Below are 143,637 nucleotides of genomic sequence, written 5' to 3'. Positions count from 1 at the left end.
AAGTTCACTCGGAACCACTGTGCCGCTTAAAACCCTAAACTTGCACCTCTTCCTCCCCCTTTCTTTCCACTGCCGCCTGCCTGCCTGCCTGTTGTCTATCTTTCTCGTTTCACCAAAAACCGTGATATTAGGTTCTCAAAACATATCAAAAAGGCAATTGTTTCAAAAAGGCAGTTGTTACACATGTAACAAGTTTGACTGAGTGCACTACTTCCACATGGTACAGGAACTGAAAAATAGTAAAAAGGAAACTCTTTTATAGATGTTGTTGTTCCAGGAACTGGTACCACAAAACACATGAGCTGTGATTATAGTTCACTATGGTGCTTGAGCAGCAAACAAACCGTATCAATGACAACACAAATATTAGGACTGAATTTGACCGAGTTGAAAAGGTTATTTAATATATTCTTAGTGTTTTCAAATTGGTATACACACCAACTTATTTTTCTGAGAAAAATAATACTGAATCTATTTTAAAACCAGAGTTTTACCATTTGCACTGAAGATATGACTTTGAATAGGTCTCTCGTAAAACCACTCTTTCCTCCCTCATCTCTCGATTTTTCTGTTTGGTGGAAGAAATGGGGTCACCACAGCACACTACACAGCCAGACGCTAACCTGACACACTGACACAGTCAGACACAGCTGGAATCAAAGGGGATGACAAGCTCTATCTAGGTATGAAACTATATCAATACCTACAAATGTGTTATTTGCACACATGTCTACAGTTACTTATCATTCCAGTCATCTGTAATCATCTGAACCCTGTTTAATCTGACACAGGAGCTGATATCCTTGCTATCAATTCTATTCTGAATAATTGCTTCATTATCAGAGTAATTATGCCTATGTCTCCAATTTGACACAGTTGTACACCCACAGACATGGTGTGTATGTGTGTGTTTGGCCACTGGGGTGTAGGTTGTGCTCTGCTGTAGCCTTTGTGTGACAGAGATAAGTTTGTAGCGTCTACAACGGATCCATATAGATACATTTCTATATATGGTCTGATCTAGATGTGTGTGTTGAGGATGTTGTAGCATGTGATCCCTATAGTGTGTGTGTTTGTGAGTGTGTAGGTGGTACCGACTTATAACCTTTTCACATTGTCTGTTTCACTTTTGTCGGTTTCCTGTGTCTCTTTGCCTGAGGCCTTTTAAGCTTAAAGCGATGGTTTCATATTTGGGCTCCTGAGTGGTGAAGTGGTCTAAGGCACTGCATTGCAGTGCAAGAGGTGTCACTCCAGTCCCTGGTTTGAGTCTAGGCTGTATCACATCTGGCTGTGATTGGGAGTCTCATAGGGTGGTGCACAATTGGCCCAGGGTAGGCCGTCATTGTAAATTAGAATTTGTTATTAACTGACCTGCCTAGTTAAAATACTAGTGTTACTCAGTGCTTGACTTGGGCAGGAGCTTACTGCTGCCTCAAATGTTCTACAGCTTGAGTTCCGGTTCCTCTTATAAAATATTAATTCAAAAGTATTGTGGTGCACCTGCACCCAAATATAAACAGTACCGGCACCTACAGTGCCTTGCAAATATATTTATCCCCCCTTGGCGTTTTTCCTATTTTGTTGCATTACAACCTGTAATTTAAATTGATTTTTATTTGGATTTCATGTAATGGACATACACAAAATAGTCAAAATTGATGAAGTGAAATGAAAACAATAACTTCTTTCAAAATTGTTTTTTTTAAAGAAAACGGAAAAGTGGTGCATGCATATGTATTCACTCCCTTTGCTATGAAGCCCCTAAATAAGATCTGGTGCAACCAATTACCTTCAGAAGTCACATAATTAGTTAAATAAAGTCCACCTGTGTGCAATCTAAGTATCACATGATCTGTCACATGATCTCAGTATATATACACCTGTTCTGAAAGGCCCCAGAGTCTGCAACACCACTAAGCAAGGGGCACAACCAAGCAAGAGGCACTATAAAGACCAAGGAGCTCTCCAAATAGGTCAGGGACAAAGTTGTGGAGAAGTACAGATCAGGGTTGGGTAATAAAAAAAGATCAGAAACTTTGAACATCCCACGGAGCACCATTAAATCCATTATTAAAAAATGGAAAGAATATGGCACCACAACAAACCTGCCAAGAGAGGGCCGCCCACCAAAACTCAGGCAAGAAGGGCATTAATCAGAGAGGCAACAAAGAGACCAAAGAAAACTCTGAAGGACCTGCAAAACTCCACAGCGGAGATTGGAGTATCTGTCCATAGGACTGCTTTAAGCCGTACACTCCACAGAGCTGGGCTTTACGGAAGAGTGTCCAGAAAAAAATAAGCAAAGATGTTTGGTGTTTGCCAAAAGGCATGTGGGAGATTCCCCAAAAATATGGAAGAAGGTACTCTAGTCAAATAAGACTAAGCTTGAGCTTTCTTGCCATCAAGAAAAACGCTATGCCTGGTGCAAACCCAACACCTCTCATCACCCCGAGAACACCATCCCCACAGTGAAGCATGGTGGTGGCAGCATCATGCTGTGGGGATGTTTTTCATTGGCAGGGACTGGGAAACTGGTCGGAATGATGGATGGCGCTAAATACAGGGAAATTCTTGAGGGAAACCTGTTTCAGTCTTGAGATTTGAGACTGGGAAAGAGGTTCACCTTCCAGCAGGACAATGACCCTAAGCATACTGCTAAGCAACACTCGAGTGGTTTAAGGGGAAACATTTAAATGTCTTGGAATGGCCTAGTCAAAGCCCAGACCTCAATCCAATTGGCAATCTGTGGTATGACTTAAAGATTGCTGTACACCAGGGGAACCCATCCAACTTGAAGGAGCTGGAGCAGTTTTGCCTTGAAGACTGGGCAAAAATCCAAGTGGCTAGATGTGCCAAGCTTATAGAGACATACCCCAAGAGACTTGCAGCTGTAATTGCTGCAAAAGGTGGCTCTACAAAGTCTTGACTTTGGGAGGGTGAATAGTTATGCACGCTCAAGTTCTGTTTTTCTGTCTTATTTCTTGTTTGTTTCACAATAAAACATATTTTACATATTCAAAGTGGTAGGCATGTTGTGTAACTCAAATGATACAAACCCCCAAAAATCCATTTTAATTCCAGGTTGTAAGACAACAAAACAGGTCAAATGCCAAGGGGGTGAATACTTTTGCAAGCCACTGTATTTCAGTCAAGCACTGCTATTACTATCAATGATGTCATATTGTGTCTATGGCTACTACTCACAGACCACAAGGGGTGGGAGTTAGCCTAGTCGTTAAGTGTGTTGGGCCAGTAACTGAAAGGTTGCTGGTTCAAATCCCCAAGCTGACTGGGAGAAAAATCTGTCTCTGCACTTGAACAAGGAGATTAACCCTAATGGCACCTGTAAGCCATTCTGGATAACAGTGTCTGCTAAAATGCAAATGAGATTCAGTGCTGAAATGGTGGTCAATCAGAATCAGATCCTATTAGCAACATATGAAACCAGTATTACCTGTAGAATGTGTCTAAGCTTGACTGATTTCCATGGCGTTGGACACGCAGAGTAGGGCCATGGAGCGACTCATCCAGCAGATGAAGATAATTTGATCGACAGTGAGACATTTCCATTCCCATAATGTGGAACTCAGGTCTTACTGTCACTGATTTGTAATGCAAATATACTTACAATAATAAAAATGATATCATGTGTATTTCATTTTTTTGCATTTAGAAATATTTGATACGGGAAAAATTATTTCACAATTTCATTACATAAATGTGATTCATAAATCACAAACAATGGTAAAACTCTCATGAGCAATTATGAACATAATTTATCAAATGTTTGGGCTCCCTCTGTTGGAGAGAAGATATTGATCATGAACATATATGTAGTCTATTTCTAGGCCTAAATCCATTTCGGAGGATTTCATGGATTGATCATAAACATACATGTAGTCTATTTCTAGGCCTAAATCCATGTCGGAGGATTTCATGGATTGGGGGAAAGGGGGGAGACAGCAATGACAGGAGCAATTTACCTGCTGGCACAATGTATAAAATGAAATGCATCTTGACACAGCATTCAATCATGTATACTCTACTTTGCATTACTTGTACCCATTCAATAGCAACGTGTATAATACATGGTTGTACACCCTAAGCTCCGCTAGGGACCGTTGTGCAGTGAGCTTGAGTCGGTTAAAAATGGCAGACAAAATGGAGATGGTTTGTTAAAGAAGAATGGTAGAAAGTGTAAGCAGAGTGAGCTGAAGACAGGAGGAGAAATGGAAGTGAATGAGGACAAAGTATCGGAGGTGGTAGGTGTGGTAAAGTTCTCTGAGCCAGAGGCTTGCACCGAGGATCAGAATAGAGATGAGTCTGTGGCAGTAGGAGTAAAGTTTTTGGAAAAAGTGGACCCTTGCCTTTTGGCTGATCCATTTGTGGTTTCAGGGTGGGTGAAAACAGATTTGGGTGCTGTGAAATCGGTGAGGGTAACCAAAAGTGGTCTTGTGATAATTGTTTGTGTTTCTGCTGGTCAGGTGGAAAAGGCGCTCCGAGTTAAACGAATGGTCTCAAGAAAAGGACACCATTGAAAGGAGTGATTACTGGGGTAGCAGTAAATGTAAAAGTTGCCCAACTGAAGGGGAAGATTCCCGGGGGTTTTGATGCTCTTCGTTTGGTGCGACACAGACAGGGTGGCGTGAGTGGTGAAACAGAAGAGTCATTGTCTGTTCTTTTGAGTTTTGATGTTGAGTCTTTGTCTGACAAAGTGATGTTAGGATATGTAAGTTATCCTGCACGAGCTTTTGTGCTGAATACATTACGTTGTTACAGGTGTCAAGCTTATGGGTATGTGGCAGCAGTGTGTAGGAGGAAGGTTCCTAGGTGTGAGAAGTGTGCAGAAGGGCATGAGACAAAGAAATGTGTAGCACTGGGGAAAGTAGTGGTATGTGTTAGTTGTAGTGGTGTCCATTGGGCTGAGGATTAGAAATGTCCCATGCGAGAGAGGCAGGTTGAGGTTTCCAGGGTTAGAGTAGTGCAGAAGTTGTCATGCTGAGGCAGGGAAGAAAGTAGAGGAAGATGGGTCAAGGGGAGGGATCCTGAGAGGAGTGGTGTCAGTAGTAGATCTGTACCAGTACAGAGGGATAAACCAACAAGTGATGTTTCAGTAAGATTGGATTTTTATCATTTATAGCAATGGAATGTAAGTCACAGAAAATTGAGGTTGTGGTGGCAACTGCAGAGAGGTATTTGGGTGTGCGAGACTTGACATCAGAAGAGTTACAGGGTGTGTTAAGTGGTGGTGTCCCATCCTTTCAGAATGTTGGCCTGAGGTAGGACTAAATAGATTTAAATAGTGGAGTAGGGTGGTGTTATTTTTGTATTATTATAATTTTATTGGAGAGTGTAGTGTTAGATGGTAGGGTATTTGTTTATTTATAATTTTTTTCATGGAAAGTATAAGGGAGTTGTACTCCAGTCTAGTAGGTGGCGGTAATGCAACATTTATTGGATGGCAACCGCCTTTAAACGTCATCGAAGAAGAACGTTGCGCACAATACACACACCCACTCCATTGAGGAAGGAAGGTTACAGTTAGAACTGTAGGCGATGGCTCTCCAAAAAGGCACATTTTACCTGTTTACAAACTGAAGTTTTGTGTTGGCGTCAACAAATCTACAAACAATAAAGGTAAACTGTCAAACAGAACGGAAGAGTGTCTCTGGACAACTGTCAGCGTATAAAAAGGAGCATTTTGTTTTTGTTTTTGTATAGTTCGTTCAGTGTTCTTTCTTTATTAAAGAAGATGTACTCAAATCACGCTGCGCTTTGGTCTCATCACTATAACGAACGTGACAAATATAAAACATTTGATTTCAAATCCAAAATGCTGCAGTATAGAGCCACATAAAAAGTTTTAGCTTCACTTTCCAAATAAATATGTAGGGGAGTGTAACAATCTAAATGTATGATGTATGTGTCTGCTGAGAACGTTGTTTACTCTAAAATCCATTACATTCAGTGAAGTGCTCTGTAATAATAATAATACAATAGATATAGGTTTGAATAACTAATGCATGAATCTTTCCAACAGATTCTCCAGAGCCGGACGACATCGATAGGTAAAACAAAACGTGAAGATCAGACAACCCACTGACTTTATACAAATATACATTTATACATTTAGAGCGTTTTCCATTAAAGTGCAATTCAAAGAAAGCAGTCCTCATAAGGGACTTTCTACTATGCATGTCTTTCTCTCATGACCCAGGTCACAGTCATCCACCAATCCCCAGACCCATGACCCATACAACTTCCCCTCAAGGCAGGAAGACATACTATATTAGTCATTAGGATCCTCTTCCTACCCATCAGCTCTGGGTGGACTGTACCTGTCCTATGGTTGTCATTGGGTTCAACGTCCCCATCTCCTCTGCTTGGTCAGGTGAGTCTTCAACCACACCTGAATCCCATAGTGAGAGTTTCGGATCGTTCTGCACCACCTCAACACACCTCACCATATCCAGCACGTGTCGCCGGAAGTTTCTACACAGGCCGAGATGGAGCACTGGGTTGAGGCAAGCGTGCAGGCAGGCTAGAGCGAACGTAACCACCAGAGTGTTCTCCAGAGCTGTCCTCCTGTTCTCACAGGACCCAGAAACAGGCTCCCCAGGCCTCCCCTGAAAGGTGTCCACCATTAGGGTGATGTTGTAGGGCGTCCAGCAGAGGAAGAAGACCAGCACCAACACCAGGATGACCCGGATGGCCCTCTGCTTCTGGAGGCCCTGGGAGCCACGCTGCAGCTGCAGCAGGATGCAGGAGTAGCAGAAGAGCAGCACGGCAGATGGGAGGAGGAAGCCCACAATGTGGTAGAGCAGGCGGGAGGCCAGGCGCCAGTCAAACCCAGACTGGGAGAGAGACGGGTAGTTGTGGACACACTCCTGTTTGTCTCGTCTGGTGTCCCTCACAGACTCCAGGAAGTGCCAGTCGGGGATGGAGAGGAGGATGGAGAGGAGCCACACGGACAGGCAGCTGGCCTGCACCATCCAGGGCTTCCTGCGAGAGTACATCTGGACCGCGTGGACCACGGACAGGTAGCGGTCCAGACTGATGCAGGCCAGCAGGAAGATGCCACAGTAAAAGTTGATCTGAGACAGAGACACCGAGACAGAGGGAAACATGACTGTTATACAACTGTTACAAGGTTCAGACAAAGACTACTGCTGTAATTGGGTATCTTGATAACAATTTCGTTGCAGTTTATTTATGTGTTATTACAGATACGTATACTCTTGCTTCCCAGACCAGCCCCTCCTCTCCACCCCCCTTACTGTGAATATGGCTCCAGTGATCTTGCAGAGGGGGGTCCCGAAGCTCCATTCCCCAGCGGCCTGAGCAGCCCAAAAGGGCAGAGTGAGGAGCAGCAGGATGTCAGCCACACAGAGGTGCAGGATGAAGGTGTCCGTCACGCTCCAGCCACGCCTCCTCTGGACCAGAACCAACAGGACCAACCCGTTACCCAGCAGCCCCAGAACCAGTGTCAGGGAGTAGAACACGGGCAGGAACACAGCATCAAATCTCATACCCTCCTCCAAGCTGCACACCTCCCCAGTAGAACAGCACGTGTCACTGGTATCGGTGTAGTTACTATACTCCTTGTCAAAATAATATTCGAGGTCAATGACAGATATGTTAATTGTAAATTTCTCACCATTGGCCGTGAAAGATTCCTGTAAAGGAAACAGAACAAATTCAGTTTTACATTCAGTTTGATTTAGGCTTCACGGTGTGTGAGTAAAATGCAATGTCAGAAAAAGTGCCAAAAGTATTGTTTTTCCTGGAGTGTTTCACCAGTAGGATTTATGTGGCTTTAGTATGATATATGTGTGACAAATATATTTTCAGATGACTGGGACTGTAATTCAGATGATTATATATTTATGACAAATGATCATACAGACGGCTCCATTGTGCACCCAAGGGGGCGCTGTCTACTGACTGATACAGAAATTAGTTGCCTTTGGTTCGTTCAGCCATTCCTATGGGGGAAATTAATGGGGAAAGAATGGGGTTTTGGGATAAACGCCGAAAATAAGGTACAGAGATCTTATACCTTTTGTTCTATGAGATAATATCTAACAGTTAACATGACTTTTCGGAAAAAAATGTCTTTATTTGTTTGTTTGTATTACATAAATTCTTCAGAATTCACAAAAGTGATGTTAACTGATGAAGATGATCTCATAGAACAAAACATATAAGATCTAACCAACCCCCCCCCCCCCCCCCCCCTACCCCCCACCAAATAAATAAAAACATTTCCGTATGCTTTGGCCATGGCGGAGTTAGTGCTTACAAAAAGACGCCATTACTATAGAAGAGCCGAAGTGAGAACAGCAGAGGGAGCACCCCGCCATCCACATCGATGGGACAGTAGTGGAGAAGGTCATAAGTTTAAAGTTCCTCGGCGTACACGTCACGGACAAACTGAAATGGTCCACCCACACAGACAGCGCGGTGAAGAAGGCGCAACAGCGCCTCTTCAACCTCAGGAGGCTGAAGAAACTTTTACAGATGCACAATCGAGAGCATCCTGTCGGGCTGTATCACCGCCTGGTACGGCAATTGCACCGCCCTCAACCACAAGGCTCACCAGAGGTTAGTGCGGCCTTCACAACACATCACCGGGGGCAAACTACCTGCCCTCCAGGACACCTACAGCACCCGATGTCACAGGAAGACCAAAAAGATCCTCAAGGACAACAACCACCCGAGCCACTGCCTGCTCACCCCGCTATCATCCAGAAGGCGAGGTCAGTACAGGTGCATCAAAGCTGGGAGCGAGAGGCTGAAAAACAGCTTCTATATCAAGGCCATCAGTCTGTTAAACAGCCATCACTAACATAGAGAGGCTGCTGCCTACATACAGACTCAAATCTCTGGCCACTTAAATAAACAGACTTAATAAATGTATCACTAGTCACTATAAATAACGCCACTTTAATAATGTTTACGTATCCTACATTACTCATCTCATATGTACAGTATATACTGTATTCTACACCATCTACTGCATCTTGCCTATGCCGCACGGCCATCGCTCATCCATATATTTACATGTACATACTTATTCATCCCTTTACATTTGTGTGTATTTGTGTGTATAAGGTTGTTGTTGTGAATTTGTTAGATTACTTGTTAGATATTACTGCATAGTCGGAATTACAAGAACAAGCATTTCGCTACACTCGCATTAACATCTGCATGTGACCAATAAAATGTTACTTGATTTGAACACCACCAAAACAACAGCTATGCAGGTGTCACTATCACTGGTTAACACTTGATCTAATTTCCTTGTAGTGAACTTACACATAACATGATCATTTGCATAGCCACACTAGCTTCACCCTGATTTTGGTGCTAGCAAGCAGGCTAGGTAGTGCTAGGTATCAACAGCCATTATAGTGCATTTCCACATAACACAACCGGAGCCCCATACATTTTCAATGAAGGGAAGTGAAGTGGGCGAGGGGACCGTTGGGCGATGCGAGCATGGGTGATGGAGTCTGAACAGGGCGGAACCAAAGTTTGGGAAAGCTGCCCACTTTGCTTCTCTTCCATTGGATATGAATGGCTTTCTGTAGTTTCATCGCCAACATCGTCTTCAGTTAACCCTATCAGTCCAGAGACCCCAACAAAAATCGGCTTTTATCTGCATGTCCAGTCCTTATATTTAGCCCCACAATTAAATGTTTTAACATTTTATTTTCAGGACAACCAGGGCTGTAAGTACAACACAAAACTATTTGACATAAACAATTACACAAACACATTTTTAAACTCTGCTAAAGCAAAAAAAAACACATGAAAAATGAATTTTAATGAATGCTATAAGTACGGAATGTTTGCTCACTGGGAAATTAATATCCAACTAGTCAGTGACAACTGTTGGAGTTTGACAGCAACTATGTTAGCTTATTACAGTATTATAGACACTATGTCCTGGGATTCACTATGATCTTCTATGTAGAAGAACCCCTTATGTTTTAACGACTCTTGTGTAGCTTGTGAGCATCATACTGCAAAACATGTTACATGTGTGTGTTTGTGAGAGTTTCAGTTTTTCATAGATAGCTTTTACATACATTTTTGTAAAAAGACCAGGGGTCCACCCTTGTCTCACAAATGCCACTCAACCCTTGTTAATGGTTGGTATCTATCTATAAACAAATCTAATAATACAACCCAGAAGTCTGTAGCTCACACAATGTTTAAAAGGGGTTAGATGTCCAAAACATACTATGAGAAGGAAGGAGAATATAGTCACAATATTTTCAGATGCACCCCAATAATGCAACTGTGAGTCAAAATATTGGTGCGTTATTGTGGAACATCTGAACATCTTAACAAAATGTGTGGGTACTGTCTTTCTTTTCACACATATTATATACCCTGCACTGCACCTGTGAAACATGCTAAATGCGATGTGGGGACACTATCTAAAGCCCTATCGGAGTTGTCAAATGTCAATAACTTCTGGGTTTCGGTATTTTCAGACGATTCAATTTGACTCATTCAAAGACTGTTCACACCTACACTTAATGTTAAGGTGCTTCTCTTAGGTCTGATTCAAATTTAGATTTTTTTTTCAGTGCATTTAACTAATTGAAAGCCTATTGTTATTAACAATGTGCATTATGAAAAGTAATATAAAATTGCTTATAATACCATTAATGCTCCCAACTTATTTTTTTAAAGCAATAGACAAATAAAATAAACCTGTACCCATTTGTACAAAATCAATGTTGTTATTCAATGTGATAGTGAGTATTTTGTATATGCAGTTGGAATATGTGTATATCGGGACACTTACCATGCCTTTGAATGGTATTGATGCAGTCAATCAATCAGTTTCCACAGAGATGATGGGCTGCCGCGTTGTGAGCATGATGTCAAACAGAACTGCTATTTTCAGTAAATGGGGAGGAACCAGGAGACAGGAAATAAACTCAAAGGTATTCATATGCAATATTTATTCATTTGTAATACTTCTACAGGCTCAATGTTGATCACAGATTTGTATCAGATTTATTTGTGAATGAGCATTAATTTGTATTCATTATATTCCATGCCTTGTTTTCCTGTTGTTTGTAACGAATGTGTTATTAATTAAAACACATTGTTGGACGCCATAACAAAAAGAAGAGAGATGAGAAAAAAAATTGTTTAACATTGTTGGCTTGCACAAAGGTGAAGGATGATAAGATCCTGTGCTGAGGTTGGCACAATTAACCACAGTCACACTGAACAGACTCCACCTACCCCAGAGTGTGAATTACGGGGGACTAAACCCCCCTGAATGAGAGATAAGCACCCTTAAATGCAACAAAAGTCAAACTTTGGGGGGTCTCTAAGTAATTACTGCTAATTTAACCATTGTCCAATTTGTTTAAGATGCAATTTTGTACTGCTACAGTGGTAAATATGAAAATCTAATCTTATTCCAAATGAAACGAACACTCCCAACTCTCTGTCATAGTTTCTACATTTTCCCATGTAGCTGCACTTTTCATCCTGGGACAGTCACGTATTTCAGCCCTTTTTCAGGTGTCTTGAGTTTTCTTTTTTCAAAAAATGAAAATTTATCAGCAAGATGCATCAATTAATTCAGGCAACAAAAGTGTGAACCTAATAGCAATCGTCAAATGTGACTTTTTAGCAATTTGTAACAATTGTGTCTTTCCATTCATCAAATGGCAGGTGCACACAGTGCACTGTTTGGATGCTGGAATGATTTTGGAGTAGACAAATTTGAGCAGGTAGCTGTTCTGACAATTAGATTAAAACATTATGACTGGTTGTGTTCATGCCACATTAAAAGGTCATACATTTTGACAGTTAAAATAAGTCTTTCCCATTAGGCCCATGAAAAAAGAGATATATAATTTGCAATAACTCTGCCACGGACATATGGCATCTTAAATGCGGAACTAGTATTATGACATTGTGATCTCTAAGGTTTTCATTATGAATGAACCAAATGTTCTTTATCTTGATTTCAACTTATCTTACTTTCTAACCCTCTTTACATCCTTTTTCTACTACTTTCTTTCATGTTGTGATCCCCACCGAAGCCATCAAACCACATCACCTGTCTCTCGCACACACACACACACGCACACGCACACGCACACACACACACACACACACACACACACACACACATCTGGCTTGTTTCAGTGTCGGTCTCTGTTCTTCTTGTCTGGTCTGTGCACATGGTGTAGTTGCAGTGTTTTTTTCACACCTTTGCAGCGTCCGGTGCAGCTGTAGTATGTGAGGTGAGCTATCGATAGAACAAGCTGCATGTGGAACACTAAGAGATCTCATCTTTATATCTGTGCCATTATAGCGTCTGTGACAGCATGGCCAGCGCATAGTGGAAGCCCTCAATGGCAATGTTGATGTTAAAAAACAGGTTATATACACACAATGAGTCCTCTATATATTTCTATAATGGGCCCTAAACTCTGCTCTTCTCAGCACTGTTCACATGCAAAGACACCCAACACCAACCCCCAACCACACACACACAGAGATGCACAGATGCACTCACGAAATTGGATATCAATGTATTCTAAACATTTTTGTGGTCAAACAGCCTTGATATTATATTAATATTGATATATTATGAGTTATTAGCGTAAACAGGAAGTAATGTGCCATTTGAAAGGTGAAGTACAGTTGCCAGGCAGCCCACTTCCACTCTCACTACCCCTCACCCATTCAAGATGGGTTTATTAATAAAGACACATAAATGGAGACAGTTGAAAATATGAACGAAGCACGTGATCAGTAATTGTGAAGGGAAACAGCGTTTTTCCCAAAATAATGTTTCCTCTTTGTTACTGTGTAGCAACGTACGGTGTTTCACATTGTTATTGTTCTGGGCTGATTGACAGTTAAATATATCCTCACCATAACATGAAGTGCCCTCATGAAAAAGTACTTCTGAATTACTACACAAAACCTATTTGTACATGTGTGACTATTTAGAGACTTGCAGGGATTGTGTAGTGAATGTGTAATTTATGCACTACTGTCACGCCCTGACCTTAGAGATCCTTTTTATGTCTCTATTTTGGTTTGGTTATGGTGTGAGTTGGGGTGGGCATTCTATGTCTGGTGTTCTATATTTTCTTTTCTGTGTGTTTGGCCGGGTGTGGTTCTCAATCAGAGGCAGCTGTCTATCGTTGTCTCTGATTGAGAACCATACTTAGGTAGCCTTTTTCCACCTGTGTGTGGTGGGTAGTTTTCTGTTGTTGCACCAGACAGAACTGTTTCGTTTCATTCACTCTCTTTGTTGGTTTTGTTGTTTCAGTATTCAGGTTATTTTATTAAATTACAATGAACACTTACCACGCTGCATTTTGGTCACCTTCTTTCCAGGACGATCGTTACAACTACTCAAGATACAGAAGTAGAGTTCTGTAGTGTTCAGTAGGAAAACAGTCGTGTTGTAATCAGGTAGAGATTTTTACAACTTTATGTTGGTAGTTCATAACTAGCAAAAACACTACAGCTTTACTAAACAGTCTTTTCAACAGTAATCAGGCAGAGTTTTGACTACTTGATGATGGTAGTAAATAAGTATCACAACACTACAGCCAGACTACACTGGCTTTTTGAAACCACAGAAGGCAAAACAGGAAGTTGTTGGTTGTTAGCTAGCTACTGTTTTTGACAATCCCGAATGTAATCACCTTCCATCCTTCATCATCCTGTCTTTGATAGCACTTATGCAGGCACCATTTGTAAGTTTAACTTTCCTTTATGTTTTATGAATACTTTCATATCGTTGTTTAGCCGTTTATATATCTTTTTAGATTGCTAGCCAAAATGGTATTAGCCGTTAGCCGTTGTCATAGAGATGTATTGAGTTTAGCATATATGTTTGCTAGCCCTATTGAAATGTAGCCATGTAGCCTCTGTTTTTGTCATGCTAGCTAATAAGTGTGTGTGTTTGTATGCAAATGTACAGTATGTTCCCGTTGGTTTACTTACCCATTCTACCTACCTCTTTTAACCTGTTGCCAAGGAAGCCCTCGACATACAGATGTAGGATCTTAATTTGATCACTCTTTTGCTGAGAATTGTCCTGGACAACAGGAAATGCAAACTTGTAGTGCATGAGGCTTAAAGAGACTTATACAGCTTCGATTTCCACTTTGAAGTTTCAGACTTGATTTGCCCTTACGAAAATGTATCGACCCCTACACAAATGTCCATTAACTATAATCCAAATAATTCACATTTCCTGTTATTGCAGATGTATTTTCCTGCTGTAGCAAACTAGCTCAAATTAAGATCCTACATCTGTAAGAAGACTGGAAGCCATTGATAATAAAATTAACATTGTTTATCAAATGTTTTTCTGTTGTATTATGTGACCTCTGTTAGCAGATTATTGATAATGACATAATTGGTTTTTTTTTGTGCTTTTCTTTATTTTCTAAAAATGTTACGTGATGGAGAAGTGTCTGCAAAAAAAAAAAAAGAGGATCTGAAGATAGCTCTATCAAAGCTGCATGAAAACAAGGCCTCAAAGGGACTTCATTTTATTAATACAAAGTGCTATAAAGTTTGTATAAGCGTATTATTTCTTGTTTGATGATATAACTACAGTTAGAAACAAGTGCACCAGTCTAGTAGTTAAACAAGATGTCAATAGTGATTTTGAATAAGCAAACAGTAGTAAATGTTTTTAATAGTAATTCAAAAGGGTTTATGTAGGAAAGGAAAAAGGATCAGGAGCAATTCAGTAGTGACAACACTAAACACACAGATGGCACTGGCAGTAGTATCAATAGGGATTGAGTAGGCATACAGCAGTAATGTGTAGGCATTGTGTAGTAATTCAGTAGTGAACATGTAGGAATTGTTTAAGTATGTGTAGGTTTTAAGTATTAGATACCCAAAAGCTCATTAGTTACACAGTAGTCATTAAGGGAGAAATATGTAGTGATTTAAATAGGAAATATGTAGGGTTCACCAGTAGTAAAAATGTCCCAATTTATCATTACATAAATCACTACACATCTCAGTATCAATCAAGTAGTATAACCAGTAGGTTTTGTGAAGATCTTGTGTAGTACTTTTTGAGGTAGATGCTGCAGCTTTTTCATGGAACTGCAGCTTTTTCATGGAACATGTGGCCGCTGGACACTGTTTCCCATGGGACTGGAGAAGCTTACTGAAGAAGTAGAGGGGTAGTCTGTAATAGGTGTCATGTGAGGACACATACTGGTATAAACCACCTGAATGACTGGTGGTGCTAGTTGTGTAACCTACTTACAAATGCTGCCTGCCAACGATTGTATGAATGTCTTGAGGGTAAAAGTCATGAAAACATAATTGAGCCACAAAAACTGCAGCAACGTTATTTCTTACCAGAGATGAGATTGGAAGTGTCTTGCCTCTGCAGTCAGCAACTGATGAAAAGGTGGTTGACTTACTCTGTTTATGGCAGAGGTCCTGTAGGCCAGAGAGGTGTGAATGGGCCTAGTCACCATCAAACAAAATATTTCACTCAGATCCATTTAGGCAAGCGTAATGTATTACAGGATTTCTGATTGGTTGAAACAATAAAACTTGGCTTCATCATTGCTGATTAATGCATTTGGATACCTGTGTGTACCGTAACAAGTTTGACTGAGTACACTACTTCCATGTGGTATGGGAACTGAAATGTGCTTATAGTAAAAAGGAACCTCTTTTACAGATGTGTTTTGTCTTACCAGTTCCTGGAACAACATGGTCTGTGATTTTATTTCACTATGGTGACGCTAAGCTTGACCAGCAAACAAACTGTATCAACGACCACACAAATAATAGGACTGATTTTGACAGAGTTGAAAACGTTATTTAATATATTCTAAGTGATTTCTAATTGGTGTTCACACTACCTACTGGGTGAAAACTGGTTCAATCAGCGTTGTTTCCACATAATTTCAAGCAAAAAATGTAATGTCATGATGTTGAATCAACATGGAACACTGATTGGATTTACAAAAAGTCATCCCCGTAAGGGAATTCTGTTTCTTCTTCACCCAACTTTTAACCTAAATCCAATGACAAGGTGACATTTTTGGTTGATTTCACGTTAGTTGATAGCTCAACCAAATATAAATCAAAACTAGACGTTGAACTGACGTCTGTGCCCAGTGGGTAACTTTTTTTGAGAGAGAATAATACTGAATCACAAAACATTTTATGTCCTCTAATCATCTGAACCCAGTTAAATCTGGCACAGGTGTTGATATACTTGCTATCAATTACATTCTGACTATTCAGCACCCTTGTTTGGGCTGTTCTGACCAATGCAGCGTCCCACCATACGCTGGCCTGCATAGGACAATACAGTACATTTTACACTCACACACACACACACACGTCTTATTCAAAATGGCTTACCTGGTGGACATTTGTTGCAGCACCATTGGCTTACCAAGCATACTGTGTCTCATTGTCGCACGTGAGGGATTGGACAAGAGAGAGGAGAGAAGGGAGGGATTGGACAAGAGAGAGGAGAGAAGGGAGGGATTGGACAAGAGAGAGGAGAGAAGGGAGGGATAGAAAGATGTGGGTGATCCACCAGAAGAGATGCATCAGAGGAATGAAGAGAAAAAGAGGAAGACGTAAAATATCCTGTAAATATTGACTAAGAACTTCAAAACATCGACATATACTGCATTTATAAAAATACTGTATCAACAATATATTATTAACAGATAAGCATTGCAATTGTAACGAGTGTGCTGAGAGTCGGGAAGCAAGTTCAGGGAGTGAGTGTTTTAATAAATACAATAAACACGAAACACAAACGCACCGACATGAACACATAGTCAATAACACCCGAGGAAAGAACCAAGGGGAGTGACAGATAGAGAAGATAATCAAGGAGGTGATAGAGTCCAGGTGAGTGTCATGAGGCGCAGGTGCGCGAGACGATGGTGACAGGTGTGCGGGATAATCAGCAGCCTGATGACCTAGAGGTCGGAGAGGGAGTATACGTGACAGTACCCCCTCCTTGACAGACGCGGCTCCAGCCACAGGACACCGTCAAAGGGGACGAACCCGGGGATCAGGAGCGGACCGTTCACCCCTGCTGATGCGCAAGAACCTGTCATGCCAGCTGAGGCGCGGGAACCTGTCGATTCAGCTGTGGCGCGGGAACCTGACAGATCGGTTGAGGCAGGGGAGCCTGGCGATCCGGCTGAGGCATGAGAACCTGACGAGCCGATGGAAGCAGGAGAGCCCGGTGATCCGGCGGAGGAATGAAAGCCAGACGAGCCGGCTGAGGGGGTGGGGCCCGACAAGCCGGCTGAAGGGGGGGAAGCCCGACGATCTGGTTGAGGCACGAGAGCCTGTAGCAGTTCCCGGAACCAAGGCAAACCAAGGGGAGTGACAGATATAGGGAAGATAATCAAGGAGGTGATAGAGTCCAGGTGAGTGTCATGAGGCGCAGGTACGCAAGATGATGGTGACAGGTGTGCGGGATCAGCAGCCTGATGACCTAGAGGCCGGAGAGGGAGTATACGTGACAGCAATGGCAGGACATTATTGTAGGCTCCTAACACTAGCTATAAGAGACCGTTTCAAGGACATGAGAAACAGGAGACCCCCTAAAGTAAAACACATGATACAGACTCCAGACAAAACGCCTACATGCTGACAGTGAAAAACTAAGCGGTACCTAAACCTCAAATTTATTGTGCGACTCCCTCAACACTATTGTTCAGAGTCTTTGTCTTTTACTGTTACAGCAAACAAGCCCACCCAGGACTTGAACAAAACATGGTTCAGTGGGGTCTGACTTCCTGTGTCTCAGTGAGTGTAAGAGGATGAGCGGTGGATAGATGTGGCCCTAGACCAGGGATAGACAACCAGGGGTATGAAACCCTGGTCCCGGACTGCTGCAGGCACTTCATGTTTTTGATTTAACCAACCTGGAAAACCAAGTATGTTGAATTTAGGCAATCACTGAACTGATCAATGAGCTCAGTTGGTCAGGTATGGTGCCAAGTTGGGACAAAATCCTGCAGTACCTGTGGCACTCCAGGAACAGGGTTGCCTACCCCTGCCCTCGATCCTTTGACTGAAAAAGATTTGAGTGTGTCAGAGTATTCAACTCAACATGACAGTTGACGGCTGCACTATCCACTCCAACTCCAAAGTCAGGAATTTTTGGGTGACATTTGACCCAACTCTTTCATTTGAACCCCACATCCGGAATATCACCAAGTCAGCCTTCTTCCATCTCAAAAATATCTCACTGACCCCACCGCAGAAACCCTCATTCATGCCTTTGTTTTGGTACCTGGCCTACGCACGAGTCATCACACACATCAGACCTTGGGACCACATCACCCCCACTCTCATCAAAATCCACTGGCTTCCAGTTCAATACAGAATCATCTTCAAATTGCTCATGCTTACATACATTACGGACCTCCTGCACCCCTACACTCATAGCAACGAGAAGTTGGGGTGCTGTGGGTGCTGCAGCACCCCATAAGAAAATCTGTTTTTTTAAGTAATTAATTTGGTCTATATATGTGTATATATACAGTACCAGTTAAAAGTTTGGACATCCCAGGGTTTTTCTTAATTTGTACTATTTTCTACATTGTAGAATAATAGTGAAGACATCAAAACTATAAAATAACACATGAAATCTGGTAGAATGCAAAAAAGTGTTAAACAAATCAAAATCTATGTTATATCTGAGATTATTCAAAATAGCAACCCTTTGTCTTGATGACAGCTTTGCACGCTCTTGGCATTCTCTCAACCATGAGGTAGTCACCTGGAATGCATTACAATTAACAGGTGTGCCTTGTTAAAAGTTAATTTGTGGAATTTCTTTCCTTCTTAATGCGTTTGAGCCAATCAGTTGTGTTGTGACAAGGTAGGGGTGGTATACAGAAGATTGCCCTATTTGGTAAAATACCAAGTCCATATTATGGCAAGAACAGCTCAAATAAGCAAAGAGAAACGACAGCCAATCATTACTTTAAGACATGAAGGTCAGTCAATCCGGAAAAAGTGGAGTCGCAAAAGCCATCAAGCACTATGATGAAACTGGCTCTCATGAGGACTGCCACAGGAATGGAAGACCCAGAGTTACCTCTGCTGCAGATAATAAGTACATTAGAGTTATCAGCCTCAGAAATTGTAGCCCAAACAAATGCTTCCCAGAGTTCAAGTAACAGACACATATCAACTAGATGATTTTTCAATGCCGATACCGATAATTGGAGGACCAAAAAAAGCCGATACCGATTAATCGGCCGATTTTTATTTTTATTTGTAATAATGACAATTACAACAATACTGAATGAACACTTATTTTAACTTAATATAATACATAAAGTTAGCCTCAAATAAATAATGAAACATGTTCAATTTGGTTTAAACAATGCAAAAACAAAGTGTTGGAGAAGAAAGTAAAAGTGCAATATGTGCCATGTAAGAAAGCTAACGTTTAAGTTCCTTGCTCAGAACATGAGAACATATGAAAGCTGGTGGTTCCTTTTAACATGAGACTTCAATATTCCAAGGTAAGAGGTTTTAGGTTGTAGTTAATATAGTATTTATAGGACTATTTCTCTCTATACCATTTGTATTCCATATACCTTTGACTATTGGATGTTCTTATAGGCACTTTAGTATTGCCAGTGTAACAGTATAGCTTCCGTCCCTCTCCTCGCTCCTACCTGGGCTCGAACAAGGAACACATCGACAACAGCCACCCTCGAAGCAGCGTTACCCATGCAGTGCAAGGCGAACAACTACTCCAAGTCTCAGAGCGAGTGACGTATGAAACGCTATTAGCGCGCACCCCGCTAACTAGCTAGCCATTTCACATCGGTTACACCAGCCTAATCTCGGGAGTTGATAGGCTTGAAGTCATAAACAGCGCAATACTTGAAGCACAGTGAAGAGCTGCTGGCAAAACGCACGAAAGTGCTGTTTGAATGAATGCTTATGAGCCTGCTGCTGCCTACCATCGCTCAGTCAGACTGCTCTATCAAATATCAAATCATAGACTTAATTATAACATAATAACACACAGAAATACGAGCCTTTGGTCCTTAATATGGTCGAATCCGGAAACTATCATTTCGAAAACAAAACGTTTATTATTATCGCATATACCCTGACTCTGCGTGCAATGAACGCAAGAGAAGTGACACAATTTCACCTGGTTAATATTGCCTGCTAACCTGGATTTCTTTTAGCTAAATATGCAGGTTTAAAAATATATACTTCTGTGTATTGATTTTAAGAAAGGCATTGATGTTTATGGTTAGGTACACATTGGAGCAACGACAGTCCTTTTTCCGTGAGTGCGCACTGCATCGATTATATGCAACGCAGGACATGCTAGATAAACTAGTAATATCATCAACCATGTGTAGTTAACTAGTGATTATGATTGATTGATTGATTGTTTTTTATAAGATAAGTTTAATGCTAGCTAGCAACTTACCTTGGCTTCTTACTGCATTCGCGTAACAGGCAGGCTCCTCGTGGAGTGCAATGAGAGGCAGGTGGTTATAGCGTTGGACTAGTTAACTGTGAGGTTGCAAGATTGAATCCCCGAGCTGACAAGGTAAAAATCTGTTGTTCTGCCCCTGAACAAGGCCCACCGTTCCTAGGCCGTCATTGAAAATAAGAATGTGTTTTTAACTGACTTGCCTAGTTAAATAAAGGTGTAAAAAAATCTGCCAAATCGGTGTCCAAAAATACCGATTTCCGATTGTTATGAAAACTTGAAATCGGCCCTAATTAATCGGCCATTCCGATTAATCGGTCGACCTCTAATCTCAACATCAACTGTTCAGAGGAGACTGTGTGAATCAGGCCTTCATGGTCGAATTGCTGCAAAGAAACCACTACTAAAGGACACCAATAATAAGAAGAGACGTCCTTGGGCCAAGAAACACGAGCAATGGACATTAGACCGGTGGTAAACTGTCCTTTGGTCTGATGAGTTCAAATTTTAGATTTTTGGTTCCAACAGCTGTGTCTTTGTGAGACGCGGTGTGGGTGAACGGATGATCTCCGCATGTGCATTTCCCACCGTAAAGCATGGAGGAGGAGGTGTTATGGTGTGGGAGTGCTTTGCTGGTGACACTGTCTGTGATTTATTTAGAATTCAAGGCACACTTAACCAGCATGGCTACCACAGCATTCTGCAGCAATAACCCATCCCATCTGGCTTAGTTGGACTATCATTTATTTTTCAACAGGACAATGACCCAACACATGTCCAGGCTATTTAAGGGCTATTTTACCAAGAAGAAGAGTAATTGAGTGGTGCATCAGATGATCTGGCCTCCACAATCCCCTGACCTCAAACAAATTGAGATGGTTTGGGATGAGTCAGACTGCAGAGTGAAGGAAAAGCAGCCAACGAGTGCTCAGCATATGTGGGAACTCCTTCAAGCCTGTTGGCAAAGCATTCCAGGTGAAGCTGGTTGAGAGAATGCCAAGAGTGTGCAAAGCTGTCATCAAGGCAAATGGTGGCGAGTGTTAGCAGTTCATATTATTCTTCAATAACACAGACCCCAAAGCAAATTAGGGGGAGAAAAATGGATTTATTTGAGAAGGACAAATCATAGATGTTATGCTGGGTGGTAGATGGTAGATGTTAATTTCCCCTGTCCTCAGCTTTTCTCCACAGAACAAAGAAACAGGATGCCACTTATAACCCCCCACCCTAGCCTGGGGATGACCAATCAGAAGTCATTGCAGTACAACTGGGCCAATGGACAAATAACAAGAAACAGACACCTCGCAAGTCCTCAACTGGCAGCTTCATTAAATAGTACCCGCAAAACACCAGTCTCAATGTCAACAGGGAAGAGGCGACTCCAGGATGCTGGCCTTCTAGACGGAGTTCCTCTGTCCAGTGTTTGTGTTCTTTTGCCCATCTTAATCTTTTATTTTTATTGGCCAGTCTGATATATGGCTTTTTCTAACAAGTATCCTGCTCCAGACTCAATGTACAGACCAATGAAAATGTGGCACACGTAGCTCTGAGTTCAGGACTGACATTCCACAGATTCTAAACAGCTGTTGAACTGAACCAACTATTTCCATTGACAATTCCCTATTGACCATTAGTACTCTATTTCGTATTTAGTACTCTCGTCCTTTCATCCTCTGTGTTGTGTATTTATCTTGGTGGTTGAAGATATCCCTCTAGTGGTGTGGGGGCTGTGCTTTGGTAAAGTGGGTGGGGTTATATCCTGCCTGTTTGGCCCTGTCCGGGGGTATCATCGGATGGGGCCACAGTGTCTCCTGACCCCTCCTGTCTCAGCCTCCAGTATTTATGCTGCAGTAGTTTATGTGTCGGGGGGCTAGGGTCAGTCTGTTATATCTGGAGTACTTCTCCTGTCTTATCCGGTGTCCTGTGTGAATTTAAGTATGCTCTCTCTAATTCTCTCTTTCTCTCTTTCTTTCTTTCTCTCTCTCGGAGGACCTGAGCCCTAGTACCATGCCTCAGGACTACCTGGCATAATGACTCCTTGCTGTCCCCAGTCCACCTGGCCGTGCTGCTGCTCCAGTTTCAACTGTTCTGCCTGCGGCTATGGAACCCTGACCTGTTCACCGGACGTGCTACCTGTCCCAGACCTGCTGTTTTCAACTCTCTAGAGACAGCAGGAGCGGTAGAGATACTCTCAATGATCGGCTATGAAAAGCCAACTGACATTTACTCCTGAGGTTCTGACTTGTTGCACCCTCAACAACTACTGTGATTATTATTATTTGACCATGCTGGTCATTTATGAACATTTGAACATCTTGGCAAATGTTCTGTTATAATCTCCACCCGGCACAGCCAGAAGAGGAATGGCCACCCCTCATAGCCTGGTTCCTCTCTAGGTTTCTTCCTGGGTTTTGGCCTTTCTAGGGAGTTTTTCCTAGCCACCGTGCTTCTACACCTGCATTGCTTGTTGTTTGGGGTTTTAGGCTGAGTTTCTGTACAGCACTTTGAGATATCAGCTGATCTAAGAAGGGCTATATAAATACATTTGATTTGATTTGATCTTCAAAATATTCTTATACCCCCTAGACCATTTAAAAAATAAATATACTTAAAATATATTTTTGGAAAACAATAGAAAACATGAAAAAATAGACAGAATAAAAACATTAGCGGTAAGCATAAAATCATTCACATTAAACACCTTGCATTCTTTAACGTCCTGACCAGAGTTCTTATGTGTTTTGCTTGTTTAGTGTTGGTCAGGACGTGAGCTGGGTGGGAATTCTATGTTGTGTGTCTAGTTCGTCTGTTTCTGTGTTCAGCCTAATATGGTTCTCAATCAGAGACAGCTGTCAATCGTTGTCCCTGATTGAGAATCATATATAGGTGGCTTGTTTTGTGTTGGGGATTGTGGGTGGTTGTTTCCTGTCTCTGTGTTTGTATTCTGCACCAGATAGGTCTGTATCGGTTTGCCACTTTTGTTATTTTGTATTTGTTTAGTGTTCACTGTAGTTTTTTGTTAATTAAACATGTTGAGCACTGGCTACGCTGCGTGTTGGTCCGATCCCTGTTTCACCCCCTCTTCTAGTGAAGAGAGGGAAGGCCGCCGTTACACATTCCTATAAAACACAAAGGGCATATTTTACTTGCCGTTGCAATAAGAAATAGATTTCACACAAAGTTATAGAAAAGAGGTATTAACAGATGTGATACCACATCTGAGAGAGCATGGTTCGTTACAGCACCGAGGACAGTTTCCACGGACACATTGACCACAATCATGAGGCTTGGTGTGATGATGAGGACCCTTGTGATCCCCATCACATTCTTGTGAACACCACTGACACCCATCTCCAAAAGGACACGTTTGATGAATTTTATGATATCCCCTATCACGTAACCGTCGGATTTTAGCAGACAAACATCGGGCAATAGCACATCTGATAACCTGGATGAGGATAAGAAAAATGACCACAACTCCCACTTTTGGAAGTATCATGCTCACCAAAAAACTTCCCCATGTACCCAGACATTAGACATTCCGCAACTTTAGTACCGTCACAGGCAGATAGATAGATCTGTTGTCTGGTCACACTTACTCTGTCCTACTTTGACAAACACGTCCTGGTGCAGTTGAGATAAGTTCAGAGAGAATGACCTATTAAAACATAACCACCAAACAGGGGCATGTGTAATAACTAGGTAAGGTGGTCGCAGATTAGTGTCATTGGTAACCTCAAATGAAGGAAGGTACCTATCACTCCAGGATGTCAGCTCCACCCCCAACTCATCCACATGTTGTTGAATGGACACACATCCAGGAGTATCAGGCCTCCTCCAGCACCTATCTGCAGAACTAGGTACTCTTGTATGTTGATACTCAACATTCTCACCCCAATTAGTACCAATAATCACCTTATACCAATTAAGATCTCTCCATATAACCAACATTTCACTCTGGTTAAGAGGAATAGCCCTTAATGGAAAACCTGGTCTTGATGTGACTGGAGCATGCGTACAAACCCAACAACTACTTTTATTGACTACTGTGGAATAGTGTAGAGAGAGAGCTAGAAACGTATTGATGCCCGAGTGTCCCTCATCCTTCTGATGCATCTGTGTTAGAAATGGAAACACCACCCACATACTGTATAAGCACATACTGTATAAACTCACAAGGAAAATCATTTCAAACATCTTTCACTTGTCTGCAAGACAATAATATTCAATCGTCCTATTGTCAAGAGCTGGTGGAACTGAGTCAGGTTTGTAGGCCTCCTTGCTCGCACACACTTTTTCAGTTCTGCCCACAAATTTTCTATAGGATTGAGGTCAGGGCTTTGTGATGGCCACTCCAATACCATGACTTTGTTGTCCTTAAGCCATTTTGCCACAACTTTGGAAGTATGTTTGGGGTCATTGTCCATTTGGAAGATCCATTTGCGACCAAGCTTTAACTTCCTGACTGATGTCTTGAGATGTTGCTTCAAAATATCCACATAATTTTCCTTCCTCATGAAGCCATCTATTTTGTGAAGTGCACCAGTCCCTCCTGCAACAAAGCACCCCCACAACATGATGCTGCCACCCCGTGCTTCACGGTTGGGATGTTGTTCTTCGGCTTGCAAGCCTCCCCCTTTTCCCTCCAAACATAACAATGGTCATCATGGCCAAACAGTTCTATTTTTGTTTCATCAGACCAGAAGACATTTCTCCAAAAAGTAAGATATTTTCCCCATGTGCAGTTGCAAACCGTAGTCTGGCTTTTTTATGGCGGTTTTGGAGCATTGGCTTCTTCCTTGCTGAGCAGCCTTTCAGGTTATGTCGATATAGGACTCATTTTTACTGTGGATATAGATACTTTTGTACCTGTTTCCTCCAGCATCTTCACAAGGTCCTTTGCTGTTGTTCTGGGATTGATTTGCACTTTTCGCACCAAAGTACGTTCATCTCTAGGAGAGCGAACGCGTCTCCTTCCTGAGCGGTATGGCGGCTGCGTGGTCCCATGGTGTTTATACTTGCATACTATTGTTTGTACAGATGAACGTGGTACCTTCAGGCATTTGGAAATTGCTCCCAAGGATGAACCAGACTTGTGGAGGTATACCATTTTTTTTCTGAGGTCTTGACTGATTTCTTTTGATTTTCCCATGATGTCAAGCAAAGTGGCACTGAGTTTGAAGGTAGGCCTTGAAATACATCTACAGGTACACCTCCAATTAACTCAAATAATGTCAATTAGCCTATCAGAAGCTTCTAAAGCCATGATATAATTTTCTGGAATTTTCCAAGCTGTTAAAGGCACTGTCAACTTAGTGTATGTAAACTTCTGACCCACTGGAATTGTGATGCGGTGAATTATAAGTGAAATAATCTGTCTGTAAACAATTGTTGGACAAATTACTTGTGTCATGCACAAAGTAGATATCCTAACCGACTTGCCAAAACTATAGTTTGTTAACAAGAAATTGGTGGAGTGGTTGAAAAATTTGTTTTAATGACTCCAACCTAAGTGTATGTAAACTTCCGACTTCAACTGTATATAACCCCTTTTAAGGACTCAAACCTATTATCTACTAGAACACAAATTGTTTCTGCAGGGCCTGTTAGTTTACCTCCACGGTATCCAGCAAACTCTGCTGCTGAGCCAGAGAGAGCTTCTTACATTTCTGCATTAGCGTTGTCTTTGTGGCTGTTGTCTTGATTCCATTTTCCCTTAGACGGACCCTACTTCTCCTGGCCACTTCTCATAAAATCACGTTTTCTTTTCCGACATTCTCGTTACCAGTGAACAGAAATCCCGCAATAATGACATACACCAGGCTCCTTTTTTGCTGAACGAATAATGTTGTTGGTTTCACTCTGATCCTGCACAACTCTGATACCCACGTCTCGTGGATGCTTAAAAGTTTTTGACCATTCATCAAATTGCTTTGGAGATACTGATTTATGTGTGATTACTGTCACTAGAGGTTTATCTTTACTACCTTTTACAGCCTGTGTTCTGGTTGGCCTAAGACATCGTTCGTCTCTGCTGTCAGTATCCGTTGACTCAAAGCCAGGCAGTACTGACCAGATGCTTGAAACCTGATCTGTCTTGCACAACTCAATGTGAGGATATATAGAGGGAACAGAGAGGCTACAGGTGGGGGTCACGTCTGACTTTTTCACCCATGTCTCCTCCTCTACTTTGCAATGGTTCTTTATATCACTGGACGGTGAGTTTAAAATCTGTTTCATGTTCACATCCGGAAGAGCTGTTCCTCCCTTTTCCAGAGTGCTTTTCTCACTTAACAATGACATTACATTAACATCAAAAGTTGTATAATGTATATCTCTATGTTTATATATTTACTTAACCCCAATATACATATATTTATGTAACCCCTTTTGTGGACTCAAATCTCTATTATCTTCTAGAACACAAATTGTTTCTGTAGGGCCTGGTTACCCATAAAACGTATGTTCACTTCAAAGCTTGTTGAATGCTTTAAAGGCTTACATTTACCGCATGTGTAAAAATTGCTACTCAACTAGCAACTCACTTCTATGCTACAAGAAGGTTTCACAAAAACAGAGGCCTCAAACCTTTTAATAGGACTCAAACCCCTATAATAGAGAAAGGACTCAAACCTTTTAATAGAGGACTTGAACCCCTAACCGAGCAAACAAAGAACTAAACTCTGTAATAGAAAAAAGGACTTGAACCCTTGTACATCACAGATACATATCACTCATTGCATGCACTATTTTAACCTGATTTGGTTCTTTTAAAAGGATATTGGTCTAGACTCACCCAGCCATCAATCAGGAGATTAAGAGTTGACTTCCCAAAGTGAGTTGCGGGCAGCCTTCTCTCTTTCCTCTGGATCAACACACAGTTGCTAAGTTTCCTTGTCATAGATGTTATGCTGGGAGGTACAGTAGATTTTCATTCCCCCTGTCCTCAGCTTTTCTCCACAGAACAAAGAAACAGGATGCCACTTATAACCCCCCACCCTAGCCTGGGGTTGACCAATCAGAAGTCCTTGCAGTAAATAACAAGAAACAGACACCTCACAAGTCCTCAACTGGCAGCTTCATTAAATAGTACCCGCAAAACACCAGTCTCAATGTCAACAGGGAAGAGGCGACTCCAGGATGCTGGCCTTCTAGACAGAGTTCCTCTGTCCAGTGTTTGTGTTATTTTGCCCATCTTAATCTTTTATTTTTATTGGCCAGTCTGATATATGGCTTTTTCTTTGCAACTCTGCCTAGAAGGCCAGCATCCCGGACTCGCCTCTTCACTGTTGACTTTGAGACTGGTGTTTTGCGGGTATTATTTAATGAAGCTGCCAGTTGAGGAATTGTGAGGTGTCTGTTTCTCAAACTACACACTCTAATGTACTTGTCCTCTTGCTCAGTTGTGCACCGGAGCCTCCCACTACTCTTTTTATTCTGGTTAGAGACAGTTGGCGCTGTTCTGTGAGGGAGTAGTACACAAAGTTGTACGAAATCTTCAGTTTCTTGGCAATTTCTCACATGGAATAGCCTTCATTTCTCAGAACAAGAATAGACTGACAAGTTTCAGAAGAAAGTTATTTGTTTCTGGCCATCTTGAGCCTGTAATCGAACCCACAAATGCTGATGCTCCAGATACTCAACTAGTCTAAAGAAGGCCAGTTTTTTTGCTTCTTTAATCAGAACAACAGTTTTCAGCTGTGCTAACATAATTGCAAAAGGGTTTTCTAAAGGTCAATTAGCCTTTTAAAATGACAATCTTGGATTAGCTAACACAACGTGCCATTGGAACACAGGAGTGATGGTTGCTCATAATGGGCCTCTGTACGCCTATGTAGATATTCCATTAAAAAACAGCCGTTTCCAGCTACAATAGTAATTTACAACATTAACAATGTCTACACTGTATTTCTGATCAATTTGATGTCATTTTAACGGACCAAAAAAAATATATATATTTTTTTTTACAAAAGTAGTGCACTGGGCCTTTGCTAGTCCTTTATTAGCTGACCGGATATAGCCATCTATAGCTCATGCAAAACATGTTTTCTTGTGCCTATGCTATGCCTACACTCCCACCTGTTCACTGAGCTCCTCTGATACTGGCTGCCTCATCATCCCTCACACCAGGCTCCACTCCATTGGAGACCGGGCTTTTAGCCAACTCTGGAACTCCCTCTCTATGTGAGAGCCTCACATTCCATACACATATTCAAATCCTACACTCTTAGAAAAAAATGGTTCTTCGGCTGTCCCCATAGGAGAGTCCTTTTTGGTTCCAGGTAGAACTTTTGGGTTCCATGTAGAACCCTCTAGAGAAAGGGTTTTATATGGAACCCAATAGGGTTCTACCTGAAACCAAAAGTGTTCTACCTGGAATCAAAAAGGGTTATCCTAGTCTGTCATCATGTTTAGTGTTCTCCATGGTTAGTCTGTCATCATGTTTAGTGTTCTCCATGGTTAGTCTGTCATCATGTTTAGTGTTCTCCATGGTTAGTCTGTCATCATGTTTAGTGTTCTCCATGGTTAGTCTGTCATCATGTTTAGTGTTCTCCATGGTTAGTCTGTCATCATGTTTTATGTTCTCCATGGTTAGTCTGTCATCATGTTTAGTGTTCTCCATGGTTAGTCTGTCATCATGTTTAGTGTTCTCCCTGGTTAGTCTGTCATCATGTTTAGTGTTCTCCCTGGTTAGTCTGTCATCATGTTTAGTGTTCTCCATGGTTAGTCTGTCATCATGTTTAGTGTTCTCCATGGTTAGTCTGTCATCATGTTTTGTGTTCTCCCTGGTTAGTCTGTCATCATGTTTAGTGTTCTCCATGGTTAGTCTGTCATCATGTTTAGTGTTCTCCATGGTTAGTCTGTCATCATGTTTTATGTTCTCCATGGTTAGTCTGTCATCATGTTTAGTGTTCTCCATGGTTAGTCTGTCATCATGTTTAGTGTTCTCCCTGGTTAGTCTGTCATCATGTTTAGTGTTCTCCCTGGTTAGTCTGTCATCATGTTTAGTGTTCTCACTGGTTAGTCTGTCATCATGTTTAGTGTTCTCCATGGTTAGTCTGTCATCATGTTTAGTGTTCTCCATGGTTAGTCTGTCCTCATGTTTAGTGTTCTCCATGGTTAGTCTGTCATCATGTTTAGTGTTCTCCATGGTTAGTCTGTCATCATGTTTAGTGTTCTCCCTGGTTAGTCTGTCATCATGTTTAGTGTTCTCACTGGTTAGGCTGTCATCATGTTTAGTGCTCTCCATGGTTAGTCTGTCATCATGTTTAGTGTTCTTCATGGTTAGTCTGTCATCATGTTTAGTGTTCTCCATGGTTAGTCTGTCATCATGTTTAGTGTTCTCCATGGTTAGTCTGTCATAATGTTTAGTGTTCTCCATGGTTAGTCTGTCATCATGTTTAGTGTTCTCCATGGTTAGTCTGTCATCATGTTTAGTGTTCTCCCTGGTTAGTCTGTCATCATGTTTAGTGTTCTCCATGGTTAGTCTGTCATCATGTTTAGTGTTCTCCCTGGTTAGTCTGTCATCATGTTTAGTGTTCTCCATGGTTAGTCTGTCATCATGTTTAGTGTTCTCCATGGTTAGTCTGTCATAATGTTTAGTGTTCTCCATGGTTAGTCTGTCATCATGTTTAGTGTTCTCCCTGGTTAGTCTGTCATCATGTTTAGTGTTCTCCATTGTTAGTCTGTCATCATGTTTAGTGTTCTCAATGGTTAGTCTACTTTTATATACTGACTTATTTTGTGTGATTGTATTGCTTTTTATCCTGCTGATTTTCTTGTGTATGTAAAGTGACTGAGTGTTGTGAAAAACAATGAAAATAAAATGTATTATTATTATTATTCTTCATGTCAAAGATGAGTCATAAGGGCACCTCTCTCTCTCCCCCCTAAGTTCACTCGGAACCACTGTGCCGCTTAAAACCCTAAACTTGCACCTCTTCCTCCCCCTTTCTTTCCACTGCCGCCTGCCTGCCTGCCTGTTGTCTATCTTTCTCGTTTCACCAAAAACCGTGATATTAGGTTCTCAAAACATATCAAAAAGGCAATTGTTTCAAAAAGGCAGTTGTTACACATGTAACAAGTTTGACTGAGTGCACTACTTCCACATGGTACAGGAACTGAAAAATAGTAAAAAGGAAACTCTTTTATAGATGTTGTTGTTCCAGGAACTGGTACCACAAAACACATGAGCTGTGATTATAGTTCACTATGGTGCTTGAGCAGCAAACAAACCGTATCAATGACAACACAAATATTAGGACTGAATTTGACCGAGTTGAAAAGGTTATTTAATATATTCTTAGTGTTTTCAAATTGGTATACACACCAACTTATTTTTCTGAGAAAAATAATACTGAATCTATTTTAAAACCAGAGTTTTACCATTTGCACTGAAGATATGACTTTGAATAGGTCTCTCGTAAAACCACTCTTTCCTCCCTCATCTCTCGATTTTTCTGTTTGGTGGAAGAAATGGGGTCACCACAGCACACTACACAGCCAGACGCTAACCTGACACACTGACACAGTCAGACACAGCTGGAATCAAAGGGGATGACAAGCTCTATCTAGGTATGAAACTATATCAATACCTACAAATGTGTTATTTGCACACATGTCTACAGTTACTTATCATTCCAGTCATCTGTAATCATCTGAACCCTGTTTAATCTGACACAGGAGCTGATATCCTTGCTATCAATTCTATTCTGAATAATTGCTTCATTATCAGAGTAATTATGCCTATGTCTCCAATTTGACACAGTTGTACACCCACAGACATGGTGTGTATGTGTGTGTTTGGCCACTGGGGTGTAGGTTGTGCTCTGCTGTAGCCTTTGTGTGACAGAGATAAGTTTGTAGCGTCTACAACGGATCCATATAGATACATTTCTATATATGGTCTGATCTAGATGTGTGTGTTGAGGATGTTGTAGCATGTGATCCCTATAGTGTGTGTGTTTGTGAGTGTGTAGGTGGTACCGACTTATAACCTTTTCACATTGTCTGTTTCACTTTTGTCGGTTTCCTGTGTCTCTTTGCCTGAGGCCTTTTAAGCTTAAAGCGATGGTTTCATATTTGGGCTCCTGAGTGGTGAAGTGGTCTAAGGCACTGCATTGCAGTGCAAGAGGTGTCACTCCAGTCCCTGGTTTGAGTCTAGGCTGTATCACATCTGGCTGTGATTGGGAGTCTCATAGGGTGGTGCACAATTGGCCCAGGGTAGGCCGTCATTGTAAATTAGAATTTGTTATTAACTGACCTGCCTAGTTAAAATACTAGTGTTACTCAGTGCTTGACTTGGGCAGGAGCTTACTGCTGCCTCAAATGTTCTACAGCTTGAGTTCCGGTTCCTCTTATAAAATATTAATTCAAAAGTATTGTGGTGCACCTGCACCCAAATATAAACAGTACCGGCACCTACAGTGCCTTGCAAATATATTTATCCCCCCTTGGCGTTTTTCCTATTTTGTTGCATTACAACCTGTAATTTAAATTGATTTTTATTTGGATTTCATGTAATGGACATACACAAAATAGTCAAAATTGATGAAGTGAAATGAAAACAATAACTTCTTTCAAAATTGTTTTTTTTAAAGAAAACGGAAAAGTGGTGCATGCATATGTATTCACTCCCTTTGCTATGAAGCCCCTAAATAAGATCTGGTGCAACCAATTACCTTCAGAAGTCACATAATTAGTTAAATAAAGTCCACCTGTGTGCAATCTAAGTATCACATGATCTGTCACATGATCTCAGTATATATACACCTGTTCTGAAAGGCCCCAGAGTCTGCAACACCACTAAGCAAGGGGCACAACCAAGCAAGAGGCACTATAAAGACCAAGGAGCTCTCCAAATAGGTCAGGGACAAAGTTGTGGAGAAGTACAGATCAGGGTTGGGTAATAAAAAAAGATCAGAAACTTTGAACATCCCACGGAGCACCATTAAATCCATTATTAAAAAATGGAAAGAATATGGCACCACAACAAACCTGCCAAGAGAGGGCCGCCCACCAAAACTCAGGCAAGAAGGGCATTAATCAGAGAGGCAACAAAGAGACCAAAGAAAACTCTGAAGGACCTGCAAAACTCCACAGCGGAGATTGGAGTATCTGTCCATAGGACTGCTTTAAGCCGTACACTCCACAGAGCTGGGCTTTACGGAAGAGTGTCCAGAAAAAAATAAGCAAAGATGTTTGGTGTTTGCCAAAAGGCATGTGGGAGATTCCCCAAAAATATGGAAGAAGGTACTCTAGTCAAATAAGACTAAGCTTGAGCTTTCTTGCCATCAAGAAAAACGCTATGCCTGGTGCAAACCCAACACCTCTCATCACCCCGAGAACACCATCCCCACAGTGAAGCATGGTGGTGGCAGCATCATGCTGTGGGGATGTTTTTCATTGGCAGGGACTGGGAAACTGGTCGGAATGATGGATGGCGCTAAATACAGGGAAATTCTTGAGGGAAACCTGTTTCAGTCTTGAGATTTGAGACTGGGAAAGAGGTTCACCTTCCAGCAGGACAATGACACTAAGCATACTGCTAAGCAACACTCGAGTGGTTTAAGGGGAAACATTTAAATGTCTTGGAATGGCCTAGTCAAAGCCCAGACCTCAATCCAATTGGCAATCTGTGGTATGACTTAAAGATTGCTGTACACCAGGGGAACCCATCCAACTTGAAGGAGCTGGAGCAGTTTTGCCTTGAAGACTGGGCAAAAATCCAAGTGGCTAGATGTGCCAAGCTTATAGAGACATACCCCAAGAGACTTGCAGCTGTAATTGCTGCAAAAGGTGGCTCTACAAAGTCTTGACTTTGGGAGGGTGAATAATTATGCACGCTCAAGTTCTGTTTTTCTGTCTTATTTCTTGTTTGTTTCACAATAAAACATATTTTACATATTCAAAGTGGTAGGCATGTTGTGTAACTCAAATGATACAAACCCCCAAAAATCCATTTTAATTCCAGGTTGTAAGACAACAAAACAGGTCAAATGCCAAGGGGGTGAATACTTTTGCAAGCCACTGTATTTCAGTCAAGCACTGCTATTACTATCAATGATGTCATATTGTGTCTATGGCTACTACTCACAGACCACAAGGGGTGGGAGTTAGCCTAGTCGTTAAGTGTGTTGGGCCAGTAACTGAAAGGTTGCTGGTTCAAATCCCCAAGCTGACTGGGAGAAAAATCTGTCTCTGCACTTGAACAAGGAGATTAACCCTAATGGCACCTGTAAGCCATTCTGGATAACAGTGTCTGCTAAAATGCAAATGAGATTCAGTGCTGAAATGGTGGTCAATCAGAATCAGATCCTATTAGCAACATATGAAACCAGTATTACCTGTAGAATGTGTCTAAGCTTGACTGATTTCCATGGCGTTGGACACGCAGAGTAGGGCCATGGAGCGACTCATCCAGCAGATGAAGATAATTTGATCGACAGTGAGACATTTCCATTCCCATAATGTGGAACTCAGGTCTTACTGTCACTGATTTGTAATGCAAATATACTTACAATAATAAAAATGATATCATGTGTATTTCATTTTTTTGCATTTAGAAATATTTGATACGGGAAAAATTATTTCACAATTTCATTACATAAATGTGATTCATAAATCACAAACAATGGTAAAACTCTCATGAGCAATTATGAACATAATTTATCAAATGTTTGGGCTCCCTCTGTTGGAGAGAAGATATTGATCATGAACATATATGTAGTCTATTTCTAGGCCTAAATCCATTTCGGAGGATTTCATGGATTGATCATAAACATACATGTAGTCTATTTCTAGGCCTAAATCCATGTCGGAGGATTTCATGGATTGGGGGAAAGGGGGGAGACAGCAATGACAGGAGCAATTTACCTGCTGGCACAATGTATAAAATGAAATGCATCTTGACACAGCATTCAATCATGTATACTCTACTTTGCATTACTTGTACCCATTCAATAGCAACGTGTATAATACATGGTTGTACACCCTAAGCTCCGCTAGGGACCGTTGTGCAGTGAGCTTGAGTCGGTTAAAAATGGCAGACAAAATGGAGATGGTTTGTTAAAGAAGAATGGTAGAAAGTGTAAGCAGAGTGAGCTGAAGACAGGAGGAGAAATGGAAGTGAATGAGGACAAAGTATCGGAGGTGGTAGGTGTGGTAAAGTTCTCTGAGCCAGAGGCTTGCACCGAGGATCAGAATAGAGATGAGTCTGTGGCAGTAGGAGTAAAGTTTTTGGAAAAAGTGGACCCTTGCCTTTTGGCTGATCCATTTGTGGTTTCAGGGTGGGTGAAAACAGATTTGGGTGCTGTGAAATCGGTGAGGGTAACCAAAAGTGGTCTTGTGATAATTGTTTGTGTTTCTGCTGGTCAGGTGGAAAAGGCGCTCCGAGTTAAACGAATGGTCTCAAGAAAAGGACACCATTGAAAGGAGTGATTACTGGGGTAGCAGTAAATGTAAAAGTTGCCCAACTGAAGGGGAAGATTCCCGGGGGTTTTGATGCTCTTCGTTTGGTGCGACACAGACAGGGTGGCGTGAGTGGTGAAACAGAAGAGTCATTGTCTGTTCTTTTGAGTTTTGATGTTGAGTCTTTGTCTGACAAAGTGATGTTAGGATATGTAAGTTATCCTGCACGAGCTTTTGTGCTGAATACATTACGTTGTTACAGGTGTCAAGCTTATGGGTATGTGGCAGCAGTGTGTAGGAGGAAGGTTCCTAGGTGTGAGAAGTGTGCAGAAGGGCATGAGACAAAGAAATGTGTAGCACTGGGGAAAGTAGTGGTATGTGTTAGTTGTAGTGGTGTCCATTGGGCTGAGGATTAGAAATGTCCCATGCGAGAGAGGCAGGTTGAGGTTTCCAGGGTTAGAGTAGTGCAGAAGTTGTCATGCTGAGGCAGGGAAGAAAGTAGAGGAAGATGGGTCAAGGGGAGGGATCCTGAGAGGAGTGGTGTCAGTAGTAGATCTGTACCAGTACAGAGGGATAAACCAACAAGTGATGTTTCAGTAAGATTGGATTTTTATCATTTATAGCAATGGAATGTAAGTCACAGAAAATTGAGGTTGTGGTGGCAACTGCAGAGAGGTATTTGGGTGTGCGAGACTTGACATCAGAAGAGTTACAGGGTGTGTTAAGTGGTGGTGTCCCATCCTTTCAGAATGTTGGCCTGAGGTAGGACTAAATAGATTTAAATAGTGGAGTAGGGTGGTGTTATTTTTGTATTATTATAATTTTATTGGAGAGTGTAGTGTTAGATGGTAGGGTATTTGTTTATTTATAATTTTTTTCATGGAAAGTATAAGGGAGTTGTACTCCAGTCTAGTAGGTGGCGGTAATGCAACATTTATTGGATGGCAACCGCCTTTAAACGTCATCGAAGAAGAACGTTGCGCACAATACACACACCCACTCCATTGAGGAAGGAAGGTTACAGTTAGAACTGTAGGCGATGGCTCTCCAAAAAGGCACATTTTACCTGTTTACAAACTGAAGTTTTGTGTTGGCGTCAACAAATCTACAAACAATAAAGGTAAACTGTCAAACAGAACGGAAGAGTGTCTCTGGACAACTGTCAGCGTATAAAAAGGAGCATTTTGAAGAAAGCGAAAGTAAACTTTACGCGTTTTCAGAAGGGCCCTGCATTGCCGACAGCGACACCATGGCTGAATGTGATTGGAATGAGGAGATGTCAGAGGGTCCATTCCTCCTTCAGGAAGATCTGACCTGTCCGGTGTGTAAAGATCTTTACCGGGAGCCCGTGCTTCTTTCATGCAGCCACAGCTTCTGCAAGGAGTGCTTGGAGCAAAGCCGAAAGATGGGGCAGAGGTGTCCCGTGTGCAGGAAGAGCTGTGACGGGGAGCAACCAATCTCCAACCGGGCGCTGATGGCCGCTACCGAGTCCTTTCAGAAGGAGAAGCGCTGGCGGGGACCGAACGCAATCAATAATGTGCCTCTTTGTAACCTGCACCGGTTGGAGCTTCAACTTTACTGCGTAAAGGACGAGGAGCCCGTGTGCGTTGACTGTGTCACTCTACATCGGACTCACGAGCTGCTGCCACTCAACAAGGGGGCGCCGTTGTGTAAGGTAAGTGAGGAGATTCGATTATCTGGGCCGGGTTTCACAGGTGAGATGAGTTTGCATTAGGTGAAAAGTGATTGCATTCGTTTTGGAACCGGTTTGACTCCGAGGCTTGAGCCAGGTGCCCGGCTCTGGCCGACGGCGAAGTAGGCCAAAAAAGTGACAGGTTAAGAACGTGGAGTAATTAATAGAATACTGTGTTTTAACATGCAAATTGATTGCGTTTAATAGCGCTTTATCTGCCTTCCCAATGAAAATTAGAAAAATTTATTTTATGGAAAATATATGTTGTATGTTTCTGAACGATGCACCATGCTGCCTTGTTGACATGACCAAGCGCTGCAGATAACTGTTCATTTGAGAAGGGCGCTCCTCCCTCAACGCTTTTGCCCTTGATAGGTGGTTTGAAGTCAGATACAAATCTGATTCCTGGCCATGCGACTTGTATGAACTGCAGTGGCTAGCCAAAAAGTTCGATCATCTTATCCTTTGAGGATTTAAGCATGATTTTGAACATTCAAAGCAACTGGGAAACGTCCATGGCAGGGCTTTTTTCTTCAGGCCTTTTTCTTCTTCAAGATTGTTTTGGCAGACTATATCCGAAAGGTGTATTGTCGCCACCTACTGGGTGGGATAGAACTGAGAACGAAAATAAATAGTAATAATGAAAAATAAATCACTCATACTATTCTTAAAAAACATAACAAAAGTCTATGTACTCCTTCACTTAGTCAAAATGTACTCAGAACCCTACACAGGTTCTAGGGCCTGAGAGGGGGATGCATCTTCAGACATTATTTCCCTGCAATGTCTCAGATGTGAAATCCTGGAGTTATAAGAACCTTTTAGCCGCTTTCACAATTATTTCCAGTTTCCTAGATTTTTTTTGTTTTTTTACCCTGTACAATTAATCACCTGCGCAATGAACGCAACAAAATCAACATTCTTCACGATTAGTGTTTCAGGATCTCTCAACTGACTGACATTCACAGACTGATGGGCATCCGCTGCCATATCTTCATCATCTCTACTCGCTGCTTCGACAGTTTTCACAGACTCTGCATAGGAGACCTTCTCAGCAGCCCTGATCCTTCCTACTTCAACCTCCTCCATCCTAACAGGGCACTCAGGGAACTCTGGGATGTGATTCCCATCACAATGGCAACATGGTGCATCCTCAGACTCTTCAACAATGATATTCTGTTTGCAAACACTTGACACATGGCCAAACTTTTTACATTTATGACATTGAAGTTGCTTTTGTACATGAACTCGCACCACATATCTCATATATCCCAGCTTTACATGGGTTTGGAGAAATTATTAATCGAACATCAATAACACAGAAAGGCTTTCCTCCTTTTCATTCACCGTGCGGGTTAAGCAACGTGAATCAACAATTCCTGGCATGTTAATCTTAAACCATGAAGCCTCAATATCCATAGAGACGCCAGATATGACACCTTTTATTGGTGACCTACTCCGATAATCATAGCATTCCACTTTGTGCGTCGATAATTTGTGCATTCTCCTTTTGTTCCTTTGACACACATGAAATCAACATCATACCACTCCTGGTCACTCTGACTCCACTTCTCCCAATGCTTCCTTCACCATCTTTGTGACCAAATGGGTTTCCCCAAAAAACATCCTTGCTCATGAATCGCACTCCAACAAGGAATGAGGCATTATCATACCGAGGCTTATCTTGATTTACAACTAATCCTTTTGGCTCCATTCTTAGATATTTCAGTATTCCAATCATTTCCTCTGTCTTCACTCGCACTAACAGAATCAAGCATTGCTTCTGGTTCCGCCATTGCTCTCCCTCCCCAAGTTGGTGCTTACAACAATAAAACATTCCCGGCAGGCATTTTTGTCACCTTAGCTTGCTATATAACTTCTGAGTGATAGGAACCACAAGCACCACCACCAATCAGCCTACACCATTGTGGACACACCTGTTGTTACTATGACAACTAGCATAGCAATGTCAGCTAATGACTGCTGTCTGAACACACACATCTAATTTGGTCACTTGTAACTTGGTGTTTGGACAATCAGTATTCCAAAACAGATTTGAGTATTTAAGGCCTGCAGTGTGAACAAAGCTTTATTGTCCTTTAGTCAACACCCAATAGCTTAGGACCTTTAACAATACTGAAAATAAGTTGCTGTATGTTTTTATTATCTGGTAGTCACTAGATCACAAACTAATATGCATATTAATTGTGTTTTATGTGTTCTATTGCAGGAAGAACTGACCATTAAAGTCAACATATTGGAGGAGAAAGTAGAGACCTTCAAGAGAATGAAAAAGAAATACTCTAACACAGTTGATTTCATGAAGGTACTATAATACTGTATCTGCTTGACCTGCTGACATCTACACTGTAGGGCCTATCCATGACCATGACTAATGGTGAAGGTTTTGTGTAAGATAATGTGATTTGTTAGAGCTCTTTGATGCCCTCACTAATTCTATCCAGACGTGTGTAGCCTATCCAGAGCCCAACAGTTTGATGTTCATCATTGTTCTGTAATGAGATATGTGAACCAACCTGTTTGACTGGTAGGGACAGACTGAGATTCCTTGAGCCTCCAGAAAGAATTGGAAATAACAAAATAGTTGACTGTAGATCAAACCTAGGGCCTGCAGTCCTGACAAGGAAAGCCTCTAGAGGAAACTATAATTATAGCCTATAGATGAGTAATGTTGTGTGAGATATGAATTGCAAGAGGTATGTCAGTATCATTACAAAATGGCACTCTTCCTCCAACCTCTCTCGTACCCAGATCCAGACAGAGCAGTCAGAGAAGCAGATCAAGGCAGAGTTTGAGAGGCTCCGTCAGGTGCTGTGTTTAGAGGAGGCTGCCAGGCTGAAGGCCCTGGCAGACGAGGAGGAGGACAAGAGATCCAGTATGGAAGACAGGATCAGCTCCTTGACCCGTGACATCGCTGCCCTCACTAAGCTGGTCCAAACAGTAAAGAGGGAGATGGGGGCGGAGGATTTAACCTTCTTGCAGGTAGGCAGGAGGGGTCTCCCTCATGGGGGGGGGGGGGGGGGGGTCATGGGTCTCCCTCTCTCTCGTGGGGTGGGGGTCGCCCTCTCTTATCCTAACTGTACATTGTCACTATGCATGACAGTGAGACATTTTTGAATGCAAACATTTGTCAATCTTATTCACAATGAACTAATGGGTTCAATTGTGTTGTTTTTCAGAACTTCCAAGCCTTAAAGAAAAAGTAAGTACAGTAACATCCTATCAGTTGCCCAACAGTTTGTGTACCATCCCTCTAATATCATGGTCATCTTCTATGATGTCATGTTTTCACAGAGCCCAGTGGCCTCGTGAAGACCCCCAGAATCCCTCAGATGCTCTCCTGAACATGGCCAAACACGTGGGCTCTCTGGGCTACAACATTTGGAAGAGCATGCAGGCTCACGTCACATGCAGTGAGTACATGTACTGAAGGGTTAGGGTTCTAACTTGCTACATAAGTTATGACACACAATAAAATGGGTTTGGATGGCTATATAATGTGTAAGGGGTCAATGTTTTGAATGATGGAGGAAACACTTTAGGCAACAGTTACGCTTCAATCCTAATGTTTTGTAACACGTCTCCCTCTCTCTCTCTCTCCAGTCCCAGTGGTGATGGACCCTAACACAGCCTCTCCCTGGCTTTCCATGTCCCCAGACCTGGCCAGCGTACGGGACAGCCCAGAGCGCCAGTCCCTCCCGGACAACCCTGAGCGCTTCGACCCCTGTGTCTTTGTCCTTGGAGCTGAGGGCTTCCGCTCCGGCAAGCACCGCTGGGAGGTCCATGTGGGAGACAACCCAAAGTGGATCCTGGGAATCTGTAAGGAGTCTGTGGCTCGCAAGAGGAAGTTCACCGTGTCCACAGACAGGGGCGTGTGGACCATCGGGCTGAGCAAAGGGGTGTACAACGCCCTGACTGGCAAACGCACAGTGCTGGTCGTGGAGAGTCGGCCAGAGAGGGTCCGGGTCAAGCTAAACATGGATAAGGGGGAGGTCTCATTTTGGGACGCAGGCAACGGTGGGAAGCACCTGTGCACCTTCACACACAAGTTTACAGAGAGAGTGTTCCCCATATTTGGTCCTGGGCTCCACACCACCCCGATGGAGGTTAACCCGGCCAAGGTGACCATTCATACTGCGTGACAGGGCAGTGTGACAGTCACTACAGCTTGCTAAGTGTCTGGTTCAATAGCCGATGAGCAGTCGTAGTACTCGCTTGGATAGACGTCACATGTTATGGTCAGAAGGTAGCCTAATATGTGCACTTGAATAGATGGCGCATTCCACTGTTTCAGCTGTCAGGTGTGGTTGTATTCTAGTGGTTTTACTGTGGCTATAGATTTGCGTTGAGGTTTGGATCAAGGCTTTTTGTATGGTCACAATCATCTTTGAAATTGTGCCATAGCAGTATTCTTATGCTTTCCATAGGATGTACAGTATGCAGGCATTTATTACATGAGGGATTTTTTGGACCCTGATTCTTTAACTGGTATGTTTAGATTGCTGAGCTATTATACATAGGGATTTTCTAGGACTAGAGGGGTTCCAGTGGTAAGAATGTATTTTCTGTCATTTTACTGCGTTCTGAGATTTATTGATATGTTTACTGATTTAATTATGTTTCTGTATGGAATTTTGCGAAAAATAACTAATAAAATGTTGTCACATGCGCCAATTACAACTGTGCTGAACATGGGGAAATGCTTACTTACCATCCCTACCCAACAATAGAGTTTAAAAATCTAAATAAAATAGTAACATGAGAAATAAAATAATATACACAAGATGGGAGCTATATACAGGGAGAACCAGTACCAGATCAATGTGCAGAGGTATTCGAGGTAGATATGTACATGAAGGCAAGGTAAAGTGACTAGGCATCAGGATAGATAAGAGTCAAATAAAGAACAGAGCAGCAGCAGTAAAGGTGTGTGTGTGATGTAGTGAATGTGTGGGAGTGCAAATATATGGTTTGTGTGTCAACACATACATGCATACAGTGCAGTCGGATTCAGTATTCAGACCCCTTGATTTTTTCCCCCACATTTTGTTACGTTACAGCCTTTATTCTAAAATTGATTCAATTGTTTTTTCCCCTCAATCTACACACAATACCCCATAATGACAAAGCGTAAACAGGTCTGTATACATTTAAAAAAAAAAATATCACATTTACATTAGTATTTAGGCCCTTTACTCAGTACTTTGTTGAAGTAACTTTGGCAGCGATTACAGCCTTGCGTCTCCTTGGGTATGACGCTACAATTTTGGCACACCTCTATTTGGGGAGTTTCTCCCATTCTTCTCTGCAGATCCTCTGAAACTCTGTCAGGCTGGATGGGGAGCGTCGCTGCACAGCTATTTTCAGGTCTCCAGAGATGTTTGATCGGGTTCAAGTCCGGGCTCTGGCTGGGCCACTCAAGGGCTTTCAGAGACTTGTCCCGAAGCCACTCCTGCGTTGTCTTGGCTGTGTGATTAGGTTCGTTGTCCTGTTGGAAAGTGAACCTTCGCCCCAGTCAGGTCCTGAGCGCTCTGGAGCAGGTTTTCATCAACGATCTCTCTCTGTACTTTTCTCTGTTGATCTTTCCCTCGTACCTGATTAGTCTCCCAGTCCCTTTCTCTGAAAAACATCCCCACAGCATGGTGCTGCCACCACCAAGCTTCACTGTTAGTGTAACGGATGTGAAATGGCTAGCTAGTTAGCGGTGGTGCGCGCTAAAAGCGTTTCAATCGGTTACGTCACTCTCTTTGAGACCTTGAAGTAGTGGTTCCCCTTGCTCTGCAAGGGCCGCGGCCTTTGTGGCGCGATGGGTAACGATGCTTCGTGGGCGATCGTTGTTGATGTGTGCAGAGGGTCCCTGGTTCGCGCCCGGGTCGGGGCGAGGGGACGGTCTAAAGTTATACTGTTACATTGGTGCCGTGACCCGGATCACTGGTTGCTGCGGGAAAGGGGGGTGAGTGTAACGGATGTGAAATGGCTAGCTAGTTAGCGGTGGTGCGCGCTAATAGCGTTTCAATCGGTTACGTCACTCGCTTTGAGACCTTGAAGTAGTGGTTCCCCTTGCTCTGCAAGGGCCACGGCCTTTGTGGAGCGATGGGTAACGATGCTTCGTGGGTGACCGTTGTTGATGTGTGCAGAGGGTCCCTGGTTCGCGCCCGGGTCGGGGCGAGGGGACGGTCTAAAGTTATACTGTTACATTAGGATGGTGCCAGGTTTCCTCCAGATGGGACACTTGGCATTCAGGCCAAAGAGTTCAATCTTAGTTTCATCAGACCAGAGAATCTTATTTATCATGGTCTAAGAGTCCTTTAGGTGCCTTTTGGCAAACTCCAAGCGGGCTGTCATGTGCCTTTTACTGAGGAGTGGCTTCTATCTGGCCACTACCATAAAGGCCTAATTGGTGGAGTGCTGTGGAGATGGTTGTCCTTCTGGAAGGTTATTCCATCTCCACAGAGGAACTCTAGAGCTTTGTCAGAGTGACCATCGGGTTCTTGGTCACCTCCCTGACCAAGAACCTTCTCCCCCAATTGCTCAGTTTGGCCAGCTCTAGGAAGAGTCTTGGTGGTTCCAAACTTCTTCCATTTAAGAATGATGGAGGCTACGGTGTTCTTGGGGACCTTCAATGCTGCAGAAATGTTTTGGTACCCTTCCCCAGATCTGTGCCTCGACACAGTCCTGTCTCGGAGCTCTATGGACAATTCCTTCGACCTCATGGCTTGAATTTTGCTCTGACATACACTGTCAACTGTGGGACATTATATAGACAGATGTGTGCCTTTCCAAATCATGTCCAATCAATTGAATTTACCACAGGTGGACTCCAATGAAGTTGTAGAAACATCTCAAGGATAATCAATGGAAACAGCATGCACCTGAACTCAATTTTGAGTCTCGTGGCAAAGGTTCTGAAGACTGACGTGAATAAGGTATTTCTGTTTATTTTTGTAAATTTGCTCATATAAAAAAACGTTTTGCTTTGTTGTGATGGGGTATCGTGTGTATTTTTTAACATTTTCATCCATTATAGAACAAGGCTATAGCGTAACAAAATGTGGGGTCTGAATACTTTTCAGAATACCTTCCGAATGTACTGTGTGTGTGTGTGTGTCTAGGGCAGGTATTCCCAAACTAGGGTATGCGCAATGCCGTCGGGGTACGCCTAATAAAATGAAAACAATTCTTCACATTTTCAAACAGTCCATTTATATTTTCTAACGGGGCTAGACATTTGGGTGAGGTTTTTATCTTGCCTGAGTAGCCTCGTTTCACTGCCAAAAACAAAATTAAACCATCTAGTGTTCAACGAAATAACAACACAATGTCAAACACAGGCAGCCTAGTCAAATAATTGACATCCAATCACGTTAACTGTTACTCTCTCGTGGGAATTCCACTAACTGTCCGTATGTAGCCAAACGTAGCCGCTGCTCGTTCCGTTTGTTCGAAAATTGATAAATGGTTAAATAAAAGTAAGGCCCATAGAGACACATACCAGCTCATCTGGTAGTACTACTACTACCAGCAGTACTGCACCTGTCGACGACACAAGGTGTTCTCCTTCCACGAGCACATCCAATGACAGCATCAGTAATTATACATTTGTTTTAACCCAGCTAGCATGGACACTGACAGTTGTGAATCTGATGCAGCCAAAGAGCTCCCTTTACCCGGGAAAGTACAGAACAACCGACAGGGACGTTGGTCCATCGAAGAGGCGCAAATATGATGAGAACTACATTGATTTGGGGTTCACTTATATTGGGTGTAGTGCCTTCCCTCAGCCACAGTGTGTTATATGTGCAAAAGTACTACCTCACAACTCGATGAAACCTTCACTCTTGTGCAGACACTTAAACAAAACATGCCAATTTGAAAAATAAGTCAGGAGTTTATTTAGCGAGAATTAAGACTACTTTCAAGTAGTAAAATATGTATAAAAGCAACAGATACCATTAATAAGAAGGGGCTAGCAGCGTCTTATATGGTGAGCTACCGAGTGGCTAGGGCAGGCAAGCCCCATCCTGTTGTGGAGGACTTCATTCTTCCTGCTGCTGAAAGCACTGCGTTAATCAAATCCGGTATCAGGATAAATAAAAAGCAAGGTCTGCTAACTTTATTTAATTATGTTTAATTAACGCAAACAATAAATGGCAAATGCAATTTTCGTATATAAGGGTTCGCTGTATCACCGCGCAGGGTTAAACAGAGAACTGGCAGGAAGTACGTAAATAGCTGTTCTTATACCGTGATGACGTAGTTCCAACCCGTCTGTTGGCCTATCACAGTAGAGGCTGAGCGTGGTTTAAACTTTGCTCAGCCTATCGCCGGTACTCAGACTGGTCCCAGTCTCTGGTCACAGTCTCTCAGATGTCCGCATCTGGTCGTTGGTTAGATTAGATCCGTCTTGTGCCGCTACACTCAAACAGTTCCTTATATGGTATTGTCCAGTGTCCTAACCTCCCTGGTTGGCCTGGAGATATGCACCCCTCCCCTCTCCAGATTGACCACAGCTTTTGTAGCAAGTCACTCTGTTGCTCAGTCTTTACACACACACACATCTGCATTGTTTGTGTGTGTGTGTGTAACAAAACAATATTCATCTTCATACAATATGGTAGCAGGCTATAGTGCATAAACATAAATCCTAACACTGCCGTGGATATGGCTGAGACAATGCTGGGGGGAAAGGCCAAATAAACTATACAGACAATTACTTCATCAAACAACATTGTTTCACGACGCATCAGAGACATGGCAGAAGACGTTTTGAAACAATTACTGCTTCGCATACAAGCCAGTGAATTCTATGCGTTACAGCTGGATTAGTCATCAGACGTGGCGAGCCTGACACAGCTCCTGGTATATGTCAGTTACATTTATGGGGGGTCAATTAAGGAAGGCATCCTCTTCTGCAAACCCCTGGAAACCAGGACAACAGGAGAGGATATTTTTAAAATACTGAACAGCTTTGTGACATCAAATGGACTTTGGTGGTCAAGATGTGTTGGTATCTGTACTGATGGTGCAAAAACCATGACAGGGAGACATAGTGGAGTGAGGGAGGGAGGCAGGGAGACACAAGCAGTTGCTCCCAACGCCACTTGGGTACACTGCAGCATCCACTGAGAGGCTCTTGCTGCCAAGGGAATGCCTGACAGCTTGAAATACGTTTTGGACACTACAGTGAAAATGTTTAACTTTATTAAAGCAAGGGCTCTGAACTCTTGTGTGTTTTCTACACTATGCAATGATATGGGCAGCGACCATGTAACGCTTTTACATCATACAGAAGAAGTGAGCTGGTTATCAAGGGGCAAAGTATTGACACGTTTTTTTGAACTGAGAGACGAGCTTAAAGTTTTCTTTACTGACCATAATTTTCACTTGTATGACCTCTTGCATGATGATGAGTTTCTCACACAACTGGCCTATCTGGGTGATGTTTTTTCTTACCTGAATGATCTGAATCTAGGATTACAGGGACTCTCCACAACTATGTTCAATGTGGGGACAATATTGAGGCTATGATTAAGAAGTTGGAGCTCTTCTCTGTCTGCATTAACAAGGACAACACACAGGTCTTTCCATCATTGTATGATTTTTTTGTTTGCAAATGTCAAATGTGATATAGCTTAGTCTCTGAGTGAGTTGGGTGCGCAATTACGCAGGTACTTTCCGGAAACGAATGACACAAACAACTGGATTCATTATCCCTTTCATGCTCTTCCTCCAGTCCACTTACCGATATCTGAACAAGAGAGTCTCATCGAAATTGCAACAAGCGGTTCTGTGAAATTTTTATTTTATCAGAAGCCACTGCCAGATTTCTGGATTGGGCTGCGCTCAGAGTATCCTGCCTTGGCAAATCGCGCTGTTAAGACACAGATGTACTTTGCAACCACGTACCTATGTGAGAGTGGATTCTCGGCCTCACTAGCATGAAAACTAAATACAAGCACAGACTGTGTGTGGAAAATGATTTAAGACTGAGACTCTCCGATACAACTCAACATTGCAGAGTGATGTGCATCCTTTCAAACATACCCTTCTCATTAACCGGTGGTGAGTTATTCACCATTTTCAATGAACAAAATTAGGTTTTATATGTAAGATGGTTGAATAAAGAGCAAAATGATTGATTATTATTATATTATTATTTGTGCCCTGGTCCTATAAGTGCTCTTTGTCAATTCCCACGAGCTGGGTTGTGACAAAAACTCAAACTCATTCTTATGTTTAATAAATGTATCATATAGTATGTGTGTGTGTGGTGGGCTTACAATGATTGCAAAAAACAACATTTGAGAGTGCACTGACCCTGGTGCTAGAGGGGGTACGCAGCTGGAGGTTGAATGTTTGAAGGGGTACGGGATTATAAAAAGTTTGGGATCCACTGGTCTAGGGAGTGTGTGTAGGGTCAGTGCAAGATGGAGTCAGTGCAGGTAGTTCGGGTACAGTACCTTTAATTTACTAATTAGTCTATGCCAAACTGTCTTAGTCTTTGTATAAGCCTATTCTATGTGATGCTTTATTTGTTCATCTAATGTTTAAAAAAAATCTAGTAAGGCACATGATTGCATATTTTCATGACAGTGTTGTATGATATTATAATGACTTGATGTAATGTTTCATAGAAACATTTAAGTGACAATTAGATTATATGAAATAATGCATTATGATGATTTCTTACTTTTCATTGTCTTAGGTTTGAGTGAATGCCAAAGTGTTTTGCTCTCAATCAAATTGATTGTATTTGTTAATCATTTATTATAAAATAATAAACATACTATGGGAAACTAGACTACGGTAGTAGTTGTGGAATTGTTAGGTTAGATTACTCGTTGGTTATTACTGCATTGTCGGAACTAGAAGCATAAGCATTTCGCTACACTCGCATTAACATCTGCTAACCATGTGTATGTGACAAATACAATTTGATTTGATTTCATGTTTAATTTTTTGTTTTACACGATAAAACAGTTGAATCAGACAAGCTTTTGCTCTGGGGGATGTTCAGACACTATTCAATGTTTATTTAACCAGTAATCTATTTTGGAATAAGTTTTATGTACTGATACTGATTTTCTAAAATAATAATGAATAAATGGATTGAGTGTTTTGAAGTCTACATAGCCCAGATTCACCACCAATGCACTCTTCGAATAATGCACTCCTCGGGTGATGCACAGCAGCTATAGCTATGGTAATAAATGTTTAACTGATAGACACTACATCTGATTAGAAATCAAAACTAACACACTTCGTGTTACACGGTTTCTAGTTGTCAATATTCATACTTTCTCAGGTGAGTTTCTCTGAGGACGCAATTACCAAACATCGCCACTGGAAGGCAATGCTGAGGTTTACAATTTTTGTGATGTAGAGATGACGAGGAGCCTTTTTGAGGTTGCGGTGGCCAGGGTCAGAGTAGTGCAGAAGGTGTCGTTGTTGAGGCAATGAAGAAAGTAGAGGAGGATGGGTCAATGGTGAGGAATCCTGAGAGGATCCCTGTGAGTAGTAGATCTGTGCCAGCACAGAGGGATTGGCCAATGAGTGATATATCCTTCAGTAAGGTTAGGTTCTTAGTGTTCATGGCTGCAGAGAAGTACTTGGGTATACGAGATTTGACTTCAGTAGAGTTACAGGGTGTGTTTAATGGTGGTGTCCTGTCCTCCCAGGCCGTTGGCATGATGTAGGAGCAGATAGGGTCAAAGTAGTGGAATGGGGTAATGGGTTTTTAATGAGTGAAGGGTTAGTCAGAAGCATGTTTTTAGTTTTTTCCCTTTTGTTTTACAAAGTGTAATGGATTTACACTCCAGTTCAATTTGTGGCTGTAATGCACCTTGTGATTGCCAACCGCCATTTAAAAACATAAGAAGAAGAAGACAATTGTGGATGCATTGGATGAGGTGGCGTAGATGAGAGTAACGGGAAGTGGGTATATTTAGTTTTTTTGTATATCTATCAGTGGAGGCTGCTGAAGGGAGGACGGCTCATAAAAATGGCTGGAATGGAGTCAGTAGAATGGTATCAACACATCAAACACGTGGTTTCCATGTGTTGGATGCCATTCTATTGACTCCATTACAGCCATTATCATGAGCCGTCCTCCCTTCAGCAGCCTCCACTGATATCTTTGGAACAGAAGGAGCATGCTCTGTGACTCAAGAAGATAGGAATGTTTGGAATGTGGATCTTCGAAGCATTGCGCCTATGAAGGGTGTTATCTGTGGGGTGGCGCTCGAAGTAAAAGCCAAGAGTATATGGGAAGAATTGGATGAAGTGGTTTGTGCACACTTTTTGACTTGCATGGTGGATACGTTCTACTCCATCCGTTCTACTGTTTTCTGATGAAGTCTCTCCCTTCTCACGTGTATTTGGGTTTTATGAGATTCACTGTGAGAGCCTTCATGCCCAAACCCATGCAGTGCAATAAATGCAAATGATTTAGTCATGTGTCAAGTGCATGTAGATATGAGGGGTATCTTAAGCCAGTTGAGCCTAAATGCTGTAATTCTGTTGGTGAACATACAACTGAATTTCTGAAGTGTCCTGTTAGGGTGAAGGAGACGGAGGTGGCAAGAATAAGGGCTGTCCAGCATGTCTCCTATCCGGAGTCGGTGAGAAGAGTGGAAGAAAGGAGTGATGTTCAAGAAGTAATGGTAGTAGGAGTAAAGACACCAGATAATATTCCTTGTCAACAGAGGGATCCTGACATGTTGCATGTTAACTTCTTCTTAATAGGGGGGCGCTGTTTTCACTTTGGAAAAAATCGTGCCCAAATTAAACGGCCTCGTACTCTGTTCTAGATCATACAATATGCATATTATTATTACTATTGGATAGAAAACACTCTGAAGTTTCTAAAACTGTTTGAATTATATCTGTGAGTAAAACAGAACTCATTTGGCAGCAAACTTCCATACAGGAAGTGAAAATTCTGAAAATGAGGCTCTGTGTCAGGGCCTGCCTATTCAACTGGCTTTTATTTATGGATCTGTATGCACTTCATACGCCTTCCAGTAGATGTCAACAGGCAGTAGAAGGTTGAATGGGGTGTCTAGCTTGATGTGAGGCCGAATAAGAGCTTTTGGAGTGACAGGTCCGCTCTTTTGTCAGTTTTCAACTGCGCGCGGGGAACCTCACATTGTCTTCTGAAAAGCGTTTGGTATACACGACGAATTGCTCCGGCTCTGATTTTATTGGATACATATGAGAAGAACATCATAAAGTAGGATTTTCAACCGAGTTTGACCAGTTTATTCGACGTTTATTGGGAATTTTGGAATTTTTCGTTCCAGGCGCCAAGAGTTGATGGGCATGTTCGCGCCACAATGCTAGCCAAAGTTGCACGGCGGAGAATAGGTGAGCGCTGTCTCACAATAATGTTGTAGTAAAGTTATTTTTAAAAATCTAACACAGCGGTTGCATTAAGAACCAGTGTATCTTTCATTTGCTGTACAACATGTATTTTTTAGTAAAGTTTATGATGAGTTCTTTGGTTAGATTAGGTGACTGTCCAAAATATCTCCGGAGATTCTGGTGAATCGTTGCTACGTATTCACAATGTATAACCAGGATTTGTAGCTATAAATATGCACATTTTCGAACAAAACATAAATGTATTGTATAACATGATGTTATAAGACTGTCATCTGATGAAGTTGTCCAAAGGTTAGTGATTAATTTTATATCTTTTGCTGGTTTTTGCGAAAGCTACCTTTGCGGTGAATAAATGCGTTTGTGTGTTTGGCTATTGTGGTAAGCTAATATAATTCTATATTGTGTTTTCGCTGTAAAACACTTAAAAAATCGGAAATGATGGCTGGATTCACAAGATGTTTATCTTTCATTTGCTATATTGGACTTGTGATTTCATGAAATTATTTTATATGATATTTAAGAAGGTGGACTTTGTAGTGTTTATTGCATTGGTTATCAACTGCACAGCGCATACAGAGAGGACATCTGTGACTGAAGGAGTGGGATGATTTATACATTTTTTCTTTGTATTTTGTATGTTGTCGGTCCCCTTGCCCCCCCCTTTCCCGCAATGGAATATGTTTTGTTTCAATGCCCTGTACAGTAGATCGCGGTAATACACCAATATGTGTAGTCTGCCATAAAACCTTAAAAAAGAAGAAGAAGCAGTGCATACAATGGAATATTGTTTGTTTTTGTTTCAATACCCCGTACAGTAGGTGGCAGAATAGGTGTAGTCTGCCATAAAACTTTAAAGAAGAAGAAGAAGAAGAGGAGGAGCCTTTTGTGGGAGGCTGTCATATACAAAAACAACAAACATTACATGAGGTCAGGCAATAAGCAAGTAACATTTCACGCTGGCTAGTGTGCTTATGCGTAAGAGGATAATTTATGGCAAAAATAATGATGTGTCTGAAGATGCGACAGATGTATTTTATTATTATTATGATTTAGCTAACTATCATTGAATAAATGGCCAACGACTGCGCTTTTGCATCTGGAGTAAAGTTAGCTTGGTCGCTAACTGGCTAGCAGCCATCCAGTAAGCGCGAGCCTCTGCGGAGGGTGGTCTGTGTCCTGTGATTCCGGACATCGAGTACTGGAGTCCAGTGCTGGAGTCCGACGACCCTCTTTGGTACTGCTAGCTAACGTTAGCTATCTCACATTCAGTTTTGCATTGTGTCGCTCATAACTCACTGACAATGTAAAATATCATGGGAACGGAGACACGGGATCTGGTTAGTTAGACAAATGAATGGGAAGGCTAAGCTAACGGTCCTCTGCTAGTGTGGTGACTGGTATCGCGTTCAAGATAACAGCAAATCCGCTACGCTAGCTAACGTTCAATCCTCGCTTGCTAGCTGGTTATAACTAGCTAATAGCAACGTGCAAAGTTTGTATTTAGCTATTATTTTAACGTTAGCCAACTAATGACATTACGTTAGCTAGCCATAGCAATAACAGTTAACGTTAGCTAGCTAGTTATCGCTTGTCTGCGGATAGTAAGCATTGTTTGATAGTGGCTAGCTACTAGTAACGTTATCTAGCTGCTCGCTCACCGTTTCATGGCATTTAACGTTCATTATATATGCGTTTATTTTTCTTAAAAATTATTTGCTAAACGTGATTCAATTGAGATTTTTGCTAATTAGTAAGCTAGAAACAGAGCAGCACCCATAGACATAATAACTGCGATGATGATAAGCTATGAAATATCTATCTAGAAAACGTCTTAATGTGTTGACAAGTGTAAGTAACTATTTGCATATGTCTGTAATTCAAATGAATGAGATTTTGTCATATTGACAGAAGCCGAATCTTCTACAATGTGCAGGGTACACGTTGCCACTTTACAAAATGTTAGTCTCATATGAAAAGCACATTCCTTAAGTTGCCACCATGCCATGGACATAAATTAAAGAATATCTTGTCTACCTGCCAGCACAATTGTTTTGGTTGCCTGTTTGCTTACTTCTGTATGTGACTGCAATATGTATTTGGCTGATGTTTGATTGCAAGTTATTGCCAAAAGGCTATCTTGCAGTTTTAGATTTTTGACTCTGTAAATATGGGGCTGTAACCAGAAAGCAACACTGATGTGACATATAGGCAAAACTATCTCTTTCATCCTATGTTGAAATGTAACCTCTTTGTAAAATATTTTTGGCATATGTAATCCATCTCACTGAAGTTGCATTGCTTGTTTGAACTGTTTCTAGGTTCCCGGCTTGTGAGCGAGGTAATCGGACAACCCCATCTTCTTCACCTCCTCCACCTATTCCAGGTGGGGGAGAGGATGGCCTCCTTCCTCCATGTCCCCCTGCTGGGGTTGCTGCTGGTGGCTGTGGCCCCTGGGTGTTGGGCAGGAGACTGTAAGGGCCACAGACAGGTGCTCAGGGGCCCCCCAGGGTACGTCACTGACGGGCCAGGGAACTACTCTGTAAACGGAAACTGCGAGTGGCTCATCAAAGGTGAGTGAGACAGTGGTGGGAAAACTGAGTGCTGTGATGAGTGTGTGTTGATTGATTAGTTTGTCAGTTTGATGTGAATACATAGATCTCAAGATATGCCAAGGAAAATCCTGTCTAGGGCAAATTAAGTCAACTCTAAATTATATCCGACTGATGTTTCTTTCCTGTATTCTCTCCAAGCCCCCAGCAGCAATTACCGTATCGTCCTGAACTTCACCTTCATGGAGACAGAATGCACCTACGATTACCTGTTCGTCTACGATGGAGACTCCTACCAGAGCCCCCTACTGGCCAGTCTGAGTGGCACCACCCTGCCGCAGCCCATAGAAGCCAAGTCTGGCAAGGTAACCGCATCATTATCTATGGAAGGCGGAACTAGACATGTTCTGAGATGTCAGATATCAACCTCAGACTGCTGGGGATTTGGGTGGGGAAACGTTTCATACCAGCATTAAATGGATGGATTTATTGACGGGTTTCCATGGCCTCAATTTGAATTCAGCACACAATTCAGAGTGACAGCTGGACGTTTCTGACTTGACGGGCTGGATGGATTACAATATCATGGGAAAAATGTAGTCAAGTTGTTCATTGCCACCTTCACATCCTTTCTGTCTTCTCTCCTCCCTCCAGATGCTGCTCCACCTCTTCAGCGATGCCAACTACAACCTCTTGGGCTTCAATGCCACCTACTCGTTCTCTGTGTGCCCTGGGGCCTGTGGAGGTCACGGGCGCTGTGACACGGCCTCCTCCCTGTGCCAGTGCCACCTGGGCTGGGGAGAAGCCGATTGCAGCACCCCTCTATGTCCCCAGGCCTGCATCCTGCACGGCACCTGTGACAAGGTAAGAAGAGGGAGACTTTATTATCCACATTGGAAACTGTGCTGTCTTTAGAAATGTTGGTTTATTACAGTGCAATAAAACAAAGGTTGGCATGAGTTAGGTGAGGATGGAAAGTGGACAGCCAACTGAGATGCTGAAGACAGCTAGCTGAGGGAACCTATGTACAAGGCTACCTAAGGAGTTAATTATTAAGCAGGGTATACATTTGAGTTCAAACAGAAGGGGAAACCAGCACAGCAGCAACATAAATAGGGGTTGAATGACCCTCCTTTCCTTTAGATATTGTTTATTGCTGAATTCTCTCAAACTTTCTCCTCTCTCTTTCTCTTAGAGAGGAGAGCGTTGTCTATGCAGCTCGGACTTCCTGGGCCAGAGCTGTCAGCTGGGTCTCCGTGATGACAGTGGGGTGGGGCAGTGGTGGCAGGTGAGTGGGGGCGACCCCTACACGCCCCCCCGGACCGGCTCTGCTGGGGTCTACCTGTCCTCCACTGGAGCCATGTACCTGTTTGGAGGTGAGGGATAGAACACTGAACAACTGTTTGTTTATTTATTTTTTATATAGTGTTGGATCCCATTGTACATTTAAAAAAAAATTACATGCCAAGGTATACCAATACTGTATACTATTCTAATTCAGGTGTTGTTGGGTAGGATATTAGGGTTGTTAGTTAGGAGGGTGTTGCTAGTCTGGATGTTAGGATTGATTTGTTTTCACTTTATGTGCTGATTCATTGTCTAACTAGACCCGGTATCAACCCAGTCAGGAGTATTGGTGGGCTTGGTTAACATTAACCCAGTTTAGATGAGGCGAGCACATGGCTTCACAGAAGACCTTGACCTTATTGCTGTTGGACAACTGGCTCTGCATAGTAATCATTGTGGCTTTCAATGTATGTCATGATGTAATTGGTTAACTACTTCTGTATGGTTGGTGCTGTTTTGATATTTCAGGGTTTGACTTGAACCGAGCTTTGGGGGACCTGGTTAAATACAACTTCAGCTTGAACCAATGGGAGAACAGATCTTATGGACACTCCCCAGTAAGTGCCCGCCCGCATGCCAGAAATGTAATCTTAATAAAATATATCAAAGACTGTACTCTTGTAGTTATTCTTTCTTGTGTTTATCTTATGCTTTGATTATTTTATTCAAGATCCTAGCAAAAATCAGATTTTCATTTATCTGACTTTCATTAAACTACATGTCCAGCCCTTCTATTTAGCCTCACAAAGTGTATTACCATTTTCTTTTCAAGACAACCAGGGCTACAAGTAGAACACAAAACAATTTCACATAAACAGTTGCATTCGTGAGTTGTATTGACAAATGTTGATTTAAAAAAATAAAAAAGTCTGCCAAAGCTGACCTGATAAAAAATAACGTATATGAATGCTGTAAGTACAGAAATTGTTTGCTTATTGGGAAATTAATATCCAACTAGTCAGTGACAACTGTTGGAGTTTGACAGCAACTATGTTAGCTTATTACAGTATTATAGACACTATGTCCTGGGATTCACTATGATCTTCTATGTAGAAGAACCCCTTATGTTTTAACGACTCTTGTATAGCTTGTGAGCGTCATAGAGCAAAACATGTTACATGTGCATGTGACTCCGCTTTTAATTGTTTGTAGCTCAAACCATTCACACTCTACAGACGTTTTTGTATAAAAGACCCGGCCAAAGGCCCCTTCGGGTTACGCCTTGTCTCACAAACACAACTCTAGCTTTGGCCCTGTTAATCACACAGACTAAAAGGGGTTACTTCAAAACACACCTGTGATGGGACTCATTGGATTAAACCAATGCTCCTAAACATCTCCCTTTCCCTTCCTCTCCTGTTAACCCATTTCTACATCTCTCCTTATCTTACTGCCTCACTCTGACCCCTCCCCTTTCTCTTTCTTCTTGTTTCCACTTCCTCTCATCTCTCTTCTCATCACCACCTTCTTCCTCTCGCCCTTCTTTCCCCCCTCCCTCTGTCAGGCGGCTCGTCACTCCCACACGGCAGTAGAGTGGAAGGGGAACATGGTGATCTTCGGAGGAGAGCTCACGAGCGGCGCTTTAGCCAGCGACGTCTGGATGTACTGCCCAATCCAGGATGACTGGCAGCAGCTCGGCCAATCCCATTCGCCCGGGGCACCGAGGGTGGCCAACCATGCAGCAGCTGTAGTGGACAACTATCTCTACATATTTGGAGGTAAATAACTTATTGAAATACAATGTTGTCACCTAACTTCTTGCAGAATATGTTTCTAAACACTTATCCTATAATGTGGATGCTACCATGATTGCGGATAATCCTGAATGAGTCGTGAATAATGAGTGAGAAAGTTAGAGGCATAAATGCTAACCTCCCCTGTTATTGTAATCGTAAGATGTTAGCATGTCTTGGGGGTATGATATTTGTGCATCTAACTTTCTCACTCTTACGCTGTACTGTTGGATTTCAGATTCCAAAAACCAAGTCCTGCAGGCTCTAATTTAGTCTTTGTAATGCCCGGGGTGTAGTGGAGGAAGGAGTCAGACGCAGGAGACAGAGAGTTCCGAGTAGCGTACTAATTTAATCACACATAGGTGAAACACGACGCCACTCCAAGTAAATGCTCCAACACATTAACGAGAACAAAATAATCCAGAAGACAACGTACACTAACCGTGACACACAAGCATGTACAACCTGTACACAAAACATTCCCGCACACCCAGCAGGCCGGGCTTTAAAGCCCCACTAATCACCCTAACCACAAACAGGTGTAACCAATAAACAAATAAGGAGGGGGAGGAAAAAGTCAGTAGCAGCTAGTAGGCCGGTGACGACGACCGCCGAGCACCACCCGAACAGGAAGGGGAGCCACCTTCGGTAGGAGTCGTGACATTCTTCTCTTGATTATTGTCCAGTCATGTGGTCAAGTGCTGCAAAGAAAGACCTAGTTAAGCTGCAGGTGGCCCAGAACAAAGTGCCACGTCTTGCTCTTCATTGTAATCAGAGGGATAATATACAGTGCATTCAGAAAGTATTTTTCCACATTTTGTTACGTTACAGCCTTAGTCTATAAAACATGTTCCTTGTCAATCTACACACAATACCCCATAATGATTTGTAAAGGCACACACCTGTCTATATAAGGTCCCACAGTTGACAGTGCATGTCAGAGCAAAAACCAAGCCATGAGGTCGAAGGAATTGTCGGTAGAGCTCTGGGACAGGATTGTGTCAAGGCACAGATCTGGGGAAGGGTACCAAAAAATGTCTGCAGCATTGAAGGTCCCCAATAACACAGTGGCCTCCATCATTCTGAAATGGAAGAAGTTTGGAACCACCAAGACCAAACTGAACAATTGGGGGAGAAGGGCCTTGGTCAGGGAGGTGACCAAGAACCCGATGGTCACTCTGACAGAGCTCCAGAGTTCCTCTTTGGAGATTGGAGAACCTTCCAGAAGGACAACCATCTCTGCAGCACTCCACCAATCAGGCCTTTATGGTAGAGTGGCCAGACGGAAGCCACTCTTTAGTAAAAAGGCACATGACAGCCCGCTTGAAGTTTGCCAAAAGGCACCTAAATACTCTCAGACCATGAGAAACAAGATTCTCTGGCCTGAATGCCAAGCGTCACGTCTGAAAGAAACCTGGCACCATCTCAACGGTGAAGCGTGGTGGTAGCACAATGCTGTGGGGATGTTTTTCAGTGGCAGGGACTGGGAGACTAGTCAGGATCGAGGGAAAGATTAACAGAGCAAAGTACAAAGAGATCCTTGATGAAAACCTGCTCCAGAGCGCTCAGGACCTCAGACTGTGGAAGAGGTTCACCTTCCAGCAGGACAACAACCCTAAGCACACAGCCAAGACAACGCAGGAGTGGCTTCAGAGTGTCCTTGAGTGGCCCAGCCAGAGCCCGGACTTGAACCTGATCAAACATCTCTGGATAGACCTGAAAATGGCTTCCCGTCCAACCTGACAGAGCTTGAGAGGATCTGCAGAGAAGAATGGGAGAAACTCTCCTAATACAGGTGTAGCAAGCTTGTAGCGTCATACCCAAGAAGACTCGAGGCTGTAATCGTTGCCAAAGGTGCATCAAAGTACTGAGGAAAGGGTCTGAATACTTACACTACCGTTCAAAAGTTTGGGGTCACATAGAAATGTCCTTGTTTTTAGGGTGTCTAGTTTGAGAAACAGACGCCTCACAAGTCCTCAACTGGCAGCTTCATTAAATAGTACCTGCAAAACACCAGTCTCAACGTCAACAGTGAAGTGGCGACTCCGGGTTACTGGTCTTCTAGACAGAGTTCCCCTGTTCAGTGTCTGTGTTCTTTTGCCCATCTTAATGTTTTATTTTTACCGGCCAGTCTGAGATATGGCTTTTTCTTTGCAACTTTGCCTAGAAGGCTAGCATCCCGGAGTCGCCTCTTCACTGTTGACTTTGAGACTGGTGTTTTGCAGGTACTATTTAATGAAGCTGCCAGTTGAGGACTTGTGAGGCGTCTGTTTCTCAAACTAGACATTCTAATGTACTTGTCCTCTTGCTCAGTTGTGCACCGGGGCTTCCCACTCCTCTTTCTATTCTGGTTAGAAACCGTTTGCGCTGTTCTGTGAAGGGAGTAGTACACAGCGCTGTACGAGATCTTCAGTTTCTTGGCATTTTCTCACATGGAATAGCCTTCATTTCTCAGAGCAAGAATAGACTGACAAGTTTCAGAAGAAAGTTCCTTGTTTCTGCCCATTTTGAGCCTGTAATCGAACCCACAAATGCTGATGCTCCAGATACTCAACAAGTCTAAAGAAGGCCAGTTTTTTTGCTTCTTTAATCAGACCAGCAGTTTTCAACTGTGCTTTTATACTTGCAAAAGGGTTTTCTAATGATCAATTAGCCTTTTAAAATGATAAACTTGGATTAGCTAACACAACGTGCCATTAGAACACAGGAGTGATGGTTGCTGATAATGGGCCTCTGTACGCTTATGTAGATATTCCATAAAAAATCAGCCGTTTCCAGCTACAATAGTCATTTACAACATTAACAATGTCTACACTGTATTTCTGATCAATTTGGTGTTATTTTAATGGACACAAATGTGCTTTTCTTTCAAAAACAAGGACATTTCTAAGTGACCCTAAACTTTTGAACGGTAGTGTATGAAAATGTAATGTTTTCGGTTTTAATACATTCTAAAAACCTGTTTTTGCTTTGTCATTATGGGGTGTTGTGTGTAGATTAATGAGGAGGAAAAAACTATTTAATCCATTTTAGAATAAGGCTGTAAGGTAACAAAATGTAGAAAAAGTCAAGGGGTCTGAATACTTTCCGAATGTCTTGTTTTGTGTGGACGCCCGGAAGAGTAGATGCTGCTTTTGCAACAGCTAATGGGGATCCTAATAAAATACCACATTATTCGCGATTCATTCAGGACTTTAAGCATTCATGGTAACATTCACTTTCATGTAGAAGTTTTTTTAGAAACATATTATTTACAATAATAGTGACTCCAAAATGACACTACATTATTTACCATTCATTTCTATTGGGCACACAACCAAAACAAACTGCAAATGCATCCAACAAGCTTGTTGAGTCACATGCTTGTTGTAATTATTGTGTACTAGGAATATGGGACCAGATACTAAACTTTTTTTTAATTTATTTTTATTTTTTTATTTATTAATGTTTTATTTTTTTTTATTATTTTTTTTCTCCCCAATTTTCGTGGTATCCAATCGCTAGTAATTACTATCTTGTCTCATCGCTACAACTCCCGTACGGGCTCGGGAGAGACGAAGGTCGAAAGCCACGCGTCCTCCGAAGCACAACCCAACCAAGCCGCACTGCTTCTTAACACAGCGCGCCTCCAACCCGGAAGCCAGCCGCACCAATGTGTCGGAGGAAACACCGTGCACCTGGCCCCCTTGGTTAGCGCGCACTGCGCCCGGCCCGCCACAGGAGTCGCTGGAGCGCGATGAGACAAGGATATCCCTACCGGCCAAACCCTCCCTAACCCGGACGACGCTAGCCCAATTGTGCGTCGCCCCACGGACCTCCCGGTCGCGGCCGGCTGCGACAGAGCCTGGGCGCAAACCCACAGACTCTGGTGGCGCAGCTAGCACTGCGATGCAGTGCCCTAGACCACTGCGCCACCCGGGAGGCCCTTCAGATACTAAACTTTTGACACATATAAGGGAATTATGTACAAGTTCTGTTCTTTCTAAACAGTTCACCCAATATAAATGAAAATACCCTCAAATTAAAGCTGACAGTCTGTACTTTAACCTCACAGTCCATTATATCATTTGGAATCCAAAGTGCTGGAGTACAGCGCCAAAACAACAACAGTGTCACTGTCTCATTACTTCACTCTATCTATTCTAAGATCGCGCCTGTCTGTTGTGAATAAGTACTCTTGTAATCTTTCTCTCCTCTCCCCTCTGCAGGTCGTACGGAAGAGGATATGTTCTCATCATCTCTGTATCGGTTTGGTCTGCGGGAGTCTGGGGTGTGGGAAGCGGTGCAGCCCACCGGGGGGAAGCCCCCCGCCACTGCAGGCCACTCCATGGTGTTCCACCCCCTGTCCCGGGCCCTGCTGGTTTACGGGGGCCACAGGCCTACCACCGCCAGGTACAGTTGGATGGGATTGTGGGACTGTCTTGCATGGGGATGTGTTTTATTATCAAAGTTTTAAAGTACACACTGAGAGTACACATTGTGTTGTGTGTTTGGTGCTATTTGGTAATGCAAGGGGCGGCAGGTAGCCTAGTGGTTAGAGCATTGGACTAGTAACCGAAAGGTTGCAAGATCGAATCCCCGAGTTGACAAGGTAAAAATCTGTCGTTCTGCCCCTGAACAAGGCAGTTAACCCGCTGTTCCTAGGCCGTTAATGAAAATAAGAATTTGTTCTAATCTGACTTGCCTAGTTAAATAAAGGTAAAATAAAAATTAAAAAAAGAACAGGTTCTCGCTAGGTTCTTGGCTTCCATGTGATTCCCTCTACTGTTTATTATCTGTGTCTCAGCAGGTGTCTGTGTTAATGTTGGAGTGTTTCTGTTGTCTCAAATCATCTGCCTCCTTCCTGCCTCTTTCTCCCCCTCAGGTTCAGTGTACGTGTGAACTCCACAGATGTATTCCACGTGGACCGGAGGTTCTGGACCTCGTTCCGCTCCCGTTTCCCAGCCACAGGCCCCAGAGAGAGAGCCTTCCACTCAGCCACCATCATCGGAAACTACATGGTGGTCTATGGTGAGGGGACGTGTGGTAGAAATGGAGATAGTGATCACAGAGAATATAGGATAGGGATGGACACCTCTTGAATGGATTCATACAATTGTTTGAGGGTATTATTTTTTTTACCGTCTAATATCGCTCTTATTCTCCCTATTCCCTCTCTTTCTCCTCCCCCTCTGTCTCTCAGGGGGGAATGTGCACATCCACTACCAGGAGGAGAAGTGTTATGATGAGGAAATCTTCTTCTACCACCTGGGATGTCACCAGTGGGTGTCTGCTGGGGAGAGCCTCCAACACAGTGAGTCCCTACACACACACACACACACACACACACACACACACACACATTCTCACTCACTCATATTCATGTTGCTTTATGTTGCATCATCTCTCTTTCCCTTCAGGAGGAGAGGCTGTGAGAGGGCGGTACTCCCATGTAGCTGCTGTGATGGAAGGCAGGGTGCTGCTGGTTGCCGGGGGTTACAGTGGTATTGCCCGTGGAGACCTGGTGGCGTACAAAGTTCCGCTGTTCGTGAGCAGCGACCCAGGAGACCGGGTGAGTCAAGAAGTAAGGAGGGGGGAGGGATGGAGAGTTTATTAAGGAATATTATTGCATGGTGGACAGGGGCATATTGAAAGGGGGAGAGGTGGATGGTTGAAACTGCAATGCTCTCATCTCCTGAAGCATAATATTTTTCAGTGATAATGTTTTTTGGGGGTTGAAAGCAGGACTTGTAAACATTATATTTCTTGTGCACAATTTTTGGGTAGTTCACAGTATAGTGTGGTGCAGGGCTCTCAAACCTGTTCCTGGAGAGCTACCCTCTTCTAGGTTTTCACTCCAACCCCAGTTGTAACTCACCTGATTCATCTTATCAACCAGTTAATTATTAGTATCAGGTGCCCTAGATTAGGGTTGGAGCGAAAACCTACAGGACGGTAGCTCTTCAGGAACAGGGTTGGAGAGCCCTGCTGTGGTGTGTGTGTGTGTGTATAATTGTTTGACTGTGTGTTTCTGTGTGTGTCAGGATGCTGTGTGTGCCGAGGCACCAGACGAGAGCGTGTGTCTGAAGAACCCAGAATGCAGCTGGTGTGAGGGCCGCTGTCGGGAGTACCAACCCACCAACCCGGTAACACACCTTTCCAACACCCTGCTTTTTCCATCCCTTTTTCTCCATCTTCAACCCAAACCTCATCCATCTGTCCTCCCCATCCACCTTCTCCTAACAACCTAACTTGACTATGGATAAAACAATGTTTAACTGTCTCTCTCCAGTGTGGCAGCACAGGGTGCCTGGGCCTGGCCCGCTTCCTGTCTGACTGCCAGTCCTGCCTGGTGTTCAGTGGGGCTCCAGGTTCCCTGCCCCGTGCCCCCGGTGACTTCGGCTGGTGTGTCCAGAACGAGTCCTGCCTACCTGTGTCAGGTGAGATGCACAGAGGGATGGAGGAGGGGAAATACAAATATCAATAGCTAAAATGCATACGAGATAAAAGACATGAGGGACCACATGAGAAACAGCAATACTATATTAGGGCTCCCCCTATCTGAGATACCTACTGCAGCCCTCATCCTCCACATACAACACCCATTCTGCCAGTCACATTCTGTTAAAGGTCCCCAAAGCACACACATCCCTGGGTCGCTCCTCTTTTCAGTTCACTGCATTTTATCTCCATCTCTTCATTCAAAGAATCAATCATGGACATTCTTACTTACAGTTGTGGCTGCTTCGCGTGATGTATTGCTCTCTCTACCTTCTTGCCCATTGTGCTGTTTTCTGTGCCCAATAATGTTTGTACCATGTTTTGTGCTGCTACCATGTTGTGCCATGCTCTCTTTATGTAGTGTTGTGGTGTCTCTCTTGTCGTCATGTGTGTTTTGTCCTATATACACTGCTCAAAAAAATAAAGGGAACACTAAAATAACACATCCTAGATCTGAATGAATGAAATATTCTTATTAAATACTTTTTTCTTTACATAGTTGAATGTGCTGACAACAAAATCACACAAAAATTATCAATGGAAATCAAATTTATCAACCCATGGAGGTCTGGATTTGGAGTCACACTCAAAATTAAAGTGGAAAACCACACTACAGGCTGATCCAACTTTGATGTAATGTCCTTAAAACAAGTAAAAATGAGGCTCAGTAGTGTGTGTGGCCTCCACGTGCCTGTATGACCTCCCTACAACGCCTGGGCATGCTCCTGAGGTGGCGGATGGTCTCCTGAGGGATCTCCTCCCAAACCTGGACTAAAGCATCCGCCAACTCCTGGACAGTCTGTGGTGCAACGTGGCGTTGGTGGATGGAGCGAGACATGATGTCCCAGATGTGCTCAATTGGATTCAGGTCTGGGGAACGGGCGGGCCAGTCCATAGCATCAATGCCTTCCTCTTGCAGGAACTGCTGACACACTCCAGCCACATGAGGTCTAGCATTGTCTTGCATTAGGAGGAACCCAGGGCCAACCGCACCAGCATATGGTCTCACAAGGGGTCTGAGGATCTCATCTCGGTACCTAATGGCAGTCAGGCTACCTCTGGCGAGCACATGGAGGGCTGTGCGGCCCCCAAAGAAATGCCACCCCACACCATGACTGACCCACCGCCAAATCGGTCATGCTGGAGGATGTTGCAGGCAGCAGAACGTTCTCCACGGCATCTCCAGACTCTGTCACGTCTGTCACGTGCTCAGTGTGAACCTGCTTTCATCTATGAAGAGCACAGGGCGCCAGTGGCGAATTTGCCAATCTTGGTGTTCTCTGGCAAATGCCAAACGTCCTGCACGGTGTTGGGCTGTAAGCACAACCCCCACCTGTGGACGTCGGGCCCTCATACCACCCTCATGGAGTCTGTTTCTGACCGTTTGAGCAGACACATGCACATTTGTGGCCTGCTGGAGGTCATTTTGCAGGGCTCTGGCAGTGCTCCTCCTTGCACAAAGGCGGAGGTAGCGGTCCTGCTGCTGGGTTGTTGCCCTCCTACGGCCTCCTCCACGTCTCCTGATGTACTGGCCTGTCTCCTGGTAGCGCCTCCATGCTCTGGACACTACACTGACAGACACAGCAAACCTTCTTGCCACAGCTCGCATTGATGTGCCATCCTGGATGAGCTGCACTACCTGAGCCACTTGTGTGGGTTGTAGACTCCGTCTCATGCTACCACTAGAGTGAAAGCACCGCCAGCATTCAAAAGTGACCAAAACATCAGCCAGGAAGCATAGGAACTGAGAAGTGGTCTGTGATCACCACCTGCAGAAGCACTCCTTTATTGGGGGTGTCTTGCTAATTGCCTATAATTTCCACCTTTTGTCTATTCCATTTGCACAACAGCATGTAAAATTTATTGTCAATCAGTGTTGCTTCCTAAGTGTGGACAGTTTGATTTCACAGAAGTGTGATTGACTTGGAGTTACATTGTGTTGTTTAAGTGTTCCCTTTATTTTTTTGAGCAGTGTATTTATTTTTTATTTTTATCCCAGCCGCCGTCCCCGCAGGAGGTCTTTTTCCTTCTAGTAGGGTAGGCCGTCATCGTAAATAAGAATTGTTCTGACTTGCCTAGTTAAATAAAATGTATTGTAAGATTGAGGTCTGGTGCTGTGTGTTGTTTAATGAGCTCCCCCTCCCTCTCGGTATTGCAGATCAAAGTGCTTGCCGTGTGGACCAGATCTCAGGGGCGTACGGCTGGTGGGGGGAGCGTACCCGTTTCCTCACCTCACTCCTTTCCTGTCGCACTGAGAACTATGTCCCGGGACTGCACCTGCTCACCTTCCAGAACCCCCGCAACGACTCCCAGCCTGACAAGGTACAGAGGCCCCGCCTAGTAGGGTTGTCACGATACCAACATCACGATAACTGATTTTCCATGGCAAAAACTCTTTGGTCCTTTAAAAAACCTACTGTATGTATATTGTGTGTTTATAGCTTGGAAAAGAACGGGATTCAGAACATTTAGTCTGCTTCATGTTTTGTTTCCTTGCCACGATATCTCTGAGTATCACGATACTGGTATCGTGACTACCCTACCGCCAAGTATTGCGGTCCTGTGTGGCTTGAGGGTTCGATTCCCTCACAAACACAACCAGTCATGATGTTTTCATCTGATGGTCAAATAAATCACTTCAAAAAATCACTTCCTTCACTAGGCTACCCGGGAATATGCATCCACTCTCAACATATTTCCAGCCTCCAAATAGTGGTGAATGGAAAGCGACATCTTTTACACAAAACACCAAAAAGTGTAAGAATTTATGTGTCCACTGCTGTCCCGGTGTCGGCCATTCAACTCTGCCTTGGCAAAATGTCAGTGTTCTCATTGAACCACATCACATTTTTGTAGGCTAATACCACCCATTTTTTCCCCAAGTTCATTCAGAGATGTTTCATGCCTTTGACATGCGGTAATGATAACTGTAGGCTACTACACCATTATTTTAATTTTTATTGACATTTTGTTTTAATTATTATGATAGGCCCGTGTTTTACCGGTACGGCGTACCCCCACTTTATTTTGCCGGGACACCGTACCACCTTACTTTCACCCCTGGTATTACCTCTACTTCTAGCTATACTGCGTCTCTAAAGCCCCTCTAAATACTTACCCTCCTCCCACCCTGCTTAAGATACTGTGGGCTTCCCAAACTGACTGAATGTAATGCTGCTGACTTCTGACATGTTGTACCTTGCTGTAAGGCATGCCACTCTTAATGTCAGTTGTAACACCTCCATCCAATCCCCCTTGAACCTCCACCCCTTCAGGTGTCCATCCTGCGCAGCACCTCCATCATCCTCAGCCCAACCACAGAGATGGACGTCACCTTGCAGTTCCGGGGTTTCATCCATCCCCTGTGGGGTGCCCCTCCACCTGCGCCCCCTCCCACCGAGACAGTCTCAATGTGGGCCCGGATACAGAGGCTACACTTTGAGGCCCGCATGGCCGCTGGACCCAACTCCCTGAAACTGGTGAGAGGGAGGGAGCGGGAGGTGGGCGCTTACATTACACATTTTTTGAGAGATACGAATAGAGCCAGACAGTAATTTGTTTTTACTGAACTCTCTCCCTCCCTCTTCCTCCTCCCCTCAGAAGGAGGTGGTAGGTCGCTGGGCAGCTCACCAGGAGAAGGAGACGAAGCTGCTGTCCCGTCCTGACATGGGTCGTCTGTTTCCCAACCTGACCCGAGGGAACCGCTACCTGGTCCAGGCCGAGGGATACCTCAACAACTCAGGCTCTGGACAGACCAGTGAGATGGCTCTGACCTGGAACAGAACCGCCCTGCCCGGTGGAAGTGTGAGTACCAGCTGACAATTACACATTTTATAAACAAAAGGTTTACACTGTAATACTAAGGCTCAATACCCTTAACTTCTTCTGGCTGCAAGCCCTAAGTCGGGATCAATATGACAACAGCCACTTCAAGTGCAGGGCGCGAAATTCAAAATATATTTTTTAGAAATATTTAACTTTCACACATTAACAAGTCCAATACAGCAAATGAAAGGTACACATCTTGTGAATCCAGCCAACATGTCCGATTTTTAAAATGTTTTACAGCGAAAACAGCACGTATATTTATGTTAGCTCACCACCAAATACAAAAAAGGACAGACATTTTTCACAGCACAGGTAGCATGCACAAAGCCAACCTAACTAACCAAGAACCAACCAAACTAACCAACAAACAACTTCATCAGATGACAGTCTTATAACATGTTATTCAATAAATCTATGTTTTGTTCGAAAAATTTGCATATTTCAGGTATAAATCATAGTTTACATTGCAGCTACAATCAGAAATTGCACCGAAAGCAGACAGAATAATTACAGACACCAACGCCAAATATCTAAATACTCATCATAAAACATTTCTGAAAAATACATAGTGTACAGCAAATGAAAGACAGGCATCTTGTGATTCCAGCCAATATTTCCGATTTATTAAGTGTTTTACAGCGAAAACACAATATAGCGTTATATTAGCTTACCACAATAGCCAGAAACACAAGCCATTTCCCAGCAGCAAAAGTTAGCGATCGTAACAAACCAGTAAAAGATATATAATTTTTGACTAACCTTGATATTCTTCATCAGATGACAGTCCTATAACATCAGGTTATACATACACTTATGTTTTGTTCGAAAATGTGCATATTTAGAGCTGAAATCAGTGGTTATACATTGTGCTAACGTAGCTACTTTTTCCCACAACGTCCGGATTTGTTTCTGACACTTTTTCTGACACACATATTCTGACCAAATAGCTATTCATAAACATAACTAAAAAATACATGTTGTATAGGAAATGATAGATCCATTAGTTCTTAATGAAATCGCCGTGTTAGAATTCTAAAAATAACTTCATTACGACATACAGCTTCGGTATAGCTAGAGAGTACCCAAAAGCTGGGCGCCGACGACTAGTTCACATGTACGACAGATATATGAAATAGCATCATAAAATGTTTCCTACTTTTGCTGATCTTCCATCAGAATGTTGTACAAGGGGTCCTTTGTCAAGAACAATCGTTGTTTGGATTTAGAACGGCCTCTTTCCCTCTCGATTTAGCAAGCACACTAGCCAAGTGGCACGAATCTCTCCATGTCAACAACTGGAAGAGAACGGAACACGGCAAAACTCCCGAAAAAATTTCAATAATCTGATTAAACTATATTGAAAAAACATACTTTACGATGATATGGTCACATGTATCAAATAAAATCAAAGCCGGAGATAGTAGTCGCCTATAACGAAAGCTTTTCATAAGGCAAATCCAGGTCCCTCCTCGCGCCTTCCTGAAAACAGGAAATGGGTGACACGTCATTCCAAGAGCTTTTATTCCACTTCAGACCAAGATAAACACCCCATTTCTTCTCTCACCGCCTCTTGACATCCAGGGGAAGGTGTATGACGTGCATGTATACTAATACGTATCATGCCCATTTATAGGCAGGACCTAGAAGAGAGCATAGTTTTCAGACTTTCCACTTCCTGGTCAGGAAGTTTGTGCCAAATGAGTTCTGTTTTACTCACAGATATAATTCAAACGGTTTTAGAAACTAGAGAGTGTTTTCTATCCAATAGTAATAATAATATGCATATTGTACGAGCAAGAATTGAGTACGAGGCCGTTTGAAATGGGCACCTTTTATCTGGCTACTCAATACTGCCCCTGCAGCCCAAACAGGTTAACATCAATATTGTTGATGTTTGTTTCTCCCACTGTCTCTCTATCCCCCCTTTCTTTCTCTCTGTAGGAGATTTCCTTCCTGTTCTTGGAGCCGTACCGTTCTGGCTCTTGCTCGGGGTACCAGTCTTGCTTGGCCTGTCTGTCAGACCAGTCCTGTGGCTGGTGCCCGTCTCTGGGCCGCTGTCTGTTCCGTGCCCTACCTGACCTGGAGCTCTGCCCAGAGGACATGGGGGGAGGGGAGTGCCACCTGCTGCTGGCCCCGCCACAATGCACCCTCTGTGAGGAGTACAGGGACTGCTCCGCCTGCACTCAGGTATTTAACATACAGAACACCTCACTGCCATTAGCTTCATAAAACATTTTATATTTTTTATACTCCCCTTATAGATCTTGTAGACCATTTGACTTTTATGATCTTTGGCCAACAGGACCCCTACTGTGAGTGGCAGATCAACTCCAGCAAGAAGGGTGATTACCAATGCAGCCGACGGGGGAAACTGGATGGATCCATTCGCGACCCAGGGGGGTGCCCTAAAGTCTGCAACCAGTGAGTACCCACTGTCAGGCTCATTGTAATATAATTGCTTGGGGCAATTACTCCTACAGTATGCAACTCTCTCACACACACTCTCTCTCCCCCCCTTCCCCCCCTCTGTAACAGGAGGAGGACGTGTGGGGAGTGTCTGTCTAACTCCAGTCAGTGTGCGTGGTGTGAGTCGGCCCAGGCCTGCTTCTACTTCGCTGCCTACCTCACCAAGTATCCCTACGGAGAGTGCAGGGACTGGTATGACAGGTAAACCATTAGAACCAATGAGCTGAACTCCTGTAGTCAACAATGAAACTTGGAACAGTTTAAAATTGAAGTTTAATCTTATTTCCCTTTCCTATTTGGAATCTATTATGTACCAACAACGTGCAATAACCTTTTCTGTCTCCCTCCTTCCCCCAATCCTCTCTCCATCCCTTCCTCTATCCCTCTCTCCCCCACTCCAGTGTTCACTCAGTGCCCCAGTGTAAGCAGTGCTCAGCTCTGGTCACCTGTACAGACTGTCTCCAGACGTTTCAGTGCGGCTGGTGTGGAGACTACAACAACCCCACCATCGGCAGGTGTCAACGAGGAGACTGGGGAGGGATGGACGACCCCTCTGTGTATAACTGCAGTGTGGCTGTGGATGAAGTACGGGCTACCAGGTATGATGACGAGCAAACTACCACACTTCAAAATGCTTACTTACCCAGGTTTGACTTCAACTGAGGACAAGCCCCCAAAACGGGCTGTGGTGATGGAAAAAAATTATTATCTGAGCAGGTCCAGTGTAACTAATGCCTACGTACACTGGACCTGCCTGTGAAGTTACCATGTCAATACCAGACCACCTCTCTGCATTAGGAGGTAATACTGAACCTTGTTATTCCTCCTCCCCCTCTAGTCCTGAGCCCCAGACCTTGGCCCCCCCGCGACCCATGGAGATGGAGCACCTGGAGGAGGGGGAGAGGGACCCAGTCTGGTCCTACCCCAGCTGTCCCGATGTGGAGGAGTGCAGGCTGGGCCTCCACAGCTGCCACCCCTTCGCCACCTGCGTCAACACCCCCACCTCCTTTGAGTGCCACTGTGAGAGGGGCTACACCGGGGACGGCACCCTACACTGCAACCAGACGTGAGCCTTTCTCTCTCTCTCTCTCTCTCTCTCTCTCTCTCTCTCTCTCTCTCTCTCTCTCTCTCTCCATTTCACTCCCTGTCGCTCTTTCTTTCTCTCTCCCTCTCATCCTCCCTATCATGACAAGCCCTTTTTCTGTTCACTAGCTTTTATAATATCTCATTCTCTGGATAACTCCATTCTCCTAAGGCTGACATCTCTATCTCTCTCTCTCTCTCTCTCTCTCTCTCTCTCTCTCTGCTCCAGTTGTTATAATGAGTGTCGTGAGGGCCAGTGCAGCGGCAGCCCGCTGTTCGAGTGTGAGTGTTCCCTGGGCTGGACATCTGACCCAGCAACCCTGGTGCTGAGCGGGGTGGAGTGTGACGTGGACTGTGGCTGTAACTTCCACAGCACCTGTATCACCGCCCCAGGCATCTGTGACCACTGCCAGGGTGAGACAGACATAAATATCAACCCAATTCATCCTTCCAAAAAAGGGAAAATTACAGCAACACCCCAAGATGACCAGAAAAACAACATATTTTATTAATTTCACAAGTCATAATTTTCTCTAATTAGTTAATGTGCTCTCCGTTCTCCCTTCTCCTCAGATTGGACAATGGGTCTCCAGTGTGAGCACTGTCGACCAGGGAGTTTTGGTTCTGCGCTGGGCGGGGGCTGTGTGCCCTGCCAGTGTAACGGCCATGGAGGCCCACTCCTGGGCTACTGCCACAACCAGACAGGCCAATGCTACTGCACACACCACACCCAGGGACCACACTGTGAATCCTGCTTGCCTGGATACTACGGAGACCCCAGGTGAGGGGGACAGACAATGGACTCTAGATGGATGGATTTATTACCCCCAGTGAGGAAATTAGTTTTGCAGCATTACAAATAATAGGCATTCTGTAAAGGATCTGTTTTATAGAACAGTATGTGTACTGTGCATCAGCAACTAGTTGCTATGTGCTCTATAATTAAGAACCTGCTTCACTATATATTTGAATGTTTGAATTTCTCTCACTTAATGCATATCACTTATACAACTCTCTCTTCCTCAGGAATAATGGCACCTGTTTCCGTCAGTGTCAGGGGCGCTCTGTGATCCTGTCCCACCAGTCACCCCTCTCTGAGCTCCCCATCTCGTCCTCCCTGGGGTGGCGAGGGGGTGTCGGGGGGAAGGGGGGACTCTCCCACTGTCTGTGGGTCCTGTCTGTCTCTGAGAACCTGGCCCCCTGTGTGCCGGGCGAGCTGTGCCCTCCTGTGGCTCTCACCCTGCACCCAGACTCCCACACACAGTGCACTGTGAGTACTAACCACACACACTAACTCCTACAACACAGACTGATGTTTATTGTGCTGTAGTGAACAGAGCCACCAGCATTCCCATGGCCTGAGATGTCTTTTCTGTCTCTCACACACAGAGCTCCTACGTTTACGTGTTTGACGGCCTGCCTCGTTTCTTGAGCAACGGGGTGGTGCACTCGGACCACAACCTGATTGGCGCGTTCTGTGGGACGACCCGGACTCAGCCAATCACTGTGGAGGCCACTTCAGGTGACCTTAGCGATTTGTTTGTTTATTAAAACTTCTAGTCATTTTTTATTGAAAGATTCCCTCTGATCCCTCTGTTTTTTCTCTCTCCCAGGTGTGATCTCTGTGTACTTTGAGGCCAACGTCTCATCCGACCGCCCTCAGGGTTTCAACGCCTCCTTCTGGGTGCGGCGCTGTCGCCAGGGTTCTGAGGCGGGGGAGGATGGGTCACCCGTATGCCAGGGAGGCGCGCAGTGCAGCGGGGGGCTGTGCCAGTGTACTCAGGGGTACGGGGGACCGCACTGCGACAGGCCCCTCTGTCCCGAGGGCTGTGGGCTAGCAGAGGGCCGAGGCTCCTGTAACTTGGTGAGAGGGACTGAACAGTAGCACTGTTACTGCAGGACAGTGTGAATGCTCATTGTTGTTTTCCTCTTTGTTTATCCTGTTCCTATATATTGCAGTCTCTTGTTTATCTCTGATGTTAACCCTCTCTCTCTCTCTCCTGTCTGTCTCTGTCTGTCTCTGTGTCGGTCTGTCTGTCTGTCTGTCTCTGTCTGCCTGTCTCTGTCTGTTTCTGTCTGTCTCTCTGTCTCTGTCTGTCTCTCTGTCTGTCTCTGTCGTCTGTTTGTGTGTCTGTCTGTGTCTGTCTGTCTGTCTCGCTCTCTGTCTGTCTGTCTGTCTCTGCCTGTCTGTCTCTCTGTCTGTTTCTGTCTCTGTCGTCTGTTTGTGTCTGTCTCTCTGTCTGTATGTCTGTCTCTCTGTTTGTCTCTGTTTTAGTCTCTGGGAGTGTGTGTGTGTGCAGACGGTTGGGGCGGCTCTGACTGCTTCACTCCTCTGGACTCCAGCAGCCTAGTTTGGGAAACCCTACTGGACACACAGCTCACAGCGGTAAGAACCAGGACACACACACACACACACACACACACACATACACACATACACACATACATACATACATACATACATACATACATACATACAAACACTCCCACCACAGAGTTTCACAGTGTTAAACTTCCCCCTCCCTTCACAGAACCAGGCCCACAGGTTCCTCCACCGGATGGGCCATTCTCTAGTGTCTGGACCCCAGGGGAACCTCTGGATGTATGGAGGCCTCTCTCTCTCAGAGGGCATCCTGGGAAACGTCTACAGGTGTGGGGGGGGGACTTTTTAATGGCTGTGTTTTTATTAGCGTTCATTTAAAGATGCCTTTTATGAGACAGCAATTTTTTGTTGTTGTAATTGTTTGAAATTACCAGTAACTCATATCAGTTAGTTTCTCTGTCTCTCTTCCCTCTCTGTGTTGATTGGTGGGTTCATGTCATCTCTCTGTGTTGATTGGTGGGTTCAGGTACTCTGTGTTGGAGCGGCGCTGGACTCAGATGCTGACCAGCTCAGTGGAGGAAGGCTCCACCCCCAGCCCCCGTTACCACCACGCCTCTGCCCTTCTGGCCAGTCACGAGCCTCTCTCCGGCGCCCAGGGAGCTACTCACAACCTCATGCTGGTGGTGGGCGGTGTCACGCAGAAGGGCGTCGCCGTGGATACGTGGAGCCTCAACCTCAGCAGTCTGGTGTGGCGACAGCACAAGGTCAGAGTTGGTTTGTTTGGTTTTAGCAATCCACCATCGTGCCTTAATTGGGAATATACAGTGGGGCAAAAATGTATTTAGTCAGCCACCAATTGTGCAAGTTCTCCCACTTAAAAAGATGAGAGAGGCCTGTAATTTTCATCATAGGTACACTTCAACTATGACAGACAAAATGAGAAAAAAAATCCAGAAAATCACATTGTAGGATTTTTAATGAATTTATTTGCAAATTATGGTGGAAAATAAGTATTTGGTCAATAACAAAAGTTTATCTCAATACTTTGTTATATACCCTTTGTTGGCAATGACAGAGGTCAAACGTTTTCTGTAAGTCTTCACAAGGTTTTTACACACTGTTGCTAGTATTTTGGCCCATTCCTCCATGCAGATCTCCTATAGAGCAGTGATGTTTTGGGGCTGTTGCTGGGCAACACGGACTTTTAACTCCCTCCAAAGATTTTCTATGGGGTTGAGATCTGGAGACTGGCTAGGCCACTCCAGGACCTTGAAATGCTTCTTACGAAGCCACTCCTTCGTTGCCCGGGCGGTGTGTTTGGGATCATTGTCATGCTGAAAGACCCAGCCACGTTTCATCTTCAATGCCCTTGCTGATGGAAGGAGGTTTTCACTCAAAATCTCACGATACATGGCCCCATTCATTCTTTCCTTTACACGGATCAGTCGTCCTGGTCCCTTTGCAGAAAAACAGCCCCAAAGCATGATGTTTCCACCCCCATGCTTCACAGTAGGTATGGTGTTCTTTGGATGCAACTCAGCATTCTTTGTCCTCCAAACACGGCGAGTTGAGTTTTTATCAAAAAGTTCTATTTTGGTTTCATTTGACCATATGACATTCTCCCAATCTTCTTCTGGATCATCCAAATGCTCTCTAGCAAACTTCAGACGGGCCTGGACATGTACTGGCTTAAGCAGGGGGACACGTCTCGCACTGCAGGATTTGAGTCCCTGGCGGCGTAGTGTGTTACTGATGGTAGGCTTTGTTACTTTGGTCCCAGCTCTCTGCAGGTCATTCACTAGGTCCCCCCGTGTGGTTCTGGGATTATTGCTCACCGTTCTTGTGATCATTTTGACCCCACGGGGTGAGATCTTGCGTGGAGCCCCAGATCGAGGGAGATTATCAGTGGTCTTGTATGTCTTCCATTTCCTAATAATTGCTCCCACAGTTGATTTCTTCAAACCAAGCTGCTTACCTATTGCAGATTCAGTCTTCCCAGCCTGGTGCAGGTCTACAATTTTGTTTCTGGTGTCCTTTGACAGCTCTTTGGTCTTGGCCATAGTGGAGTTTGGAGTGTGACTGTTTGAGGTTGTGGACAGGTGTCTTTTTATACTGATAACAAGTTCAAACAGGTGCCATTAATACAGGTAACGAGTGGAGGACAGAGGAGCCTCTTAAAGAAGAAGTTACAGGTCTATGAGAGCCAGAAGTCTTGCTTGTTTGTAGGTGACCAAATACTTATTTTCCACCATAATTTGCAAATAAATTCATTAAAAATCCTACAATGTGATTTTCTGGATTTTTTTCCCTCATTTTGTCTGTCATAGTTGAAGTGTACCTATGATGAAAATTACAGGCCTCTCTCATCTTTTTAAGTGGGAGAACTTGCACAATTGGTGGCTGACTAAATACTTTTTTGCCCCACTATATATATGAACAAAAAAACACTAAACATAAAATATTGGTAGTTAACTGTCAGCCTACACCCCACGATTCAATTTACTATAAACTTGTTCTATGTAACCGATTAATCTGTGTCCTCTTCCCCCACAGAGCTCAGTGCTGCCACCGGTGGCAGGTCATACTCTAACGGTGCGTCGGGACTCCTCTATGCTGCTCATCGGAGGTTACTCTCCAGAGAACGGCTTCAACCATCACCTGCTGGAGTTCAACATCCACTCTGGCAACTGGACCGTCGCCCCCCACACCGGCACACCTCCTACAGGTCAGAAGGACCTATCTCCACCTGCACTCATTAACTCACTTAGTACCTGGCAATCTGGAAAGTCCCTACTCAGCTTTCGTGGAACCTCTCCCACTAAGTAGGCATAGAATATAAAGATTGAGGTGCATCCATTATGGTTGGAGCAAAGAGTCATTTCTGACACTATGAACTGTAAACTGTTGTCCCTTATGATGTTGCATAATTTACCAGTCTGTTGATTAACCCTTAACCCTCCCGTGTTGCCTCTTGACTGACTCTTGTGTGTCCTGTCCTCTCTTCAGGTCTGTATGGCCACTCGGCTGTGTACCATGAGCAGACGGACGCCGTGTACGTGTTCGGAGGCTACCGCTTCCACGTGGAGACAGTGGAGCCCTCAGGAGAGCTCTACAGTCTCTACTATGCCAACCTCGCCTGGTCCCTACTGGTCCCCTCACAGGGGAATAAGGTAGGTACTACCACGGCAGCTTTACCACGAGAACATGCTTCTTTCACAACTAGCTAACCGGTATTTAAACAGCTTTTACATGTTCCCAGGCTGGCCTTAATTGATGACATCGTCATTATATCATAACAATTTTTCTTAAATTAACACTGTCTTTTTTTCTCCCTCTCTCTCCCCAGCCCCTGTCTCGTTTCTTCCACGCAGCAGCCCTGATAAAAGACACCATGGTGATCGTGGGAGGGAGGACAGGAGTGGAGGACTACAGCAACACGGTGTCTCTGTACCAGATCAACTGTAACACCTGGATACAGCCAGGTAACTGTGTGACTGACACTATATGTGGCTAGCCAAAACACTGCATATATGCTCAGTTTGGTGATGATGTGGAGATTATCCTAACGTTTCTCCCTTCCTCTCTCTCAGACTCGGCGGTGGGCGAGCCGGCGAGCCGGTACTCTCAGTGTGTCGTCTTGATCGCTGTTGAGAAGTTAGTTTCTGTTGGAGAGTTTCCGTCCTCTCTCTCTCTCTGTCGTAGGTTGGAGGGGTTCAGAGTGACATTCATTCGTGTTGTTGTAGAATGGATGTTTCGGGGGTTGTCGTTCTTCGCGTTCAATGATACCGAATTCCTAGCTGCAGACTAGTAATTAATATCAAAGACTTGTTATTATTCTGTTTGTATCGATAGTCTAAGAGTTTAACCACGTGGTATGGTTAAAAGATTCAGCAACGGTCTGCAACCTTCAGCCATCTCGTAATTGAGGTAAGCTCGGTCTGGTGATAGAAAACCCGAGTGGGGGTTTTATTCGGAAGGGCCGAAAAAGGGCTGTCCCAGGATGCCTGACCCTTACTGGGCTCAGGGGCGGTCCTCTGATTTAGTTCAAATCAAAAAAGAATTGGGTTTTCCTTCATTAAACAGTCCAAAGTATATTACACAATTTTACAAACAGTATCATACTCACTCATTCATCTTATACAACAATTAGATGTAAACCTCATATCTGAGGCTATTATATAAACAGCGTTATGGTAATGTGGCCACACCGTCTCCCATGAGCTTCCCCAAGTTGTAACAAACGGACCAGTTCGTAGCTGGATTCTTCACCGATCTTTTATACTTTCTCCGGAACATGAAATTTGTTCGTACCTCAAGTTCTGTGAGGTGGAAGAAATTCCTTTGTTTTCTATGAAAGCTTACCCTCTGCCTCTTATACTGTTGTGGCCATGTGGCAGGATCTCCTCCTCAGGAATTTATGACCTCTCTCTGACCACAGCAGCGTAGTTGTAGGGGGCAGGGAGAGCTTGCTGTACCCAAATAGGCCAACGTCATGACAAACCATAAACAATTAATGAACATGCACCTGTGGAACGGTCGTTAAGACACTAACAGCTTACAGAAGGTAGGAAATTAAGGTCACAGTTATGAAAACTTAGGACACTAAAGAGGCCTTTCTACTGACTCTGGAAAAACACCAAAAGAAAGATGCCCAGGGTCCCTGCTCATCTGAGTGAATGTGATTTAGGCATGCTGCAAGGAGGCATGAGGATTGCAGATGTGGCCAGGGCAATAAATTGTAATGTCCATACTGTGAGACGCCTAAGACAGCGCTACAGGGAGTCAGGACGGACAGCTGATTGTCCTCGCAGTGGCAGACCACGTGTAACAAGAGCTACACAGGATCGGTACATCCGAACAATACACCTGCGGGACAGGTACAGGATGGCAACAACAACTGCCCAAGTTACACCAGGAAATCACAATCCCTCCATCAGTGCTCAGACTGTCCACAATAGGCTGAGAGAGGCTGGACTGAGGGCTTGTAGGCCTGTTGTAAGGCAGGTCCTCACCATACATCACCGGCAACAACGTCGCCTATGGCCACAAACCCACCGTCACTGGACCAGACAGGACTGGCAAAAGTGCTCTTCACTGACGAGTCGCGGTTTTGTCTCACCAGGGGTGATTGTCAGATTCACGTTTATCGTCGAAGGAATGAGCGTTACACCGAGGCCTGTACTCTGGAGCGGGATTGATTTGGAGGTGGAGGGTCCGGTTATGGTCTGGGGCGGTGTGTCACAGCATCATCGGACTGAGCTTGTTGTCATTGCAGGCAATCTCAACGCTGTGCGTTACAGGGAAGACATCCTCCTCCCTCATGTGGTACCCTTCCTGCAGGCTCGTCCTGATATGACCCTCCAGCATGACAATGCCACCAGCCATACTGCTCGTTTTGTGTGTGATTTCCTGCAAGACAGGAATGTCAGTGTTCTGCCATGGCCAGCGAAGAGCCTGGATCTCAATCCCATTGAGCACGTCTGGGACCTGTTGGATCGGAGAGTGAGGGCTAGGGCCAGAAATGTTCGGGAACCTGCAGGTGCCTTGGTGGAAGAGTGGGGTAACATCTCACAGCAAGACCTGGCAAATCTGGTGCAGTCCATGAGGAGGAGATGCACTGCAGTACTTAATGCAGCTGGTGGCCACACCAGATACTGACTTACTTTTGTGTCCCTTTTTTCAGGGACACATTATTCAATTTCTGTTAGTCACATGTCTGTGGAACTTGTTCAGTTTATGTCTCAGTTGTTGAATCTTGTTATGTTCATACAAATATTTACACATGTTAAGTTTGCTGAAAATAAACGCAGTTGACAGTGAGGACGTTTCTTTTTTTACTGAGTTTATATTAAATGAATGAATGAAATATAAGAGCGTTATAGAATATAACTTTATTGTCCAACATTTAGGGTTATATTCTCTACTCCCAATAACTATTTCAAGTTACCTCTTCTCCTCACTTTCCCCTGTGTGTGTGCGTGCATGTGTCAGGTGTGAGTGAGGGAGTGTGTCCCCAGAGAAACAGCAGCTGGTCCTTCCTCCACTGCCCAGAGGAGGATGAGTGTGCCAACGGCCACCACCACTGTAACATCACCCAGGACTGCCATGACCTGACCCAGGGATACCACTGCACCTGCAAGCAGGGCTACGTTCTCAGCCGGTAGGAAGCCACACGTCACAATCATCATTAACGGTAGAAGAAGTAGCACTTGGATACCTCAGCAGCTATACACACACAACCTCATCATCATTACATCATCACAATCATCAGTACTACCACTCCACCTGTCCTGCAAACACGGCTACATATTCAGTTGGTATACATACATAGTATCCTGAAAAGGTTCTACAGCTGTACCATTGAGAGCATATTGACTGGCTACATCACTGCTTGGTATGGCATCTAGGACATCTATATCAGGAGGTGTGAAAGAAGGCCTGGAAAATCGTCAAAGACCCCAACCACCTAAGTCATAGACTATTTTCCCTGCTGCCTTATGGCAAGAGCTACCGGTGTATCAAGTCTGACACCAACAGGCTCTTGAACAGCTTCTATACCCAAACAATAAGAATGATTATTAGCTAACAGAATAGCTACACAGACTGAGTTTGTCTTGTATCTTCATTGACCTTTTATTTCAATATTTGCACTGTCTCAATACACAGTCACAGGGCCCTACACACTCGTACACTGTCACTCCAACACACACACACACACACTCCATCATCTGCTCACTCACACATAATATGCACATACATTTTATACTGACTCTACACACCCGCCCACCCACTCACATGCAAGCTGCTGCTACTCTGTTTATCTTAAATCCTGTTGCCTAGTCCCCTTATCCCTATACATATCTACCTCCATCACTCCAGTATCCCTGCACATGTAAATATGGTATTGGAACAGACTTTTTAAATATTTCCTGTATATAGTATCCTTGCTTAATTTATTGCGTATTTCATATTTCCTCTTCTTATTTCTTGTTTTTTTCTAGTAATACATTGATTATTGCATTGTTGGGTTTTGAGTTTGCAAGAAAGGCATTTCACTGTACTTGTGTATGTGACATAGAAACTTGAAAACAAACAGGGCTACATATTCAGTAGGTATACATCCATAGTATCTGTTTAAGTTTCTCCTCTTTCTCTCTACTCCCTCCCTGCAGTGTGTCAGGCCAGTGTGAGCCGGTCTGTGCTCAGGGCTGTGTCAACGGGACCTGTGTGTCCCCGGGAGTGTGTCAGTGTCACTTTGGCTTTGTGGGGGACAACTGCTCGTCTCAGTGTCGCTGTAACAAACACAGCAACTGTAAAGGAGTGTCTGAGCCTGACAAGTGTCTGGAGTGTAAAAACAACACTATGGTGAGTGGGGCAGATACACACACAGTATTTAAACTGTAAGATTATGCATGTCACAGCCCAATGTGTTTCTTGAGTAACAAAACACTAGTGACACACTGGTGCTGATCCCAGGTCAGATTCCCAGTTCATTCAGTGTATCATATACTGATGATTATGTGGTTTGTGGCTCTCTCTCTCCAGGGTGATCACTGTGAGAAGTGTAAGCCCCTGTATGTGGGGTCGGCGGTGGGTGGGGGGACATGTCGCCCCTGTCGGGAGTTCTGCAGGGGGAACAGCGCAGTGTGTCTGTCCCGGGACGAACACAAGAGGGCGCTAGACCACCCACAAGACCACCGTCTGGACCCAGACAGTGTAAGTGACTCACTGTCTGTTTTAGTTCATTTATGTTCTCTCCATCTTGCTTTGAGTTTAGTAATGGGTTACTTTTGATCTGATCAACAGCATCTTTTGTGGTCATATCATGATTTATGTGCTAGCTAGAAACTCACTGTATAGGAACAGGTATACCATCTTGGATGTCATTTAACTACATTTCTCTTGTTGAACTCCCTCTCCTTTATCAGATTGTTCAGTGGGTGTCGGAGGGTCCTACAGAGGACTCAGCGGTTTGTGTGAGCTGCCAGAACAACAGCGTGGGGGACAAGTGTGAGAGCTGCCTCAGCGGCTACTTCCTACTGCAGGGGAACTGTGACAAGTGAGTAGTGATTCCTTTAAAATTAACTAGCCACATCTAATTCACTTGTAATCAGTGGTGGAAAAAGTACTAAAATCTCATACTTGAATAAAAGTAAAGAGAGCTTAATATAAAATGACTCGAGTAAAAGTGAAAGTCACCAAGTAAAATACTACTTGAGTAAAAGTATTTGGATTTAAATATACTTAAGTATCAACAGAAAAGTACAAAAGTATGAATAAGTTAAAATTCCTTATATTAAGCAAACCAGACGGCACAATTTTCTTTTTTTCTTTTATTTATGGACAGCAAGGGTCACACTCCAACACTCAGACATCATTTCAAAGCAAAGCATTTGTGTTTAGTGAGTCTGGCAGATAAGAGGCAGTAGGGATGACCATGGATGTTCTCTTGATAAGTGTGTGTGAATTGGATGATTTTCTGTCCTGCTAAGCATTGAAAATGTAACGAGTACTTTTGGGTGTCAGGGAAAAAGTATGGAGTAAAAAGTACATAATTTAATTTAGGAAAATAGTGAAGTAAAAGTTGTCAAAAATATAAAAAGTTAAGTTAAGTACAGATAACCCCAAATAACTACTTAAGTAGTACTTGAAAGTATTCTTACTTAAGTACTTTACACCACTGCTTGTAATTAATGGATGAAAGGGACATGGAGCCATATTGTGGTGTTCACACCCATCCGATTTTTCACTTTTCCAGACTGTGCACTTCAGAAGTGTGTTCATGATGGAGTGATTCTGTAAAAATCACTTCAGAGGGCTGAATCCTACAGAAAGCTGAAAGGCTATTTGTTTCTCCCACCTGCAGGTGTCAGTGTAACGGCCATGCAGACACGTGTAATGAACATGACGGCACAGGCTGCCCATGCCAGAACAACACAGAGACCTCTTCCTGCCTCAGCAGCCCACAGAGCGACAGGAAGGACTGCTACAGAACACAGGTATGGTTAGGATGGTGCAGGCACTAGACACAGTTTACAAGCAGGTATACTGATACAGCAGGGGGAGTAATGAAGAAGGATACCTTGATTTTCCTGGTTGTAAAGATCACATCCATATACAGACAATAAGCACAGTACTTACATGCACTTGTATTTCTTGTTTATTCTCCCTATCTGGAATCCTCAACGCAGTGCGCCAAGTGCAAAGACTCCTTCAATGGCACACCGGTAAACGGGCGCCAGTGTTACCGGCAGTTCAACGTGGACAATGAGTGCTGCTTCGACCCCACCTCTCAGACAAACTGCTTCCACGACCCCACCATCCGCAATTTGCCCAAGGGACGCACCGTCTTCTTCGCTGCCCAGCCAAAGTTCACCAACGTGGACATCCGGGTCACCATCGACGTGACCTTCGGGGAGGTGGAGGTTTACGTGTCCAACTCCCATGACACCTTCATCGTAGAAGTGGACCTCCACACAGGCATCCACGCCATCAAGATCGAGGACGAGTCGGCGGCCCGAGGTGGGGCGAGCGGGGGGGATAAGGAGACGCCTCCATCACCTATGAAGGTGTATGCCAACTCCTCATCCAGCCTGGGTGGGCCCATGCTCCCCAACACCCCCCTGCAGCTCCACGCCAAGCCCCAGGGGGCGGACAGGGAGGTACGGGAGGCCAAGACGGAGGGGCTCATCTCCTACATCACGGTGTGGAAGCCCCAGACGGTGCTGATTGTTCGAGGTGTCCGTGACCGCGTGGTCATCACCTTCCCCCATGAGGTCCACTCCCTGAAGTCCAGCCGCTTCTACATCGCCCTGCGCGGTGTAGGCACAGATGAGAGACGGGGCGAGTCCCAGGGCCTGCTCTTCCTCCGCCAGGACCAGGCCCACATCGACCTGTTCGTCTTCTTCTCTGTTTTCTTCTCCTGCTTCTTCCTCTTCCTCTCCGTCTGTGTCCTCCTCTGGAAGATCAAGCAGTTCATGGACTTCCGCCGAGAGCAGAGGCGTCATATCCAGGAAATGACCAAGATGGCGTCCAGGCCCTTCGCCAAGCTCACCGTCTATTTGGAGCCAGAGGAGCCCCAGCTCATCTACCTGCCCTCCACAGGGGGCGGAGGGGTGGGGGGCAGTGCCGTGTCCCTGGCCCATGCACGCACAGGCAAGCTGGGGGGCGTTGTAGTTGGCCAGAGGGGGCGAGCTGGAGCCGTCTCCTACAAACACGAGCCAGGCTCCGGCCCCACCGTCCACCACCACCACCACCTTACCCTGGGTGGAGGGGGCAACAGTGGGCAACATCTGCCCCTGCATTACCTCAACACCCACCACTATGTCCCCACCAACACCACGGCCTCACACCACCACCACCACCCATCCTCCCACAGCGGCTACCAGCACTTCTGCCGCTCCGACCCCTTCCTCTCCCAGCTCATGGGCTTCTCCTACTCCACCTTCAAAGTGGGGCCAATCACCCTGGAGCCCACGGACGATGGCATGGCCGGGGTGGCCACGGTCCTCATCCAGCTGCCGGGGGGCATCCTGGCCCCTAATCGCGCCTGCCTGGGGTCCGCCCTGGTCACACTACGGCAGAACCTCCAGGAGTACTGTGGTCACGGCAATGGAGGGGGACACCCCGGGGCGGGAGGGGGGCGCAAAGGCCTGCTAGGGCATCAGCACCTCACCACCATGGCTATGTAGAGGGGGAGGGGGGGAGAAAGTGGATGAGAGAGAGGGGTATGTGGTGGGGTGGTAATAACATGTTAAGAGGTTAGAAGAGAGATGGGGAGTTACGTGAAAAAGGCCATACAGGAGAAAGTTGTATAAGAGCCTGTTGAAGTTGATAGGATCATACCTGTATTTACACTGTTTCAATATTGATTGTCTTTTATTCCGTTATGTATCGCTTTATTTCAAACTCTATACGTGAATAGAATGCACTACAACTGCACGTTATATCAGCTCAACCATTCAGTTGCATCCTGTCTGCGTCCGCTATTGAGCTATGAGTGCAGCCGACAACCAGACGCATAGACAGACTTTTGCTGCACTGTCGTTTTTTTGGAATGACCAATAAAAGTAGGGATGATAACTACTGGCGTTGGAACCAACATGTGCTTTATACCCCAAAAAGTAGCAATCAAACATTGCCATTAAAAACAAGAGATAGAAGGCTTAGTCCACCTGGATGTGCAACATCGAATTGACAGGATAGGATTAAAGAAAGTGATGCTTGTTTGTCAGATGTTTTTTATATCATGGCAGTAATGATGAGTGATGTTAATATATGGCAGGCTTTTAAGCTACGTGTCTGTTTATTAACTCAAAACCCTAAGTATATATTTGTACATGTTCATTCACACGACCTGTTACATGGTTCTTTATCGGTTTCTGTTGTATTTGTTCTCTGCTCGTCTGTCTTCAGTTCTTATGCATTTGTGAACTCCCAGGACTACACTAAACAATCCTGTTGTGTATCGTCTCCACTTTTGACACATTTCATGTCTGTTTTAAATAGATTTAGTTACAAATGAAGGATTTAACTAGGTTATCAGACTTCTGTCCCTGTAGCCATTTTGTGAGTGAATAACATAACACACTATGTATTGTTTAGTTTCTAAGGCTTTTATTTCAGTTCTTTGATATGAACTGTATGTTAACTTTTATGGTTTTGTTTTTAGCTCTTTTGATTGGATGATTTTTATCAGCCAATGAGGGCTATGATTAGAACTGAATTAACTTTTTGGATTTGTCTTGTTACAAATGGAACAAGAAAACAATTACAGTATGTGGAACAAAAAAAATTATGGAAATTGTCAGATTATAATGGAGACAAAGGAAAGCGACAAGATATGTGCAAAGCTACATCTTCCTGGTGAAAGATAACATGAATGAAAAAGGTGTTTTATTTTCAAGGAGGGTGTGGCATTTTTTGTTAGATGTTTTTTGCACTCTTAAGACATAATTTTCCTTCTGTTTCTCATATGAATCACTACAAGATGAATCCCCCCATTATCTTGGAACAATCTGAATGGTGCTACTGGTGTAAGAAATTGTATTAGATATTGGTAACTTGTTTTAACAACTTCTCAACATTAGCTATAGTTGACACAACATGCACACACCCCCTCTTTCTCTTGGACATATGCTGGTCTCATTAGACGACAACCACCGACACACACAACTCCCCTCCCCCATGACAATCACAGACACACACAACTCAAGGTTGGAGCACAAGACAAAGGACTGTGGGAAGAGCCAATGGAATGTCGACATCAGGCCCGGACAGGACAACCCACGACCCAGATCGACCAATCGGAAGGCCAGACGACAAGATCAACCTACTTTGCTAGTTGTCTATATAATCTGAATGTACTGTTTAGAGCGCTCTCTTTTCCTGACGATTCCATACGAATCAGACAGAAAGGGCCGTGTGCACGATGTACTAAGATATTTTTACATGTAATTAAACGGCCTTATTATACAAATATCCACCTCGTCCTATGTCTCCACTTGATCTCCTGTCTCCAGTAAACGTTTTATCAACAGAAACTTGGTAGCAGAGGATGGTTATTAGACACCTTTGATTTCGGTCCATAGAAAATTGATCAGACAGGAGACGCGTGGGAGAAAGATTCCAGAAGGAGAGGTGACCTGTTTTGAAGGAGAATCGCGATTCAACTCACCCAGGAAACTGATCAAAAGAGCTCGAAACTAAAAGGTGAGCAGATGCCTGTTTAATCAAAATCTGTATATTGTATTATAGCCAATATTTAAATTCAATGATCAGAAGTACTGTGGTGAGTGTGAATTGTTGCTAAATTTATGTGGAATTGTTTAGAATCTAAGGCATTGTGTAAAGATATCTAAGTATTAATAGGTCAAAGACTTGTTCACATAGTCTGGCACTACTCGGTATGCTGATCGAGTAGGTGTACAGTGAAGAATAAGCTTTAAAAGGATTCACATAGTCGGGCCATACCTGACAGTCGATCAGCTAGGGGTTACCGTGAAGAATCCATAATTATGAGATCCAGATAGTCGGGCAATAGTTAGATTGGCAATCAGCTAAGTGTTACCGTGAGGACCCATAAAAAAAAAAAAATAATAATAATTCAAAGACTTGTTCACATAGTCTGGCACTACTCGGTATGCTGATCGAGTAGGTGTACAGTGAAGAATAAGCTTTATAAGGATTCACATAGTCGGGCCATACCTGACAGTCGATCAGCTAGGGGTTACCGTGAAGAATCCATAATTTAGAATAGCTATTTAGCTAGGTGTTACCGTGAATCTAATGTGATATTGTATGTGTAAGTTGTGTTGGCGCAATGTGGGGGATTGAACATTCCACGAGACCGATTGCTACTAATTAGCCATATGCTAAGTTGAGGCTGTGTTAAAGTGACCGCCGAGTCAGAATGTGTGAGCTGCTGTGAAGCAGCTATTTTTCTGCTGATATAGTTGACCTGATTTTTCCCTCTCGTGCTGTTGGTAAATCCTTAAGGGTTAGAATTAATTTGACAATTATTTTAGAAGCGCTAGAATATACTAGTATATTGTCCCAAAAGGAAATTTCTGAAATGTTTTGGCAAAGTATTTAATTAATCGAAAAAGTTCAAATTAATCGAAAAAAGTTAAAAGCAATAACAACTTTCGAATAAAAGATCCTATAATTGTCATTCCAATTATATAAGGAGCGCTTGAATTCATTAGTATATTGTACCAAAAGGACAGTTCTGAAATATTTTGCCAAAGTATTTAATTAATTGAATAAGCGAAAAGCAATAATAATTTTTGAATATAAGTACCTAAAATTGTCATTCCAATTATATCAGGAGCGCGTGAATATATTAGTATATTGACCCAAAAAGATATAGCTGAAATATTGTTGGAAAACGAAAATAATTCATCGAATACATGGTAATAAAATTCTTTGTGCACGCGGGTCGGACACGAGATTGGTGGGTGTTAGAGCTAAGGATACATCGCTGGTTTCGATCAGTGACGGGCTAAAAGTATACAAAGATATTAATAGACCCAGACATAGCTTAACGACAAAATGACCACGACTATCGTCCCCAAACACAAATTCAATGAATACTTAGATCAGAGAATGTAAGACAGAGCAGGGGGGAGACTACAATACAAAGCCATTAAAAGGATCTGGGAAAAAGTGAGGCTAAAATGGACGCAAGAAGGTTACCTTAGTGGGGCGGCCCCATCAAAAGGGCAACTCCTCACTATGGAGAAAGAATTAGAGGAAGCAGTGAAGGAAGGGATACAAAGTGAAGTTGAAAAGAATAAGAGTCACTTATTTAAAAAGGAAGGAACAAAGCATAGGGAAAGAGCAGAGGCTGAGCTGAAAATAGGAATTTGGGCAATTGAAGAAATTAGAAGAGCACTCCCTTACAGGAAACCTGACATGATGGGGGTGGCCACTGAAGCCCCATCTGACACCAAAGAGGGCAGGCCCAACAATAATGACGCCCCACCTACCACCACAGTCGCCCCATCGGCCCCAACCCAACTATACCCGGAACTGCCACAGGGAGAGAAAATAACACCACCTCCCTATTCTCAAAATCCATTCAGCCACCTCCCTCAAAACCCTTTTTTGACCCCTGCTGTGGTACAGGCACCGGTGTTTGTGGTGCATGAAGGACACCTAAAAGGAAGCATGACTTTGGGGATCCAAGAAGGGCAACTCGTGTGTGAAGAGAGGCCTGATCATCGAGAAAGGGAGGAAAGGGATAGAGCATACACACAGGGACGTGGGGGGGGTTCGAACCCTGCCTCACTACAGGGACACGGTGGGTCTCTACCAACCTACCCACAAGGACGGGGTAGTGGGTCTCAACCAGGCCCTTTGAAGAGAGAAGACAGAGAGCTGATTCAGTTTTCTTCCACTCCAAACCCAGATTGGTTCAGAAACAGAACACAGGGGGATAGTCTAATAGTCTCTGAAGGGTCATGGTCGTCACCAGGACAATGTTCCTCTGGGGCCTCATTAAGAAGGAACCACAGCAAGGACGATGAAGGTGAGAATAAAACAGGACAAGATGAAGAGGAGGTGGAGCGAGACCTCAGGGAGTCAGTGGCACTGGCCAGATCTATGATAGAAGATGCTGAACGTGGAGAGGGCTCGTACCATATAAAAGGGGTAATGATGGGGAAGGTGACGGATTTGGTCGAACCTATTAGACAGTCCGTACGTCTCAGGGAACAGAACAGCAGGGGTGTCTCGTCCAGGGCAGATTGGGATCCCAAACATAGGGGACGAGGAGGGTCGGAGATGCAGATGCCGTTGAGGCCCACTCCGGACGGAGGGCATGAAGAATACCAACCCTGGAAAATAACAGACCTTACCACTTTGATGGGACAATTACCCAGCCTGCATGGGGGTGCCTCTGCATGGCTCCTTCAACTGCAAACACTGACGTCAGGCCTACGGCTCTGTCTAGGTGACATGAGGGCCCTTCTGGCTAGAGCAACAGACCATACCACCATGAGTGCTCTGATAAGAGAGGCAGATCTTGCCACAGCCCCGGCTGCACTGGCCCAGGAAGATTTCCGAGCGGAATTGTGGGCAGTGTTGAGAAGGGCATATCCCACAGAACGAAACCATGCAACCCTTTCATCATTCACCATCAATCCAGGGGAACAACCGGCAGCCTATCTCGACAGAGCGAAGACCACATGGAGAACTGTTCATGAAGAACCATATGACCATACTGGCACCACGATCAGCATGTGGAAGGAGATGGTGGTGAGCGGTGCTCCAATGGAGGTCCGAACTAAACTTAGGGCCACGGTGGGGTTAATGGCACTTCCCCAGGCTCAGTTCAATTCCCATGTGCATCATCACATCACCCAATACAATAAGGATAAGGGAGGGGCTGAAACACAAGTCCAGTCCCTACAGGTACAACTTTTGAAACTACAATTGAAAGAGGCCCAGAAAGGAGAAAAACCCAAGAAACAAATGGTGGCTGAAGATCAACAAGACATATCACAAATCATTGAAAAAACGGTTTCACAAATGATACAGCAAAAACAACTACCCATGGCACCACAGGGACCTCCCTTGCCAGCACCCGGGATGGAACAACCTGTCCCGATGGCCGCACAACCATACTATTACCCACCACAACCAGGCTATCCGTCTACATGGGGACAACAACCAAGGAACACTGGACCCTGGGGGAGCTGTTACAATTGTAAGCAGACAGGACATATGGCTCGTCTGTGTCCATACCCAGTGACAGCGGCCCAAAACCAGTGGATGGCAAACAGGGCACGAGGATACGCCCCTAGACCGAGAGGGGGAGTCAGGCCAATGATGTACCAACCACGTGCAGCCCAGCAACCTGCATACAATCACCCAAACCCAGACCCAAATCAGCAACCACCTCCTCCTTTCCAGGGCATGTCAGATGAATATGCCCCATGGTCCTGAAGCTGCCCACCACCACAGAACGAGAATGGGGGTCAACATTTTCCACTACACACCGAACCAACTATCATGTGTGAGGTGGAGGGAGTGACCCACCAATTTTTGGTAGATACAGGATGTACGTATTCTGCCATAAGATCTCGTCAACCACTCTCTTCGGAAACAATACAGGTGGTGGGGGTATCAGGAACACCCGAAGCACAAAACAAGACTATTCCATTGCTTTTTTCATGGGGCCCTTCCAATTTGAAGCATCAGTTCCTATACTGTCCCAATTGTCCAATCAACCTCCTAGGAAGGGATCTACTGTGCAAACTAAAATGTTCAATTTACCTCACTGAGAAGGGTGTGGAGGTCTCCATTGATCCTATTCCCTCAACACCAAATCATCCCGTCAGTGTACTGATGTTACCTATCATCCCAACCCCTGTGTTGTCAGCAACACAAGAAATCTATTGGCTAAAATGCATTGAGACAGGTCCTGGGACCCTGGAGGTCCAGTTTAAGTTCAATCAACTGAAATCACAGATCTATGCATTACACCCATACAAGACCCCACAAGCTGAAATTCACTGTACATTGAATGTGACAGACAATGACGTGAATACATACATTGATGACTGGGATGAGAACATGATGCACCTAACGCCATCCATCAGGTGTTGCACCATTGTGTGTGGACAAGAGGGGGTGGCAGCACCAGTCATCCTACCACCTCATTTGAAATCCTGGTACCTACTAGGGGAGGAGTCAGCTCCCCATGTTACACTAGCGGTGGGAAACGGTTTCGAAGCAAGGAGCCTGGGCCCTATGATCAGACAAGCATCCAAACTTCAGTGGGAACCCACCCAAACACCGGGAATACACAAGGCCACCACTGAAAACATGTGGAGGTTCATGACTGTTGACACTGAAGAACACTGTCTTCCAGAACGACTGACCCTGCCAAGACACCATGGTAAGCCATACACTGACCACCCGTCTACCAAAGCATTGATCTCCACCATAGATGAAAGGTTATGGACTCACACCCCTTTTGATGTGGGCCAACTACAGGTGGAACCAGTCACCATCACTCTACTGAACCCAGATCAAATACCTATCTACCGAACTCAATACCGTTTGAAACCCGAACAGATCATGGGGATCGAACCGACCATTGATGGGTTACTGAGAGCACAGGTTATCTATCGAACTGTATCTCCATGGAACACGCCGATCCTACCAGTGCTGAAAGCTGGAGGAGAAACATACCGGATGGTTCAAGACTTCCGAGCAGTAAATGACGTTACTGCACCTATAGACCTACCTGTCCCTGACCCTCACATCACTCTGAGCAATCTGTCTCCAAAACACCAATACTTCACGGTGGTGGATCTGGCTAATGCTTTCTTCAGCATCCCACTTGATGAAGCCTCTCAGCCACTCTTTGCTTTCACGTATGAACATCAACAGTACACTTATTTTGTTCTTCCACAGGGTTATAGGTGTTCACCCGGAATATTCAATCATATCCTTAAGACACACCTGGCAGAGTTGAAAATCCCAGAAGGTGTGATACTGATCCAATATGTAGATGACCTTTTGTTGGGGGCTCCCACTTCTGATCTCTGCCTACAGATGACAAAAACATTACTGGACTTCCTGGCCGTCAAAGGATACAAAGTCAAAATGAGCAAAGTCCAGTCATGTCGCAGAACTGTCCTTTTCCTTGGCAGAGAAATCTCGGGAGAAGGAGCAGGACTCTCCAAAACCCACAGAGACTCTATACTTCATCATCCACGCCCCATCACGGTGTCGGGAATGTTGTCTTTCCTTGGCTTGACAGGGTACAGCCGGACACACATCCCAGACTACACTGCCAGAACTGAGCCACTGAGAGAAATAGTGCGAGAGGCGGGACCAAGGAACCTACACTCGTCATTGACATGGACCACTGAAGCATCAAAGGCTTTTGCACTCTTGAAAACAGATCTCTCAGTGGCAGCAGCATTGACATCACCTGACTACAAAAACAAATTCCATCTGGATGTTTCTGAAAAGGAAGGATTCACATCATCCATCCTTTTTCAGAAACAAGAGGGGGAGAGAAGAGTGTTGATGTATCACTCCTCCAAATTGGACCACATCGAAGTAGGACAAACCACATGTTCCAGGTATGTAGCTGCAGTGGCAAAAGCTATTGAAAAAACAGCCCATTTGGTAATGTGCCATCCATTGGAAATACACACCCACCATGGGGTTGCAGCATATCTGATGAGCAAAGAATTCACGTTCAGCGCTGAAAGAAAAACGAAAATCCAGAATAAATGCACACAATCACACATCACATTTGTCAACACTGACAAAAACATGGCAGACGCACTCAATGCTGAAGAAGGTCTACCCCACTCCTGTGCAGAAAGAGCTGCACAGGAACTGAAACTGAGACCTGACCTGGGGAACGAACCACTCATCAACCCGGACCTATGGTTATACACAGATGGATGCTGCTATAGAGGAGAGGAAGGGAACATAGCAGCATACGCAGTGGTGCAGCAGCTCCCGGATAGATCACATGTGACTTTGGAATCTGCCATCATCACACAACCTGCATCAGCCCAGTTAGCTGAAATCATAGGTTTGACACAAGCTCTGGAAAGAGCTGAAGGAAAGACTGTAAACATCTACACCGACTCAGCATATGCTCATGGAGCAGTCCATACTGATGGACCACAATGGGTTAGACGCAATTTCACCACCACAGGAAACCTGCCAATCAAACACAAGACACAGATGGAAAAACTGATTAAATCAGTCTCACTACCTAAGAAGGTGGCCATCATGAAGTGTAAAGGACATCAACAACTGAAAAACAGAGTCAGCGAGGGAAATGATGCAGCTGACAAAGCAGCCAAGAAAGCTGGTGGATACACCCCGAGACAAATGATACTTCAGATCCAACCAGCTCGGACTGAGCTCACAGGGCAACACATAAAAGAACTCCAGTTTTCAGCAGGACCCTATGAACACTCAGTATGGGGACAGAAAGGGGCCACCAAAGGACCTGATGAACTGTGGAGATGCCATGATGGCAGATTAGTGGCCCCTGCAAACCTCTGTCCAGAACTAATACGAGAAGCACATGGGCCCACACACGAAGGCAAACTGAAGACTTTACAAAAGGTGTCCCACATCTGGTGGCACCCCCACATGAAAGACATGACAGATTTGTTTTGTGACGAGTGTAGCATTTGTGGTAGCCATAATCCAAAGAAACCATATCAAACGCCCATGGGTTCATACCCAGTCCCAAATGCTTGTTTTCAGGACATCAGCATAGATTACACAGATATGGGGCAAGATAATGTGACAAATGGAAAAAGGTACCTGTTAGTTATGGTAGACAGGTTCTCTAAATGGGTTGAGGCAATACCAACAGCAAGGGAGGATGCAAAATCAGTCATTAAGTGGCTGCAAACCGAACTCATACCAAGGTATGGAGTCCCCAGGCAAATCAGATCCGACAATGGATCCCACTTCAGTAATAAACACCTGAGACAGGTGGAGGAGAGATTTGGCATTGTACACAAATTTGGGTCAGTGTACAAGCCCCAATCGCAGGGCCTCGTGGAGCGCTCAAATCAGACCCTTAAGGCTAAGATAGCTAAGGTATGTGCAGGTTCGAAGTTGACGTGGGTTGAAGCCCTGCCCCTGGCATTGATGGCCATGAGAGCCTCGCCAGGTGCAGGCACCCATCTCTCTCCTCATGAGATAATGACTGGTAGGGTCATGCCTGGTCCACCGAGGGAGGGAGGTCATATGCCCGCCCTTGATGTACAACAAATTGTAATGTCTGAATATGTGAGAAAACTGACGGAACTGTCTGCAGCTCTCTCCAAACAGATTCACAAGGTCCAGGAGGGGGAGCTGACGGGAGATACGGCATCACTGAAGGTAAAAGTTGGTGACTGGGTAAGGGTGAAAGTCCACAAGAGAAAGTGGCTAGAACCCAGGTGGACTGGACCGTACGAAGTGAAGGAGGTTACTTCACACTCAGTCCAGGTCAAAGGTAAATCGGGCGCACCTTGGCATCACCTTACACATTGTACACCAGCCCCAACTCCTTCCAGAACTCTGACTGAAGTCAGGGCCGATTTGGCCAATCTCAATTCGACTCCAAACAAACAAACCTTAGTTGGTGAAAATGGGACGCCAGCCCCAGTTTCCACGAACTAAGGCTATTCACTTAGGACCGGGATATCTCACTCCCTGGGAAAGAATGGGAATTTCAGGTCCCTTGTTTGTTATTTTCATAATCATTACTGGAGTGTCCCTAGGAACTCTCACATGGCTCATACAACAGCTCACACATCCACCCCTCTCACATCTTACAACCACTAATGACACGTCTAACATTACCCTCGATCTCACCAGTCCTGCCATACACAAACGAAGCACTACAACCACAGACCAACCCTGCACTCCAACAGAGGTTAGAAGCACCACCTTATGTGTACCCGTTAATGCGACCACCACCATTACACTGTCTTGGGGGTTATTGGGAAAAGCTAGGAATGGCCTGGGAGGGCATGCATTGGAGTACACCAGATTTAACTGGTATATGACAAAAGGGGGGTTTCAGGAGTGGTCATGGAAGAGCTTGGTCGCTGAGACGGGTCCTGATTGGTCCAGATATTCATCAGGGCAAGCAGTTCTTATCTGGCGACAAAGATTATCATTGACTAGGACTAAATTGCGTAATTGGGGTTTATCACTAATTATCCGACCAGGTACTGGGACGGGTTGTCAGGATTTCATACTAGCACCTCAGGTAGAGTCTAGCAAGGATCTACTCTATTGGCCATTAAAAATTTGCATTACACAGCAGGCTCAGCCCTCTGCTATTTCTGACCGGTTTACTGTTTTAACATCTAAGGGGAAGGGTGAGTGGGGTCCTATTAATATGGTCACCACTCCTACCACCCCTGATGATACCATTCTTACTGTCACCGGAATCTCAGGTTTCACTAACAATTGGCTTTTATTGACTGAACAAGCAGCTAACACAACCCTGAAAAGCTGTGTTGTTTGCATGGGAGCTAGACCATTGCTCCGCATAGTCCCAGCCGCTATTAGCGGAGACTGTCTAATGCCCCTTATGGACAGAGACAACCCACCTGAGAAGTGTTCACAGTGGGACGCTGTTTATCCAGTAGTCACCACAGTGGTCAAGAAACCGATATTCTCCTCCAGTGTGGCTAGAGCTAATTTTACATGCATAACCATGACAGTTGGAGGGACATTGTTGGGTAAGCTCCCTGCTAGTTGGTGCTTGTACACTCACATGCTCACGGAAATCTTTAAACCAGTGTCTAGAGCTGATGTGTGGTGGTGGTGTGGGGGAACTAGTCTGTTTGACAGACTTCCCCTCAATGCCACTGGTACCTGTGCACTTGTAACTCTTTTGTTGCCCATCTCTGTTTACCCCATAGGCGTCCAAGATCTGCTCACCCGTATACAAGCCCTGGGTCCTGAATATTGGCCTATCAGGACCAAGCGCACGGTGGGCCCTTCTGCTGGGGACCCAACTTACATTGATGCAATTGGCGTCCCCAGGGGGGTACCAGATAAGTATAAATTGGTTGACCAAGTGGCCGCAGGTTTTGAATCATCATTTTGTTGGTGGTGTACAGTTAATAAAAATGTGGACAGAATTAACTACATTCATTTTAATGTCCAGAAACTGGGCAATTGGACTCAACAAGGCTTCGAGGCGGTCCATGGACAATTGGCAGCTACGTCCCTGATGGCATTTCAAAATAGAATCGCGGTTGATATGTTATTGGCTGAACGAGGGGGGGTCTGTGCAATGTTTGGTGAACAGTGTTGTACTTTCATTCCCAATAACACAGCTACGGATGGGAGTCTGACTGTAGCATTGGAGGGACTTCGTACCCTTAATGGTAAGATGAAACAGCATTCTGGAGTGGACACTTCTATGTGGGACTCATGGATGGATGCTTTTGGTAAATATAAGACGCTGGTTTCCTCTATCCTAGTATCAATTTCCGTTTTTGCGGGCATTCTTGTACTTTGTGGATGCTGTTGCATTCCATGTGCGCGCACGCTTGCTAGCCGTGTTATAACTGCCGCCATAGACCCTAATCAGGAAAGGGCCCAAATGTTTCCATTGCTTGATGATGGGGAAGCTGGACCTGTCTATCTATTTGAGGACTAAGATACTTTTATGTCACGTCTCTTGTGAGACGTGAAGAGGGGGAATCAAAATTTGTCTTCTGACAAATTTTATCCCATAGCTTTGTCTTTTTTACTTTTATGTCACGTCTCTTGTGAGACGTGAAGAGGGGGAATCAAAATTTGTCTTCTGACAAATTTTAACTAGTTTATTCACGTCTATAAGACGTGAAGAGGGGGATTTGTAAGAAATTGTATTAGATATTGGTAACTTGTTTTAACAACTTCTCAACATTAGCTATAGTTGACACAACATGCACACACCCCCTCTTTCTCTTGGACATATGCTGGTCTCATTAGACGACAACCACCGACACACACAACTCCCCTCCCCCATGACAATCACAGACACACACAACTCAAGGTTGGAGCACAAGACAAAGGACTGTGGGAAGAGCCAATGGAATGTCGACATCAGGCCCGGACAGGACAACCCACGACCCAGATCGACCAATCGGAAGGCCAGACGACAAGATCAACCTACTTTGCTAGTTGTCTATATAATCTGAATGTACTGTTTAGAGCGCTCTCTTTTCCTGACGATTCCATACGAATCAGACAGAAAGGGCCGTGTGCACGATGTACTAAGATATTTTTACATGTAATTAAACGGCCTTATTATACAAATATCCACCTCGTCCTATGTCTCCACTTGATCTCCTGTCTCCAGTAAACGTTTTATCAACACTGGATACACTACACAAAACAACCATTAGACTACAAAATGATTGGTCATTCAGATAGATTTCTCATTTACATGTATTTAATCAAATATATAACAAAAATAACAGCTTTCTTGTTTAGTAGCATTGCTCCTAATTAAGGAAAATTGTAACACTATCTTCAGCTACCCTCGAGTCTGGGCACAAGCATTATTAGACTGGTTACATTTTTCTTGTCTTGTATTTGTTTACCTGAGTAACTTTTTTACAGTTTTCATTTGCTCGTTTTTTTTTTTTTTTTTTAAAGAAGAGAACAAGTGATGTACATAAGATGGTTGGTTGCCTGCCAGGCTCTTTGTCCTGGTGATGAGTAGGCTACGATATTAAAAGTCCAGGAAAGATGGCACACTTCTGTGATTTTCTTGTGCATGTTTCCTTTTAAGTGGAATAAGAGAGACGTCGGTTGAGGAAGACTAATTTTATGCAATTCATGTCAGTTCAACACATATCATTGAAATAGCGTCAAATTCCTTGGTTGAAGACCATTTTATCCTGTTACGTCATCGGTGGGGGAAGACTATAGGCGTTCGAAAATTCGCTCTGGCTATCTCCCATTTCAGAGCGCAGAATAACTGATGCATTTACGAACGCTCAACACCCGTTGAATAGGGCCGGTGTCAGCAAACTGAGAAAAAAAACTTAATTCAGTTGTTGCCAGCAGCACAGTTACAGTCATCAACGCTCTGGATAACATGAAAACCGCATAACCAGCTCTGCTAGGGCAAGTAAAATGGTCAGAGTGAGGTGTTATATCAATTGTTTTGGAAGTAACTAGCTAACGTTAGCCAGTTAGCTTGGGTGCTTGACTGCCGTTGTGAGGTCAGAAGGCTCGGATCAACCCTACTCCTCGGCCAGAGCGTCCAGTGTGCGCTCTAAACGCTCCGACAGCGAAAAGCTCTGAATTTACTAAAGGACAATATGACAGTTAAATAAAGGTTAAATTTACCCACCAAAAAAGTATAAATCCTCTAAATTTACTAACGCCCCGATCGCACTCCAGAGTGAAATACGAACGCACTCTATAATGGACACTCCTGGCCTGCAGTGCAAACCGTTTTTTTCCTAGCCACCGTGTTTCTACACCTGCATTGCTTGTTGTTTGGGGTTTTAGGCTGAGTTTCTGTACAGCACTTTGATATATCAGCTGATGTAAGAAGGGTTATATAAATTGATTTGATAGGCTATTTAATTTCAGAATGTGTTACAGTTAGGTTAAGGGTCAGATTTTGATTATATTGGCTCATTGTTTTCAGGTCAGTAGGTACCCACACTTTTCTGCGAGTGTCCCTTATAAAATCCTCATCAATCAGCAGACTAAATCTTTCTACATGATTACCTGATTGGTCAGTTTACACCCATGCCAAGGAAGTGCAAACAGAGTTCTTCCGGTCACTGTGTTTGGTTTGAATCGAAGAAGGTAAGTGAAGTTATTTTGCCCGTGAACGTTTTGTGTAGAAAACAAATGTTTACTCTCATCGTTGATGTCTTTAAACGTTAGGTGGGTGACCATTGTCAAATGTAGCTGAACAAGCTAAGTAGGAAGCTGCGTAATTTGGTTTATCCAAGTTTCGCCAAAACCACGCCACGTGATATGTGTTTTTGTAGCTAGCCGCTTTAAACAAAAAATGCCATCTTCTAGCTAGATTCTAGACCGCCATATCCGTAAGTTAAATTAAACGCCGTTTGAAATGGCTGCCTGTCCCTTTTTATTAGCCAGGCAACAGCACACATACGCCAGGTCTAATTGAGTTGTTTAAACTAGGTAAACAATTCGTGTTAACCACTTAATGTTTTGATTTGTTGGGTTTAAATGATTCTGTAATGGCTTACTGGTGTTTATATCGCCAGAAAAAAACTGCTAGTACATATCCCTACAAATCGTGGCTTAATTAAGTAATAACTGCAGAAAATGTATTTTCAAATATTATAATTTCAGTCAAATTAATTTAAAATGTAATACGCATACTAATAAAGAAACCTTGACGTGTAAGCGATAACACGTTAGTTCAGGAAATTAAGAAATTGATCAAAATGCTGGAATTAATTAACTATGCAAAGCTGTGTGCATTAAGAAAATACACTGAACATGCAACCATTTCTAAGATTTTACTGAGTTAAGGAAATAAGTCATTTGAAATACATTCATTGGGCCCTATGAATTTCACATGACTGGGAATACAGATATTTGTCTGTTGGTCACATATACATACAAAAAAATGGTATGGTCGTGGATCAGAAAATCTGACTATATTGAGTTGATCAGGCTGTTGATTGTGGCTTGTGGAATGTTGTCCCACTCGTCTTCAATGGCTGTGTGAAGTTGCTGGATATTGGCGGAAACTGGAACACGCTGTTGTACACAACGATCCAGAGCATCATAAACAGGCTCAATGGTTGACATGTCTGGTGAGTATGTAGGCCATGGAAGAACTGAGACATTTTCAGCTTCTAGGAATTGTGAAGAAATATGAGGTGAATGTGGCGGATGAATGGCACGACAACGTGCCTCAGGATCTTGTCACTGTATCTCTGTGCATTCAAATTGCCAAAGATAAAATGCAGTTGTGTTCATTGTCTGTAGCTTATGCCTGCCCATGCCATAACCCCACCGCCACCATGGGGCACGTTGACATCAGCAAACCGCTCGCCCACACGCCGTACACGCTGTCTGCCATCTGCCCGGTACAGTTGAAACCAATGTCACACTCCCTCAACTTGAGACACCTGTGGCATTGTTGTATGACAAAACTGCACCTTTTAGTGGCATTTTATTGTCCCCAGCACAAGGTGCACCTGTGTAATGATCATGTGGCTCAGTTGGTAGAGCATGGCGCTTGCAACGCCAGGGTTGTGGGTTCAATTCCCACGGGGGGACCAGGGTTCAATTCCCACGGGGGGACCAGGATGAATATGTATGAACTTTCCAATTTGTAAGTCGCTCTGGATAAGAGCGTCTGCTAAATGACTTAAATGTAAATGTAAAATGTGTATGGTCCCATGTGGCTCAGTTGGTTGAGCAGGGTGCTTTCAACACCAGGGTTGTGGGCTCAATTCCCACGGGGGACCAGTACGGAGAAAAAAACTATGAAATGTATGCACTCATGACTAATTCGCTCTGGATAGGTGTCTGCTAAATGACTAAAATGTAAATGTAATCATGCTGTTTAATCAGCTTCTTGATGTACCACACCTGTCAGGTGGATGGATTATCTTGGCAAAGGAGGAATGCTCACTAACAGGGATGTAAACAAATTTGTGCAATTTGAGAAATAAGCTTTTTGTACATATGCAAAATTTGTGATCTGTTTTAGCTCATGAAACATAGGACCAACACTTTTGCGTTTTATATTTTTGTTCAGTGTAGATGCCTTGCTCAAATAGAATCCTGTCTCTAATAATGGCCTATTATGTAGAGTGATTTAATAAAATAAATGCCTGTGCCAATTTAAGACGACTAGTCTTGTTAGTTGAGTGATTCAAATTTTGGCTAATAATGCAGAATTGTGTGTAATCATCATTGCTTAGCAGCCTAAGTCTGCAGTGTTTGTGTGTGTGTATAGGCTGTTTTGGTCCCGGATACTCTTTTCATGGCACTTTGATACAAAGTGATTTTCATAGCGGGTAAGGAGAGAATTTTCCTAGCCTTAACCACAGTCTCCTAACCTGCTACAAAAATGTCGAAGTGCCATGAGAAGAGTTTCCCTTACGGTTCCTGACCTAGTCTAGCTTGTCTTGGTTAATGAGCATCAGCCGGAAACTGCTTCTCTTTTTACTCAGAATGCCAGTAAGGAGGATATTAGAGGCACTTTAGTCAACAAGATGAAGATCAAACAACGTTCAAAAACTAAACTACTGCACAAAAAAACCATGGGGACTAAACGCCATGGAAACCTGGGTATAACACAAACAGAACATGACCCACAGTCAGGTGATGACTCCACCGGCAGAGATGAATCAGATTGTACTCAAGCACTCTCAAAGAGCACCAGCTCAAATCATCATTCAGATTCTAGTCCACTCCACAAGGATCCTGTGGTAGTGCTAACCAGGTTGGCTGAGGTAAGTAGGATTAGTGTTTTCTAATGTGTAGTATTGTGGCAAGATCATTAAGATTGTTAATGCATACTTGTAGTTTCTGTATCTTTCTAATCCATAAGGTGGTGGTTAAGACACTTCTGAGAGATATTAAAGTGTGTTTGGTGAAGGAGGAGACGGATGTCAGGAGGGATGAAGACAACCATGGAGGCAGGACATACTGTTTAACATACTCCAGTCTACTCCCAACAGTGCAGTTTAAATGGGTGATGGTTATTGGAACATTCATATTAATATCGGCAAGGACTATTGAATGAGGAAAATTACATTTGTCATTTTTTTTCTCCCCTCTTATCGTACCCATCTCTTCTCCCTCTATCCCTCACTCTCAGGTTCTCCTCAGTTCTTTCCTTGTCCACACTGCACCATCTCCTTTACTGACTGTTACTTCCTGGAGAACCACATCAAGACCAAACACCAGAAGCAGTACCTGGCCATGTTGAAAAGCCAAGTCTCAAAGAGTAAAAGAGTGTACGGCCCCACACACAGCTGTCCCCACTGTAGCTGCATGTTCCATACACCACGACAGCTAGACATCCACACCCGCCAGGCCCACCCCTCTGCCCGTCCCCAGAAACCTGCCCCTCCCCGGAGAACTGGCCGTCCCCACAGGGTTCAGGAGAAATTCCACACCTGCCCACAGTGTTCCCGCAGATTCAAGTACCTGGGCAGCCTGCTGAAGCACTGCAAGAGTTTGCACAAAATGGCCGTTGTTCTCACCAATGGACACATCAGTTGCGCAGACTGTGAGAAGAGCTTCGAGAATTGCTGGGGCCTGGGGCCTCACCGGTGTCATGAACCAGAGGGCAATAAACCTAAGTACGCTAAACAGATGGTCATTAAGGAAGTCGGCTTCCAATGCTTAGATTGTGGCAAGATCCTCACTACTCCTACAAGCCTGAACACTCACATGCGCATCCACACTGGAGAAAAGCCTTATGTCTGCAAGGAGTGCGGCAAGCGCTTCTCAGGTACAGGCGCTTACCGTTATCACTTGTTAATACACAATGGGGTCAAGCCATTCAAATGTCAGGACTGCGGGAAGGATTTTAAACAGAAGTACCTCCTCAGGAAGCACATGACTGTTCACTCTGGTGAGAGGAAGTACTCCTGCTCCCAATGCGACAGGCAGTTTGCATACAGGGAGAGTCTGAAGCTTCACCTGCGCACACACTCCGGGGCGAGACCTTTCAAATGTACTGTGTGTGGTAAAGACTTTGCTGACAAAGGTTATTTGAAGATGCATCTGAAGATCCACAACAACCAGAAAAACTACCATTGTGGGGTTTGTGGGCAGAAGTTCATAAGGATTGGGGTGCTGAACGTACACCTGCGCTCACACACCGGTGAGAGGCCTTACCACTGCACAGTGTGTGACAAGCAATTTGCCCGACTCGACCACCTGAAGAACCACCAGCGCACTCACACAGGTGAGAAACCATACACCTGTACCGAGTGCGGTAAAAGCTTCACTCAGTCTGGAGATCTGACCAAACACAAGCGCCTCCACACTGGGGAGAGGCCATTTGAATGTTCTGAATGCCACAAACGCTTTATCTGCTCTGCTTCTCTGACCCTGCACATGAGGACCCACACTCACCGTGACGTAAAGCCATACTCCTGCCAAGAGTGTGGGAAGAGCTTTTATGAACAGAGTCATGTGAACGGCCACATGAAAATCCACAAGGGGAAACGTTATTCCTGCCCCCACTGCTTTATCAGCTTTGCTCGCAAGTCCAACCTCTCCAAACACCTGCTTAGACGTCATAAACCTAAATGATAATGATGTATATTAACATAACACCTTTTATGAAACTCCGTTACTCTTATGAATTAAATGGAGGGGAGTCTGATCTCTTTAGTCAGTGATCGATGTGTGACAACAAATTCTAACTAAATTTTGCCCCCCTGTTTATGATAACTTCACAATGTTTTATCAATCCTCCATTTGGGTCACAGTGAGCTCCGTGTATTGGGACAGTGACACGTTTTGTTTCTCCTGCAGCACTTTGGATTTGAAATGATACAATGACTGAGGTGAAAGGGCAGACTCAGCTTTAATTTGAGGGTATTTTCATCCATATCAGGTGAACCGCTTAGAAAGAACAGGACTTTTTGTACATATCCCCCCATTTTTAAGGGAAACGTTAAATTATTTGGTCCCATATTCCTAGCACGCAATGCTTACATTAGGCTTGTGACTGGATGCGTTTGCTGTTTATTTTGGTTTGTCAGAGTATTTTGTGCTCAATAGAAATTCATGGTAAATAATGTATTGTCACTTTTATTATAAATTAGAATAGTGTATGTGTTCTATATTAGTGGCTACCATGATTACGGATACAACTGAATGAATTGTGATTAATGAGTGAGAACGTTAGAGGCATAAATATCATACCCCCTCAAAATGTTAACCTCCCGTTATTGTAATGGTAAGATGTTAGCATGTCTTGGGGGTATGATATTTGTGCGTCTGTACTCTAGCTTTCTCACTCATTATTCAGGACTATCCGTAATCATTGTAGCATCCAACAAGTTTGTAGAGTAACAATCTTGTTGTAATCAATATGTGCTAGGACAACAGGACCAAATACTACACTTTTGACTACTTTTACTACACAAAAGGAATTTGTACCAATTCTTTTAGCCCCCCCTATTTTAGGGGACTATGTTCAAAAAGTGGTGTAATTTCTAAACAGTTCATATGGATAAAAATACTAATTAAAGCTGACAGTCTACACTTTAACCTAATAATCATTGTATCATTTCAAAAACAAAGTGCTGTAGGTACAGAGCCAAAAGACCAAAACAAAAATTCACTGTCCCAATACTTTTGGAGCTCAGTGTACATTAGGTTGTTACTTTTATTGCTCTCTTGTTTTATGGATGTTTGTTTAACCAGTTCAATGTAATCTACATAATCCCCAAAAGTAATTATCACGAGGGCCATAAATGATAACTAGTAATGTTGCATACTCAAAGAAAGGTAAAAAAAAATATCACTTCTGGTATAAAAAAAAAGTTATAGATTGCTGAGGTGGACACTAGCTCAAGTACACACAGTACAAATATGATACAATTCTGAAATGTTATGTATTTCCTATTTGACAAAATTGTATGAATAGGGCTTTGAAATGACTATTCTTTCTAAATATTGCTTAAATTATAAAATGACACTAAGATTTCATCTTCCTTATAACTGTAAATTACATATTTGTTTAGTGTTAGAGAATTCATATTTTCTGGAGGTTTCGCTTGTTCATAATGTCTGACCCCCATCGCTGTGAACATCTCATAGAGCTCTAGCTTGACTATATTCACTTTTTAGGAACACTCCTTTCATCTCATGTTAATTCAGATTTTAAACAAAAAAGATGTTTAGATTATTGGCTATAAATCAATCTCTGAATGTGCTACTGTAATGAAACCACTGTCCTGCTGCGCTATGATGTAAGGATGGCAGGCATGTGCTTTGTCAGTAGCTGTGATATAGGGTTCAGCCAGGAGTTGGACAGTCGGAAGAGCGATTGAAATGGTAGAAGGGACATCCCAGCTGCAAGTGGTGTAAGATTTCACATCCTATGTCACGCAGGGTCGGAGCTGGTACCAGAACCACACAGGTCCCCAAACAAGGGACCTTATGTCTAAGAGGTTATAAACACCAATTTAAAAAAATATATATATTTGCTCTGTATAAAAATAAATAAGGTATGTACAGAAGATGGTTTCATGAATGATTGACCTGTGGATCAGTAAGTGATAATAAATTCTGAAAGATTATTGTCAGTTTTTTTTTGTTGTTGCTTTGTAGAGTATTTTTGGAAGAAGAGGAGCTTATATGTGAAGGTCACTCCCCTAGTATTGTTATAAACATGACTTTTAATGAAGGTTACTTACATAGAGACCACATTTGTTTCAGTCCATAAGCCATCATTGACCTGCACTGATTGATTTTTATTGCATTACCAAACATTTGAACATGGTAGACAAGCATGTAGTATTCATTCTCTCTGTGTGTATATACAGGGCATTCGGGAAAGTATTTGGAACCCTTGACTTTTACCACATTTTGTTATGTAACAGCCTTGTTCTAAAATGGATAAGTGTGCAGTGTGCCCTCAGATTCCTGTACCTGAATTTTTGGGGACTGGGGCCTCATTGGTGTCACGAACCAGAGGGCAATAAACCTAAGGACACTAAGATTTTGATATGTCTGGAAGTCGGCTTCCATTGCTCTGAGTGGCAAGATCCTCTCAACTATGAGCCTGAACACTCACATGCGCATCCACAACGGAGAGAAACCTTACGAATGCAAGGAGTACGGCAAAATATTCACGAAGGGCAGCAGTTTAGGCAAACACCTGCTCACCCAGTGCTCTCTGCATCGCCTGGCCCTGGTGTGCTGCCAGCAGGGAGGCCTCGATGGTGAGGGGAAAAGAAATGAATAGACCTTTAGAATATAGTTTTTTAAGATTGAATAATAGATCCTCGTCCACTGTGTGTGTAACTGACAGTTAGATTTACAGGTTATGTCGTTGTTTTGTGTTTGAATTGTTTACGTGTCCGCTGTGCGGGGGAAATGATAAGACAAGCAGAACTACGTAGCTAATAACTGTTGTAACGGGGATCCTTATTGTAGCAACACACTTTTGGAGGGAAGGCAATCCCGCGCTGTGTTAGCTAAGTTTTCATGTCATCGGGTGTAGTTCATAAAGTTTGAAGCGTGTATGTTACGATGGCAACGTTATAATAATTAATAAGGATGAATCGTGAATTCATGCCAGGAATAATAAGTGTGAAGTTTGATTTCCTCCCTTCTGTAATAAGCAGCCAATGAGGTATTTTTCCTTTATTCATGTATTTAATCTGATACTGTTATAGCGCCGGCTAAACTGTTTATGTATGTAAGCACTTCAGAGTTATACCAAGCTAATAAGTCACTCGTAAGATAAGGTTGTAAGAGTGTGCTTAACTGTATTTTTCATTTACTTTATAGTTCTCACGGAAGGTGATAATTCTGACTAAATCTACAGAATAAAGCCGCCAGTTAAAATCAAGGAACGGTTGTGCTCGTGGTTACTGGAGGGAGCTACAGTGTGTTTGTCAGTTTTAGAATACCTACTCATTCAAGACTTTTTCTTTATTTTTACTTTTTTCTACATTGTAGAGTAATAGTGAAGACATCAAAACTGAAATAACACAAGGAATCATGTAGTAACCAATAAAGTGTTAAACATATATTTTATATTTGAGATTCTTCAAATTGCCTTGACAGCTTTGCACACTCTTGCCATTCTCTCAACCAGCTTTATGAGGTCACCTGGAATGCATTTCAATTAACTGATGTGTCTTCTTAAAAGTTAATTTGTGGAATTACTTTCCTTCTTAATGCGTTTGAGCCAATCAGTTGTGTTGTGACAAGGTAATGGGGGTATACAGAGGAAAGCCCTATTTGGTAAAATACCAAGTCCATATTATGGCAAGAACAGCTCATCATTACTTTAAGACATGAAGGTCAGTCAATACGGAACATTTCAAGAACTTTAAAAGTTTCAAGTGCAGTCGCAAAAACCATCAAGCACTATGATGAAACTGGCTCTCATGAGGACCGCCACAGGAACGGAAGACCCAGAGTTACCTCTGCTGCAGAGGATAAGTTCATTAGAGTTACCAGCCTCAGAAACTGCAGCCCAAATAAATGCTTCACAGAGTTCAAGTAGTAGACACGTCTCAACATCAACTGTTCAGAGGAGACTGTGTGAATCAGGACTTCATGGTTGAATTGCTGTAACTAAACCACTACTAAAGCACACCAATAATAAGAGACTTGCTTGGGATAAGAAACACGAGCAATGGGCGTTAGACCGGTGGAAATTTGTCCTTTGGTCTGGAGTCCAAATTGGAGATTTTTGGTTCCAACCGCTGTGTCTTTGTGAGACGTGGTGTGGGTGAATGGATGATCTCCGCATCTGTATTTCCCACAATAAAGCATGGAGGTGTTATGGTGTGGGGGTGGTTTGCTGGTGACACTGTCTGATTTATTTAGAATTCAAGGCACATTTAACCAGCATGGCTACCACAGCATTCTGCAGCGATACACCATCCCATCTGATTTGGGCTTGGTGGGACTATCATTTGTTTTTCAACAGGACAATGACCCAACACAACTCCAGGCTGTGTAAGGGCTATTTTACTAAGAAGGATCCCCCGAATACCCCGACCTCAACCAAATTGAGATGGTTTGTGTTGAGTTGGATCACAGATTGATTTGATTTCTACATGATTCCATATGTGTTATTTCATAGTTTTGATGTCTAAACTAGTATTCTACAATGTAGAAAATAGTAAAAATAAAGAAAAACCCTTAAATGAGTATGTGTTCTAAAACTTTTTGCCGGTAGTGTATATATATATATATGTATATATACATATATTTATAAAATATAAGAGCTTTATAGAATATAACTTTATTGTCCAACATTTAGGGTTATATTCTCTAGTCCCAATAACTATTTAAAGTTACCTCTTCTCCTCACTTTCCCCTGTGTGTGTATTTGCATGTGTCAGGTGTGAGTGAGGGAGTGTGTGTCCAGAGAAACAGCAGCTGGTCCTTCCTCCACTGCCCAGAGGAGGATGAGTGTGCCAACGGCCACCACCACTGTAACATCACCCAGGACTGCCATGACCTGACCCAGGGATACCACTGCACCTGCAAGCAGGGCTACGTTCTCAGCCGGTAGGAAGCCACGCGTCACAATCATCATTAACGGCAGAAGAAGTAGCACTTGGATACCTCAGCAGCTATACACACACAACCTCATCATCATTACATCATCACAATCATCAGTACTACCACTCCACCTGTCCTGCAAACACGGCTACATATTCAGTTGGTATACATACATAGTATCCTGAAAAGGTTCTACAGCTGTACCATTGAGAGCATATTGACTGGCTACATCATTGCTTGGTATGGCAATAGCACCGACCTCAATCGTATGGCGCTACATAGGGTTTTGGGACAGCCCAGTACATCATTGAGGCCGAGCTCCCTGCCATCCAGGACATCTATATTAGGAGATGTGGAAGGAAGGCATCAAGTCTGACACCAACAGGCTCTTGAACAGCTTCTATCCCCAAACAATAAGACTTGATAATTAGCTAACAAAATAACTACACAGACTGAGTTTGTCTTGTATCTTTATTGACCTTTTATTTCAATATTTGCACTCTCACAGGGCCCTACACACTCACACACTGTCACTCCAACACACACACACAAACACTCACTCCATCATCTGCTCACTCACACATTATATGCACATACATTTATACTGACTCTACACAACAAGCTGCTGCTACTCTGTTTATCTTAAATCCTGTTGCCTAGTCCCCTTATCCCTATACATATCTACCTCCATCACTCCAGTATCCCTGCACATGTAAATATGGTATTGGAACAGACTTTTTAAATATTTCCTGTATATAGTATCCTTGCTTAATTTATTGCGTATTTCATATTTCCTCTTCTTATTTCTTGTTTTTTTCTAGTAATACATTGATTATTGCATTGTTGGGTTTTGAGTTTGCAAGAAAGGCATTTCACTGTACTTGTGTATGTGACATAGAAACTTGAAAACAAACAGGGCTACATATTCAGTAGGTATACATCCATAGTATCTGTTTAAGTTTCTCCTCTTTCTCTCTACTCCCTCCCTGCAGTGTGTCAGGCCAGTGTGAGCCGGTCTGTGCTCAGGGCTGTGTCAACGGGACCTGTGTGTCCCCGGGAGTGTGTCAGTGTCACTTTGGCTTTGTGGGGGACAACTGCTCGTCTCAGTGTCGCTGTAACAAACACAGCAACTGTAAAGGAGTGTCTGAGCCTGACAAGTGTCTGGAGTGTAAAAACAACACTATGGTGAGTGGGGCAGACACACACACAGTATTTAAACTGTAAGATTATGCATGTCACAGCCCAATGTGTTTCTTGAGTAACAAAACACTAGTGACACACTGGTGCTGATCCCAGGTCAGATTCCCAGTTCATTCAGTGTATCATATACTGATGATTATGTGGTTTGTGGCTCTCTCTCTTGTTCCAGGGTGATCACTGTGAGAAGTGTAAGCCCCTGTATGTGGGGTGGGTGGGGGGACGTGTCGCCCCTGTCGGGAGTTCTGCAGTGTCTGTCCCGGGACGAACACAAGAGGGCGCTAGACCACCCACAAGACCACCGTCTGGACCCAGACAGTGTAAGTGACTCACTGTCTGTTTTAGTTCATTTATGTTCTCTCCATCTTGCTTTGAGTTTACTAATGGATTACGTTTGATCTAATCAACAGCATCTTTTGTGGTCATATCATGATTTATGTGCTATCTAGAAACTCGCTTTGTAGGAACAGGTATACCATCTTGGATGTCATTTAACTACATTTCTCTTGTTGAACTCCCTCTCCTTTATCAGATTGTTCAGTGGGTGTCGGGGGGTCCTACAGAGGACTCAGCGGTTTGTGTGAGCTGCCAGAACAACAGCGTGGGGGACAAGTGTGAGAGCTGCCTCAGCGGCTACTTCCTACTGCAGGGGAACTGTGACAAGTGAGTAGTGATTCCTTTCAAGTGAACCTCTAGCCACATCTAATTCACTTGTAATCAGTGGTGGAAAAAGTACTGCAATCTCATACTTGAGTAAAAGTAAAGATACCTTTTTCTCTCTCTCTCTCTCTCTCTCTCTCTCTCTCTCTCTCTCTCTCTCTCTCTCTCTCTCTCTCTCTCTCTCTCTCTCTCTCTCTCTCTCTCTCTCTCTCTCTCTCTCTCTCTCTCTCTCTCTCTCTCTCTCTCTCTCTCTCTCTCTCTCTCTCTCTCTCTCTCTCTCTCTCTCTCTCTCTCTCTCTCTCTCTCCCTCCCTCCCTCCCTCCCTCCCTCCCTCTCCCTCTCCCTCTCCCTCTCCTGTTCCAGGGTGATCACAGTGAGAAGTGTAAGCCCCTGTATTTGGGGTTGGCAAGGGGACATGCCTGTCTGTTTTAGTTCATTTATATGTTCTCTCCAACTTGCTTTGAGTTCATTATTAATCACATGCTCCGAATACAACAGGTGTGGACCTTATAGTGAAATGCTTTCTTACGAGCTCCTAACCAACAATGCAGTTTAAAAAAAATACGGATAAGAAATAAAGTAACAAGTAATTAAAGAGAATTATGTGCTAGCTAGACACTCACTGTGTAGGAATCGGTATACCATCTTGGATGTCATTTAACTGCATTTCTCTTGCACTTGTATTTCTTGTTTCTTCTCCCTCTCTGGAATCCTTCTCGCAGTGCGCCAAGTGCAAAGACTCCTTCAACGGCACGCCGGTAAATGAGCACCAGTGCTACCGGCAGTTCAACGTGGACAATGAGTGCTGTGTCGACCCCCACCAACCGCAATCTGCACAAGGGAAGCACCGTCTTCTTCGCTGCCCAGCCAAAGTTCACCAACGTGGACATCCGGGTCACCATCGACGTGACCTTCAGGGAGGTGGAGGTTTACGTGTCCAACTCCCATGACACCTTCATCGTAGAAGTGGACCTCCACACAGGCATCCACGCCATCAAGATCGAGGACGAGTCGGCGGCCCGAGGTGGGGCGAGCGGGGGGGATAAGGAGACGCCTCCATCACCTATGAAGGTGTATGCCAACTCCTCATCCAGCCTGGGTGGGCCCATGCTCCCCAACACCCCCCTGCAGCTCCATGCCAAGCCCCAGGGGGCGGACAGGGAGGTACGGGAGGCCAAGACGGAGGGGCTCATCTCCTACATCACGGTGTGGAAGCCCCAGACGGTGCTGATTGTTCGAGGTGTCCGTGTGGTCATCACCTTCCCCAATGAGGTCCACTCCCTGAAGTCCAGCCGCTTCTACATCGCCCTGCGCGGTGTAGGCACAGATGAGAGACGGGGCGAGTTCCAGGGCCTGCTCTTCCTCCGCCAGGACCAGGCCCACATCGACCTGTTCGTCTTCTTCTCCTGCTTCTTCCTCTTCCTCTGCGTCCTCCTCTGGAAGATCAAGCAGTTCATGGACTTCCACCGAGAGCAGAGGCGTCATATCCAGGAAATGACCAAGATGGCGTCCAGGCCTTTCGCCAAGCTCACTGTCTATTTGGAGCCAGATGAGCCCCAGCTCTCATCAGGGGGCGGAGGGGTGGGGGGCAGTGCCCTGTCCCTGGCCCATGCACGCACAGGCAAGCTAGGGGCCGTTGTAGTTGGCCAGAGGGGGCGAGCTCCTACAAATACGAGTCAGGCGCAGGCCTCACCGTCCACCATCACCACCACCTTACCCTGGGCGGAGGGGGCAACAGTGGGCAACACCTGCCCCTGCATTACCTCAACAGCCACCACTATGTCCCCACCACCGCCAACACCACCACCACCCATCCTCCCACAGCGGCTACCAGCACTTCTGCCGCTCCGACCCCTTCCTGTCCCAGCTCATGGGCTTCTCCTACTCCACCTTCAAGGTGGCCACGGTCCTCATCCTGCTGCCGGGGGGCATCCTGGCCCCTAATCGCACCTGCCTGGGGTCCGCCCTGGTCACACTACGGCAGAATCTCCAGGAGTACTGTGGTCACGGCAATGGAGGGGGACACCCCGGGGCGGGAGGGGAGCGCAAAGGCCTGCTAGGGCATCAGCACCTCACCACCATGGCTATGTAGAGGGGGGGCGAACATGTGCTTTATACCCCAAAAAGTGACAATCAAACATTGCCAATAAAAACAAGAGATAGAAGGCTTAGTCCACTAAGGTATACGTCACTTCCTCTTGAATTTGCAGACGTGTTGCTGTGCGTTTTGTTGCCAACCTTACTTTGCTAGCTGACAACTTTACGTTTTTTTTCTTTTTACTTTTTAATTACCGTTTATATTTTTAGTTTTTCCATCACAACTTTTTTCCCTCATTCAACTTTTTCACTCCGGACGCTTTATCTGGACATGGTTCGTCAGTACTTTCAACAGCCGAAGCTAAGTAGTAACATTAACATGATGTCTTTTAATTGCAGTCGCTGTACTCATAATATACAGGAGAACGATCGCCTTACGGCGAGGATAGCTGTGCTACAAGCCCAGCTTCAGACGCAATCGTTAGGCAAGGGTAATTTCAGTGTAGGAAAGGAAGAAACAGCGTCTGTGCCACCAGTAAGTACAGATACTAACGTTAGTATAAATCCCCTCGCACAGTCCCCGCAGCCGGACAACTTTCTCATGGCTTCTGGAGGGAAATGCTGTAGGAATGCTCAACTGGTGTCGCTCATTCAGCCGACAGAAACTTTCAACCGGTTTTCCCCATTAAGTAGCGAGTCGGAGTCTGAGGCCGAGTCTTCTCTTGTCTCTACTCCTCTGAGACGCCGAAGCCTCCCACCATTAGCTCTGACAAATTGAAAACCCTAGTCATTGGCGACTCCATTACCCGCAGTATTAGACTTAAAACGAATCACCCAGCGATCATACACTGTTTACCAGGGGGCAGGGCTACCGACGTTAAGGCTAATCTGAAGATGGTGCTGGCTAAAGCTAAAACTGGCGAGTGTAGAGAGTATAGAGATATTGTTATCCACGTCGGCACCAACGATGTTAGGATGAAACAGTCAGAGGTCACCAAGTGCAACATAGCTTCAGCGTGTAAATCAGCTAGAAAGATGTGTCGGCATCGAGTAATTGTCTCTGGCCCCCTCCCAGTTAGGGGGAGTGATGAGCTCTACAGCAGAGTCTCACAACTCAATCGCTGGTTGAAAACTGTTTTCTGCCCCTCCCAAAAGATAGAATTTGTAGATAATTGGCCCTCTTTCTGGGACTCACCCACAAACAGGACCAAGCCTGACCTGCTGAGGAGTGACGGACTCCATCCTAGCTGGAGGGGTGCTCTCATCTTATCTACCAACATAGACAGGGCTCTAACTCCACAATGAAATAGGGTGCAGGCCAGGCAGCAGGCTGTTAGCCAACCTGCCAGCTTAGTGGAGTCTGCCACTAGCATAGTCAGTGTAGTCAGCTCAGCCATCCCCATTGAGACTGTGTCTGTGCCTCGACCTAGGTTGGGCAAAATTAAACATGGCGGTGTTCGCCTTAGCAATCTCATTAGGATAAAGACCTCCTCCATTCCTGCCATTATTGAAAGAGATCGTGATACCTCACATCTCAAAATAGGGTTACTTAATGTTAGATCCCTCACTTCAAAGGCAGTTATAGTCAATGAACTAATCACTGATCACAATCTTGATGTGATTGGCCTGACTGAAACATGGCTTAAGCCTGATGAATTTACTGTGTTAAATGAGGCCTCACCTCCTGGTTACACTAGTGACCATATCCCCCGTGCATCCCGCAAAGGCGGAGGTGTTGCTAACATTTACGATAGCAAATTTCAATTTACAAAAAAGAAAATGACGTTTTCGTCTTTTGAGCTTCTAGTCATGAAATCTATGCAGCCTACTCAATCACTTTTTATAGCTACTGTTTACAGGCCTCCTGGGCCATATACAGCGTTCCTCTCTGAGTTCCCTGAATTCCTATCGGACCTTGTAGTCATAGCAGATAATATTCAAATTTTTGGTGATTTTAATATTCATATGGAAAAGTCCACAGACCCACTCCAAAAGGCTTTCGGAGCCATCATCGACTCAGTGGGTTTTGTCCAACATGTCTCTGGACCTACTCACTGCCACAGTCATACTCTGGACCTAGTTTTGTCCCATGGAATAAATGTTGTAGATCTTAATGTTTTTCCTCATAATCCTGGACTATCGGACCACCATTTTATTACGTTTGAAATCGCAACAAATAATCTGCTCAGACTCCAACCAAGGAGCATCAAAAGTCGTGCTATAAATTCTCAGACAACACAAAAATTCCTTGATGCCCTTCCAGACTCCTTCTGCCTACCCAAGGACGTCAGAGGACAAAAATCAGTTAACCACCTAACTGAGGAACTCAATTTAACCTTGCGCAATACCCTAGATGCAGTTGCACCCCTAAAAACGAAAAACATTTGTCATAAGAAACTAGCTCCCTGGTATACAGAAAATACCCGAGCTCTGAAGCAAGCTTCCAGAAAATTGGAACGGAAATGGCGCCACACCAAACTGGAAGTCTTCCGACTAGCTTGGAAAGACAGTACCGTGCAGTATCGAAGAGCCCTCACTGCTTCTCGATCATCCTACTTTTCCAACTTAATTGAGGAAAATAAGAACAATCCAAAATGTCTTTTTGATACTGTTGCAAAGCTAACTAAAAAGCAGCATTCCCCAAGAGAGGATGGCTTTCACTTCAGCAGTAATACATTCATGAACTTCTTTGAGGAAAAGATCATGATCATTAGAAAGCAAATTACGGACTCCTCTTTAAATCTGCGTATTCCTCCAGGGCTTAGCTGTCCTGGATCTGCACAGCTCTGCCAGGGCCTGGGATCGGGAGAGACACTTAAGTGTTTTAGTACTATATCTCTTGACACAATGATGAAAATAATCATGGCCTCTAAACCTTCAAGCTGCATACTGGATGCTATTCCTACTAAACTACTGAAAGAGCTGCTTCCTGTGCTTGGCCCTCCTATGTTGAACATAATAAACGGCTCTCTATCCACCGGATGTGTACCAAACTCACTAAAAGTGGCAGTAATAAAGCCTCTCTTGAAAAAGCCAAACCTTGACCCGGAAAATATAAAAAACTATCGGCCTATATCGAATCTTCCATTCCTCTCAAAAATTTTAGAAAAAGCTGTTGCGCAGCAACTCACTGCCTTCCTGAAGACAAACAATGTATACGAAATGCTTCAGTCTGGTTTTAGACCCCATCATAGCACTGAGACTGCACTTGTGAAGGTGGTAAATGACCTTTTAATGGCGTCAGACCGAGGCTCTGCATCTGTCCTCGTGCTACTAGACCTTAGTGCTGCCTCTGACACCATCGATCACCACATTCTTTTGGAGAGACTGGAAACCCAAATTGGTCTACACGGACAAGTTCTGGCCTGGTTTAGATCTTATCTGTCGGAAAGATATCAGTTTGTCTCTGTGAATGGTTTGTCCTCTGACAAATCAACTGTACATTTCGGTGTTCCTCAAGGTTCCGTTTTAGGACCACTATTGTTTTCACTATATATTTTACCTCTTGGGGATGTTATTCGAAAACATAATGTTAACTTTCACTGCTATGCGGATGACACACAGCTGTACATTTCAATGAAACATGGTGAAGCCCCAAAATTGCCCTCGCTAGAAGCCTGTGTTTCAGACATAAGGAAGTGGATGGCTGAAAACTTTCTACTTTTAAACTCGGACAAAACAGAGATGCTTGTTCTAGGTCCCAAGAAACAAAGAGATCTTCTGTTAAATCTGACAATTAATCTTGATGGTTGTAAAGTCGTCTCAAATAAAACTGTGAAGGACCTCGGCGTTACTCTTGACCCTGATCTCTCTTTTGACGAACATATCAAGACTGTTTCAAGGACAGCTTTTTTCCATCTACGTAACATTGCAAAAATCAGAAATTTTCTGTCCAAAAATGATGCAGAAAAATTCATCCATGCATTTGTTACTTCTAGGCTAGACTACTGCAATGCTCTACTTTCCGGCTACCCGGATAAAGCACTAAATAAACTTCAGTTAGTGCTAAATACGGCTGCTAGAATCCTGACTAGAACCAAGAAATTTGATCATATTACTCCAGTGCTAGCTTCCCTACACTGGCTTCCTGTTAAGGCAAGGGCTGATTTCAAGGTTTTACTGTTAACCTATAAAGCGTTACATGGGCTTGCTCCTACCTATCTTTCCGAGTTGGTCCTGCCGTACATACCTACACGTACGCTACGGTCACAAGACGCAGGCCTCCTAATTGTCCCTAGAATTTCTAAGCAAACAGCTGGAGGCAGGGCTTTCTCCTATAGATCTCCATTTTTATGGAATGGTCTGCCTACCCATGTGAGAGACGCAGACTCGGTCTCAACCTTTAAGTCTTTACTGAAGACTTATCTCTTCAGTAGGTCATATGATTGAGTGTAGTCTGGCCCAGGAGTGTGAAGGTGAACGGAAAGGCTCTGGAGCAACGAACCGCCCTTGCTGTCTCTGCCTGGCCGGTTCCCCTCCACTGGGATTCTCTACCTCTAACCCTATTACAGGGGCTGAGTCACTGGCTTACTGGTGCTCTTTCATGCCGTCCCTAGGAGGGGTGCGTCACTTGAGTGGGTTGAGTTACTGACGTGATCGTCCTGTCTGGGTTGGCGCCCCCCCTTGGTTTGTGCTGTGGTGGAGATCTTTGTGGGCTATACTCGGCCTTGTCTCAGGATTGTAAGTTGGTGGCTGAAGATATCCCTCTAGTGGTGCGGGGGCTGTGCTTTGGCAAAGTGGGTGGGGTTATATCCTTCCTGTTTGGCCCTGTCCGGGGGTATCATCGGATGGGGCCACAGTGTCTCCTGACCCCTCCTGTCTCAGCCTCCAGTATTTATGCTGCAGTAGTTTGTGTCGGGGGGCTAGGGCCAGTTGGTTATATCTGGAGTACTTCTCCTGTCTTATCCAGTGTCCTGTGTGAATTTAAGTATGCTCTCTCTAATTCTCTCCTTCTCTCTTTCTTTCTCTCTCTCGGAGGACCTGAGCCCTAGGACCATACGTCAGGACTACTGGGCATGATGACTCCTTGCTGTCCCCAGTCCACCTGGCCTTGCTGCTGTTCCTGTTTCAACTGTTCTGCCTGCAGTTATGGAACCCCTACCTGTCCCAGACCTGCTGTTTTCAACTCTTAATGATCGGCTATGAAAAGCCAACTGACATTTATTCCTGATTATTATTTGACCATGCTTGTCATTTATGAACATTTTGAACATCTTGGCCATGTTCTGTTATAATCTCCACCCGGCACAGCCAGAAGAGGACTGGCCACCCCTCATAGCCTGGTTCCTCTCTAGGTTTCTTCCTAGGTTTTGGCCTTTCTAGGGAGTTTTTCCTAGCCACCGTGCTTCTACACCTGCATTGCTTGCTGTTTGGGGTTTTAGGCTGGGTTTCTGTACAGCACTTCGAGATATTAGCTGATGTACGAAGGGCTATATAAAATAAACTTGATTGATTGATTGGATGTGCAACATCGAATTGACAGGATAGGATTAAAGAAAGTGATGCTTGTTTGTCAGATGTTTTTTTATATCATGGCAGTAATGATGAGTGAAATTAATTATAACTTAATATATGGTAGGCTTTTAAGCTATGTTTATTAACTCAAAACCCTAAGTATATATTTGTACATGTTCATTCACATGACCTGTTACATGGTTCTTTATCGGTTTCTGTTGTATTTGTTTCTCTGCTCGTCTGTCTCCAGTTCTTATGCATTTGTGAACTCCCAGGACTACACTAAACAATCCTGTTGTGTATCGTTTCCTATTGTGAGGCTTATGGAGCACATATTTAGCAAAGCAACACTTTTGACACATTTCATGTCTGTTTTAAATATATTTTGTTACAAATGAAGGATTTAACTAGGTTGTTATTGTAGTATCTGGGATCTACATCTGTTTATATTAGTTACTATGCTGTTACTAAGCAGTGATGTATTACGGCAGTGTTACGCTACTACACCTAATAGGAAATGCACATGCACACTATTGTGCCGGGAACTGTAGAGCACGAGAGGTTTTGACTAAACGAAATCTAATTGTACTCCCGTCTCCTGCCAGTCCAGAACATCTCAAAGGTCTAAGCCAAGTTGCTACAGATGTGGGGGAGATAATCATCAGCACAGTGAATGTCGATTCCAAAATGAAAAGTGCCACAATTGTGGAAAGGTTGGACATTTACAGAGAGTGTGTAAAGCCTCAAAACGCACAGCAAGAGCGCACAAAGTGTCAGACGCAGCACAAGAAGAGGAAGGTACAACTGAAACAGTATTGGAACTGTTCACAGTGTACACAGCTCAACAACAAAAAGATGGGATCTATCTCAACATGGAGTTAGTGGGAAAACCAGTAAAAATGCAGCTGGACACCGGAGCGTCTGTATCTCTGGTTCCAGAGAAACTCTACAAAGGAAAACTGAAAGAGTGCCCTCTTCAGCCAGCGTCCATCCGCCTTTCTTCATACACTGGTGACACTATTCCTGTGTTAGGGCAGATCCAGGTACCAGTCCGGTATGAGGGGAAGGAGTGGACGCTACCGCTTGTCATTGTTAAAGGAGAAAAATCAGCCTTGCTAGGCAGAAACTGGCTACAAAAGATCAAGTTGAACTGGGGAGAAATCTTCAGTCTGAGAAATGACAAACCAGTGAGTCAGGCTACACTCACTAACATGCTGGAGAAGCACAAATAACTTTTCAAAGATGGCTACGGCGAAATACAAGACTTCACAGCAAAAGTCAGAGTGCAAGAAGGAACCAAGCCTATCTTTCACAAACCACGTCCAGTTCCCTATGCTCTTAAGGGAGCAGTAGAGAAGGAACTGGACCGCCTACAGAAGAATAACAATCACGAAAGTAGCGAGAAGCGACTGGGCCGCTCCGATTGTTGTTGTCCCAAAGAAAGACAAGACCGTCAGAATGTGCGGTGACTACAAGGTCACAGTAAATCGCTGCATACTACCAGAGGAATATCCACTACCAAACGCTGAAGATTTGTTTGCCAATCTAGCTGGTGGGAACGGAGTCAGAACAGTATCTGACCATCAATACTCACAAGGGGCTATTCAGATTCAATCGCTTGGCCTATGGAATCTCGACAGCTCCAGCGATATTCCAACACACAATGGATCAGATCTTGGACGGTATCGACAATGTTGTGTGCTTCATGGACGACATCCTCGTGTCAGCACCAACCATTGGAGAGCACCTTATATCTGACACGACCATCAATCTTCTCAGACACCTGTTCGCGTCCTTTGGACTAGTCAAGGAGCTCGTATCGGACAATGGCCCTCCTTTCACGTCAAACGATTTTGAAATGTTTCTCAAGAACAACGGAGTAAGGCACATCCTGTCACCACCTTAACATCCGGCATCAAATGGAGCAGCGGAGAGAGCCGTGCAAACCTTTAAGAAGGCCTGGACTAGACTCGAGGTTCAGTCTGTGCCCACCCACCAAAGGCTTCCCCGGTTCCTGTTTACTTACCGTAACACACCACACACAGTAACGGAATGTACACCAGCTGAACTGTTTCTGAGACGCCAACCACGTACCCGCCTGACATTGTTGAAACCAGACTTGTCAAGCACTGTGGCAAAGCACCAGCTACAGCAGAAGAAAGTTCATGACAGACACTCAAAGACTGTCAGAGAATTCAAAGAGGGAGAGAGGGTGATGGTACGTGATTTCAGACACCCCAAGCGCCTGTGGAACTCAGGTGTGATCTTGCAACGCAGAGGACCTTTGACTTACCAAGTCCAAATTGGTCATCGCCAGGTCAACGTTCATGTGGATCATCTGCTACGGTCCAACGCCCCAGCAGAGACATGCCGAGAGAACAAGAACAATAACGACCCCCAGGACTATTCTCCTGACTGTGGACGTACGGGAGAGACAGAGCCTGTCCTTCCACCCGAACCTGGCCCACCACCGGAAGCCCAGGAGGAGCGGAGATATCTTATTCGACAGCGAAGGGCACCTCAAAAGCTTGACCTGTGAGTTGAGCTGTTTAAGGAGGTAACAGACAGTAAAACAAACCAACACTTTAATATGTCCTAGATAAAAGGAAAGAAAAGGGACATTACCTGGGTTAGTTATTAGGACACAAACTCCATCTTCGGGGCAGAATAATCCCCTGGATTTGTGCTGGGCTCTGAAAAGTATGCTTCAACCCAGTAGTTGAAAAATGTTTAAGAATGCATTGTTCAGATATGGCATTAGTAGTTCCCTAACATATTTACCTTGTTCTCTGGGAGTTAAACACTATGGGGGAGGAGTGTGGTATCTGGGATCTACATCTGTTTATATTAGTTACTATACTGTTACTAAGCAGTGATGTATTACGGCAGTGTTACGTTACTACACCTAATAGGGAATGCACATGCGCACTATTGTGCCGGGAACTGTAGAGCACGAGAGGTTTTGACTAAACGAAATCTAACTGTACTCCCGTCTCCTGCCTGGTCATTTCTCCACAACACAAATATTACAGTTATCAGACCTTTATCCCTGTAGCCATTTTATGAGTGGATAACATAACACACTAAACAATACATCGTTTTTTATTTCAGTTCTTTGATATGAACTGTATGTTAACTTATATGGCTTTGTATTTTTTTGGGCTCTCGATTGGATGATTTTATCAGCCAGTGAGAGCTATGATTAGAACTTCATTATTTTGGAGGATTTGTCTTGTGACAAATGGAACAAGAAAACAATTACATTATGTGGAACAAAATATTGTATGGAAATTATGTCAGGTTATAATGGAGACAAAGGAAAGGGACAAAATATGTGAAAAGCTGCATCTTCCTGGTGAAAGATAACATGAATGAAAAAGGTGTTTTACTTTCAAGGAGGGTGTGTTAATTTTTTGTTAGATGTTTTTTGCACTCTTAAGAAGGAAATTTTCTTCGGTTTCTCATATGAATCACTACAAGATGAATCCCCCCATTATCTTGGAACAATCTGAATGGTGCTACTGGATACACCGGATGGGACGTTAAACGGGTGTCCTGACTCTCTGAGGTCATTAAAGATCCCATGGCACTTATCGTAAGAGTAGGGGTGTTAACCCCGGTGTCCAGGCTAAATTCCCAATCTGGCCCTCAAACCATCATGGTCACCTAATAATCCCCAGTTTACAATTGGCTCATTCATCCCCCTCCTCTCCCCTGTAACTATTCCCCAGGTCGTTGCTGCAAATGAGAACTTGTTCTCAGTCAACTTACCTGGTAAAATAACGGTAAAATAAAAATAAATAAATACACTACACAAAACAACCATTAGACTACAAAATGATTGGTCATTCAGATAGATTTCTCATTTACATGTATTTAATCAAATATATAACAAAAATAACAGCTTTCTTGTTTAGTAGCATTGCTCCTAATTAAGGAAAATTGTAACACTATCTTCAGCTACCTTCGAGTCTGGGCACAAGCATTATTAGACTGGTTATATTGTTCTTGTATTTGTTTGTTTACGTGTTTTTTAACCCTTTTTTATTTTATTTTTACATTTTTTATTTACTCGTTTTTTTAAATTAGGAAACAGTGATGTACAGAAGATGGTTGCCTGCCAGACTCTTTGTCCTGGTGATGAGTAGGCGACAATATTAAAAGTCCAGGAAAGATGACACACCTCTGTGGTTTTCTTGTGCATGTTTTCTTTGAAGTGGAATAAGAGAGACGTCGGTTGAGGAAGACTAATTATATTAAATTCATGTCAGTTCAACACATATCATTGAAATCGCGTCCAATTCCTTGGTTGAAGACCACTTTATCCTGTTACGTCATCGGTGGGGGAAGACTATAGGCGTTCGAAAATTCGCCCTGGCTATCTCCCATTTCAGAGCGCAGAATAACTGATGAATTTACGAACGCTCAACACCCGTTGAATAGGGCCGGTGTCAGCAAACGGATTAAAAAAACTTACTTCAGTTGTTGCCAGCAGCACAGTTACAGTCACCAACGCTCTGGATAACATGAAAACCGCATAACCAGCTCTGCTAGGGCAAGTAAAATGGCCAGAGTGAGGTGTTCTCTTATTTGTTTGGAAGTAACTAGCTAACGTTAGCCAGTTAATTTGGGTGCTTGACTGCCGTTGTGAGGTCAGAAGGCTCGGATCAACCCTACTCCTCAGCCAGAGCGTCCAGTGTGCGCTCTAAACGCTCCGACAGTGAAACGCTCTGAATTTACTAAAGGGCAATATGACAGTTAAATAATAATTAAAATTAACAAAAAAATATACAAATATTCTGAATTTACATACGCCCTCCAGAGTGCAATACGAACGCACCCTATAATGCACTCCTGGTCTGCAATGCAAACCGATAGGCTATTTAATTTCTGAATTGGTTACAATTAGGTTAAGGGTCAGATTTAGATTATATTGGCTCATTGTTTTCAGGTCAGTAGGTACCCACACTTTTCTGCGAGTGTCCCTTTTAAAATCCTCATCAATCAGCAGACTAAATCTTTCTACGTGATTACCTGATTGGTCAGTTTACACCCATGCCAAGGAAGTGCAAACAGAGTTCTTCCGGTCACTGTGTTTGGTTTGAATCGAAGAAGGTAAGTGAAGTTATTTTCCCCGTGAATGTTTTGTGTGGAAAACAAATGTTTACTCTCATCGTTGATGTCTTTATAACAAAGTTACACGTTAGGTGGGTGACCGTTGTCAATTGTAGCTAAATAAGCTAAGTAGGAAGCTGCGTAATTTGGTTTATCCAAGTTTCACCAAAACCACGCCACGTGATATGTTTTTGTAGCTGGCTCACGCCGTTTTCAACAAAAAAGACCACATCTTCTAACTAGATTCTAGACAGCTTTAACCGTAACTTCAATTAAACGCCGTTTGAAATAGCTGCCTGTCCCTTTCTAATAACCGGGCAACGGCACACATGTCAGCAAATAAACGTCAGGTCTAAATTAGTTGTTTAAACTAGGTAACGTTAAACAATTCATGTTAACCACTTAATGTTTTGATTTGTTGAGTTTAAAATATTCAGTAATGACTTACTGGCGTTTATATCGCCAGAAAGAAACTGCTAGTCCATATCTCTAGATATCGGGTGATCGCCCTCTAGTGGAGAAGGTAATAACTGCAGAAAATGTATTTTCAAAAAATATTCAGTCAATGAATTTGTTAAAATTTTAATAGGCATTCTAAGGCAAAAGAAACCTTAGTGTGTAAGTGATAACACTTTAGTTCAGGAAATGAAGAAATTGATTAAAATGCTGGAAGTGAACGCTGGAATCAAACAATTAACTATGCAATGCTGTGTGCATTAAGAAAAGACACTGAACATGCAACCATTTCTAAGATTTTACTGAGTTAAGGAAATCGGTCAATTGAAATAGATTCATTGGGCCCTATGAATTTCACATGACTGGGAATACAGATATTTGTCTGTTGGTCACATACACCGCCCTAGCATACAAAAAAAAAAAAAAGATCAGAAAACCAGTCTATTTGGCGTTACCACCATTTGCCTCATGCAGTGCGACACACCACCTTCGTATAGAGTTGATCAGGCTGTTGATTGTGGCCTGTGGAATGTTGTCCCACTCGTCTTCAATGGCTGTGTGAAGTTGCTGGATATTGGGGGGGAACTGGAACACGCTGTCGTACACAAGGATCCAGATCGTCCCAAACAGGCTCAATGGTTGACATGTCTGGTGAGTATGTAGGCCATGGAAGAACTGGGACATTTTCAGCTTCTAGGAATTGTGAAGAAATATGAGGTGAATGTGGCGGATGAATGGCACGACAACGTGCCTCAGGATCTTGTCACTGTATCTCAGTGCATTCAAATTGCCAAAGATAAAATGCAGTTGTGTTCATTGTCTGTAGCTTATGCCTGCCCATGCCATAACCCCACCGCCACCATGGGGCACGTTGACATCAGCAAACCGCTCGCCCACACGCCGTACACGCTGTCTGCCATCTGCCCGGTACAGTTGAAACCAATATCACTCTCCCTCAACTTGAGACACGTGGCATTGTTTTGTATGACAAAACTGCACCTTTAGTGGCATTTTATTGTCCTTAGCACAAGGTACACCTGTGTAATGATCATGTGTATGGTCCCATGTGGCTCAGTTGGTTGAGCAGGGTGCTTTCAACACCAGGGTTGTGGGCTCAATTCCCACGGGGGACCAGTACGGAGAAAAAAACTATGAAATGTATGCACTCATGACTAATTCGCTCTGGATAGGTGTCTGCTAAATGACTAAAATGTAAATGTAATCATGCTGTTTAATCAGCTTCTTGATGTACCACACCTGTCAGGTGGATGGATTATCTTGGCAAAGGAGGAATGCTCACTAACAGGGATGTAAACAAATTTGTGCAATTTGAGAAATAAGCTTTTTGTACATATGCAAAATTTGATCTGTTTTAGCTCATGAAACATAGGACCAACACTTTTGCGTTTTATATTTTTGTTCAGTGTAGATGCCTTGCTCAAATAGAATCCTGTCTCTAATAATGGCCTATTATGTAGAGTGATTTAATAAAATAAATGCCTGTGCCAATTTAAGACGACTAGTCTTGTTAGTTGAGTGATTCAAATTTTGGCTAATAATGCAGAATTGTGTGTAATCATCATTGCTTAGCAGCCTAAGTCTGCAGTGTTTGTGTGTGTGTATAGGCTGTTTTGGTCCCGGATACTCTTTTCATGGCACTTTGATACAAAGTGATTTTCATAGCGGGTAAGGAGAGAATTTTCCTAGCCTTAACCACAGTCTCCTAACCTGCTACAAAAATGTCGAAGTGCCATGAGAAGAGTTTCCCTTACGGTTCCTGACCTAGTCTAGCTTGTCTTGGTTAATGAGCATCAGCCGGAAACTGCTTCTCTTTTTACTCAGAATGCCAGTAAGGAGGATATTAGAGGCACTTTAGTCAACAAGATGAAGATCAAACAACGTTCAAAAACTAAACTACTGCACAAAAAAACCATGGGGACTAAACGCCATGGAAACCTGGGTATAACACAAACAGAACATGACCCACAGTCAGGTGATGACTCCACCGGCAGAGATGAATCAGATTGTACCCAAGCACTCTCAAAGAGCACCAGCTCAAATCATCATTCAGATTCTAGTCCACTCCACAAGGATCCTGTGGTAGTGCTAACCAGGTTGGCTGAGGTAAGTAGGATTAGTGTTTTCTAATGTGTAGTATTGTGGCAAGATCATTAAGATTGTTAATGCATACTTGTAGTTTCTGTATCTTTCTAATCCATAAGGTGGTGGTTAAGACACTTCTGAGAGATATTAAAGTGTGTTTGGTGAAGGAGGAGACGGATGTCAGGAGGGATGAAGACAACCATGGAGGCAGGACATACTGTTTAACATACTCCAGTCTACTCCCAACAGTGCAGTTTAAATGGGTGATGGTTATTGGAACATTCATATTAATATCGGCAAGGACTATTGAATGAGGAAAATTACATTTGTCATTTTTTTCTCCCCTCTTATCGTACCCATCTCTTCTCCCTCTATCCCTCACTCTCAGGTTCTCCTCAGTTCTTTCCTTGTCCACACTGCACCATCTCCTTTACTGACTGTTACTTCCTGGAGAACCACATCAAGACCAAACACCAGAAGCAGTACCTGGCCATGTTGAAAAGCCAAGTCTCAAAGAGTAAAAGAGTGTACGGCCCCACACACAGCTGTCCCCACTGTAGCTGCATGTTCCATACACCACGACAGCTAGACATCCACACCCGCCAGGCCCACCCCTCTGCCCGTCCCCAGAAACCTGCCCCTCCCCGGAGAACTGGCCGTCCCCACAGGGTTCAGGAGAAATTCCACACCTGCCCACAGTGTTCCCGCAGATTCAAGTACCTGGGCAGCCTGCTGAAGCACTGCAAGAGTTTGCACAAAATGGCCGTTGTTCTCACCAATGGACACATCAGTTGCGCAGACTGTGAGAAGAGCTTCGAGAATTGCTGGGGCCTGGGGCCTCACCGGTGTCATGAACCAGAGGGCAATAAACCTAAGGACGCTAAACAGATGGTCATTAAGGAAGTCGGCTTCCAATGCTTAGATTGTGGCAAGATCCTCACTACTCCTACAAGCCTGAACACTCACATGCGCATCCACACTGGAGAAAAGCCTTTTGTCTGCAAGGAGTGCGGCAAGCGCTTCTCAGATACCAGCGCTTACCGTTATCACTTGTTAATACACAATGGGGTCAAGCCATTCAAATGTCAGGACTGCGGGAAGGCTTTCAAACAGAAGTCGCTCCTCAGGAAGCACATGACTGTTCACTCTGGTGAGAGGAAGTACTCCTGCTCCCAATGCGACAGGCAGTTTGCATACAGGGAGAGTCTGAAGCTTCACCTGCGCACACACTCAGGGGAGAGACCTTTCAAATGTACTGTGTGTGGTAAAGACTTTGCTGACAAAGGTTATCTTAAGACGCATCTGAAGATCCACAGCAACCAGAAAAATTACCATTGTGGGGTTTGTGGGCAGAAGTTCATAAGGATTGGGGTGCTGAACATACACCTGCGCTCACACACCGGTGAGAGGCCTTACCACTGCACAGTGTGTGACAAGCAGTTTGCCCGACTCGACCACCTGAAGAACCACCAGCGCACTCACACAGGTGAGAAACCATACACCTGTACCGAGTGTGGTAAAAGCTTCACTCAGTCTGGAGATCTGACCAAACACAAGCGCCTCCACACTGGGGAGAGGCCATTTGAATGTTCTGAATGCCACAAACGCTTTATCTGCTCTGCTTCTCTGACCCTGCACATGAGGACCCACACTCACCGTGACGTAAAGCCATACTCCTGCCAAGAGTGTGGGAAGAGCTTTTATGAACAGAGTCATGTGAACGGCCACATGAAAATCCACAAGGGGAAACGTTATTCCTGCCCCCACTGCTTTATCAGCTTTGCTCGCAAGTCCAACCTCTCCAAACACCTGCTTAGATGTCATAAACCTAAATGATAATGATGTATATTAACATAACACCTTTTATGGAACTCCGTTACTCTTATGAATTAAATGGAGGGGAGTCTGATCTCTTTAGTCAGTGATGGATGTGACAACAAATGTGACAACTTTTCTACCCTGTTTATGGGTACGCCACAATATTTTAGCAATCCTCCAGTTGGGTCACACAGTGAGCTCCATGTATTGGGACTTTGACATGTTTTTGGCTCTGTACTCCAGCACCTTGGATTTGAAATGATACAATGACTGAGGTTAAGGTGCAGACTGTCAGCTTTAATTTGAGGGTATTTTCATCCTTAGCGGATGAACCGTTTAGAAAGAACAGCACTTTTTGTACATATTCCCCCCCCCTCCCCCCATTTTAAGGGAACCAGAAGTATTGGGACACATTCACTTGTGTAGTCAAAAGTTTATTATTTGGTTCCATATTCCTAGCATGCAATGCTTGTGACTGGATGCATGTGCGGTTTGTTTCGGTTTTGTTTCACAGTATTTTGTGCCTCCCCTCACTAAATCCTTTCCTCCCATGTTACTGTAATGGTGAGAAGTTTGCATGTCTTGGGGTATGATATCTCACTCATTATCCACGATTCATTCAGGACTATCCGTTATCATGGTAGCATCCAAAAAGTTTGTAGAGTAATAATCTACACTTGACTACTACACAAAAAGGAATTTGTACCAATATTTTTTGTCCCCTAAAATAGTCCCCCCCCCGTCCCCCATGTTCAAAAAGTGGTGTAATTTCTAAACAGTTCATATGGATAAAAATACTAATTAAAGCTGACAGTCTACACTTTAACCTAATAATCATTGTATCATTTCAAAAACAAAGTGCTGTAGGTACAGAGCCAAAAGACCAAAACAAAAATTCACTGTCCCAATACTTTTGGAGCTCAGTGTACATTAGGTTGTTACTTTTATTGCTCTTTTGTTTTATGGATGTTTGTTTAACCAGTTCAATGTAATCTACATAATCCCCAAAAGTAATTATCACGAGGGCCATAAATGATAACTAGTAATGTTGCATACTCAAAGGTAATCTCACTAATAGTGAAAAAATAGTTAAATTGCTGAGGTGGTCAGTTTTGAGAACACTAGCTCAAGTACACAGTACAAATATGAGATGTTATGTATGTCCTTTTCAACAAAATTGTATGAATAATGCTTGAAATGACTTGTGTGCTTTCTAAATCTAGCATAAATAAATTACAAAATGACACTAAGATTTCACCTCATAACTGTAAATTACATATTTGTATGTTTAGTGTTAGAGAAAGTGCATATTTTCTACAGGTTTCTCTTGATCAAAATGTTTGCCCCCATCGCTGTGGAAGTTTCAGAGCTCTAGTTTGGCTTCATGAACTCGTTAGGAACTCCATCTCATGTTAATCTTTTTTGTTTAAAATCTATTAATTGTTTTAGATTATTGGCTATACATTGATCTCTGAATGTGCTACTGTAATGAAACCTTTGTCAGTAGCTGTGATATAGGGTTCAGCCAGGAGTTGGACAGTCGGAAGAGCGATTGAAATGGTAGAAGGGACATCCCAGCTTCAAGTGGTGTAAGATTTCACATCCTATGTCACGCAGGGTCGGAACTGGTACCAGAACCACACAGGTCCCCAAACAAGGGACCTTATGTCTAAGAGGTTATAAACAGTTGTTTATTTCTTTTTTTTATTTGCTCAGATGGTTTCATGACTGATTGTCCTGATGATCAGTAGGTGATAATAAATTCAGAAAGATCGTCAGGTTTTTTGGCTTTGTGTTTGTAGTGTATTCCTTGATTTGGAACAAGAGGAGAATTAATGTAAAGGTAACTCCTACTATTGTTATAAACATGCCATTTTATTAAAGTTAATTACATAGACACCACATGATTTGTTTCAGTCCAGAAGCCATTGCTTTTTTGTTTTCTTTGATTATTTAACCTTTTAACTAGGCAAGTCAGTAAAAAAAATCTTATTTTACATTGATGGCCAAACTCTCTCCTAACCTGAACGATGCTGGCCAATTGTGCGCCGCCCTATGGGACTCCCGCTCACGGCCGGTTGTGATACAGCCTGGGATCGAACCAGGATCTGTAGTGACTTATCTCTAGCACTGAGATGCAGTGCCTTAGACCACTGCGCCACTCGGGAACTCTGCACTGGTTGTGATTTTTATTACATTACCAAACATTTGAACATGGTTGACAAGCATGTAGTATTCTTTCTCTGTGTGTATATACAGTGCATTCAGGAAAGTATTCGGACTCACTTTTTCCACATTTACTTTACAGCCTTATTATAAAATGGCTGAAATAGTTTTTCCTTAATTTAAACACAATACCCCATAACGACAAAGCAAAACAAGGTTTTTAGAAATGTTTGAAATTTTAAAAAATGGAATCACATTTACATAAGTATTAAGACCCTTTACTCAGTACTTTGTTGAAGCATCTTTGGCAGTGATTACAGCCTCGAGTCTTCTTGGGTATGATGCTACAAGTTTGGCACATGTATTTTGGGAGTTTCTCCCATTCTTCTCTGCAGATCCTCTCAAGCTGTGTCCGGTTGTTTGGAGCGCATTGTTGCACAGCTATTTATAGGTCTCCAGAGATGTTTGGTCGGGTTCAAGTCCGGGCTCCTGCCGGGCCACTCAAGGACATTCAGAGACTTGTCGCGAAACCACTCTTGTCTTGGCTGTGCGCTTAGGGTTGCTACAGACATTTTTTGGTACCCTTTCCCAGATCTGTGCCTTGACTCAATCCTGTCGGAACTCTATGGACAATTCCTTCAACATCCGGGCTTGGTTTTTGCTCTGACATGCACTGTCAACTGTGGGACCTTATATAAATCAAATACAATTTTATTGGTCACACACATGGTTAGCAGATATTGTGAGTGTAGCAAAATTCTTGTGCTTCTAGTTCCAACAGTGTAGCAATATCTAACAAGTAATCTAACAATTCCACAACTTCCTAATACACACAAATCTAACTAAAGGGGTGGAATAAGAATATGTACATAAAAATATATGGATGGGCAATGACCAACCGGCAAAGACTAGATGCAATAGATGGTATAAAATACAGCATATACAGTTGAAGTCGAAAGTTTACATACACTTAGGCTGGAGTCATTAAAACTTATTTTTCAACCACTCCACAATTTTCTTGTTAACAAACTATAGTTTTGGCAAGTAGGTTAGGACATCTACTTTGTGCATGACAAGTCATTTTTCCAACAATTGTTTACAGACAGATTATTTCACTTATAATTCACTGTATCACAATTCCAGTGGATCAGAAGTTCACATACACTAAGTTGACTGTGCCTTTTAAAGAGCTTGGAAAATGTCAGAAAATTATGTCATGGCTTTAGAAGCTTTTGATAGGCTAATTGACATCATTTGAGGTGTACCTGTGGATGTATTTCAAGGCCTACCTTCAAACTCAGTGCCTCTTTGCTTGACATCATGGAAAAATCTAAATAAATCAGCAAAGACCTCAGAAAAAAATTGTAGGCCTCCACATGTCTGGTTCATCCTTGGGAGCAATTTCCAAACGCCTGAAGGTACCACGTTCATCAGTTCAAACAATAGTATGCAAGTATAAACACCATGGGACCACGCAGCCGTCATACCGCTCAGGAAGGAGACGCATTCTGTCTCCTAGAGATGAACGTACTTTGGTGCGAAAAGTGCAAATCAATCCCAGAACAACAGCAAAGGAACTTGTGAAGATGCTGGAGGAAACAGGTACAAAAATATCTATATCCACAGTAAAATGAGTCCTATATCATCATAACCTGAAAGGCCGCTCAGCAAGGAGGAAGCATCTGCTCCAAAACCGCCATAAAAAAGCCAGACTACGGTTTGCAACTGCACATGGGGACAAAGATTGTACTTTTTGGAGAAATGTCCTCTGGTCTGATGAAACAAAAATAGAACTGTTTGGCCATAATGACCATCGTTATGTTTGGAGGAAAAAGAGGGAAGCTTGCAAGCCAAAGAACACCATCCCAACCGTGAAGCACGGGGGTGGCAGCATCATGTTGTGGGGGTGCTCTGCTGCAGGAGGGACTGGTGCACTTCACAAAATAGATGGCATCATGAGGGAGGAAAATTATGTGGATATATTGAAGCAACATCTCAAGGCATCAGTCAGGAAGTTAAAGCTTGGTCGCAAATGGGTCTTCTAAATGGATAATGACCCCAAGCATACTTCCAAAGTTGTGGCAAAATGGCTTAAGGAAAACAAAGCCCTGACCTAAATCCCATAGAAAGTTTGTAGGCAGAACTGAAAAAGCGTGTGCGAGCAAGGAGGCCTACAAACCTGACGCCGTTACACCAGGTCTGTCAGGGGGAATGGGCCAACTTTCACTCAACTTATTGTGGGAACCTTGTGGAAGGCTACCTGAAATGTTTGACCCAAGTTAAACAATTTAAAGGCAATGCTACCAAATACTAATTGAGTGTATGTAAACTTCTGACCCCCTTTGAATGTGATGAAAGAAATAAAAGCTGAAATAAATAATTCTCTCTACTATTATTCTGACATTTAACATTCTTAAAATAAAGTGGTGAAGTGGTAAACTGACCTAAGACAGGACATTTTTACTAGGATAAAATGTCAGTATTTGTGAAAAGCTGAGTTTAAATGTATTTGGCTAAGGTGTATGTAAACTTCCGACTTCAACTGTACATCTGGGATGAGTAGTGCAAGATATGTAAACATCATTATTAGGGTTGCAAAGGGTCGGAAACTTTCCAGAAGTTTTCCGGAAATTTTCCATGGGAAGTTAAGCCCAGGAATTTGGGGAATTTTGCTTAAATTCATCAAAAAGGTAAGCTTATAACTGTGAACCTTTTTTTGTGGGATACACATAAGGCAATTATAGGTCTTGTGGCATATTTTGGTTCAACTATCCCCAATTCAATGGAATGACAACCCTCTGCATGCACAGTGTATTCTTCCATCACATGTGCAGTGCACTCTTCCATCACATGTACAGCTGATCCTCAAGATCTTGCACACTAATGAGATGCTATTGAGCCCACACTACTACACTGTCTGAGCCAAGGACTACATGCTTTCTGGTAAGTTTTGATTACAATACTGGGTGGGGTGAATATATTTTATATGACATACATGATTTTTTGTTAATAACTAGTAAATAGTAGCCTACAGCAAAGTGTGTTCATATAATTTCTAACTTGTTAACAATTTCTGCTAGTTAGTTTTTGCTACCATGTGGGTTGTTAAATCTAACTGCTTAACTATTTATCTGTACATGGAATTGTATTTTTTTATTCATTTTTTCTCATCTTTACAGGAAAATGCCACGGGCACTATCTGATGTGTGGAGACATTTCACTGCAGCTAATGTAGAAGGAAAAGCTGTGTACATTTGCAAATACTGTGACAAATCATATGTGAATAATGCATCAAAGATGCAGAATCATCTGGCCAAGTGCATAAAGTTCCCTCAGCGATCACAACAAGCAACCTCTGACAAAAGTCCCTCTACTTCTAGTCGAGGTGAAAATGATAAATCAGACACCTTATCAATAGCAACAGCTCATGGTCCTCCTGGAATCAGAAGGTTTTTTTTTACTCAATGGAGGTACGTAGTCAGATAAATGCTGATTAATGTCTTGCTCGAGCTCTGTATGCAACTGGTTCACCTCTGATGCTCACAGGCAATGTGTATTGGAAGAGATTTCTGAATGTTCTTCACCCAGCATACACCCCTCCAACCAGAGTTCAGGTGAAGGTCAAGCAAATCATAGAGAAAGCAGACTGTGTAGCAATCATCTCTGATGGGTGGTTGAATGTTCGTGGCAAGGAATAATTAGCTATATCATCTCCACCCCTCAACCAGTATTCTACAAGAGCACAGACACAAGGGACAACAGACACACTGGTCTCTACATTGCAGATGAGCTGAAGGCAGTCATCAATGACCTTGGATCACAGAAGGTATTTGCACTGGTAACAGACAATGCTGCAAACATGGAGGCCGCTTTGTCTAAAGTTGAGGAGTCCTACCCTCACATCACACCCATTGGCTGTGCTGCTCATGCATTGAATCTGCTCCTCAAGGACATCGTGGTACTGAAAACAATGGATACACTCTACAAGAGAGCCAGGGAAATGGTTAGGTATGTGAAGGGTCATCAAGTTACAGCAGCAATCTACCTCACCAAGCAAAGTGAGAAGAATAAGAGCACCACATTGATGCTGTCCAGCAACACCCGTTGGTGTGGTGTTGTCATCATGTTTGACAGTCTTCTGGAGGGGAAGGAGTCTCTCCAAGAAATGGCCATATCACAGTCTGCCGATATGGACAGCCCCATCGAGGATCCTCCTGGATGATGTATTTTGGGAGAGAGTGGTAAGCAGCCTGAAACTCCTGAAACCTATAGCAGTAGCCATTGTACGGATTGAGGGAGACAATGCCATCCTGTCTGATGTTCAGACTGCTTGTAGATGTAAGAGAAGAAATCCGTACTGCCCTGCCCACTTCACTGTTGCTCCAAGCAGAGGAAACTGCAGTTCTGAAATACATCAAAAATCGTGAAGACTTCTGCTTGAAGCCCATACATGCCGCAGTGTACAAGTTGAACCCCAAGTGTGCTGGCAAGAGCATCCTGTCTGCTGCAGAGATCAACAAAGCCTATGGTGTCATCACTACCGTGTCTCTCAACCTTGGCCTGGATGAGGGCAAGGTTCTTGGCAGTCTGGCAAAGTACACTTCCAAGCAAAGGCTTTGGGATGGAGATGCAATATGGCAGTCGTGCCAACATATCTCATCAGCCACCTGGTGGAAGGGACTTTGTGAATCTGAGACTCGTTCCCCTGTTGCCTCCATCATCCTCCAAATCCCACCAACATCAGCTGCCTCAGAGCGCAACTGGTCCTTGTTTGGGAACACACACACCAAAGCACGCAACAGGCTGACCAATACAAGGGTTGAAAAATTGGTGGCCATCCGGGCAAATTTGAGGCTTTTTGAGCCTGACAACAAGCCATCCTCAACAAGGTTGGAAAGTGACAGTGAAGATGAGGCCTCAGAGTCTGATGTTCAAGAGGTGGACATTGAGGAGGTCCAAGGAGAAGACATGGAAGCCTGAGAGGAAGACAACCAAAGCTTTAGTCTAGAAACTATCATTTTACAGATGCATGTTGAAATCGTTTGTGGGAGATGTGATGGATCATTGGGGATCATTCAATATTCACTTTATTTTGTTGTTCAGTGAAATTATCCCATGTGAAGAGTCCACTCATTTAATTAAAGTTAAATTCGTAACAATTTTTAAAAACATTTTATTTCTATTGGAAGGATTTATCATTTGCAATTATGTCTACTTATAAGGTAAAAAGTTTATGTTTCTGTCTCCATATGATATGGTAAATATATCCAATGCAAAAAACATCTACATTTAAATGGTATTAATATTAATTTACATATATTCTGGTTAATTCCCACAAAAAGTTTCCACCTCTGAATATTCCCCAAAATGTGCAACCCTTAATCATTATTAAAGTGGCATTAATAATCAAGGCTGTATGTAGGCAGCAGCCTCTCTGTTAGTGATGGCTGTTTAACAGTCTGATGGCCTTGAGAGAAGCTATTTTTCAGCCTCTCTGTCCCAGCTTTGATGCACCTGTACTGACCTTTCCAAATCATGTCCCATCAATTGAATTTACCACAGGTGAACTCCAATCAAGTTGTAGAAACATTTCAAGGATGATCAATGGAAACAGGATGCACATGAGCTCAATTTTGCGTCTCATCGCAAAGGGTCTGAATACTTCTGTAAATGTGATATTTCAGTTTTTATTTGTAATATATTTGCAAAAATGTCTAAAAACCTGTTTTCGCTTAGTCATTGTGGGGTATTTTGTGTAGATTAATAATATAGGACAAAAAACACACATCATGACAAGAGAGACACCACTACATAAATAGAGACCCATGAAAACATCATAGCATGGCAGCAACACATGACAACAATGCATGGTAGCAACACATGACAACAACATGGTGGCAGCACAAAACAAGGTACTAACATTATTGGGCACAGACAACAGCACAATCGGCAAGAAGGTAGAGACAACAATACATCACACGAAGCAGCCACATCTGTCAGTAAGAGTGTTCATGATTGAGTCTTTGAATGAAGAGATGGAGATAAAACTGTCCAGTGTGTGTGCATGTCTATATACTGTATATCTATCTATATTGAATATCTATGGTAGTATCATTCCTACATTTTGCTACCATTTATTATTCAGCGTTTCTTAAAGTATGGGTCGCGGACCTGTTAATGGTGGGTCGCGATGTAAATGTATAATTTTTTCATTAATTACCGTAATTGATTAGGCTAAGTGCAACTGCGCTCTCGGTTCAGTGCGCTCTCTGCTTAGCAGCAGTCTCTGCTCTAGTTTGGCAGCTGCGCAAGTGGGAGAGGTAGCGGGAGATGCCCGTGTGCTTCGTGGTTTACTGGATCTTTTTTCTGCAGTTTTCTTGAAGATCACTCCGCGACCCACACGCTGCAGCGCTGTGGTACAAGCCACTGACTTGTTATTCTTCACCGCTGTCATGAAATTGACTCATGTACAGTGATTACTTTTTGTCTCTTTCATACACACTTTGAGAAATAACGAGGAGCGCTCACAATGTGTTTCGTGTGGGGAAGTGCTTAGTAATGAGTCTTTCAAAACGAACAACTTAATAAAACGACACGTCCTGACCAAACATCCAGGCAGTACTGTACATGGCGGTAAACCCAGGGAGTTATTTCAGAACAAGGCAGAATGCTTCAGGAAACAGTGCTTCGAAAGTGGAAAAGTAAGTCAACTAACAAGGCATTGTTGTCATTTTATAACAAGTGATGATAAACAGAAATAAGGGAGTACTATCTCTGATAGTAACGTTAGTAGATGTAAGTTTCTCTTTCAAACACAGCTAATAGCTAATGTTAGCCAAAGCAAGCTAACTAGCTACTGATAGTGCAAACCTAAGAAACAGTACAGAGGAAGATTAAAAATTATCAGGCCTACTGTACATTTTACTGTAGAAATTATTGTTGAAAACAAGTCTAGGTTGGAACTGTTGCTGTTACAAGTAATCATTTTTAATCTGAACTGGAATAAACTGATTGAAGCAAGATGCTTTTTGAGGCAAACACACACAGTTCTGGGTTGCTCATCTGCAGCAGGAAGCAGTCTCCTGCCTGACTGAGAAAGCAGTAGATGTTCTGATCCAGTTTGACACCACATACCTATGCAAGTCAGGGTTCTCAAGTACAGAAACAGTGTCAGTGCTGAGCATCACCTCAGTGTTGCACTGTCTAAAACAGCCCAGAATAGACCTGCTTGTTGAAAACTTCAACCAGCCACACATCTCTCATTAGGACTGTGTGTGGTTTCTGGGCTACATCTGTGTGACGTGATCAATCAGTTTATTCCAGTTCAGAATAAAATTTAAAAAAAGGTATTTTAAAAGCAACAGTTCCAACCTAGACTTTCTATCAACAATAATTTATACAGTAAGATGTACAGTAGGGCTGATAATTTTTAAAATCTATACTGTTACTTAGGGTTGCACGATCAAAAAGCCTGTGTGTGTGTGTTCTGTTATACATCTGTGTGATGTGGTCAATCCGTTTATTCCAGTTCAGAATGAAATCATTTATTGTATTTTAACCGCAACAGTTCCAACCTAGACAGGTATGTAAGAGTGTTTTTAATGGGGAAAAATAAACAAAAGATATTTATGGGTATTTCATTGTTATTTGTTTTTGTCTATATTGCATTTTTTTAGGCATAAGGGCAATGAAATGTACCGATATTAACGTATAGTTGCATATTTTCCTAAGCTTGGATCCCAGGAAAACAGAATTTCTCATTTGGGTCCCAGGCTGAAAAGTTTAAGAACCGCTGTATCATGTACATGATTCCACTGGAATATTCCTTTAAGAATACACACCCAATCAACAGCCTCTTAATCTTTGGCTATTACCTGATTGGCCAGTTGTTCCGGCTAAAGTAAATTGTCTTCTGGTTTTAATCTCGGCCAGTACGACATCCAGCATGCTGTTTTATCCGTGAAGATTATTAATGAGGAACGAAAACAGTTTCTGGTGGATTTGGTAATTGTTGGGTTTGAAAGTTGTCTAACATTAGCTTTCTTGCTCGCCAGTTTATAGCCTAGAATTGCAGGTGGTGGGTTTCTGTTTTAGCTTGCTCTGTTCTCATCAACAAAGATCATTATCTGTTAGCCAGGTGCTAGATGCCTAGCGCTAGCAGTACTCAATTTAGTACAGACACAGGTCTACGGAGCAGACTAGTAGCTAATTTGCTACAGCATTAGCAAAGAGGCTAGTGCCATAAAATACCATAAAATGCACTTTCTGACATGGTAAACACCGCAACATTATGATAATGTTGTGAATAGATCGCCGCTATTGCTGGTGGTTTGTTTGTAAGTAGACTAGCAAGCTAGTTCCGAGTTTATGGCTCTTAGTAGGCTTCAGCATTTCGTAGTTTGGTTCATGCAGACTTTTATTGGTTCATAATTCTGAAGAAATCATTTGATACGGCAACCTACTATTACATGTTTGTGTTGGAAGGGTGATGGTCTAGCTCACGAGTTCAGTCAGCTTGGTATTTTCTCCACGGAACTCAAAGAAAGATGAAGGTTAACCAGACTGAGGTACTCAAGTCAACTAGATGGAGAACACACCTGGAAAAAGTTAACATAACCAAGAGGACTAAACAGTCCAAAACGAATGGGGTTACTTTGAACTCCATCCAAATAAAAAATGAACCAAGAAACTTTGAGCAGAAGGAAATAGGTGACCGTTCCAAACTTTTCTTGCTGAAGAAGCATGTCAAGCAACATCAAACTACATCCAACCAACCGACCCCGTGTAGTGAAATATCATGGAGTCCTCTAGTGATGCTAACAAGATTGTCTAAGGTAAGAAGAGTTAGTAGTCTTTCCAAACGTGATAGTTAATAACTAGACGAGTGTTTAGACTGTTGGTTAATGCATACTGTTTTCTTCATCTATCTAATCAATAAGGTGGTGGTTAAGACTCTTCTGAGCGATACTAAAGTGTGTTTAGTGAAGGAAGAGACAGATGCCAGGAGGGGTGAAGACAACAGTGGAGGTAGGACATAGTGTTCATACATACTTCAGTCTACTCCCAACACTGCAGTTTAACCCTGTAAGAGTCTTAACTCATGTCAAACACTACACAGTTAATCTCCTGTGACCCAGATATAGTGCTGAGTGATTAGTGCTTTTTGAGGTCGGTTCTGTTTCAATTATAATATTTAAAAAATTAACTGTTTTCAGTTTGGATCATTTTTTTAAACATTAAATGCACTAAGCATTGTGATTTGAATGCTGTAACACAGAATATAACAATTAAAGTCAGTTAATGCCCATTACTGCTTATCACTTATTAACCATAATTTATTCACTTTACTTTAATAAAATATTTGTATATTACACTTTATTATTATTATGACTTTATTACATTCCAAGTCATCATTTCATCTCTATAGAGCTGCAGCCTATTTTCTGACAGAATCACTATTTTAGTAGTACTAAAAGGAAATAAGGCATACTTTTATGACTGCTGATTACCAACTATCAATCACTTAGATTGTGTATTTTCATTGCTCCTCTCGAAGCAACTGCTCTCCATCCTTCTTGATCATGCATTCTTTCTTTTACGTAGCAGGCGTAGAAGAAACGGACTGGACAAGTAGGCATGCAATGGATTATGGTCATTGTAGTTAATTACCATGTTTTCTCTGCAAAACTATGTAGACTATTTGGAAACTACAACTCCATACTATTTGCACAGTTCGGGCTTGATCTGATTAATCTCTAGAGAAACTGCAATCTGTGCATTGAGCTCATATAAAATAAAATAAATTGAATTAGAATAATTGAACCGACGTCGGTCATTTAGTTGTTGGTTATTTTTCTTTTCACATTTCGGTGAATTGCTCGGCACCACCCAGATGTATCTCTTAGAAGCATTTGTTGTATACTGTCATCTCTAAGATGCAGTAACTATGTAGAAAAAAAGTCAAACTTTCTGAACTAGAGGAATTTTTTTATGGGTTGCAAAAACAGATTTGCAAAAATCCTTGCGTCTCACAGGATTAAACGGGTGATGAATTACTGAAGGTGAACTAAATGTCAGCAAGGATTTTTTAATGAGAGAAATGACATTTCCCATTGTCTGTTCCCTTTCTCCCCTCTTATCATACCCTTCTTTCTTCTTTACCTTCCTTCCACCCACCCATCTCTGTCCTTCCTCAGTCTTGTCTCCTCAGTTCTTTCCTTGTCCACACTGCACCATCTCCTTTACTGACTGTTACTTCCTGGAGAACCACATCAAGACCAAACACCAGAAGCAGTACCTGGCCATGTTGAAAAGCCAAGTCTCAAAGAGTAAAAGAGTGTACGGCCCCACACACAGCTGTCCCCACTGTAGCTGCATGTTCCATACACCACGACAGCTAGACATCCACACCCGCCAGGCCCACCCCTCTGCCCGTCCCCAGAAACCTGCCCCTCCCCGGAGAACTGGTCGTCCCCACAGGGTTCAGGAGAAATTCCACACCTGCTCAGTGTGCCCGCAGATTCCCGTACCTGGGCAGCCTGCTGAAGCACTGCAAGAATTTGCACAATATGGCCGTTGTTCGCATCGATGGACACCTCAGTTGTGCGGACTGTGGGAAGAGCTTTGAGAATTGCTGGGGACTGGGTCCTCACCGGTGTCACGAACCAGAGGACACTAAGCCTGTGATATGTCTGGAAGTTGGCTTCCATTGCTCTGAGTGTGGCAAGATCCTCACTACTCCTACGAGCTTGAACACTCACATGCGCATCCACACCAGAGAGAAGCCTTACGAATGCAAGGAAGATTCTCGAACGGCAGCTGTTTAGGCAAACACCTGCTGATACACAAGGGGGTCAAAGAATTCAAATGCCAGAATTGTGGGAAGGCTTTCGCCCAGGCAAACCTTCTGAGGAATCACATGACCGGTCACTCTGGTGAGAGAAAGTTCTCCTGCTCCCATTGCGACAAGCGGTATGCATACAAGGGTAGTCTGGAGCTTCACCTGCGCACACACTCAGGGGAGAGACATTTCAAATGTACTGTGTGTGGTAAAGACTTTGCTGACAAAGATTATCTGAAGACACACCTGAATATTCACAACAACCAGAAAAACTACCATTGTGGCGTTTGTGGGCGGGAGTTCATAAGGCTTGGGTTATTGAAGTTACACATGCGCTCACACACCGGGGAGAGGCCCTACCACTGCACAGTGTGCGACAAGGAGTTTCTTAGACTCTCACACCTGAAGAACCATCATCTCACTCACACAGGTGAAAAACCATACACCTGTACCGAGTGCGGTAAAAGCTTCACTCAGACTGGAGATCTGACCAAACACAAGCGCCTCCACACTGGGGAGAGGCCATTTGAATGTTCTGAATGCCACAGCAGGTTTATCTGTTCAGGTTCTCTGACTCTGCACATGAGGACCCACACTCACCGTGAAGTAAAGCCATACTCCTGCCAAGAGTGTGGGAAGAGCTTTTATGAACAGAGTCATGTGAACGGCCACATGAAAATCCACAAGGGGAACCTTATTCCTGTCCCCAATTATTTTTTTTGCTTTGTACGCAAGAGCAACCTCTCCAATCACCTGCCTAGATGTCTTTAACTTAAATGCGTTAAACATATGAATGAATAGGAGGGGGATTTGTTCCCTTTAGTGATTGCTGCTTGACAGCAGATGCAAACTGTACCCCTACTGTGTATGTGTAACAGGGTTGGTTATGTTTCCACTTGCCTCTAAAGAAATGTGTATTTGATGTTCAAGCATTCTTATTGGTTAGTTCAACTCTGATGACAATAAGGGGTGTTGTGATTGGCCCCACTTGCAGATAGGGGGAGATCGCGAACGTCAGGTCTTCCCAGTATGAAAATGTGATGCAAGGGGTAGGTCACGTTCTGAATACTGTTTTCTATTTTCTATTTTACAATGTGTACAAGTTTGCTGTACGTTACTGATTTTATACATGTGTGGGTATATGGTACCTGTTAGGGATTGAGGGGCTTTCTGGGATGTGCTTTGGCATATGATTGCTGTAAATAATTGTGTTAGCTAGCATACACCGATGTCATGGTCACATAAGCCACGGCTAACACAGTTGTCTTCATGCTACAGATTTTGTCATCGACAGCCATCAACACTGTTAAGCCCTGCACAACTAACGTGCTGTTTCCCATTTAACAACGGGTATTTACACATGTTATATTTTGTATTGTATTTTTGTATTTTGTTCGCCCAGTATGAAAATGTGATGCAAGGGATTTTGTCATCGACAGCCATCAACACTGTTAAGCCCTGCACAACTAACGTGCTGTTTCCCATTTAACAACAGCAGCAGAAATAAATGATGCTCAACTGGGACCACTGGCCGAAGTGATTTATTATGAGAAAACACAACGCATGGAGAGTACACTATACATCTGTTACATATGGTAACTCCATATCACAGAATCTACCTATGATACCACAATGTCTTTAGCAATACTCCAATTTGTTCATATACATTAGGTTGTTAGTTACGTTTTTGTTGTCTAGTAGTTTTAACCTGTATTTTATATATATTTTTTGAAGGGACAGTGATATACAGAAGATTGTTTGACTTATTGTCCTAGTGATGAGTAGGTGATAATGTTTTGAAAAGATGATGGTATGTTTATTATTTTTGTTTTGTAGTGTATTCCTTGACTTCGAACAAGAGGAGCATTTATGTAAAGCTCACTCCATGCATTGTTATAAACATGACGTTAGATTCATGGGGCTCTCGAGTGGCGCAGCAGTCTAAGGCACTGCATCTCAGTGCTAAACGTGTCACTACAGACAACCTGGATTCGAACCAGGGTGTAGCACAACCGGCCGTGATTGGGAGTCCCATAGGGCGGCGCACAATTGGCCCAGCGTGGTCCGGGTTTGGCCGGTGTAGGCCGTCATTGTAAATATGAAGTTGTTCTTAACTAGTTACATTTAAAAAAAAATATATATATATATATAAAGTTAATTACATAAAGACCACTAGAACAGTTGAACACATGATTTGTTTCATTCCATAAGCCATCATTGGCCTGCACTGGTTGAAATGTTGCAATACCAAACCTATGAAGCCATACTTCTGCCAAGAATGTGGGAAAAGCTTCTATGAACAGAAACGCTTTAGACGCCACATGAAGACTCACACGGGGGAGAGATTGTACCCCTGCCCCCCTTGCTTTTCCAGCTTCAAACCAAACCTCTTGAAACACCTGCCTAATGTTGTAAATGATCATGATTTGACTTTTTTATATAACACCTTATATAATGAAACTCATTGTATTCATAGGTATCACTTGGAGATGACTCCACCACAGTGAAATTATAACGTTATAATGGAACGTCATTAGTAGGTTATAGTTACATTGTTTAATGAACTACGTCTTTGTACTATTTTTCTGGGGGTTTTTTCTTCATTTTATCGCTTTTTAAATGATACACAAGATTTGTATGCCGACTCCTGCTGATGACTGACAATAAAGGTGACGGTCTTTGAAAGATGGCATGTATGTTGTGTTTTGTGCTTAAAGGTAGACTTAGTGAAATGACGTTGCCACGAGCAGCACCACAGATAATGCGAGATGCAAGACTTTGCTCTCACGTGGTATCTGTGCCAGTGGAGGCTCGTGGGAGGAGCTATAGGAGGACGGGCTCGTTGTAATGTCTGGAATGGCACCGAGTCAAACGTCGTTTCCATATGTTTGTGTTTCATACTGTTCAATTTATTAAATTCCGGCCATTACAATGATTCTGTCCTCCTATAGCTCCTCCCACCAGCCTCCTCTGATCTACACTATGTGCATGGGTTACCACTTGAACAGAGAACCACCCATCCTGTCATTAACTGATTTGAACCAGTCCATAGGATAAGAACCATCATTGGCCTGCAGTGGTGTTGATATCACTTTGTCCTGTACAGCATTGTTTCCCAACCAGGGGTACTAGCCTAGGACCCCTGGGGGTACTTGAGAAAACTCAGACTTATGAGACAATAGGCCTACTGGTAAAATGCACATGATGGGATACTTCAAGGGTACTCCAGGAAAAGCTACATTTAGTTGATGGTACAGTAACCAAAAACGGTTGGGAACCAATGCTAAACAGCATCGTTCCCACATTTTGACAGCAGAAGAGGCCTGTTATTATTGCAATAAAATAACTATTTTTATTATCAGAAACATATCACACATTTCCAGTATCATTTATTTTGAGGAATATTGCTTTAAGAATCCACATCAATAAACCGCCTCCAAATCGCTGCATCTCGAGGATCCATTACCTGATTGGTCAAGGCCACGTTTAGTAGGCACTTTAAGGATATAAACTAGGAAGTGCAGCGTTTTTATGGCGTCGACAAAGGTAGGCGAGGCTGTGTTTGCCCTTCTATCATTGAGCATTTACGAGATATAAAATATGTTAGCCTTTGCTGTATTGTTCTTATCAACAAAGACGAGACTACTCGTTAACGACTTCTGTGAAACTCCATGTGATTATTGCATTTTCGTTGTCGTGTGTTGCACCAAAGATACTGGATATAATGAGATGCGTGTGTCTCCGCCCTAACAATGGGGATTCGTTGTCCACAGAACATAACGGCGAGGTCCCCCCTATTGCTTTCTTTAGATAGGTGGATACATCTCTTTTTTTGAATATTCTATGAGGGGTGTTAACGTCCACCGCCTGTAGACCGTCTTGAATTTCAACAGGGACAGCTCTAGTATAAAGTGATTTTCTCAAAGTTGCCGGGATGTCAGTGCATCACACTTATATCAGTACACTCGTAATAACCTAAGCATTACCAAACTTCTATTATATCAAATAAGCCGCACTTATTAAAATAGCATTTCCTTTTTATCTTGACTAAATTCGACACTCATTGCCCCGACCCCATACAAAAACTCCATACATAACTAATGATCTGCTTAACGTGGACAGATTTTGGGCAGAGTACACCCTCTTGCATTGCCTCTCCCTATCTGGTTGCACTTGCACTCAGTAGCATCAATGAATCACACGATTACATAGGATTGACGTCAAACGGAAGAACCAAGGACAGGATGGTTCCAGGGGCTATTCATTAGCTGATTCTGTTGCAAAACGTTTCTTTAACGGAAGCAAAAGGAACGAAACGGGGAAGGACCTATCTGAATTTGTCCAATAGAAACTCGTGGTTGGACTAATGACTACACCCCTGATGTTCTGAGATTCTATCTGGTGTTTACCAAACAACTTCTGCTGTGAGATTATTATATCAGGGTTCAAGGATGCTGCGAGATTAGGATATCCTGACCTGTTTAAAGGCGCTACGTGGTCAAGCTGATGTTTGCATCTGATGTTTGCGATACGCCTCTGCAGAAGTCAGGGCATTTATACTTATTGCACTTTGTCAAGCAGCGCAGATCTGTTGTAAAGGAAGTTGTCAAGGAATGAGTTTGTGTTTATACAGGACCTCCCATCCCCACCTACCGTCACCCAATCATGTCAATGCGGAGGAGCTAAATGGAGCCCTCCACATTGTTACACCATTTGCGAAACGCACGGCACACCATTTGCGAAACGCAGGCCCCCAGAGGCTCCGACATTGCTAAACATCATCCATATGGAGCCTCCGACCGCATAAATCGGCTTTTAGACGAAGCGATTTTAACGGTAGAGCAAAGGATGGCAATGTATGGGAAATGAATGGCTGCAGTATTGCCGTTATAATTACTACATTATGCATGGAATGCCAAGGCGTAAATGTATAAAAGTGTGTATTCTAATTTAAAATGTATGTTCTGTACATATCTATTAATGTTATGTAATATGTTATGTTTTGTTTGGACCCCAGTAAGAGTAGCTAATTGGCATCCTAATGAAATACAAATCCTAGCAGCTCAAGACATTAGCTAGTTAGTTTAGGGATCCTGAGTGGCGCAGCAGTCTAAGGCACTGCATCTTAGTGCTAGAGGCGTCACTACAGACCCTGGTTCGATATTAGTATGATCCCTGCCTGGTATTGCTCTCTAAGGGATGATGCTCAATAAAACCTGATCTTTTCCCCACAGAATTCAAATGAAGAAGCACTCCAGTCAACAAGATGAAGAACAAACCTGGGAAAAAGCAACACAACAAAACCAAGCGGACTAAACACCATCGAGACCCCATCAAAACAGAGTGTGGAACACAGTCAGATGATGCTTATTGCAATAGAGAAGAACCAGACATTAGCCAATCACCCTACATTACTAAAGGGGTTTGTATCAGCTCCATCCAAATCAAAGAGGAACCAACAGACTTTGAACAGCAGGGAATGGGAGAGGAACAAAACCGTTCTGTTCCTTCCTTCCAGAAGAAGCACATCAAACATCAAAATACATCCAGTCCTATGACCGGGTGTAGCCAGATATCAAGGAGTCTTATGGTGATGCTAACAAGATTGTCTAATGTAAGAAGAGTTAGTGGTCTTTCCCAACATGTGACAGTTAGTAACTAGACAATAGTATTTAGACTTTTGGTTCATGCATACTGTTTCTTCATCTTTCTAATCCATAAGGTGGTGGTTAAGACTCTT

The 143,637-nt window shown here is 43.5% G+C and overlaps 9 protein-coding genes across 10 annotated transcripts in view; 8 read left to right on the top strand and 1 right to left on the bottom strand.

The window, feature by feature from the left end:
- Window positions 1–5,818: 5,818 nt before the first annotated feature.
- On the bottom strand, window positions 5,819–10,882 carry LOC120048664 (C-X-C chemokine receptor type 3-like). The gene is made up of 3 exons (XM_038994774.1): window positions 10,823–10,882; window positions 7,278–7,676; window positions 5,819–7,094 (listed from the first exon to the last, which is right to left on the bottom strand). The coding sequence occupies exons 1-3, from the start codon at window positions 10,823–10,825 to the stop codon at window positions 6,318–6,320; spliced, it is 1,179 nt and encodes a 392-aa protein (XP_038850702.1). The 5' UTR covers window positions 10,826–10,882; the 3' UTR covers window positions 5,819–6,317.
- Window positions 10,883–35,915: 25,033 nt separating this feature from the next.
- On the top strand, window positions 35,916–41,356 carry LOC120047700 (zinc-binding protein A33-like). Its single transcript, XM_038993254.1, has 6 exons — window positions 35,916–36,590; window positions 38,839–38,934; window positions 39,381–39,611; window positions 39,809–39,831; window positions 39,924–40,042; window positions 40,233–41,356. Exons 1-6 carry the CDS (start codon window positions 36,165–36,167, stop codon window positions 40,769–40,771), a joined length of 1,434 nt encoding a protein of 477 aa, XP_038849182.1. The 5' UTR covers window positions 35,916–36,164; the 3' UTR covers window positions 40,772–41,356.
- A 9,592-nt stretch (window positions 41,357–50,948) lies between these two features.
- Window positions 50,949–83,726, top strand: LOC120048659 (multiple epidermal growth factor-like domains protein 8). Its single transcript, XM_038994768.1, has 38 exons — window positions 50,949–51,246; window positions 52,331–52,582; window positions 52,763–52,926; window positions 53,216–53,425; window positions 53,757–53,937; window positions 54,377–54,465; window positions 55,413–55,626; window positions 59,850–60,033; window positions 60,506–60,651; window positions 60,824–60,934; window positions 61,041–61,192; window positions 61,665–61,766; window positions 61,913–62,060; window positions 64,280–64,443; window positions 65,397–65,600; window positions 65,722–65,925; window positions 67,891–68,136; window positions 68,252–68,370; window positions 68,485–68,616; window positions 68,817–69,014; window positions 69,254–69,481; window positions 69,728–69,912; window positions 70,072–70,279; window positions 70,525–70,768; window positions 70,888–71,020; window positions 71,112–71,362; window positions 71,774–71,884; window positions 72,030–72,148; window positions 72,348–72,585; window positions 74,375–74,546; window positions 74,828–74,991; window positions 75,168–75,303; window positions 77,813–77,981; window positions 78,994–79,186; window positions 79,367–79,537; window positions 79,750–79,880; window positions 80,688–80,820; window positions 81,013–83,726. The coding sequence occupies exons 2-38, from the start codon at window positions 52,408–52,410 to the stop codon at window positions 82,510–82,512; spliced, it is 7,629 nt and encodes a 2,542-aa protein (XP_038850696.1). The 5' UTR covers window positions 50,949–51,246; window positions 52,331–52,407; the 3' UTR covers window positions 82,513–83,726.
- A 12,836-nt stretch (window positions 83,727–96,562) lies between these two features.
- LOC120048661 (gastrula zinc finger protein XlCGF57.1-like) lies at window positions 96,563–103,089 on the top strand. Its single transcript, XM_038994769.1, has 4 exons — window positions 96,563–96,643; window positions 99,004–99,285; window positions 99,384–99,471; window positions 99,654–103,089. Exons 1-4 carry the CDS (start codon window positions 96,584–96,586, stop codon window positions 101,099–101,101), a joined length of 1,878 nt encoding a protein of 625 aa, XP_038850697.1. The 5' UTR covers window positions 96,563–96,583; the 3' UTR covers window positions 101,102–103,089.
- Window positions 103,090–103,452: 363 nt separating this feature from the next.
- LOC120048662 (multiple epidermal growth factor-like domains protein 8) lies at window positions 103,453–114,971 on the top strand. Of its 2 annotated transcripts, none has more exons than XM_038994771.1 (6): window positions 103,453–103,746; window positions 105,889–106,057; window positions 107,044–107,236; window positions 107,421–107,568; window positions 107,781–107,911; window positions 114,923–114,971. In XM_038994771.1, the coding sequence occupies exons 1-5, from the start codon at window positions 103,581–103,583 to the stop codon at window positions 107,864–107,866; spliced, it is 762 nt and encodes a 253-aa protein (XP_038850699.1). In that variant the 5' UTR covers window positions 103,453–103,580; the 3' UTR covers window positions 107,867–107,911; window positions 114,923–114,971. The 2 variants fall into 2 exon arrangements, with proteins under 2 accessions (XP_038850699.1, XP_038850698.1); XM_038994770.1 differs by lacking the exon at window positions 114,923–114,971 and adding an exon at window positions 108,631–108,736.
- LOC120048663 (multiple epidermal growth factor-like domains protein 8) lies at window positions 108,707–110,190 on the top strand. The gene has a single exon (XM_038994773.1). It carries the CDS (start codon window positions 108,707–108,709, stop codon window positions 109,850–109,852), a length of 1,146 nt encoding a protein of 381 aa, XP_038850701.1. The 3' UTR covers window positions 109,853–110,190.
- Window positions 114,972–120,433: 5,462 nt separating the features above from the next.
- Window positions 120,434–126,669, top strand: LOC120048657 (gastrula zinc finger protein XlCGF57.1-like). Its single transcript, XM_038994766.1, has 4 exons — window positions 120,434–120,514; window positions 122,813–123,094; window positions 123,193–123,280; window positions 123,462–126,669. Exons 1-4 carry the CDS (start codon window positions 120,455–120,457, stop codon window positions 124,907–124,909), a joined length of 1,878 nt encoding a protein of 625 aa, XP_038850694.1. The 5' UTR covers window positions 120,434–120,454; the 3' UTR covers window positions 124,910–126,669.
- Window positions 126,670–134,997: 8,328 nt separating this feature from the next.
- LOC120048658 (zinc finger protein 425-like) lies at window positions 134,998–138,841 on the top strand. The gene is given in 4 exon segments (XM_038994767.1): window positions 134,998–135,891; window positions 135,997–136,084; window positions 137,254–137,560; window positions 137,562–138,841. Coding segments are annotated over 4 exon segments (1,005 nt in total). The 5' UTR covers window positions 134,998–135,603; the 3' UTR covers window positions 137,884–138,841.
- A 4,266-nt stretch (window positions 138,842–143,107) lies between these two features.
- The window catches only part of LOC120047699 (gastrula zinc finger protein XlCGF57.1-like), a 2,355-nt gene continuing 1,825 nt past the window's right edge, over window positions 143,108–143,637 (top strand). The window contains exons 1-2 of the mRNA XM_038993253.1: window positions 143,108–143,511; window positions 143,620–143,637. The exon at window positions 143,620–143,637 is cut by the window's right edge and continues 58 nt beyond it. Of these exons, the coding sequence (XP_038849181.1) occupies window positions 143,164–143,511; window positions 143,620–143,637 (366 nt within the window). The 5' untranslated portion in view covers window positions 143,108–143,163. The remainder of the gene's footprint in view (window positions 143,512–143,619) is intronic.

This window comes from Salvelinus namaycush, chromosome 5 (assembly GCF_016432855.1).
Source record: "Salvelinus namaycush isolate Seneca chromosome 5, SaNama_1.0, whole genome shotgun sequence".
Classification (NCBI taxonomy): domain Eukaryota; kingdom Metazoa; phylum Chordata; class Actinopteri; order Salmoniformes; family Salmonidae; genus Salvelinus; species Salvelinus namaycush.
The sequence above is the reverse complement of the archived record's forward strand: the minus strand, read 5'-3'. Positions and strand labels throughout refer to the sequence as shown.

Bases quoted from the DNA above. Each gene is read 5' to 3' on its own strand.
- LOC120048662 (XM_038994771.1), top strand. From the start codon at position 103,581: ATGAGCCTGAACACTCACATGCGCATCCACAACGGAGAGAAACCTTAC. The intron at 106,058-107,043 runs GTAGGAAGCCAC...CCCTCCCTGCAG, and splicing joins CAGGGCTACGTTCTCAGCCG to TGTGTCAGGCCAGTGTGAGC. The intron at 107,569-107,780 runs GTAAGTGACTCA...CTCCTTTATCAG, and splicing joins ACCGTCTGGACCCAGACAGT to ATTGTTCAGTGGGTGTCGGG.
- LOC120048661 (XM_038994769.1), top strand. From the start codon at position 96,584: ATGCCAAGGAAGTGCAAACAGAGTTCTTCCGGTCACTGTGTTTGGTTT. The intron at 96,644-99,003 runs GTAAGTGAAGTT...CTTTTTACTCAG, and splicing joins TTTGGTTTGAATCGAAGAAG to AATGCCAGTAAGGAGGATAT. The intron at 99,286-99,383 runs GTAAGTAGGATT...CTAATCCATAAG, and splicing joins TGCTAACCAGGTTGGCTGAG to GTGGTGGTTAAGACACTTCT.
- LOC120048663 (XM_038994773.1), top strand. From the start codon at position 108,707: ATGAGTGCTGTGTCGACCCCCACCAACCGCAATCTGCACAAGGGAAGC.
- LOC120048659 (XM_038994768.1), top strand. From the start codon at position 52,408: ATGGCCTCCTTCCTCCATGTCCCCCTGCTGGGGTTGCTGCTGGTGGCT. The intron at 71,885-72,029 runs GTAAGAACCAGG...CTCCCTTCACAG, and splicing joins TGGACACACAGCTCACAGCG to AACCAGGCCCACAGGTTCCT. The intron at 79,538-79,749 runs GTAAGTGACTCA...CTCCTTTATCAG, and splicing joins ACCGTCTGGACCCAGACAGT to ATTGTTCAGTGGGTGTCGGA.
- LOC120048664 (XM_038994774.1), bottom strand. The intron at 7,095-7,277 runs GTAAGGGGGGTG...TCTCTGTCTCAG, and splicing joins TCACTGGAGCCATATTCACA to ATCAACTTTTACTGTGGCAT.
- LOC120048657 (XM_038994766.1), top strand. From the start codon at position 120,455: ATGCCAAGGAAGTGCAAACAGAGTTCTTCCGGTCACTGTGTTTGGTTT. The intron at 123,095-123,192 runs GTAAGTAGGATT...CTAATCCATAAG, and splicing joins TGCTAACCAGGTTGGCTGAG to GTGGTGGTTAAGACACTTCT. The intron at 123,281-123,461 runs GCAGGACATACT...CCTCACTCTCAG, and splicing joins GGATGAAGACAACCATGGAG to GTTCTCCTCAGTTCTTTCCT.
- LOC120047700 (XM_038993254.1), top strand. From the start codon at position 36,165: ATGGCTGAATGTGATTGGAATGAGGAGATGTCAGAGGGTCCATTCCTC. The intron at 39,612-39,808 runs GTAGGCAGGAGG...GTTGTTTTTCAG, and splicing joins AGGATTTAACCTTCTTGCAG to AACTTCCAAGCCTTAAAGAA. The intron at 40,043-40,232 runs GTGAGTACATGT...CTCTCTCTCCAG, and splicing joins GCAGGCTCACGTCACATGCA to TCCCAGTGGTGATGGACCCT.